This window comes from Urtica dioica, chromosome 5 (genome assembly GCF_054948205.1).
Source record: "Urtica dioica subsp. dioica isolate 48M chromosome 5, U.dioica_male_clone48M_v1_H2, whole genome shotgun sequence".
In the NCBI taxonomy this organism is placed as follows: domain Eukaryota; kingdom Viridiplantae; phylum Streptophyta; class Magnoliopsida; order Rosales; family Urticaceae; genus Urtica; species Urtica dioica.
The window spans coordinates 2,995,096-3,139,274 of record NC_142760.1 but is presented as its reverse complement, the minus strand read 5'-3'; the positions used below and the strand labels follow the sequence as shown (position 1 = coordinate 3,139,274).

Here is a 144,179-nt window from a genome sequence, read left to right as displayed (position 1 = left end):
AGTTATGATGATCGACTCGGACTTTGACACACGCCTTCCGAGCCGAGAAGAAATTGGCCCAGGAGATGAAGTCGAGGAAGTCGCTCCGGATCCAAAACAACCTGAGAAGAAGCTCAAGATTGGAAAATATCTTGAATCAGGTACCAAAAGTAACTTAATTACTCTCTTATCTAATAGCTTAGATATATTTGCCTGGTGGCAGGCCATGAAATTCTAAGCTTTATGGATGCCTACTCTGGCTACAATCAAATCCCTATGTATGGTCCCGACCAGGATCACACGGCATTCATAACTGATCGAGGGCTATACTGCTACACAGTAATGCCCTTTGGGTTAAAAAATGCTGGAGCAACATACCAAAGATTAGTAAATCGAATGTTCGCGGAATTACTCGGGATTACGATGGAAGCATACATCGATGATTTTCTGGTTAAAAGCCGAAAAATAGATGAACATACGAATGATCTTAGAAGATCATTCGAACTTCTAAGGCAATATCGCATGAAACTAAATCCTCTAAAATGTACGTTTGGTATCTCTGCAGGTAAATTTTTAGGCTTCATCGTTCATGAACGAGGCATCCAGAGAAGATCACAGCCCTATGGAACATGAGACCACCACGAAACATCAAGGAAGTGCAAAAATTGACAGGATGCATAGCTGCATTAAGTCGTTTTATCTCAAGGTCTACCGATCGAAGCATTCACTTCTTCAATGTACTCAGAGGCTCCAAGGAATTTGAATGGACCAGGCAATGCGATGAAAGTTTCGAGTCCCTAAAAGAGCACTTGGCATGGCCTCCGACTTTAAGAAAGTACAGAAAGGAAAGCCCCTTGAAATTTACCTAGCCGTATCGGAGCATGCAGTGAGCTCAGCGTTGATCAAGAATGAGGGAAAACACCAGGTCCCGGTTTATTATACTTCGCGGCACCTTAACGAGGCGGAAGGAAGATACCCGGAACTCGAAAAGCTAGCTTTCGCCCTCATCACCGCTTCTCGGAAGCTAAAACACTACTTCCTCGCGCACCCGATTACAGTCCTCACCAATTTCCCGCTGCGCCAGGTGCTGCAAAAACCTGACGTGTCCGGAAGGCTAATGAAATGGTCGATTGAGCTGACACAATATGATATACGCTTCAGCCCCCGACCAGCAATCAAAGGACAGGCAGTTGCTGGCTTCATTGCAGAATTCACATACAGACCAGTTGATTTCCTAATTTGGGACATGTACGTAGACGGAGCGGTCAACGAAAAGGGGTCCGGGGTCGGGATCGCGCTATCCAGCCCAGAAGGAGACAAGGTAAAATTCGCTTTAAAATTCGATTTCAATGCTTCGAACAATGAAGCTGAGTACGAAGCTATGATACATGGGCTACAAATAGCAAAAGATTTAGAAATCAAAAAGCTCAAAGTATATTCAGATTCTCAGTTAATTGTTAACCAAATGAAATGTGAATTTCAGGCAAAAGGCGAAAAGATGTCGCTATATGCCGAGAAAGCCAGAAACCTGGCAAGCAAATTCGAACTTTGCAAAATCATCCAAGTCTCCAAAGCCATGAACGACGAAGCTGATGCATTAGCGAAGCTTGCCACTCAAGGATCCGACTCGGAATCAATCCCAGTTATTAAGATTGGGCAATCTAGCATTGAGCAAGCTCCCCATGTGCTTCAGGTCGATCAACGAAAGTCATGGCAAACTCCGATCAGGGAATACTTGCAGCACGGAGCTCTACCCAAAGAAAAAAATGAGGCTAGAAGCCTGAAGTTCAGAGCTGCTCGATATTTCCTAGAAGGTCAGAATCTCTACAAAAGAGGATTTTCTCAGGCTCTACTCAAATGTCTAGACGAAGACGAAGCCGAGTACACTCTCAGAGAGATCCATGAAGGGATATGCGGAAGTCACATCGGATGCGAAGCATTGGCACAAAAGATCATCCGGCAAGGACTCTACTGGCCAACAGTAAAAGCCGATGCTCGGCGTATGACACAAAAATACGTCAAATGTCAAAAGTTTTCTAACATCCCGAGACTTCCACCTAATCCACTCATCTCCCTCTCATGCCCGATCCCATTCGCAGAATGGGGATTAGACCTAATCGGAGCTTTGCCAACAGGCCGAGGCGGATGCAGGTACGCAATTGTAGCCATCGACTACTTTTCAAAATGGGTTGAAGCCGAGCCCTTAAATAAAATAACAGCCCATACAATTGAGAAATTTGTATGGAAAAATATTATTACTCGGTTTGGAATACCAGTCAAAATTATATCCGACCACGGAACTCAGTTCGACTGCGATTCCTTCAAAAGTTTTTGCGAAAAATATGGCATTAACAAGGTTTTTTCTACTCCAGTCAGGCCACAGTCCAACGGATTGGTGGAGGCAGTCAACAAAACAATAAAACACGGCTTAAAAACAAAGTTAGGCGAACAGAAGTTAGAGTGGGTGGATATGCTCCAGGAAGTTCTATGGTCATACAGAACCACCGAACACTCCACAACTGGCGAAACGCCTTTCTCCCTCGCATACGGCTCCGACGCGGCCATCCCGACCGACGTCATGATACCAACAGTGAGGAGAGAAAACTACTCAACAGAGGTAAACAACGACATTCTAAAAATTAGCCTAGACCTGCTAGAAGAAAAAAGAGAAAAAGCCAGATTAAGAAATCTCGCTAACCAACAAAAGGTTACTCGGTATTTCAACAGGAAAGTCCGACCAAGATCTTTCAAAGTCGGCGACAAAGTCCTCAGAAGAGTTTTTCTCCACACCAAAATCCACCAGGAGGGAGCATCCAACGCAAACTGGGAAGGACCCTACATCATCCGAGAAGACTTCAGAAACGGGGCATACCGACTACAACAGTTGAGCGGTGATATGGAGAAAAACCCCTAGAATGCTGAGCACCTTCGCCGATTCTACGTTTAATATTTCCTCTTTCAAACATTCAAAAAGCGGCTTGGTCGCATATGTTGTACTTACAATTTCAAAAGCGGCTTGGTCGCAAGTGTTGTTTTTACAATTTCAAAAAGCGGCTTGGTCGCACGTACTTTCGATTTTCAGAAGTCAATTATCTTTTGTTTCTTACTCGGTGTCTGATCACATAATTTTTATCATTTTTTGACAAAATAAACTAGGCGGCAAGGTAATTAGCAAACAGTTGTGTAGAAAACTTAGAGAAAATATACTTAGTTATACTTTATTTTGCCAAAATTCAGAAATACTTTTTACTCTTTTTCGCCAAAGTCAGAAACACAGGTAAATTAACATGAATTATAGATCCGACCAAGGATCAATTGTTCAAAACCCGAGTGGGTTAACAAAAATTACATAATAAAAGATCCGACCACGGATCAATTGTTCAAAACCCAAGGGGGTTAACAGAAATTAGAATGCAACAAAAAAAATAATAAAATTCTACTCCTGATCGCCTCCATCCACATCATCGCTAGCTCTTGATTCCGAATCCTCATCGAGGTCCGTAGTATCCAGAGTAGGATTCTTCGGGCCGAGGATCCAAACGGCCTCGCTTATCCCAGCGGCATAAAGATCATCGCGCATGTTGCGATAATCCTCGGAAGCCTTGTACTCTTCCACCGCAGCTAAACGAGCAGCCTCAAGATCTACCTGGAATTTTCGCGTGAACTCCGTAAGCTCCGATCGGGTCTTCACCGTTTCGTCCCTGGCCGCATCCCTCTCCTTGAGAAAACGATCGTTCCGTTGCCTCAATGATGTGAGCTCGGAGCCTAGTAGCCCGACAAGGCCGACCACACCAACGAAAACCTGTGGCAATCAAAAGGTCAGTTACAAAAGTTGTCAAGGAAAGAAAAGAGATACCGACTAGGTGAATAAAACGTACCGAAACCGCGGAGTCGGTAACCTGGTTAAGCCTCTCTAAAGGCTCAGACCCGAGAACCGCTCGGACCTTCTCGGCAGGAAGATGCTCGCGAAGGAAGGTAACGATCGGACTCAGGTGGTCGGACGCGGAAGAAGGTTCGGTCAGGCTTTTCGCCGCAGAAGAACTCGGAAGTTCCGAAACTTTTGAAGCAGACGTGGTCGCCCGCTTACTAGCAGCCGAAGCCTTGGAAACCTTAGTACGTTTCGGGTTAGGAGGAACCTGCTCGGGAGCGGGTCTCTTCTTCGCCATCTGTGCAATCTCTGTTAAGAAACAAAAAGTAAGAACGAGAAAAGATTGGAACATATACGATTCGATAAAAAAACGAATAAAATGCTTACTCGAGTAGGGTTAATAATAGTATTGATCGAGTAAGTCTGGGTCCGACAACACAAACGTCGACCGATTAGCCTCCGAAATGTCAAAGATCTCCGAGTGGAGTGGTCGCTCGTCCTCAGGATACTGTGGAAGGGACCCTGGAACCAGACATAAAATATATAAGGAAACCAGAACAACAAATCTGGCCCAGTTTTATCAAATAAGAATGTTGAACCAGAGTCACACCCAGTTCCGAGAACGAAGCCCTTATGGGGCACCTTTCATAAGAGGCGTTCCCTTCAACCCAAAAGAAGTAATCCTTCCAATTTTTCTGGCTGGAAGGAAGACGAGTGACCACCTTAGACTGGTCATCATTGGCCCGAGCATAATAGTAACCATGTTGCCCTGGAGCCGACTTAAACGAGTAATATTGCGAAAAATCTTGTAAAGTGACGGGGCGATCATAAACTTTCGCCCATAGCACGGCCATCCCAACAAAAATCTTATACACGTTGGGGACGAGCTGGGTAGGAGAACAACCCAGGTCAGAAACGAACTGGAAAATGAGAGGATGCATCGGTAACCCTCCGATCACGTTCAAAATAGCCTTGTTGAACGCTATCTTCCCGGCAGGAGGCTGATCGGCCCTCTCATGTTCCAAAGGTGCCGAGATGATAATTCCCTCTGCTATCTCAAATTCCTCCATCAGCTCTTGTATATATTTCTCGGTAACCCGAGAAGTCCAAACCTTGGCCGAAAACTGGCCCTCTTTCCGTTCAAAAACCAAGGCCTCATCCTCTTCCTCTGGGAGATCGACCTCAAATGTCCTCCCACTCGGACCCGGAGTACCTTGAGAATAGCCCTCTCCTCGGTCTTGCGAAAGAGAAAGGCTCGTCGTATCATGAGATTCCGACTCGCTCCCCCTCGAAAAAGCGGACGAAGACAATATCTCCAAAACCATGGTATCCCTACACGACAGGGAAGACGAATCAAAAACCTTTTTCTCGTTATCAACCCCCTCGGACTCAGGACTGGGATACACGCATGATTCATCAAAAGCCATTACGGGGCGGTCCCATCCGATCTCTGGGACATGATACCAAACGCGACTCCTGAGGAAAGGAAACGTGGACCCATCCGACAAGATAACGCTATCGGGATCAGGCTCCGATCGTCGAACGACGCGAGGGTCAAAACTCAGATCAGGACGCGCAAGTCCTCCCATAGCCCTAAGGAAGTTGAGGAACTATGATCCCTAAAGTCCGGAGGGTCCGAATACGAGAAGGAAAATACAGATCACCGAATAAAGATTTCAAAACAAAAGAAATGTATCGGATTAATGAGGAAGAAGCCTTACCCGTGAATTTGAAGATCGGAAGATCCGAGCAAAAAACGAGAGAGCTGAGAGCACAGTCTGAATAGGCAGATCAAGCCGAGAACGCTCCGAGAGTAAAATTTTGAAGAAAAAGCAGAATGAAGTCAAATGTTGAGAAAAGACCTTATATAAAGACCACACGAACGGCAAGGATTAAGCTTGTCCAAGAAGCCAAACACATCTGACCGTCGAAGCGGAAAGACGCGACGATTCAGCAATGCCAAAGACAAACGACGTCGTACGATGTCCTGCAAAAAGAAACGAATATAGAATTCTACTCGGATCGTCCCGAGACAAATAAGCAAAGATGAACACGGTCATCAATTAAACCGAAATAGTTCCTTACCATTTTTGCTAATAATACTAAGAAACTGGAGGGCAGCTGTTACGGGATAAATTAGTCAGTCATCGAGCAGGATAGTCGGACTCCCGAGCAGCGAGAAGAATCCAGCACCGAGCTCCGGTTAAGTAAACCCAAGGGCCATCCATTGAAAAGGAACGAACCGTTCATAAGTCAAGAACGAAACCCACCGATCAGAACTTCGGAGAGAAGAGAAGAATGTGGGTCAAAGACTAGTCAAAACCAAAAGAAAACATGTTTCAAACCCTAAAACGCACACCTTGACGGTTCAGGAACCATACGAAGAGTAATAACCGTCCACCTCAGCGAGAGGGAAGAGGCAGTTACCCAAAACCGTCCAGAACGTGGGATTGATCACCCCACGTTCCCCAGAATAACCGTCAAAGACACGACCACGAGGTTACACCAGACGAGTATAAATAGAGGCTGCGGCACAGAACTAAGGAGGGAGTTTTTTACTTACTTTCTTTCACTTAGAACCTCTAGAAAACATTGCTCTCTTGTATTAGATTCGTCTGTATAAAGAGAAAGTCTTACCTAAATCATCTCTGTACTCGGAGTCTATGTATTTTCGTGAGATATTGTTGTACTAATTTTACAGGTCAACACCAGCCAGATTCATTTCAGTCTTTGGGCCAGTTTCACCCATGACCTCTACGCCGCCAAGCATATCGACTTCGGGAACTTCACTGTAGAGAAAATTTATCTGGCCAAAAGGTACCACCGCTCGTTGATTTCAACTCCTCTTTCTTGCCAACTCGTAAGTAATATAAGTAAATTAATTTAGTAACAAAATCACATACTCTATATTAATTTCGAACAGTTCATTAACATAACATCATTAATAAGTTAATTAATTAACTTATACATACGAACACCCATGCACATAATTAAACCTTCAATAAGTTAATAAATTAGCTAATTAACTACACATAATTCAACAAGTTAATGAATTAACTTAACAAGCAATTCACAAGGTTAGAGTGATTTTTGCTAATTAATTACATACACGTTCAGTGACTCGTTCGAGTTAATTAATTAACTAATATTTAGGAGAAGAGTTGTACCTATCTTCACAGTGGTTCAGAAGCGGCTTCGGAGAAGAGTTCCGTCGAAATAGAGGCGGCGCCAAAACATGCTCGCGTCAAAACTTTGGGCGATTTAGGGTTTGAGATCGATTTTAATATAAGAGATCAATTCGGCGGTAGTGCGGCCGAGGTGACCTTGGAGTCGTCGGAGAAGGTAACGAGCAGAGTCAATGAGATATTAGGTGATGAGCGGCGGCGATGGACAGTGATGAGCGGTGGCGACGGCGACGAGCAGAGTCGTCGGAGAAGGTGACGAGCAGTATATATATATATATATATATATATATATATATATATATATATTTATGCATATAAATGAGATATATATTTATGGATATGCATTGAGCATTTATATGCATAAATATATATATATATATATATATATATATATATATATATATATATATTATATATGTATACAAAATGCACTCTCACAAAAAAGAGAGATTATCGGCCACAGAACACTCAACCATCGGACAACATACAAAAATCTTCGGCCACTTGGGCCACGGCCAAAAAAGATTTCTTTGGCCCAAATTGCCCTCAATGCCCATTAGAGCTCAAAAATAAAAAGCTATAAGTACCCGTTTTTTATTCACTCACAAGATAAGTCTTTCTTGACTTCAGAAATCTCTGTTTCAGTCGACTCATTATATTTTTCTCTCTCGACACTTAAGATGAGATATTATAGCCTCTCACCTTGACTAATGTTGAGCGTCGAAGAACGCACTAGGGGAAACCCCTCTGCATCCCTCTATTTCGCGTTTCTTGTTTTTTCAGGCGAAGAACATGAAGAACCCGAGATCGTAAAGAACCCGAAGAACACGACAAACTCGAAGTACTTGACGAACACGAAGAACGCGAAGAACACGAAGGCAAACTAATGACGAAGTAACGAGGAACCGGGAACCTCTTTCTACGAAGAACACGGGTACGTAGACAGCCTACACAAAAAGGCACGGTCACTCCCCCTATTCACCCTTTCTCTCCTCTGAGAAACGTGGTGATCGGAGAAAACCCAGCTCGAGACTTTCGAGTTCACACCTTTGGCTCGGGTGCGGCCACTTGGTCCGGCCTTGGGTCGAACCGCCCGAAGCTTTAAATAGTTGTTCATTTTCGTGCGACAACATTTCTCTTAATGAAGTTGTTAATTTTTTTTTTCCAATTGTGAATTGTTCTTTAATTATTCTATTGTTATTTGGAAACTAGAATGGATACCCGAAACAATCTTCGTAACTTTGAAACAACGAATAACATACACCACCCCAAACCCGCCATCTCTCATATGTTTGGATGCATCGACGTTGACAACAACTACTCTCTTCGACATAACACGTTGTTTGATTTGTAATTAGAACTTATAAACGGAACGGAAGTAAGTTATAATTTTTTTTTTCCGACAATATTCACATAATCGCAAATTTCGTTCTGAAGACTAACGAAATTGAAATTTCCGATACCTTCCAATAATGTTCGTCCGAGATTTTTTTAAATTTTTTTGGATCATAAGATATATTTTAAGTTTAAATTTATTTATTTTGTTATTCTACGAATAATACCAAAAATTATCGTCAGTAAACTTCCCGTTTCAATAAGCCGGAATTTCGATCGTTAATTATTGAAAGTCTTCCTTCGGTTAAGGATTGACATTTTCGGTGAAACTTTCATTCTCAACCGATGCTCAAATTTAATAGGTATTTACTTGGTCCAAAGATTAACATTGCGAGTTGAAGTTATGATGTGACATAATTTGATACCGTGTTTTATTTGTTACTGCAATATTTTCTTATAAATATTAAATGAAGATATTTTGGTGATTGCATTTAATAAAAGGGCATTTGCCTTCAAATATCAAAACCCATCACATAATCACTTTTCACATTACGACTTACAAGGTATTTCCTTGCTTTTTTTTTTTTTTTTTTTTTTTTTTTTTTTTTTTTTTTTTTTTTTAGAAATACTTACAAGGTAATTTCTAAATAAAAATGACAGCCGAGCCGAGGCAAAGAAAGTAAAGGCCTTTGACGTCTCGCCTCTTTTTATTTTTCCTAGTCAGATATTTTTCTTTCTCAACCCTTTTGTACTTCAATTTCTCACGAAATCGTAAACAAAAGCAAAGAAATTTGACGAAAGCTAAACCACACGGCGCGGAATTTCCCACCGAAGAATCTCCAATCTTCGATACCACCGATTTCTCTTCAGCGGTGACTCCATGGATTACACAGCTTGTTCCGTCAGATTGCCAACAAGGTTCCGCAATTCCGAACTCCTTGATCACCACAATCCCTGAGCTTTATTAATCACTGATTCGATTCGATTCGATCAATCATCGTAACCTAATCTGTTTTTCCTTTCGATGTTATTCAATCTTTGTAAAAAAAAAAAAGGAATCATAATCTTGTTTTTTTTTTCTTCTATATATTTTGTTAATGGAAGTTTCGTGTTTATTGAATATGTCTCGAGTTCTTTTGATTCTCTTTGACTCTCAAAACGCGGTATGAGAAAACTTAACGAAGAACAACATTCGATTTTTTGATTTATTACTGATTTCCAATGTTCGATTTCGGATTGCAGTGAATTGAATTCAGAAGCCGTAGTTACAGAATTCATAATCTTGTGTCAATGGGAAATGATCTAATGGAAGAGACGACCCTTCCGGATTTGAATCAGGAATCTCAGGACGGACCAAGAAACTCGCTGATCCGATCAGACTTAGACGAGGGCTCGGCTGCGAAGAACTCTTTTTCCCCCGAACTAGTGGCTCGGGCGCTCGGCTCGGGATCGTTCCAAGGCGACGATCCGCGCCACAACAACGGAGACTTCTTCGATTGCAATCTGTGCCTGAGCTCGGCGACCGAGCCGGTGCTCACTTGCTGCGGCCACTTGTTTTGCTGGCCGTGCTTCTACAATCTCCCGTACGAGTTCTCGAACGTCAAGGACTGTCCCGTCTGCGGCGGCGACGTGGTCGACACGAGCCTGGTTCCGATTTATGGGAACAACGAGGATCCCGAGCCCTCGTCCTCGGCGTCCTCTTCTTCCCGTAAAAGGAAGAGCTTTTCCTCGGGGCTCGAGGTTCCTCCGAGGCCGAAGGCGAAGAGGGTCGAGAATCCGATCCAGCAGCGACGGCTCCGCTACGAACGCGGAGAGCTCATGGACGTCCGGATCGAGCAGAGGATCCGGGAACTCACGGCCGTGGCCGTGAGGTTCGTCGAGAGAGCCCGGACCGTCTCCCCCGCGATCGAGTCCGCGAGCCTCCAAAGAAGCGAAGCCCTGCGCTTTTCCAGTCTCGTCCTGCAACAAGCGGGCCCGGAAGAGCTTAGTTCGAGCAACGCCGAAACGAATCCGACGCAAATCGAATCGGCGAACCTCCGACGCCTAGAAGCCCTCGACTTTTCCGGACTCGTAGAGCAACGACCTTCTTCGCTCCGAAATTCAGAAGAGCTTCGTAATGATGCCGACTCAAACCCGACTCCGATACCACCTTTGAGCGGATACCAATACTTCGTATCCCAGAGCCTACCCCCGATACCAAACCTACGCTTTATCTTGCCCGATATCGATCTGTCGGCGAGTTCCGAGACGTTTGTCGAGAACCCAGAAGAGTTGAGTACTAGAATCGGCCGTGAAGAAGAACTTCCGAGCAATGGCAACGCAAATACTGATAGCACCACCGCCGCGGCTCGTAGCTCTCACAGGATTAGTCCGGGTCTAGCCCGATGGCTCGAGATGCCTTATTATGGCTCGGAATTCGACGATGAACCGTTGTCTTTGGCTTCCCCAACGGCCCCGAGCTCTGCGGACGGTCCTTCCTTACGCGGCGGAGTTCCTCGTGAAAGCTGAAGCAGAAGGTGAATTGTACAAATTTGTGTATACACCATGAAGAGTGATATCGTATTAGAATTGATAGGGACGGTTTGATCGGATCACATTTTGCTACATAGTTTCTTTATCATTGCTTTGTTTTTAGGAGTCGGGATGGTTAGAATTTTAAATCTGGGTTTGTGCTAATGGAACAGTTATTCTGTTTGGTGATTGACTATTGGAAGTTAAAAACACATGCAAAAATGAGCTCAAATATCGTTCTTAGGACTGGCATTTAGGTTGTGGAAGAGGTTCTTTAGTGTTCTAGTATTAGGAAGATTGGCAGATGATAGTTTGTGTATAAGGGAATCATGGCTAATAAAATAATAATAATAATAAACAAAACGTTTCTTCTTTTTTTTGTTTTCTTTTTGAGTTACATCAACCTATGGAATCCGAAATAGTGTTATTTCCTTTTGAGTTTCTTAATTGATTGCATAATTGAACATACCTGATTTTATAATTTCTGCCGTTCAATTCAACATTACATAGATTTACCGTGGGTAGTTACATGTGTGAAACAAATTATATTTTATCATGTGTCCTATTATGAAGTCCTACGAGCTTCCGTGCTGCTTTGAATCATAGAAATTGATTGTATATCAGTAATATCTGCATCGGATTTACTCTGGACTTTCAAAGTATGTGAACCAATCTGTGCTGGTTGAATTTTTATAGTGTGGTTATCTGCGTTAAGCGCTAGAAGATCCTTTTATCCCTGTGCTTCTCCAAGCTCTTTCAAAAACAGTTCACGGTTTAGGCATTTTCGAACAAATGACTTCCCTCGCTAAAGTCATTGCAAATTGCTTCTTCCCACTCGGTCTAGCTGTTGGCTTTCTTTCGCTTAGTGAGGTTCTTCGTAAAGGCAAATAGGACAGATCACAAAGAACATATTTTTGCCGGCCCTTTGTTTTCCTTCACGCGCTTCACTTATTTTTTCCGTCCTTTCGTTCGCTTTGTAAGCTACTCCGATAAAGAACTTCAAAGTTCATTGTTCTTTACCGTTCTCCAAAGCGGTCTCTTCTCAAGCAATCCAGTTAAGTTTGTCAAAGAGAAACCCACGAATTGTTTTAACTGATAGGTATAGGAGTTTGGGCGAAGGAGATGTGTATACTTTAGGCCATTTACAATTGGAGATTGATATCGCTAATTCTAATTTCGACTCCCGAGTGCTCTATAATTTAGCCTTCTTAGGCAAAGTATCTTCTTCGAAAGGTTGATATCTGTTGTCGAACCTCTGAATACCTTGATGATTGTGATGCTCGATTTGCTCGCGCCCTTCACTCCGAGGATCACCTTCCACTTCAGATCACGGTGGTGCTTATGAACTCGCCATCGAACTTCAACACGTGACCCCCTCTTTCTAGTGCCAAATTGTTGATGTCAGAAAATAGATATAACTATTGTCTCGATGATCACACGAATTGCCGAATAAGCTCGACAATAAAACAAATGTGAAGATCGGATTGTTCTTATATTAGACAAATCTCAATACAAAGAATATAAAATACAAGGGAATTCAAACTAAAGGTGAAATAATCGACATAAAGTTGTGCATCGTGAGCGTAGTTTTTGTATGAGTGTCCAACCTTCTTTGATGGGGATATTGCGCTTTTTATAGATAGGGATCAGGTGTGGACGTGGGTTTATCAATTTTCAGATCATCAACGTTTATTTAATAATTGTAGTATAACCGTCTAAGTAACTAGTCATGGGTTATCCGGACGGTTATTGGTGCTTACATGACCATTGTAAAATTTAATTTTATTAATCTTTATTATATCGAGATATTGAGTGCTTCTCTGATATTTTCGGTTATGCCAATCAATATTCGAAATTTAAGTTATTTTCTCGTTCGTTTCTCTTATTTCACATCTCGAAAGGTTCTTCTGTTCGGCGTTCTCAATAGGTTCTTCTGTGCGTTCGGTGTTATTTGCTATTATTTAATATCAAATTCCGATTATAACAACAAACTTTTCTCTAAACACTCAAGTTGTTGAAATCTTGACAAGTGTTACGTGACCGGGACATAAACATTCTTCAAGTATAGAAAAGGAAGAGAGAGAGAGAGAGAGTGAATTTAATACACTTCTCTTCTTGTGATGCTGATACACTATTACGCCTTAGTGTTGTTGTAGTACTAGTATCTACTTGCTTCCCTGGATTCTTGACCCCAAAAACAGGCTTTGGCATAAAAAAAAAAGAAAAAAAGAAAGAAAAAGAGACTGATTGAAATCGAGTGGAGATTTCCATTACATTATTATTTTCAACAAAATAACACGAGAAGCTACACACAAACACCACTCGTGTAATTAAGCAAGTCAGTGGTATCTCCAAAACACACATACATACACACAAAATAAAGCCATAAAAAGGAAAAAAAAAAAAAAAAGAAGACTGATTGAAATCGATTGGAGATTTCCATTACATTATTATTTTCAACAAAATAACACGAGAAGCCACACACACAAACACCACTCGTGTAATTACTAATTAGGCAAGTCAGTAGTATCTCCAAAACACACATACATACACACAAAATAAAGCCATAAAAAGAAAAACAAAAAACTGTGCCCTAATTTGAGTTGGGGAGAGCTTTGGAGGCCTCGAGATCGGCGGCGTGCTTGAGGAAGGAGGAATCGTCGTCCTCGAGGGCCATCTGGATCGGCGACTCGCCGAGTCCGTCGGCGATGGCGAGCATAATCTTCCTCATCTCCGACCGGAACTCGGCGGGATCGACGGAGCCGCTGCCGTCGCAGTCGAAGGCGTCGAAGATGGAGTCGTAGAGCAGCGTGAGCTCCTCCGGCGTGGCGGCGGCCGAGGGGTCGTCGAAGCCGAAGTGAGTCTCGATCAGCCGCATCGACTGGAACGCCTTCCGGAGCTCCGATCGGGAAAGCACTCCGTCGTTGTTCGTGTCCAGCGAGGCGAACTGCTCGTCCACGCGCCGGTTGAACTCCGACGAGTCATCCACGAAGTCTCGCACCGTCGTGCCGTCGATTATCACTACGCCCATCTCTCTCTCTCTCTCTGTTCTCGTCTCTCTTTTTGTTTTTGTTTGTTTTGGGAATGAAAGGAAAGGTAAGGAAAGCAGTATTTAAAAGAGTGAAATGCGAATGGGATTCGATAGGGTGCGACGCGGAGTTAATGGGTGGCCGAGTCTGAAAGTGACAACAAATATAATAATATGCCTACGCGTCCTTTTTTCACCGCTACCACTAGATATTTATATGTGCAATCTTTTAGAGAATCGGAATTTCTGTGGGCATCTAAATTTTAAACTAAAAATGATCCATAGTTCTACTTCTATCCTATTATTCTAATCATATAAATGTACACACCAACACTTTTTTTTTTTTTTTTTAAAGGTACACACTATGAGTCTATGACACTTGACTTTGATAGAGTACACACTATAACGTCATTCTAAAAGTATATCCGTCTTTCTATTTATTAAAAAAAAAATACAATTAACTTTTAGCATTTCACGGTTTTATGTCTATCCTAGCGCCTCTACTTTTACTCGAGTGCATTTGATGGGTTTGTATCTACTTCCCACTGATTTAATAATAATAAAAAATTAAGTAAATAATCAATTAAAACGTTCGAAATTGTTATATAGTCAACGTTTTATAAATCTTAGATAAATAGTCATAAAGATTACGTGACCAAATAAATAGAAGTAGCTATTTATCTAAGATTTACGTCTATAAATATATAAAAATGACTATTTACCTAAAAGTTATAAAACTATCCTATTTAACAATGTTAAACTGTAATGTACCTAATTACTTAATGAACCCTTTAATAATCTCATAAAATCAATTATAAAGAGGTGTTCAAATAAGTTTAAATCATAATTTTTTCCTATTTTTAAATGAGTTTTTTTTAAGTCAAAGTTCCTCTTTAATATTTTTTTTAATATATATAGATGTTGTAAGGTATTATTGAGATCCCTAGATATCATAAAGACATCTTATTTAAAAAAAAAACAAAAACTTATGGTTTTGTTTGGTAGTTAACTCAAAAAGTTTTTGTTTTCTATTTTCTAATTTTTGTAGTTGTATTGAAAATTTATTTTGCAGTTGTTTTCAAAAATCTGTTTGGTACAGTTTTCATTTTTGTTTTTGAGAAATTGAAAAAACTGAAAAAACTGTTTGGTACAGTTTTCATTTTTTTTTTTAAATGAAAAAAAATGAAAACTATTTGGTACACCTTTTGAAAAAATGAAAAAAATGAAAACTATTTGGCGGCGATGGTGAGGCTCGATGGTGATTGAAGAAGATGGCCGGATTTTTTTTTTAATTTTTTTTATTTTTTCAAGTCTTGTGCGCGGGTGAGGAGAATGAGGAGAGAAGAGAATAATTTTTTTTTTTTATTATTATTTTTTTTTTTATTTTTTATTTTTTATTTTTTATTTTTTTCCAAAAACACATTTTATTTGTTTTCAGTTTTCTTTACTCTTTTACAAAACAACTTCAAAATTTTAAAATTTTTTTTTCCGAAAACACAACCAAACGCAATTTTCCTTTTTTGTTTCCAATTTTTTTTATCTCAAAAAGTCAAAAACTCTTTTGCAGTTGAGAACCAAATATCTTTATTGTAAAGGAGAAATTGAATAAAATATACACACCAACACTTTTTTCTTAAAGGTACACACTATAACACTTGACTTTGATAAAGTACACACTATAATGTCATTCTAAAAGTATATACGTCTTTCCATTTATATAAAATAAAATATACAATTAACTTTTAATATTTCAAGGTTTTACGTCTAGTAAATGTGACTATTTAACTAATGACCTCTATAATAATTACATATAAAATCAATTAAAGAGGAGTTCAAATAAGCTTAAAATCATAATGTTTCGTATTTTTAATTAAAAATTCATTTTTAATATTATGTTTTTAACAAATATAAATGTTGTAAGGTATTATTGAGATCCCTATATATCATGGCTCGAGCTCATCACATGACAATAGACACGACCAATAGGTTAAATTAAAGGGCGATATAGTTAATTAGCCACTAGCAAATTTAAATTTTGCTAAATAATCAAAGTTTTATTAATTTTACAAACTAGTCATTAACCGAACTTAACGAGAATCAAATATCCAAAATACCCTTCATTAAATATTTCAGAATTAAAGATAAAAAACGAGTCATTAAATGAGTTGACCATAACAAAATTTAATGACTCTTCATTCCTCTCTCTCTCTCTCTCTCTCTCTCTCTCTCTCTCTCTCTCTCTCCCCATTCACGATGACTTTATAGCTCTGCACTGATTTTTGTTCTTCATTGTGGCAATAAAATTGCGTCGAAGTCTCCCAATTTATTTAAAATGCGTTTATGTAACAAATTTACTGACATTAACACAAATATACCAAAATTAACAATTATTAACCGTCAAAAACCCATAAAAATATGTAGACGGAGATGAACACGACTGCATATTTGAAATAAGGACAAATTACATTAATGCCCCCTCAACTATGTCACTCGTAACGTTTCACCCCTGTATTATGAAATCGTGCACCAAAGACTCTGAAATCCTACAGCGTAACGAAAACATCATTCTGTCAGTTTTTTAAGATGGAATTGGCTACTTTGACCACGCTTTTAAGCACGTGAATATATTTTTAAGTGAAATTATCAAAATATCCTTCATTTAAACAAGGATATATATTGGGGAAAATATCCATATTTGAACCAGTCAACATTTTTGAGCTAGTTTTCAAAAATTCGAGTGAACCAGAGACGTTCATATCAGTCGACATTCAGACGAGCGATTTCGTTTGGCAAAAATGGATGGGGTTCGATCTTGGAGCAGTGATACGGTGAGTCTTGCTCAACCTGGTATGGTTGATGAAGCCCAGTTCCTCGGCAAATCTCGTTAACGACCTTGTTGTTTTTGCGGATTCTCAAGTGTCCAACGCACTTCATGGACTGATGATAACCTTCGATGGAGAATTTTGGGTGTTCTCTCTATAAGGTATGTTATTTTTGTTGTTGATTTAATGGGTATACATTTTTCTTATCAATTCTTGTACCCATGTTTAGAGTCGATAAATTTTGCAAAAAGGAACGTCAACAGCTATGGGTTTTTAGAGTGGATTGATCCCCGTATGTGTAAGAGATCGGTCCTGTGGGTTTTTAGAGTGTATTGATCCCCGTATGTGTAAAAGATTGATTCAAGTTATACCTGGATTATTGAGGAAAATAAACAACTATGAGAAATAACTCGGCTATGAAAAGAATTTTGATGTTGTTGACGGAGTTCTGATTGAAGGTGATTTAATGGTCAATTTGGACATATTTGAAGGCGAAATCAAAAATTTGAAAGTGTTGTTAACAATCATAGTTGTTGGGTCGTTTTATGTAATTCTCTTTAAGTAACTATTTAGAATAATTGGAATTGTTATGTTGATCGTGATTTCCTTTTGCACTTGTATTGTACTGGTTGTTCAAGTTTAATGAATATTAATTGGCAACTACAGTTGGAAATTACAAGACAATAATAACATAAATGGCAAATAGATAGAACAATAGTATTTTTACACATTCAAAGTTTAGCACTACATGCTTCAAAGTTTAGGCATTACATACATCAAAATATGGTCTCTTATAAGACATAATCCATGATATTAATACACATAGCACACATCAAAAAAAGATAACTTCTAAGATCTGGTAATACCCTAAAACATTCTTGGTATTATCACAAAAGTACACTGCAAAATAAGTCTTCTAGAACAGCACCCTTGGCTGCATTCCTGATCCATTTCTTGGCTCCCTTGTCGTCTTAAATATTGGGCTTCTCTGCACTAAATCAATGTGCACACGAATTTCAGAATATTGTTAACATCTTCTCATACGAATCAATGTTCACTTACCCTTAGCGCCTGGGATTGTTGACTTGATTGAGTTGATGTAAATGATGGTTGACTTTAGAATTGACTTGGTGCATATGGGGGTTGACTCTGACTTGGAGCATATGGGGGTTGTCTCTGACCTTGGCTTTGTTGACTTGGTTGACTCATTTGGCGTCTCTGTAATAGTGGATACACATTTGCATTATGAAAATGTCTATCTGTTTAAACACTTTCTTGCTGCAGTGTACCTTCTTCTTCTTCATCATTTACATGGTTTTCTTCATCTTCCTCATCATTAACATGCTCTTCATCATCTTCATAACCATTGACCTGCTCGTGATATTCTTCCTCAGCGTTGACATTCTGTTTGTTGGTGGATCGAGCGCGCATCGGACACGAACGATCGCTCCGACGCGCCTCTTTTGAGATGATTCCACCATATAACCATATTAATGCGGAAAAATAATTAATTACGCTGATCATAAGCTAATTAAATTATGGTTATAATTAACAAGATCTAGTTATGTTTAATTAATTTAATTCACGAGAGCATATAAGTCAAGCAACCGATATAGAGCGAAAAACGAATACTTACAGTTTTTGGCTCACGAACTGAAAGCTTTCACAATCCGTCTTCGTCTTGAACGTCTTGATGAAGGACTCGAGGATGACACCTTAGTCTTCCGAAACGTAATCTCCGAGGCGAATAAGAAAAATGAGTGGGCACAGTCTTTATCTCACTAGATCACGAAACTAGGTGTTTCGAGATCTCTCTCTTATTTTACTAAGAATGGAAACAAATTTCCGAGGGGGAGAAGCAGCAAATTTCGCACGGCCAAGAGGGAGGGCCACGAAATTTCTAGGTCAAAATCCTTAATTTTTGCCTTCTCATGAACCCCTATTTATAGTAGTAAAAAGGAGATATTCATGGAATCTTCCAGAATATTTTATTTCCTTTTATTGTGTTCACACTAGAGGATTTAATCTAGGCCCTTGGATCTCAACAAGTGAATCCTACTTTTTCTCTCATCCATCAGATCAATATCTATGAGATATTTAAATAGAGAATAATTTATTTAGTGAGATAATAAAGGAGAATATATTATTCTCCTAAATATTCTCCTAAATATTCTCCTAAATACTCTCCTTTAAATAAGGAGAAAATATAGGAAAATATATTATATTATTCTCTCTCCTTTATTTAAACAACTAAAGAGAAAATATTGGTAAATACCAATATTATAAAAATCGGTTTTTAGGCACACGGCCAAGGGGATTTGCGCAAAACCCTAGTGCCAAAACCCTAAATCCGACTTTCATATTTTGTGCAAGGCCCAATTGCTTAAAACCCAATTAATTATTTATTTACTTGGTCCAACAATAAACAAATAATTAATAATTGTTTATTTACTTGATCAAACAATAAATAAACAACTCTACCATAAATATTTATTTAATTCTACGAATACCCGTTTTCCAGAATTAATGCTGTCAATCACAATTACAGCAAGTGAGATTTAATAATGATAAACATTATTATACGAAAGTTCTTATCCGCCTTTATCAGAGCCGAATCGAGGACTATGGACCTAGTAATAGAAGCTTAACAAATCCGATGAAAAAGACGAAATAGTCCTTTCTCTTTTGTTCATCGATTCGTCTAATCTTGGTCAAATACTCCACCTTGTAAGCCAAGACTGAACTCTCCTTTATACTAGAATTATATTTACTCATCGTGACGAGTGTCCATTGATATAGTCAGTTCGTGATCAAGATCCTCCAGGTTCAACCCGTGTCAAGAGAAGTCAATTTTTTCCGTTATACTTCTCTTGATACATATCAGCCCTAAGCATTGTTGCTTCCCCAGCGAAAGATTCTTTCGAACGTTACTTACTTCGAAAGTGCTAGCAATCTATCGGTTCTGGAATCAACCCTTAGGTGAGTGAACATTAACCTTCTTTCAGGAAGGCTGGATTCCGTATCTGTAAATTACTTCCCACTCGAATCATGCTCTGAGAAAACTCCCAAGACATAAGCTGTGATTAGCATGAATAGCCTTTTAGCGAATGAGTCAAAGAGCCCAGTAACATAACCTAGTGTCCATGATCACTTCAGGATTTAGATCAAGTCTCACTGTGACCATCATAGTGGCCTCGGTTAGTGTGTCGTAACGGTCCTTAAACGACACATCTACACCAAGACCTGTCCAGGTCGTACACTTACCACAAGTGTAGAATGCTCCCACATAGTGATCAGCCTTCACCCATGTGTTCCACATATATGACTTTAGATATAGCTTTCCAGGCGTATATCAGTCATCGACCATGTTTTAGCACACCGCCCGAACTCAGGTGCCCAGCACGTGACTCAGTTAGATACGGAGGCTATGGAAGATAGTTGTTATTGATTCTAATTGTTTAGAACTCAACCCACTAATCATATAATGCTAATAAAGTAATCTTATTATCGAATTTAGTAATCATTTATTCATTATCTTCAAGTGGGCAATATTCCTAACAATCTCCCACTTTGACCAGAGAAGATAAGTTTCCTTTAGCCAATTTAATTCTTTGCCATCATTATAGACGGTTTAAACTTTGACCCAGGATTGAGATTCCAATCATATGGATTCCCACTTTTATCTATACTCTATCATTTTTGTCGATCTGACATATGTCCCATTTTCATATTATTCTAGTTCATGCATTTTTGCAAGTGTTCTTTGAGTTACCATTTAAGGTCAAGTCAATTTGTTCACAGTAAATAAATTTACTTTAGAACAAATTAACACTTCGCATACCTTTAGATTATACACCAGACTTTATATCTAAAGATAACAAGTCTCCCTATCAAGTTGTACATCCCTTTGGTGCCAAAACAGGTTGCACCATTGCATGGTTTGATCTCATCACCACTTACTATAGTGTGATTTATTGAACGTGTTTAAATAAGAACTTTATTGACCTATTTTCATTACTTGGTTATTTATAGTTCATCCTTGTTTGTCGTGTTCATATTCAATATATACACAGGACTTTAAGGATCTACTATATTTAAATAACTAAGTATCTCACTATTTCCAGTAATTACAGTGTTTACAACACATGTAGTTATTCTCGGAAATACGACATTGTCTAAGGTCTAATTATTAGTCCTTTTAAAGACAATGTCAATAGCCTCAACATTGAGCTCATACCTTATATCAATAAGTATGTTTAAGACATAATGGAACGAGCATGTCGTTTCTAAATTTAATTTTAGAAACAGTTAGCTCAGTCAATTTACTTGTGTCATAATGAGGTCTAGAACTTAAATAGTAATGACTTTATTCATGACACTTGTTTAGGAGCTATATTTATCGATCATTCTCAAAATATCGATTATAACAAACATCCATGTACAATCATGACTAGTTTGTTAAGTACTTAGGATCTACCTTTCATATTTCAAAAGGTTTAGTAGTATAACTACTTCGATCCATGTCTTTATGTTATTGGAACTTCATCCTCAAAGGACAGTTCATCTTCAATTTTGAAGATCCCTAATGAAGTGGTTTGTGGTATCAGAAAGAAGAGTATCATTTATGATAATGTCTCTCCTTAAGGGCTCAATCCCTTACCTTATAGCTTATAAAGCTTAAACCATTTCATTAATCCTTTTATAAACCTCTCTATTCCTTTAAGCTAATAGCTTAACAGGTAGATCTATTAAATATGGGCTAATAACTTTCAGACAAGTTAGTATGATCGAGAGTGATATCTCAAGATCATGTCTTTCCATTTAAGGAAAGTTTATTGTTGATGAGAGTGACAAGGATCCATTCTAGGATGCTCCCACTAGGTTATTGATTTTAACGACAAGATAATTCAAAATTATCCTTCCTTTTAATTCACTGATTTATGTGGCAAGATAATCATTGATTACTCTTCCACTTTAATTATTGAACAATAGCATATACATTCCGGTTAAGGATGCCATCTTCAATGATGGATTTAATCCTATGAAGGATGTTTGCTATTTATTGAACAACAAGTGGCTGGATTTCATTAAAGAAAGCTCCCACTCTTTTATTGAACAATAGTGACTAGAATCCAATTAAGGATGCTCCCGCTCAATAATATTGGTTATTTAGTGGCTAGGTTCCATTTATGGATGCTCCCACTAAGTCACTGAATAAGAGTAGCTGGGTTCCAGCTAAGGATGCTCTTACTCGATTATTGAATTTTAGACTGGCTAGGTTCCAATTAAGGATGCTCCCACTCAATCAATGAATCTAGAGTGACTAGGTTCCATTCAAGGATGCTCCCAATCAATACGAATATTAGTGACTAGGTTCCAATTAGGGAAGCTCCCACTAATTTAATTCATCATCAACACTAACTTTTAGTTGTGTCTCCTTTATTACTTATTATTCGCACAAGTCATTGTCGAATAATGGTAATATTTATTTAGACGCTTTCAAAGCTCTAAATAGTTCTTAAAACAATAAAACATATTCAACATAAGAATTTAATGAAGCAATAAAAGCTAATTAAATTCTAACAGAGATAATGACTTAGAAAATATTTATATTTATTTATTGTGCTTCTATATAGCATATGAACGGAAAAACGTGACCTTCATATTCTATATCTTTTTCATAAGGACATAAGCATTCATGCATATTCAAATATCATAAAAGCAATCAAGGCATTCAATTATAGAAGGAAATATTTAAAGACACAACCATGTGTTCATAAATAATGTAATAAAACATAAAGAAAGAAAGATTCATCCTTTCTGGAATAACCATAAATGCTACAGTCCAGAAAACCTCGGATTATTAAATGACACATCCCATGTTCAAAAATAAATCCAAAGATGAAAGTAATAAAACTAGCGGGAAATTAGATCTTCAAACGGAGCATGAGCTTCTCTACAATTCGGGCTTGAATCCGACATTGCTCAGCAAGCTCGTCTACACATGTGTGCTCCATCAGATCTGCTCTGCAACAAGCAAAGAAGTATGCTCATGAATAATTATCCTCAAAACATTTTTAGGATATCTTTAATCATGAATTTTAAGGTACAATACCAGCATTCTTCTTATTTTTCTCAAGCTCGGCCAAGTACAAATGACAATGCCTCTTCCAATGGCCTTCAGTGTTGCAGTGGTTGCATTTACCAATGCTTTCTCGCTTCTTTTCTTTTCCTTTTCCACTTCTCTTGAAGTTCTTCCTTTCCTTCTTAGCGGGACCTTTCCCCTTTGAAGTATTCGGACGTGCCTTAGATGACTCAGCACCAGAAGTCAACTTCTTCTTGGTTTTAGGCGAAGAACTCTTGTCAGCATAGAGAGCTGACCCTTTGTTCTTCCCATGTCGAGTGATAGACTCGAAAGTCTGTAGTTCATTCAACAGCTGAGACAGTCCATATGTCAACTTGTTCATGATGTAGTTGGACGTAAACTTTATGAAGTCACTCGAAAAGGAATTCAGGATTATTCCCACCTGAGTAACCTCATCCATCTGTGCCCCATGGAGTTCAGCTTCGGTGAAGTAGTTAGTCATCTTCATGACATGATTCCTCACCGGAGTTCCCGCAGTCATCCTAGTGCTAGTGCACTTACGGGTGAGCTCAATGCGGGCTTGCTCGCTTTGCATCCCAAACATTTGTTGCAACGAGTCAAGGATCTCCACAGCGGTCTCCTTCCCTTCCATCTTAGTTCGCAACGCATCAGATATGCTTGCGAGCATGTAGGCCACCGCCTTGTTATTGGCAGTAGTCCACTTGTCATAGTCCTCCCTCAAGTTCTTGGAGGCACCATGAGCAGGAAGAGGAGGTCTGTCTTCAGTGAGGATAAAGCGAATGCTTTCACTCACAAGCACAATGTTGAGATTCGACTTCCACTTAGGGAAGTTATCTCCAGTCAGGACGTCTTTCGACAACAGGGCCATAATAGGGTTCGGCATGATTACTAAAAACATAAAAAGCACATTTATTGGCAATATGAAAAGAAACAACTATCAATATAATTTAGGAAATAAAAACTATAATGCAAACATGCACGGGATAAAATACTAAACAAAAGAACCCAGTTTTTATATTCCAAGGTAATTCGACTAATAGCCACAGTCCGTTTCACTCTGGTGACGTAACGGAGTGCACCTAGTGAAAATGAGAACCATCTCAGATTAGTGAGCAATCATAGTACATGCACCTTCATAACTATGCTCACTAACTACCAATTTTATAGGAATCTTTGGCCACATGAGCAACCACCGGTTGGTTCATGCATGAGTCAACCCAGCATTTCAGTGAAAGAAATCTAGCTCATACGCACTAGCGTAACTAGTACACGCAGAGATCAACCCTCCCACCTATCGTCAGAGACACAACCTTGGTATTCGAATCAGAAAAGCCCTTCCGAATGGAACTGACCACCATGTTTAGAAAACCGCCGGTCACGAGGGGATCTTTCATCCTCACGGTGTTGTGTCAATGTTGGAGACCTACGACTCAATATACTTTCAGTATTTTAATTTTCCTAGCATTAACTTTAATCTAGGTGATCCACTCAAGTTAACTAAGTCATATTAAAAACTCGAGTGTTTCTAAGCTACCCTTAAAAACAGATGTTTCGATATAGCTTAGTGATTAGGAATTCGTGACATCTAGTCTTGATTATCCTAAAAGTATTCCATCACGGAAAAGCTCCCAGTAGAGAAGGTGAGACACTAGGTCTTCTTAAGTACCTCTCAACTTAGCCTTTTATCGGCTTGGTGACAGAGCTCTCCGATCCGTTCAACTCATTCATTAATTAACTATCCTAATCCAATTAGACAATTTTAATAAATGAAAGCCCATGACAACCATTAACATACGATACATGATCTAAGTTATAGCATACAAGCATGACATAGTAATTAAATAAACAAGCAAAAGCATGCAAGAATGGTTTGATTCGGATTGATCGTTTCCTATTTGATTCTATAAAGTAAATCAAGATGAGCCCAATCACATTGGCCCATGGATTCTATTGGGCCCATTCTTATGTCCCTTAGAAAAATAAATCAATATCAAATTATTTAATTTTTCTAGTTTTTTATCGAAAAAATTAATTAAGTAAGGGCCCATTCCAATGTCCCATTTAAAATAAATCGATATCATAATCATTTATTTTGTAATGTTTTAAATAAAAAATCATTAGGGCTCAGCCCATACAATTATTTAAATAAAACATTTAAAAAACTTAATTTTTTTTCGGTAAATTTTTTTTTAATGAGTGGGCCCGTGGGCCCACTAGGGTTTCCGGGCTGAGGCCCGGACGAATCCTCTAATCTTGACCTAGGTCAAGATTAGACTTGAGGCTGCACCGGACCGCCGCCGCCACGAGGGCGCGGCCCGACACGAAGAGGACGGCCGAAACTTGTCACAAAATTTTGTGACAAGTTTTCTTGTGGCGTAGTCGTGGAGACTTTCTTCGTCCGTCATGCTTCTTCGTTTTGTATCCATCTCTCGCCGATCGTCATGATCAAGAACGTCGCACCATCGGATTACAACAATAATTACATAAAACCTATACCCTTTGAATTTCGGGTTTACAAAAAATCTAGAAAAGCGAGAATCAAATATCCTACGATCAAACCACGAATCACAATTCACATATCATATATTGAATTGCATGAAATTCACATCCACATATAATTTCATTCAAACCATATTTAAATTAATTACAAGAACGAATCGATTAATTAATCATAACAACTAGCTCTGATACCACTTGTTGGTGGATCGAGCGCGCATCGGACACGAACGATCGCTCCGACGCGCCTCTTTTGAGATGATTCCACCATATAATCATATTAATGCGGAAAAATAATTAATTACGCTGATCATAAGCTAATTAAATTATGGTTATAATTAACAAGATCTAGTTATGTTTAATTAATTTAATTCACGAGAGCATATAAGTCAAGCAACCGATATAGAGCGAAAAACGAATACTTACAGTTTTTGGCTCACGAACTGAAAGCTTTCACAATCCGTCTTCGTCTTGAACGTCTTGATGAAGGACTCGAGGATGACACCTTAGTCTTCCGAAACGTAATCTCCGAGGCGAATAAGAAAAATGAGTGGGCACAGTCTTTATCTCACTAGATCACGAAACTAGGTGTTTCGAGATCTCTCTCTTATTTTACTAAGAATGGAAACAAATTTCCGAGGGGGAGAAGCAGCAAATTTCGCACGGCCAAGAGGGAGGGCCACGAAATTTCTAGGTCAAAATCCTTAATTTTTGCCTTCTCATGAACCCCTATTTATAGTAGTAAAAAGGAGATATTCATGGAATCTTCCAGAATATTTTATTTCCTTTTATTGTGTTCACACTAGAGGATTTAATCTAGGCCCTTGGATCTCAATAAGTGAATCCTACTTTTTCTCTCATCCATCAGATCAATATCTATGGGATATTTAAATAGAGAATAATTTATTTAGTGAGATAATAAAGGAGAATATATTATTCTCCTAAATATTCTCCTAAATACTCTCCTATAAATAAGGAGAAAATATAGGAAAATATCTTATATTATTCTATCTCCTTTATTTAAACAACTAAAGAGAAAATATTGGTAAATACCAATATTATAAAAATTGGTTTTTAGGCACACGGCCAAGGGAATTTGCGCAAAACCCTAGTGCCAAAACCCTAAATCCGACTTTCATATTTTGTGCAAGGCCCAATTGCTTAAAACCCAATTAATTATTTATTTACTTGGTCCAACAATAAACAAATAATTAATAATTGTTTATTTACTTGATCAAACAATAAATAAACAACTCTACCATAAATATTTATTTAATTATGCGAATACCCGTTTTCCAGAATTAATGATGTCAATCACAATTACAGCAAGTGAGATTTAATAATGATAAACATTATTATACGAAAGTTCTTATCCGCCTTTATCAGAGCCGAATCGGGGACTATGGACCTAGTAATAGAAGCTTAACAAATCCGATGAAAAAGACGAAACAGTCTTTTCTCTTTTGTTCATCGATTCGTCTAATCTTGGTCAAATACTCCACCTTGTAAGCCAAGACTGAACTCTCCTTTATACTAGAATTATATTTACTCATCGTGACGAGTGTCCATTGATATAGTCAGTTCGTGATCAAGATCCTCCAGGTTCAACCCATGTCAAGAGAAGTCAATTTTTTCCGTTATACTTCTCTTGATACATATCAGCCCTAAGCATTGTTGCTTCCCCAGCGAAAGATTCTTTCGAACGTTACTTACTTCGAAAGTGCTAGCAATCTATCGGTTCTGGAATCAACCCTTAGGTGAGTGAACATTAACCTTCTTTCAGGAAGGCTGGATTCCGTAGCTGTAAATCACTTCCCACTCGAATCATGCTCTGAGAAAACTCCCAAGACATAAGCTGTGATTAGCATGAATAGCCTTTTAGCGAATGAGTCAAAGAGCCCAGTAACATAACCTAGTGTCCATGATCACTTCAGGATTTAGATCAAGTCTCACTGTGACCATCATAGTGGCCTCGGTTAGTGTGTCATAACGGTCCTTAAACGACACATCTACACCAAGACCTGTCCAGGTCGTACACTTACCACAAGTGTAGAATGCTCCCACATAGTGATCAGCCTTCACCCATGTGTTCCACATATATGACTTTAGATATAGCTTTCCAGGCGTATATCAGTCATCGACCATGTTTTAGCACACCGCCCGAACTCAGGTGCCCATCACGTGAATCAGTTAGATACGGAGGCTATGGAAGATAGTTGTTATTGATTCTAATTGTTTAGAACTCAACCCACTAATCATATAATGCTAATAAAGTAATCTTATTATCGAATTTAGTAATCATTTATTCATTATCTTCAAGTGGGCAATATTCCTAACACTGTTCCCGTTCTTCATCATCATTGACATGCTCGTGACGTTCTTCATCATCATTGACTTGCTCGCGATGCTCTTCCTCAACGTTGACATTTTGTTCCCGTTCTTCATCATCATTGACCCGCTCATGACGTTCTTCCTCAATGTTGACATTCTAGACCCGTTCTTCATCATCATTGACCTGCTCGGGACGTTCTTCCTCAGCGTTGATATTTTGTTCCCATTCTTCGTGATCATTGACCATTTGTTCCCATTCATCATCAGCATTGACCTGCTTTACATGTTCTTCAACAACACCTAGTTCTGGAGCAGGTGGGTTTTCTACTGCTTCTAGTATCGGGTGCTGGCAATAGATGTTAATTTCTCTACTGACTTCCATCAACTCACCAAGTGCAGTAAGCAGATCCTCATTTGTATCAATGAACTCTGGCTATTTTGACCCCCCTATTACAGGTAAAAAATAGGTTGCTCCTACAACATACCTTAAATCCTTCGTCACATTGTCTACATAGTTGACTTCCGCACCAACCTACACCATCTCTGACTCCATCAGAACCAGAGACCCATGATGATGAATTTTAAAAGTAAACTTCGTCGAGGAAGGATCTGAAAGAGTGTATTTTTGTAAATTCAATACAAAGATTCAAAGAATCATTTGTTTCACTCATTATTATAAGGATTATAATACTAATTTAAATAAAAAAAAATAGAAAACGGGACCACCACCAACCAGAAAACACCCTAAACTCGGGACCACAAACTCGACCATACGAAATCCTAATTTTGGGACCACTCGAAGAGATTATTAAATACAAAACCGATAAAGCAATAACAATGGGACCACGGTTACATATAAATTCTTACCATATTCGATTTTGTTCTCTCATGTATGTGGGCCTTGATTCTTTTGCTTCGTCGACGATTTATGATCTGTCTTCGTCTTCGATTTTCGGATTAGAGTTTTCATTTTTGCATGAGATTTCATCTTCTTTTGGTTTCGTATTCTTCTCCAAACATCACAAATTAATAATTGGAAAATAATTTATTGGATTTGGTTTTAATAAATCAGATGTTTGTTTTTCCTTTTATTAATATCATTTATTGGTATTATTAAGTGTAATTATATATGTAATTACGTTATTACCCTTGATTTATTTTCAAAGTCACAGTTCTGTCTAAAAAACTTGAAAGAAGGATGTGCTCGTTCCTCTGTAGGATTTCAGGGTCTCTGGTACACAATTTCAGAATACAAGGGATGAAACGTTACAAGTGACATAGTTGATGGGGCATTAATGCAATTTGTCCTTGAAATAATTAACTATTATTAACGAAAAATTTACAAAAATTTACTTTTCAAGATTCAGAATAAACCTTATTCTTTCTTCTTCCGACTCAAAATCTACTTCTACTTTGATTCTCGTTGAAAAAATAAAATGAAATTTGTCAGATATAATCAAATAAAAAAAACACCAATTTCGAATAAACAAAAAAAAGGAATTCCAGTTCAATAAAAATAATAATAAAAAGTGTTATGCCGTCGTTTTCACAACGTAAAAATGACACCCCGAGAGCAAAAAATGATACATCAAGTCCATACATAATGCACAAGCCCACAAAGCAAACTCACGCACCAAGCTCCGAGTCAACACTCATGAAATGTCTTTCAAAAGACTCTCAAAGAATGCTTTCAAGCTAGACTTCTTGACAAATCTTCAAGACAAAGTCACAAAAAAGACCACCCGGTCATCTTCACCCGGCCAAGACCACCCGGCCATCTTCACTCGGCCAAAATCATCCGGTTGTCTTCACCCGGCCAAGACCACTCGGTCGTCTTCACTCGGCTAAGACCACCCGGTCATCTTCACTCGGCCAAGACCACCCGGCCATCTTCACTCGGCCAAAATCACCCGGTTGTCTTCACTCGGTCAAGATCACCCGGTCATCTTCACTCGGCCAAGACCACCCGGCCGTCTTCACTCGGCCAAAACCACCCGGCCATCTCCACCACCTTATCAAGTACTTTTCACCAAACTCCTTGGTCCCTATAAATACCTCATTCATTCACAACACAATGTAAGTTTCTCTCAACTTGTCAAAACTCTACAAAAATCATACTACAACTCTTTCTCTCTCTAGAAAACATAGAGACGAGTACAAATCGTTCACCAAGAACACAATACAACACGACTAATGTTGAGCGTCGGAGAACGCGCCGAGGGAAAACCCTCCGCGTCCCTCTAGATTCACGTTTTCTTGTGGTTAGGTGAAAGTGCAAGGATTCGAAGACCCGGAGACTCGAAGATCTGAAGACCCGGACACTAGAAGATCCGATGAACACGAAGAACACGAACACGTGAGAAACACGAAGAACGTGGAAGATTCAAAGGGTTGAAGACTCAAAGAAGCAAAGACTCAAGAACTCAACGAAGAACACGAAAGATCGCAAGATCCGAAAATTCAAGGACTCGGAAACCCGAAGATCCGAATAACACAAACACGACAAGAAGATAAGAACTTCACCAAACCCAACCTACGTGCGGTCATAGGGTCCGGCCCTAGATCGAACCACGGACGGTTCTTAGTGCTAATCCAAAAACGCGATTAACATTTTGGCGCTAGAAGGAGGGGTTCCCGAGAACAACCACAGGCTCTTCACCAGCAAACTCTTTTCCTCTACGGAAAACCTTTCAATACAACGAAGATTAACGCCAAAGCTCTCTTCACATAAGCTTTCCACCACGACCTCCGGCCTTACCTCAAAGGTCCTTGACTTGGTGACATGATACTTTTTCCGCAACAAATTTCGATGGCCCCGCCCCGAAGACGATAAAAAGACTCCATGTCGGCGGTGACCGAGACACCCTGACGGATACAAAACAAAACCCAAAAACGGATACGACCGAGACGATCCGAGAAGGAACAAGGAAAATGGTCACAATTCGGCGACGACCGAGACGTCCCGGTGAGATATGAAATCAAGACCCCATAATGGATACGACCGAGACGATCCGACCGGACACAAACAAAGAGACCATTGATAAAGTCCTCGGTTAGAATACTTAATCAAGCCCTGAAAACAAGGTTCACGACAACGACCATTGTAGCTCAACGCTTCATTGGCTTCACGACCATTGTCGCTCAACGCCACCTTGGCTTGCAACTCTTGTCGCTCAAACGCGACCTTGGCTCCGACCCTTGTCGATCAAATGCCTCTCTGGCTCACGACCCTAGTCGCTCAACGACTCCTTGGAAATTCGAACATACGACCCCGGATAGCTAAGGTGGGATCGGCCCCGAGTGGTATAATGACTCCGACCCGATATGGCTTTGACTAGTCCTAAGAAGGGCAAAGCCCCGACCTCAAGGGGTACGAGTGAGCCTAGCCCAAAAAGGCACCAACCCTAACCGTAAGTGGTTAAGTCATCATGGTACTCGGAGTATGTTTCGCTTAAACTCCCGGCGGTTCGGAAAATTGTCGATCCTAAGTGAGACCCTCGCAAAATCTACATTGAGGAGTGCAATGCCCCATACCACTAATAGCTCGAGTCGGTCCCAAGCAAAGCTCACCTTACGAGGCATGGTCTCCCGAGACCCTGATCTTCCGAATCGAGCACAGCCACGAAAGGGACTTACTCAGCCGTAAGAAGTTTGAGTCGTTGCACCACTCAACATAGGTTTTTCTTGGGTCCTCTACGCCTTCCGAGGCACGATCTTCCGAGATCGAAGTCTTCCGAGACGCACACCTTCCGAGGCACGATCTTCCGAGATGGAAGTCTTCCGAGACGCACGCCTTCCGAGGCACGATCTTCCGAGATCGAAGTCTTCCGAGACGCATGCTTTCCGAGGCACGATCTTCCGAGATCGAAGTCTTCCGAGACGCATGCCTTCCGAGGCACGATCTTCTGAGATCGAAGTGTTCCGAGACGCACGCCTTCCGAGGCACGATCTTCCGAGATCGAAGTCTTCCGAGACGTACGCCTTCCGAGGCACGATCTTCCGAGATCGAAGTCTTCCGAGACTCACGCCTTCCGAGGCACGATCTTCCGAGATCAAAGTCTTCCGAGACTCACGCCTTCCGAGGATCGATCTTCCGAGATCCAAGTCTTCCGAGACTCACGCCTTCCGAGGCACGATCTTCCGAGATCCAAGTCTTCCGAGACTCACACCTTCCGAGGCACGATCTTCCGAGATCGAAGTCTTCCAAGACAAAATCTCTCGAGATCGAAGTCTTCCGAGGCACAATCTTCCAATATCAAAATATTTTGAGACTTACGTCAACGAGACGCAGACCCCACGATGTCACATTTTACAAATCCATGCCCCACAAAACGCGTCTGTACGAGGTAAATCTCTTAGCCACAAGAGCAAACAGAAAGACATCAACAACAAAACTCTCGGGGAACACCAGACAAATTTCTCGCACGACAAGTCGCACAAGACACTGGGGGGTTAATGTTATGCCGTCGTTTTCACAACGTAAAAACGACACCCCGAGAGCAAAAAATGATACATCAAGTCCATACATAATGCACAAGCCCACAAAGCAAACTCACGCACCAAGCTCCGAGTCAACACTCATGAAATGTCTTTCAAAAGACTCTCAAAGAATGCTTTCAAGCTAGACTTCTTGACAAATCTTCAAGACAAAGCCACAAAAAAGACCACCCGGTCATCTTCACCCGGCCATCTTCACTCGGCCAAAATCATCCGGTTGTCTTCACCCGGCCAAGACCACCCGGTCGTCTTCACTCGGCCAAGATCAGCCGGTCATCTTCACTCGGCCAAGACCACCCGGCCATCTTCACTCGGCCAAAATCACCCGGTTGTCTTCACTCGGTCAAGATCACCCGGTCATCTTCACTCGGCCAAGACCACCCGGCCGTCTTCACTCGGCCAAAACCACCCGGCCATCTCCACCACCTTATCAAGTATTTTTCACCAAACTCCTTGGTCCCTATAAATACCTCATTCATTCACAATACAATGTAAGTTTCTCTCAACTTGTCAAAAATCTACAAAAATCATACTACAACTCTTTCTCTCTCTAGAAAACATAGAGACGAGTACAAATCGTTCACCAAGAACACAATACAACACGACTAATGTTGAGCGTCGGAGAACGCGCCGAGGGAAAACCTTCCGCGTCCCTCTAGATTCACGTTTTCTTGTGGTTAGGTGAAAGTGCAAGGATTCGAAGACCCGGAGACTCGAAGATCTGAAGACCCGGACACTAGAAGATCCGATGAACACGAAGAACACGAACACGTGAGAAACACGAAGAACGTGGAAGATTCAAAGGGTTGAAGACTCAAAGAAGCAAAGACTCAAGAACTCAACGAAGAACACGAAAGATCGCAAGATCCGAAAATTCAAGGACTCGAAAACCCGAAGATCCGATTAACACAAACACAACGAGAAGAGAAGAACTTCACCAAACCCAACCTACGTGCGGTCATAGGGTCCGGCCCTAGATCGAACCACGGACGGTTCTTAGTGCTAATCCAAAAACGCGATTAACAAAAAGTTATCAATTAAAACAAAACAGATGAAAATCCAATTACAAAAGGATTAAAAGAAAGAAAAAAAAATGAAAATATCATATGAAGAAAATGTAGTTTAGTTGAAGTACAATAGGCCGATAGACTTCTGCTTGCTGCTGTGAGCATGTCGTGGTCAGGCCTGGCTGTCGCCGAATCGGCGACGAAGGCGTACGCTTCTTCGTTCCGCCCGGTCCAATCTAAGAGATCATCCACATAGATGTAGTGCTCAACCCGCGGCTTGATCCCATAGTCCTTGATCATCGATCGGAATATCTCGAGACTGAGCTAGACTTGCCTCAGTGGATGAACGCGTTCAGGATACCGAAAAATGTGACGCCGTTAGGTTAGACACTACAGTCGACCGTCGATCGGAACGTCTCGATGGCTTCAAACGTCTCGATGGCTTCAAGGATCTTCACGTGGGGCCCGAACCCGGCGATGATCGAGATGTACGTGTTGATTGCAGAGCATTTCTTCGAACACGTTTCGTGCCATCTCGATGTTGCTGCCGACTATTGCGATATTTCCTTACACAAGTGCACATAGTCATCCAAGTAGTATAATCGTAAGAACGAGTCAATCCCGCAAAGACTATGCTTAACCGAAACTCATCTAACTAGCAACGAATTGAACTCAGTAATAAAATAATTGTCCGAAAACCCGTGCTCAAACAACTACCTCAAGCAAATTTAGTAAGCGTTTATCTTAAATAATCACCCACTCCTCACAAATGTGAAAAATAAGTGCCAAATTGTGGGTATGATCAACACAAGAACAACGAGTTTCACCCATGTATAAGGCGAAGAGAAGAAAGAGAAGAAAGAGAACAATTTGCACACAACAACACACTTTACATATCGTTCGACACCTTCAGTTGATTTTCTCTCTTTAATTAGATTCGTCTGTATATATGGACACAAGTGTCTTGTTCACTGTTAATTGCGTTTTTGGATTAGCACTAAGAACCGTCCGTGGTTCGATCTAGGATCGGACCCTTTGACCGCACGTAGGTTGAGTTTGGTGAAGTTTTTCTCTTCTCGTCGCGTTTGTGTTATTCGGATCTTCGGGTTTCCGAGTCCTTGAGTTTCCGGATCTTGGGATCTTTCGTATTCTTCGCTGAGTTCTTGAGTCTTTGCTTCTTTGAGTCTTCAACCCTTTGAATCTTCCATGTTTTTCGTGTTTTTCACGTGTTCGTGTTCTTTGGTATCATCGTGTTCTTCGGATCTTCTAGTGTCTGGGTCTTCGGATCTTCGAGTCTCCGGGTCTTCGAATCTTCCACGTTCTTCGCGTTCTTCGTTGGGTCTTCGAATCCTTGCACTTTCACCTAACCAAAAGAAAACGTGAATCTAGGGGGACGCGAAGGGTTTTCCCTCGGCGTGTTCTCCGACGCTCAATATTAGTCGTGTTGTATTGTGTTTTTGGTAAACAATTTGTACTTGTCTCTATGTTTTCTAGAGAGAGAAAGTGGTGGTGTGATTTTTGTACAGTTTTGACAAGTTGAGAGAAACTTACCTTGTGTTGTGAATTAATGGGGTATTTATAGGAGCCAAGGGGTTTGGTGGAGATAGCCGGGTGGTCTTGGCCGAGTGAAGATGACCGGGTGAAGACGACCGAGTTGTTTGGCCGAGTAAAGACGATCGGGTGGTCTTAGCCGAGTGAAGATGACAGGGTGAAGATGACCGGGTGGTCTTGGCCGAGTGAAGATGACCGGGTGGTCTTAGCCGAGTGAAGATGACCGGGTGAAGACGAACGGGTGGTCTTGGCCGAGTGAAGGCGACCGGGTGGTTTTGGCCAACTGAAGATGGCTGGGTGGTCATATTCTTTGGCCGACCGGGTGGTCATTTTCTTTGGCCGACCGGGTGGTCATTTTCTTTGGCCGACCGGGTGGTCATTTTTGTGGCTTTGTCTTGAAGATTTTTCAAGAAGTCCAGATTAAAAACATTCTTTGAGAGTCTCTTTTGAAAGACATTTTATAAGTGTTGACTCGGAGCTTGGCGTGTGAGTTTGCTTGTGGGCTAGGTACGGGATTGATGTGTCATTTTTTATTCTCGGGGTATCATTTCTACCTTGCGAAAATCTGACCCAACATTAACCCCCCAGTTTCTTGTACAACTTGTCGTGCAAGAATTTTGTTTTGATTTTCCAGAGGGCTTTGTAGTCGATGTACTGGGACTATTTGGTTCTCCATTTGTGATTTCATGGGGCGGCGCGATATAGATCTCAGATAATTATACTCGAGGGCTAAGAGACTCGATTACAGAGATCGAGCGACCCTAAACTGCGGGGGGCAGGATTTTCGGAGCCACGGGGGCCTTAAGCGACACGATCACGAAGATCGAGCGACCCTAAACTGCGGGTTTCGGAGCGATAGGGGTTTATGCGACACGATCACGAGGATGGAGCGACCCGAAACCGTGAGAGTCGGGATTTGGGAGCCACGGGGGTCTTACGACACGATCACGGGGATCGAGCGACCCTAAATCACGGGAGTCGGGATTTTCGGAGCCACGGGGGCTAAGATCATGCTTGAGGCAACAAAGAGGTCATTTTCATTTATAAAGTTTTTTCACTAGGTGGATAACAAAAGTTTATCTTCGTGGGAATTACATGCGTGGGACACAGATGATTATAAAAAAAAAAAAAAAAAAGAAGATAGCGTGCGGGGTCCGATCGTCGATGCGGATCTCGCTCTTGCCTAGGCGACTTTTGGCTTTTAGGTGACAACGTTGAGAGGAGTTCTTGCCCTTTGAGCCACGTTATCGCCATTCCCCTTGTCGATTGCTTTGCCGTGTCGGCTTGTCGAGGCTTCGGAGTTGTTGACCATTTTAAGAACGAACTCTTTCATTTCTCCTCCTCGGATTAAGGATTCGATTTGTCTCTTCAAATCGATGCATCCAGAAGTCACATGTCCGTAACACTGGTGAAACTCGCAATACTTGGATCGGTTTCGTTTGGCAGGATCGCTCTTTAGAGGCGCGGGGTCGGTAGGCTTGTCGCGAGCTAGCGCGAGGATCCTTCAGGCGGGGCGTTCAGCGGAGTGAAACTTGTGTGGTCTCGAAACGTTTCCACCAACAGACTTTTTGAATTAGTATGAGGTCGTCCGGAAGTGTCGGCACGCGCCTTTTTTCTTTTCCAGTCGTCGAACTCGTCATCATCCCTTCGGCGATTTCCTTGATCGCTTGTCTTTCGGATATAGACAAACTCTTTCAGAGTTATGTATTTCCCGACTTGGGCCGTGAGCTCGATCATTGTCTTTGGCTCTTTCTTGATCAAAGAGTTGAGGAAGTCGCCAAGTAGTAGTCCGTTGAGAATCGTCGAGATGACGTCGCCATTTTCAAACTTGTCAACTCTGTTCGACTCCTCAGTGAAATGTGACAACACTAGTACAAAATATAGCATCAGGTGAGACTTTTTTCGCACCTGAAAGTGCAAGAGTCGCACCTGATGACACTTTCAGGTGCGACTTTAGATGCGACAAAGTCGCATCTGAAAGTCCGCACCTGATGATTTTAGGTACGACTTTCCGCACCTGAAAGTCATCACTATCAGGTGCGACTTCTCGCACCAAAAGTCGCACCTAAATTTACTCCAAAATAATATATTAAGGCGAGATATATAGTATCAGATTCGACTAGTCGCATCTGAAACTTTAGCGCGAAAAGTATCAGATGCGAGTAGTCGCATCTGATACTCATTCCCGCCTAATATTTTGGCAGGATACAATACAATCAGATGCGACTAGTCGCATCTGAAATCTTTGGCGCGAAAGTTTCAGATGCGACTAGTCGCATCTGATTCTCTTTAGCTTTTTTTTAAATGCTGATTCTAATAGAATCAACGTATAAAAAGATTCTATTAGAATCAATATTTTTTTGTTAAATTAATTAAATAATTTTAATAATAATAATTATATAATATTAATTAGAATAATAATTTTATATATGTTGATTCATATAATAATTATATAAATCATTTAATAGAAATTCTAATATTAACAACATAAAATTTGATAATTTACGTTCAATAAATTAAAAAAATTACAACCTATTCTTTTTGTTTCCCTTTTTCACTCGGAGGGTTCCAATTCTTTAATACACGACCTCATCTTCCGCCAGATCTTCCTCGTGCGCCTTGGCGTCCTGGTGCGCTGCTGCTCGGACGATGCCGCTGAAACTCTACCGAATCTGGCGTCTGAGCATTCGGCATTGAAGCGGATGGCGGCGTCTGAACATTCGGCATTGAAGCTGATGGCGGCGTCGTCCCAGGGTGCAGCATCGCGGGGGATGTCTGCATGAGAGACAGATGCTGCTATGTGTAGGCAAAGAACTGTCGCTGAAAGGCCTCCATCTGAGCTCGTTGCTTACGCCTCATCTCTTCCATTGCGACCTGTTGTGCGGCCAACGCTGCTTGTAACTCGCTAACCACTGGATCTGGAACGCGTCTCGATGACAAACCTGATGACGAGCTCTCGTCCTGAGCCTGAGCCAAGAGATACGAGGATCTCGGGATCTCGGGACCTATCCCGACATACCAATCTTGACGTTGCCCGAGAACAGTATCCATCGCATACTGCTCCGCCTGGTCTATGTCAAACGTTTGGCCTGACTCCGCTGCTTGTCGCTGAATATCCTCGACTTGAGTTCTAATTCGCGCCTTCAAACATATGTTAAAAAATTATTAAGATTATCGAATATTGATTATTAAGTAATTAACACAAGTAACTTACAAATGCTTGTTTCGCCCAATCTGTCGTCTAGTTTCCTTGATCATCTTGGTGTTTTTTCTCCCACGTGTCTAACGCCGAGGCCAAAGTCTCATCTTCTCTACGCTGCAGTTTTTTTTTTTATCAAAATATGAGTAATGTATTTATTGCGAAATAAATATTACAAAATTAAAATAAACTTACGTTCAAATGTCGATGAGCCAAGAAAGAAATCGATCCTTGTGTGGACTTCGTTTTCTTGTTCTTTGAATTGTCCCTGTTGCGATCAGACTTTTTCTGCAAATATTAAATTGCGTTATAATTCGATTTGATATATAGAAGATAACATCGTTTTTTTTAATTATACATTACCTTCCAATCGTCAGTTGGGAACCCCTCTATCACCTTCTCCCAATCGTCTTTCTGATATCCTTTTGGGATTTCTTTCTTGGCGACATTTATTTGCCCACAACATTTTCCTAAGAACGTCCCTGATAATCTAGACTTTTGGTTGCGCCTCATTCGCTTTGCATCGCGAATGATAGTCTGATCAATCTGATGACGAAAGCAATCCGCCGGAAGAAGCTCCTCGGTCTCATCATCCTTGTACACGAAAGTGTACTCGGAATAAAGTGCGCTCAGAATATTTCCCAACAGCTAGAGCGTCACTTCATTCCAATCACGAACTGTGACCGGGATATGGACTTTCACCAAAGCGCCGACGCGGTTGTTGAATACTCCTACCTTTTTTTTTATTGTTTTCCTTACATCCTGGTAGAAGGTTTGGTTGATTGGGTCCCACCTAACAACCTTCGCATTGGGTACCCCATGCGTTGCTTTTGCCGAAGTAGAGCCGGTCGTTGGTCCCCTTGTTTTCTTAGGACCTTGGGAACCCGGTGTCTCTAGCGGAGACTCATCTCCACCTGCTCCTGAACGGAGTAGCGGAGACTCATCTCCACCTACTCCACCTGCATCTGACATCCTGTGAGATGAAAACAATATTAGTAAATAAATATTAGTTTTCTGTTTTAAAAAAAAGTGGACGGCACCACGGATTTTATTATTAACAAACCTCACATATGGCGGAGGAAAACTGTGGTTACATACTAGTAAATAAACATACTAAAAAGATATTACTTATTCATCATCATCTATGCCTATAATGTTAATATCCTCTTCTATATCGACATCAACATCTTCGCCCTAAAAAACGACTCGTCTCCATTTTCCTCATCATCTTCTTCATCATCGTCAACGACAGTCACTAACTCAGCTTCATTGGTTTCGTGTCGATGATTCAGACGCTCGATGTTTGACAATTCTATTGTCAATGGGATCGAGGCTCAGTTGGAGGGGCAAACTTCAGGAATGTCTCAAATCCCTCGATGATTGCATTCCTGGACGATTTCCCAGTCATCGCTTTTAACAAGATCTTCGATGTAAAAAACTTGTTTCACTTGAGTCGCGAGTACGTACGGCTCCTCTTTAAACCACTGTTTCGCAGTATAAGCACTCGTTTCTCCAGTAGTCTTATCAGTGTGCACTAGTCGGTTTGCATGATACTTGTCACCGTACCAAATGCATTTGAACTATACAACACTACAGTTATGCCTATAGTTCACCACGATGACGTCTTCCATTCGACCATAGTACGTGAAATCATCCACAAGCATACATACACCGTTATTTTGAGTGACTCGTTGATTATCGCGACGATGAGTGATGAGCTTCACGCCATTTACAAAGCAGCTCGGATATTGATAGACGACTTGAAGGGAACCGATAGAAAGCGAATAGAGCTCATCACACACGTCAGAGCCACTAGCTTTCATATAAAAAATCTGGTTACGAAAGAAGCATTGATTAGCACTTGTGCGTTTATAAAAAAATTGCATTGATATTGTGTTATTACCTTTTTCTCAAACCAAATTTTGAACTTCTTTCTATGCTCCGCTTCAATATCGCGAACTCCAGATTCGCTCAAGAGATCCAAATGCTCACTATTGTTAAAAACATTACTCAAATAGCAATATATACAAGAATAAATTGAAACACATTCTCAACGATAACTTACGTCAAATATGGATCCACTTCATAAGCTTCCGCAATAGAGCCTTATGGTCTAGCTCTATTTTTGACAAAATGTTTTAACGTCCCAAGGTATCTCTCAAATGGGTACATCCACCATATATGCACCGGGCCGCCATACAACGCTTCCCCTGGTAGATGAATCGCCACGTGAACCATGATCGTGAAAAAAGCTAGTGGAAATATCATCTCAAACTTACACAAGATCTCGATGATGGACTCTTGCGCATTTTCAAGATCTTCTACTCTCAAGGTTCTCGAACTTATCAACTTGAAAAAGTTGCAAAGCTCGGAGATCGTCTGCTGTATTTCTTTTGGCACAAAAGGACGAATACCAACAGCCAACAACCTCTGCAAGATCACGTGACAATCGTGCGACTTCAAACCTGTGAGTTTTACGTCAGCAGTCACATTTTTCTTCAAATTCCCAGCGAGCCCATCTGGGAATTTGACAGATTGTAGGAACTCGATAAATCGCTGCCTCTGATCAAGGGTTAGAGTGTACGATGCTCGCGGTTTGTACCAAGAATCCCCTTGTTTTTTCAAGTGGAGAGCGGTCTTGATGTCCAAGTCCATCAAATCAAACATCGCCTCATCGGTGTCGTAGTCCTTCTTTTCTAAGCTGAGCATGGTTGGGAGAAGATTCTCGCACACGTTCTTCTCTATGCGCATGAAGTCCATGTTATGCTTCAACTCCAAATCTGACTAGTACGGTAACTCGTAAAAGATGCTTTTCTTGGCCCAATTTAGTTAGCACTCGGCTCGCTTTCGTTTTCTGCCCACGGAGCCAGCGTGTTTGCCAGTTGTCGTGCAAGATACACTAGCCAACTGAGCGAGTATGTCTTGCGGAGTCAACTTCTCGGGTTTATTGCGTTTCTCATGGCGATCATTGTACTGATCGGTGCTTTTCCTCAATCGGTGACACGTACGTAAGAATCCACGATGGTCGTAGTAGACGATCCTGTTTCTGACTTTCAAAGACGGTGTGTCAAGGTTGCACGTAGGGAAAGCGAGATACCCTTGGCCACTCCATCCCGATAAATATGATCGAGCCAGAAAATCGTTTATCGTCCAAAATAGCGCGACACGCAATCGAAACACTTCATCGTTGGCACCATCTCGAATGTGGAATCCGGCCTCCCACAGTTCTTTCAGCTCTTCAACAACTGGCTGCAAGAACACGTCCATGTCTTTTTCTGGTGAGTGAGGCCCCGGGATCAAAAGCGTCAACATCAGGTACTCTTTCTTCATGCACAACAAAGGCGGCAAGTTGTACGCAGTTAGTACCACGGGCCACATGCTGTACGATAGACTCATTTCTCCGAACGGATTAAATCCATCCGCAGCTAGTCCAAGCCGCACGTTTCGAGGCTCTGCAACAAAGCCTAGGTATCTCTCATCCAGGTTTTTCCACGTCGTACCATCCGCAGGATGTCGCAGAACACCAACTTCCCTGACACGATCTCTTTAGTGCCACTGCATCAGAAGCGACGTGTGTCGAGACACGTACAACCGCTTCAATCGATCTTTCAAGGAAAAATATCGCAAAATCTTTTGCGGTATCATTTTCCCAGTTGGCTTCCATCTGCTCTCGTTGCATACTGGGCACACGTCGACTTCCGCGAGATCTTTTCGAAATAGGACACAATCGTTATTACACGCATCGATCGTCTCGTATCCCATGCCAAAACGCTTCAGCTTCGCCTTTGCCTCGTAATGCTTCTCCGGAATTCGATTACCAGCTGGATGAGACTTCTTCAAGAGCTGCAAGAGTTCTGTAAAAGACTTGTTCGTCCAATGGTTCGTGACTTTGAGGTGCATCAATGAAACCAAGAAGGACAAAGAAGAAAACTCTTTGCATCCAGGGTACAATTCCGCTTCCAACTCGGCGAAGAGGTCTTCCACTTGCTCCTCTGCATGCACCTCGCTCTTGGTCGGCTCTGTAGCATCGTCGAAATCCTCGTCATCCCTGATATCCTCCACAGCACCGTGCAATCCTCCTATTCCTCTCTGATTTGATCCTCCGATGGAATCTTCTTCATGAGGAAGGACGACACGCTCGAGCTCGTCGTGATGATACCATTTTGTGTAGCCTGGGGTAAACCCCTTGTTCAACAGATGATTCCTGAAAACTACGATGTCGTGCCATCTCACGTTGTTGCAAGGCTTGCAAGGACACTGATATTTGTCATTTTCGTTAGGGAATCTTCTTGCAACACGAATAAACTCGTTAACGCCGGTTTTGTACTGCAATGTCACTCGATTATTCTCCGTGATCCAATCTCTACTTGGATTGGACATTTCGCTGAATGAGAGCGAAAAATGAAAGTTGTGAAGAGTTATTGATAAAGGACAGAGAACAAAATCAAAGAGAGATTATGAATTGTATGTTATTTTGAAGTGGGATTGAATAAGTTGGGAGTTTTTAGACTAATTGATTCGAAACTCTACCGAAATTTCGGCAGCATTTTCCCTATTATACTCACAAACCAAAAACCTGCAAAATTATTTAAAAACATATACAAACCATCCAGAACTATCCTACAAATTAGCTCAGCCCTAAACCGAACCTCCATGGTTCGGCCATAACATTTTATAAATAAAAAGTCGAAATAAACAAAATATCAGAAACTATCAAAACATGTCACAAACTCTTTTTCTTATTTAAAGTTCAATTTCATTTCATGTTAAATCAACTAAACAAAACTAATCAAAAATTCATTAACTTAATTTTAACCTAAACTTAATTTTATACTAAACATGTCACAAACTATCAAAACATGTCACAAAACACAATTAAAACTTAATTTTAACCTAAACTAATTAAATTATTAAACATGTGAAAGTATCAATTACAATTACTAATCAATTTCAAAGTAGCATATTACAATTACAATTTTAATTTCATTAGCTAATTTTAAACTAAACAACCTATTCATGTAATTATTAGACAAATTACAATTCCTAATTGATAAATTACAATAAATCAAAACTAATTAAAACAAAACAAATTTAAACAAAACACTAACCTAAACATATTACTAAACATTAACATGTTATCAAATTAATTACAATTTAATTACAATTACAATTAACATAAACTAATCAAAATTAAATTAAACAACCTAAACATATTACTAACTATCTAATTAACACTTACAGTTATATTAACATATATTAATTACCTACATATTTCACATTAACTAATAACCTAACATATTAACTTATATAAAACTAACCTAACTAACTAATATATAATCTAACTAATATATATATAACCTAACCTGCAGGTATAAGGACGACGGGCCGGGATGCACGACTTTGGTCGGAGGCAGGGACTCGGGGACAGCGGCTCGGAGGCTGGGACTCGGAGGACAGGGACTCGGCAGCAGGGCCGGGGCTGAGCGCACAGCCGGTGAGGATCGGAGGCTCGGGACGTGGCTGTGAGGTAGAGAGAGAGAGAGAGAGAGAGAGAGAGAGAGAGAGAGAGAGAGAGAGAGAGAGAGAGAGAGAGAGAGAGAGAGATAAATACTCAGTTAAAGAGATGGCGAATTCAGTAAGTGAGAGAGAGAGAGAAATACCGGTGGAGATATGTCGCAGAAGTGGCGACGACGAAGACAACGGCGACGCGCGGCGGAGGCTGTGCTGGCAGAGAGAGAGATAGAGAGCTATCAGAGAGGCGTTGGTGGTTGTGGAGAGGCGTTGGTGGTTGTGGAGGTCATTGTAGTTGTTTGTGGTGGTGGAGCCGGCCGAGCAGACTTGCAGAGCGAGGATTGAACATTTTTCTCTCTGAAATCGGCGGACTAAATGAAGAAGACGAAGTACAGATGATTTTATAGAAAACCCTAATTTTCAGGTGCGACTTCGTCGCATCTGAAGGATCTATTAGATGCGATTAATCGCACCCGATAACTTATCAGCTGCGATTAGTCGCATCGGATAATACCTAAAAAAAATTAAATCAGAATGTCACGTCAATACTGAATGAAAAAAATGAGGGGGTGAATTGGCCCGCTGAAAATTTAAAACAATCAGGTGCGACTCTCTCGCACCTGAAAGTTTCTTTTAACTATCAGGTGCGACTAGTCGCACCTGATACGCAAAAGGGAAAACAATTTAAGCAAAAAATTTTGGACTTCGGGTTGACAATCTGGTGCGACTAGTCGCACCCGAAAATCATTTAGATGCGACTTTTCGGTGCGACTAGTCGCACCTGATAGTCATGCGCATCAGAAAACCAAATTTGTAGTAGTGCAAGTATTCGCGCAGAGATTCGTTTTTTCCTTTGCCTGACTGTCCGAAGGTGGCTCTTTCCCAGCTTCTTCTCTCTGGAGCCGCTGAAGCAGGCAAGAAAGTTTTGTTGCAGCTCCTCGAAAGATCTAATGGTCCCGGGCCTTAGCTTGAGGAACCATTGGTAGGCAGGGACAATCAAAGTGAGGCAAAATGCCTGACACATGATCGCCGTTGAGTTTTTCCCCACTTTCATCAACATATGGTACTGCTTGTTGTCAATGGTGCCCACAAGAAGGGTTGTAGTCTTTACTTTTGTACATTTGTTGTAATAAAGTCTCACGAAGACTCTTGCTTGTAATTGCTTATTTATTAATAAAAAGTTGAAACATTCATTCATTATTCCTTGTGTGAAGCTTTATGATAAAACCTTAGTCTTTTAGTTCATAAACAAAACTAACAACACATGAAGAGATAAATGTAGATTTGCATGAAAAAACTCTTCATGGTTTGCTTAAAACAATATATTCGCAATCTAAGGATCAAAGGACTATTGATCTCAGTACGATTGTTAGGAGAATCTATGATGTCTGGCTATGGGACATTGAGAGTTGGAGACTCTATAGTTCTTCTAGGTATCTTCCGAAGGTACTGAATTGACCAGTGCACTTCTAGAGACAAGATAAGAAGAAACCATTTAACCTCTTATGTCTCGAGGTCACTACGTATGAATTGCATCATGCTTACCTCAATCCTGAAATGAGACATGTCATTTCATAGCTTACGTATTCTCATTTGAGAAAGTCAGAGTTCGGATTCACTATGTGATTCTTAACAAGACATATTGGTGAAGTACTAAGTTATGAAGACGTCATGAGTAACTTTGTGAAGATCTCATAGATATGGAATTCATGTACAAGATTGCTGAAATGCAATGTATATCACATCATGCTTTGTTCCTTGGAATGTGAATAAATGAACTGGCCAGTGTCCAAATTGAGTCTTGAATTTTTTTGGATGAAACAATATGACTTGTTAGCTCCTCGTCAATCCATTGTTTATAACTTATTCACAAGCGACAAATGAGTTGAGGAAATAACAGCTAGAAGGGTAAAATGGTAATTTTGTAAATCCTGACTAGCTGATGATATTCATGAAGGGTAAACATAGATAATATTCAGTGGATCCACTCATCACAATTAGTTGAATTCTTGAGTAGAAAATAAATTCATTTGAACCGAGAGATTCTCAGTGTCAACTCTTTAATGGAGTCAGTTGACATTAAGCTAAACTTGAAAAAGGTTTGTGAACTTTTGAGTCCAAGTATTTTAGCTCAAGCTTTGTTCACTTGGATCCATGAGGTCACTGTCACAAATCATATCGAGTAGGAATAGTTAAACTAGAAGCTAAGTCAAAACAAGAACGAGACAAGTTTTACGAAAATTGTCAAAATGGTATTTTTGTCTTTTTGGACATAGGATGAAATGAATGTCAATAAATTTTTTAACATGGTCATATGATGACTTAAATCACTCGGCCATGATGAGTTCATTGGGCCTTGTGGATTAATTTCATTTCATAGAATTTTACTTGAAAATTCTTAATGAGTCTTTCTTATGTTGTTATGAACAAATAAGCTTCTAGAAGCTCCTTCTAGAGAGTCTTGGCCGCCCAACCCAAAGAAAGAAAATGGAGATTATTTTGTGCATTAATGTATGAAGATACTTGCCAAAAGAAAAAGAGGAAACAAATTTCCTCTATGAGGAAGGAGAATTTCGGCCAACAAGCAAGATGGAACAAAAGAGGAAACAAATCCAAGGATTCTAGAAGCCCCCTCTTGGCCGTGTGACATAAGTGAGAAGGAGGGAATACTTGCTCATGAATATGTGATATTCTATAGAAGAGGAAACTACCTTATTGAAGGTAAAACCTCTCCTATAAATAGGGCCATCATTCTTCACATTTCATTCATCCCAAAAGTTTTAGAGATTGAGAGTCTCTCTCTCTAGAATATTGGCCGACTCCTCTCTCTCTCTAGTTTTCTTTTCGTTTTTGTTTTGGCACCTAGGTCAACATTTGACCTAGTGTTTTAGCTCTTCGACTTTAAGACCTGTTCTTGAGTCGTCGTGTTTAACATGTTGTCAATGGTGCCCACAAGAAGAGTTGTAATCTTTATTTTGTACATTTGATGTAATAAAGTCTCATGAAGACTCTTGCTTGTAATTGCCTATCTATTCATTAATAAAGTTGAAACGTTCATTCATTCTTTCTTTGTTTGAAGCTTTATGATAAAACCTTAGTCTTTTAGTCCATAAACAAACTTAACAACTTACGAAGAGACAAATGTAGATTTGCATGAACAAACTCTTCGTAGTTTGCTTAAAACGATATATTCGCAATCTTAGGGTCAAAGGACTATTGACCTCAGTACGATTGTTAGAAGAATCTATGATGTCTGGTTATGAGGCATTGAGAGTTGGAGACTCTATAGTTCTTCTAGGTATCTTCCGAAGGTACTGAATTGACCAGTGCACTTCTAGAGACAAGATAAGAACAAACCATTTAACCTCTTATGTCTCGAAGTCACTATGTATGAATTGCATCATGCTTACCTTAATCCTGAAATGAGACATGCCACAGCTTACGTATTCTCATTTGAGAAAGTCAGAGTTCGGACTCACTATGTGATTCCGAACAGGGCCTATTGGTGAAGTACTAAGTTGTGAGAATGTCATGAGTAACTTTGTGAAGTTCTCATAGATATGGAATTCATGTACAAGATTGCTGAAATGCAATGTATGTCACCTCATGCTTTGTTCCTTGGAGTGTGAATAAATGAACTGGCCAGTGTCCAAATTGAGTCCTGACTCTTTTGGATGAAACAATGTGACTTGTTAGCTCCTCGTCAATACATTGTTTCTAACTTATTCACAAGCGACAAAGGAGTTGAGGAAATAACAGCTAGAAGGGTAAAATGGTAATTTAGTAAATCCCGACTAGCTGATGACATTCATGAAGGGTAAACATAGATAATATTCAGTGGATCCGCTCATCATAATTAGGTCGAATTCTTGAGTAGAAAATAAATTCATTTGAACCGAGAGATTTTCAGTGTCAGCTCTTTAGTGGAGTCAGTTGGCATTAAGCTAAACTTGGAAAAGGTTTGTGAACTTTTGAGTCCAAGTGTTTAGCTCAAGCTTTGTTCATTTGGGTCCATGAGGTCACTGTCACGAATCACATCGATAGGAATAGTTAAACTGGAAGCTAAGTCAAAACAAGAACGAAAATAGTCAAAATGGTATTTTTGTCTTTTGAGACAAAGGATGAAATGAATGTCAATAAATTTTTTGACAAGTTCATTTGATGACTTAATGTCACTCGGCCATAACTTGATTATTGGGCCTCGTGAATTAATTTCATTTCATAAGAATTTTATTGAAAATTCTTAATGGGCTTTTCTCATGTTGTCATGAACAAATGAAGAAGCTTCTAGAAGCTCCTTCTAGATGAGGATAGGCGCCCAAATACCCAAGGAAAAGAGAGAATATTTTGTGCATAAATGTATCAAGATACTTGCCAAAAGAAAAAGAGGAAACAAATTTCCTCTATGAGGAAACAAGGAGAATCGGCCAAGGCAACCAAGAAGGGAAACAAAAGAGGAAACTAATCCCTTGTGGATTGTATGAGGTGGGCGCCTATATTGATAGGTATGGGTAATAAAAGATTGCTCATAAAGGCTTGGAAAATAAGAGGAAACTACTTCTTTCCAAGGCCAACCCCTCTCCTATAAATAGGACCCTCATTCCCTTCATTTTATTCATTCAACATAAGTTAGAGATTGAGAGACTCTCTCTCTAGACATTGTTGGCCGAACTCCTCTCTCTCTATCTTTCTAGTTTATTTTCGATTTTTCTTGTTTTGGCACCTAGGTCATCACTCGACCTAGTGTTTAGCTCTGCGACTTCGAGACTCGTTCTTAAGTCGTAGTGTTTAAAAGTGCCCACTCACTGATTCCTTCTTTTCGAGTGATTTAGTGATAAGAACTTTCGTGGTTGCTCGAGGTGCCGAGGAAAGGAAGAGAGACGTGCTGCGAGGGGAGACGAGCGTTGCAAACTTTCCACAAGCTTCTTCAAAGTTCAAGCTTCAAGAAAGGTTAGTAAACTTCTAGCTCATATTGGTTTTTAATTACATGTACTTGCACTTGTCTAGGTTAGTAAAAACTGTTTTACTTGTAAAAGAAAATTTTTAAAATTCCGCCGCTTACCGAAGCGTTAATTATTTTCTCAAACCCTAGATCGATTCCAACATAACAGTGCCCACACACTAATTCCTTTCTTTCTCGAGTGATTTAAGTGATAGAAACTTTCGTGGTTGCTCGAGTTCCCGATGAAAGAAGAGAGACGTGCTGCGAAGGGAGACAAACGTTTTAACCTTCCGAAGTCGCGCGCAAAATCTTCTACAAGAATATTCGCGGTGAATGGAGACGTAACATTTTCCATCATGTTGCGGACGTCTGGCGTCAAGGTTTGGGTTGCTCTTATGCCTCGCATTTCGTCCCTCAACTTTTGAAATAGTGTCATCACGTCCGTGTTGTTAGTGGGGGTTGCCGCGGGGGCAAGTCTCGTCGTGCGCCTCCCTCGTTAGATGCATGGTCGAGAGGCACGATGTGTGGTGGAGTCGGATCGGGCGGGATCGGTCCCGTTGCTGCTCAGGGGTTCGCCAGTTCGAGGGTGTCAGGATTTTGTGGAATCTCCAATCGAGCATTTAGCTATTGCCTTTGATCTTCGCCATGGCAGGTACCGGGTCTCAGGTTGTTGACGCGTCTTGGTGGCACGAACCTTCGAGTATCGCCGCTATCCGCCATGTCCTCTTCGTGGCTCGGAGATCGAAGGTAGACGGACGCGATCGATCCGTTCTAGCCTCGAAGAAGGAGCGAGAGCTTCGTGAGGCGGCCGGGTAGTTTCTTGGCCTTGGCTCGACCATCGTTTGGCCAGCCTCACGGCGTCGGTGATGCTCATGAACTCCTCATGCTCATTCGAGGTGGTTATGGCCGATGTGACGAATGCTCAAATCGGGGACTTCATCGCTTTCTCCTTGAATGGGCTCGGGTGCTTGGCCTTCGGGGTTGTCATCGGGGACTTGCTCCGAGTCTTCAATCTCCGGTCCTAATGGGATATACTCCGGTGCGTCATGCTTGTCGAAGACGTCATTGATGAAGGTGTCTTGTCCTCCGAGTCTCGCGACAACACCGGCGAGACGGAAGATACTCGTCTCGATTCATTATATTCGTGCGTCTCGGTCGCCTTGAATGGGTGCGGGGAGAGCCTCCTCTCGGGGGGCGTCGTTCTCTTGGACTTGGCAGGCTCGGGCCCGAGTGTTGAATGTGACACTTCCCACCGGAGGGGCACCGCCCTTGGAAATGGCTAGATGGCTAGTCATTTATTGTTGGTGAATCTTGTGTTCTACGGAGGAGGAAATGAGTTTGCCGGTGGAGAGCTCGTGGTTGTTCTCGAGATCCCCTCATTCTAGCGCCAAAATGTTAATCGCGTTTTTGGATTAGCACTAAGAACCATTCGTGGTTCGATATATGGTCGGACCATATGACCGCACGTAGGTTGAGTTTGGTGAAGTTATTCTCTTCTCGTCGTGTTTGTGTTATTCAGATCATCGGGTTTCCGAGTCCTTGAGTTTCCGGATCTTGGGATCTTTCGTGTTCTTCGCTGAGTTCTCGACTCTTTGCTTCTTTGAGTCTTCAACCTTTTGAATCTTCCATGTTTTTCGTGTTTCTCACGTGTTCGTGTTCATCGTGTTCTTCGGATCTTCTAGTGTCCGGGTCTTCGGATCTTCGAGTCTCCGGGTCTTCGAATCTTCCACGTTCTTCACGTTCTTCGTCGGGTCTTCGAATCCTTGCACTTTCACCTAACCACAAGAAAACGTGAATCTAGGGGGACGTGGAAGGTTTTCCCTCTGCGTGTTCTCCGACGCTCAATATTAGTCGTGTTGTATTGTGTTTTTGGTAAACGATTTGTACTTGTCTCTATGATTTCTAGAGAGAGAAAGTGGTGTTATGATTTTTATAGAGTTTTGACAAGTTGAGAGAAACTTACCTTGTGTTGTGAATGAGTGTGGTATTTATAGGAGCCAAGGAGTTTGGTGATAAGTACTTGGTTTGGTGGAGATGACCGGGTGGTCTTGGCCGAGTGAAGATGACCGAGTGGTCTTGGCCGAGTGAAGACGATCGGGTGGTCTTGGCCGAGTGAAGATGACCGGGTGAAGACGACCGGGTGGTCTTGGCCGAGTGAAGACGACCGGGTGAAGACGATCGAGTGGTCTTGGCCGAGTGAAGACGATTAGGTGGTCTTGGCCGAGTGAAGATGACCGGGTGGTCTTGGCCGAGTGAAGACGACCAGGTGAAGACGACCGAGTGGTCTTGGCCGAGTGAAGACGACCGAGTGGTCTTGGCCGAGTGAAGATGACCGGGTAAAGACGACCGGGTGGTCTTGGCCGAGTGAAGATGACCGAGTGAAGATGACCGGGTGAAGATGATCAGGCGCTCTTGACCGAGTGAAGATGACCGGGTGGTCTTGGCCGAGTGAAGACGATCGGGTGGTTTTGACCAAGTGAAGATGGCTGGGTGATCATTTTCTTTGGCCATCCGGGTGGTCATATTCTTTGGCCGACCGGGTGGTCATTTTCTTTGGCCGACCGGGTGGTCATTTTTGAGGTTTTATCTTGAAGATTTATCAAGAAGTCCATATTGAAAATATTTTTTGAGAGTATCTTTTGAAAGACATTTTATAAGTGTTGACTCGGAGCTTGTCGCGTGAGTTTGCTTGTGGGATTGAGCCTTATGTACGGGTTTGATGTGTTATTTTTTGCTCTCGGAGTGTCATTTCTACCTTGCGAAAATCTGATCCAACATTCACTAAGTTCTCGAAACATGTTTACTCGGAGGTTATATAATATTAGCAGAGACGAAAAGTTTATAAATTAGGTAATTTTAATAAAGGTAAATTCAAATTAAGTGGTAAAGAATCCATATATCCTATAAATTCTAATATATCCGATTACATGACTCTCGAGCAAACTCAACCGATCTTTAAGCACATCCGCAATTACGTCAGCAAAGACTGGGTCATCTGGTGTGGTGGTACATGCCCACGAGTTCACGTGTGTACGGATGTGTTATTATAGATCTACTTTTCCTGTCCCTTGAATGTCACATAAATTAGGACACGTGTCACTCTATGTATCGTGGAGAAGAGTGAGGGGTTGTAATCGGCCCGGGCCGACAAGGATTAGGGGAGAAGGTAAAACTTATCAGCCGACGGACTGAAAAACGACAAGTAACGTAACACCGATAATAAAAAAAAGTAATTAAAAACTAATAATAATAAAGAATGTGACAACTAGGCAAAGCCGACGCTACCAAACGAAAGCAAAGATGAGATGAGAGAGAGATGGGACCCACTTTTCCCCCAACTGCCAAAAAGAAAGAAAGAAATCGAAGAGCGAAAGAAAAGGAAATAAAAACGAACAGTTTCAGAAGAAAATATGAATCCCTAGTCGGAGATCGGAGATGGCGACGGCGGCGATGAGGATGACGCACTGGTGTCACACGTGCGACATGAGCGTCTCCGTCGCCGTCTCCGCCGCGTGTCCTCACTGCCTCGCCGCCGACTGCCTCGAGCTCGTCGACACGTCCCCTCACGACGATCTTCCTCCGCCGCCGACGACGGACGGTCCCTTACTCCGTCGGATCCTCCGGCGCATCTCCGCCGTCGTTGTTCCGACCCTGGCGGTCTCTTCGTCCGATCTCGGCGACTGCGCGGTCTGCAAAGACGGTTATGCCCTCGGCGAGGCCGCCAACGAGCTCCCGTGCGGCCACGTGTACCACGCGGGCTGCATTCTGCCGTGGCTGGCCCACCACGACTCGTGCCCTCTCTGCCGCTTCCGCCTCCCGCCACGCGCCGCCGCCGCCGAGCCGGAGCCGCCGGAGGAGATCGGCGACGCAGAGGACTGGTCGGACTACGCCACCACCTTGACCTACATCGCCAGGAAGCACAACCTCTTCTTCGACGAATCCGAGGTTTGTGCTTACTAGTTTTTTTTTTTTTTTTTTTTTTTTTTTGTGATTTAGGCAATTTTCAACCAAAATGAGACTTCTAAGAACCATAAATGGTCTTTACCCTTATCCTAGGAAGCAAAGAAGAGCTACCAAATGGTCTCAACCCAATCCGTAAAAAAGGAATAATTACGAAACTCAGAACATGAAGAAATGCAACCAGTAAAGCCATATTTCTGATGAACTTGATCCAAAAGCTTGCTTGTGTCTCACTCTATGTCGTTGAAAAGTTCTGACCTTCCAAATGTTCTAACCGCGCACCGAATCAATAGATCCCACCGTTAGACCAACTCTTTGGGGTTGAATTTAGCGAGAAATGATTTTCATCATCGGGCATATTGGGAATATGGGGATGCTAAGAATCATTTTTTTGTTAGCAATATATTTTTGGATTTTGTTTTGGTAACCGTGGTTATTTGGTGCTTGATTTGACCCGACTAAGCCCACGAGGCCATGGCAGTTCAACTGGGCGACCTTCCAACTATTTGGGGGTTTTATTTTCGGAAAAAATAAAAAAGAGAAACAATTTGAAGAGGAGAATGTGGATTTAAGCCGTGATGATAAATTTTTCTTTAACATTTAGCTAAAAATTCAAATTGACTTCAAACATGATTGGATATAGTATCGTTGATCAGGTGATTTGTCGGTGTTTAAGCTGTTCATTTCATTTCTTGTGTTTTTTGGTGCTCTTGTGAGGTAAATAGTGATAAGTGGTGAATCAGATATTAAAGATCGAGAAAAGTTGGACGTGTTGGGTTTAAATTCAATTAGAAATCCTAGAGAATATTTTGCGGAGAGCTTTCGTGAGAGGGAGTTTTAGGTTTTGAAGTTCTTGGTTATGGTTTCTTTTAATCTTCTTTTTGACACTTCGGTCCAAAGCAATAGTTCAGATCTTTCGGTAGTTTTTTCTGTCTCATTGCATCAGAGAGCTCTTACAATTTCCAGTTGTTAAAAAAAGTCTAGATATCATATGATACTGTGTAGGCTAAAAGATTCATGGAACTACAGCAATGTCTATAGAACAGTGAAACATTTGATCCGCTTTTGATGTTTCTATTTGATATGTTATATGGTTAAGCGAACTCGACTGTTGGGCATTTTTTTGTCCGTCGCCAAACCAGTGCTATGCATTTCACTTTTGGCTTGAAAATCTCGCCACAGCACTTGTAAATTTCAGTCTTTTTTTATTTTTTATGTTGCATTCATAAATAGTTTTGCTGTGATGAACCTTGTGTGAAATGATGCCTGAATCTATCTCAGAATTTCTGCTAATATATTGTTTGTGATTGTTTTCTCGCTTAGATTCATATTTTTGTAAAAATATTTTATCTTCCTGACCCAATACGTATGACCTCTTATTATTTTTTTTCTTCATGTCATCTCAATGGCTCGGTTAATTTTATTCATCCTGGAAAACAATCTACACTAGCATTTCTATTCATCATAAATTAACTGTACCATTATCTATTTATTTAATCTTTTATCCTCACTGCAAGATGATATATTTTGTTTATTTACTGTTGCATGTAGATAGTCAATTTTTATTTTTATTTTCCTTTTATATATATGTTAGACCATACCTTGTGGTGCAAAAACAACTTTTTGACCAACTCAATCTATAACGACGGAAACAAGAACTTCTATTATAGGGGGTTAAATAATTAGAAATTTAAAAACATGTTTGATCACTTTATAAAATGATTTCTGTTTCAGTTGATCAAGTTGAACATTGTCATGTTTGATCAAATCTAATATTGGAGTGTTGAATTGCAGGTAGGGCAATAAGAAGGTATTTTTTTTAAAGTAGTACTCTTTGAGAGTTGTGGTGACATACATACATACACACCAGTAGATATTCCGACGTGTAAAATCAACTGCTGATGATTGTGATGTCTATTTCTTCTTACATTTTTCTTTGCAAAGCGCGATCGAAGTGTGGTATTGTGTGCATTACTACTCACAAACCCTCACAATCCAATTATTGAAAATAAAAATAAAAAGAAAGATATGATTGCTGAGGGATTCAGTTTCTGAATAGAGAGATAGTGTGTAGATTAGTCCTATTGCGGTTAATAGTTCTCACTTACTAAAAAATTATGTACTTCATATCTTCAGACTAAAGCTCTTAAAACAATCTCTTCTCAATATATACATTTTTCTCTCTTTCTGCAGTAGGGTGCTTTATTCTCAAGTATCTACTTACTGTGGGTTCACGTATTTTTTATTTATTTATTTTTTCTAAATAATTATGGTTGTTGGGCATGGTTGGGCGCGTACAAAATCAGTGAAACTGTAAATCAGATTAGACCACTGATTTTTGAATCAACAATTTGATTATAAATGGTTTAAAATTTTACTAGTCCGTTCCAATTTGTGTTTACAAACGATTTGGTCAAAATTTCTAAATTGCAGTTTAAATCGGATTGGTTAGTATTTTTTAAAAAAAAAACTATAATAAAAAATAGGTCTAAAACAGACTTACGGTCCGGTCTAAAACGGTCTGACAGTCTAAAAAAATTTAAAATTGAACTAAAGCCATTTAGTATTTATGAAAAACATAACATAACATAGGTCATGTAACATAGTCTAAACGGTCTAAAGTGATTTGAAACGGTCTGAATAAGACAAGACCGTTTTGATCGGTGTAATTTCTTTTGTCTGGTCTGATTTGGTTTAATTATTTTAAACAATATTGACTAGCCTGTCTGATTTTAAACAATAATTATGCTATTGTTTTAGGGGTCAAGCGACTATATAACCAAATAGAACTTAAGCTTTTGCAAAATAGCTATAGTTTGTCAACTATAAGCAAACTAGCCAAAGTAAGATTAATCTAGGCTGGATTAAATTTAATCCCAACGAACTATAAAGACAGAATTTAAGTTTTATGAAGGCTGGATTAAAATTTATCGAGGCATGATTAAAAATCGTAGTACTCTCAATTGGCTATTTTGCTATACCTAATGAAACTATGGCTATTTTGCAAAAGTCATAGTTTGAATTGGCTATTTCATACCATTTTTCCTCGTGTTAGAGATCGGAATTCGGAAAATACGGGGTACTTATTTAAAATTTTATTCATTTAGTTTATTGAAGGTGGTTAGTTTATTTTATGAGATTTGTTAGTAAGACCAACTCTACCCGATTACACCATTTTCTACTCTATTTTACAGTACATGTCACATCAAACACTACCTCATCTCCAACCGAACTCTATTTTTTTACACCAAACTGAAATATTAATTTTATATTCCACTTTCTCTTATTTATTTCCATACCCTTATATTTATTTAATATCTTCCAATTATATCACTTATTCATTATTTCCATAACCTTTATTTTAATGTCTTTTTTATAAGTTTTGCATTTCGACGCCGTTGTAATGTTATTTCGTTTCGGTATTAATATTAATGTCATTTTAGTTATTCCCAAACTCCAAATGTTAATATTGTATTTTAAAATATTGTGGTCTTTTAAAATATTTAATATATATAAATAATTTTTGAGATAAAAAAGAAATACTTTTATAAAACAGTGACAATTGAGTAAATAATAAATTTTGTAAGGACTAAATAACAAGTGAAAATTGATTTGGCGTAATGAATAGTAATGCATCATATATAGCGCAAAACAATAAATGAAAAACACTTCACGCTATATTAGCGTTGTATATCACGTTCGGGTGGAGTGAATCATAACACCAAATCACTGTTTTATAGTACGGGTGGAGTTGGTCTAAGTAGCTTCTTTATAAGAGGGAAGTTAAAATTGTAGTCAAACCATCAATATATTTTTTAAAAAGGAAATAGCCCATGTATTTTGGGTTCCAAAATTAACCCTTCCAGCTAATTTTAAAATCCTAACTAACCTCATATCTATGTTACCTTCCCTTCCAAGTTATCTTAAAAGAAGGTTGCTTCAAACTACCATGCGATTCTCGATTTGGATTCAAATTAGGTTCAAGTTTCGGATTTTCTTGATTTTCCGCCATTGTTGATTGATCGGGTGTGGATGCTCTTATTCGGACGGATGTCGTTGAGTTTTGCTCGGTTCTCTCTGGCTTGGACCACTATGAAGAGCTCAAGCATCGCGAGACAGAATCATCGAGCAAGTGTACAACTCGTCTTCCTCTGATGAGAGTCTCACCAGCGTTGTCGCAATCTCTCCTCGGAGGCGGTTTCCTCTGATACCATTGGTTATGGTTGTGAGCGCCAAGCTCGCGCCTTTTCCAATCTAAAGAATTTGTTGCCGTTTCTAAAACATTATTAATTACTTAAGTTTATATCATTTACTTTGACAGTTAGTAACATTAATCGTTAAGACCAGTGCCATTAATCATTTGATTAAGTGGACAAGAACCTGAAATTTCTTCAATTAATAAAGTTAAGCTTCATTTTTTGTTTTATGATGCGTGTCAAAGACTTTACAAATGCAGGATCGAATATAGCTAACAGTTAATATTATTTACCCTATATTGATCTTATTTACACAATAAGCAGGATCGAAAAAATACACTTTTTGTTTGCATTAGGAAGAGTGTACCATTTCATTAGAGGAGCGACAATATTAGTATATTACCCACGTTCCCCCATGTAATTTAATTACAAAAATAATTAGCAAAATAGCCAACTCAAACGTTGAGAATTGCTAAATAGTCAAGGTTTTGTAAATATTAGATAAATAGCCAGCAGATTTCAATTACACATCTAAGTTTACTAAAATGCCCAAATTTCTTCCCGCACAATCGATTATTTACATGTATTTACTGCAGAATATGTAAAGTCCAAAAATTATTATATCTAATAAAGAAAGAATGTATATTTGGATTCAGTAAATAAGAAATAAATAACGTCTAATATATAAGGAAACAAAATAACAATAAAACACCCACGTAAATTTCAGTTGCTACATATAAGGAAACAAAATTAAACCCCAAATTATGTTCACGCTTAATTTAGGGAATTCTGAAACAAATAACGAGATTATTTACATGTATTTAGGAGATTATTTACATGTATTTACTGCTGAATATGTAAAATCCAAAAATTGTTATATCTAATAAAGAAAGAATGTATACTCGGATTCAGGAAATAAGAAATAAATAACGACTAATATATAAGGAAACAAAATAGCAATAAAACACCCACGTAAATTTCAATTGCTACATATAAGGAAACGAAATTAAACCCAAAATTATGTTCACACTTAATTTAGGGAATTCTGAAACCATTCAAAATTCAATTTCTGGAAATCCTGAACAATTCAAAATTCAAATAATTTCCGGATTCAAATCTAAAAGAACAAATCTCCGGAATTAAAAAATAATCTGATTGGTCCACGTCATCCAAGTGACTATTTACCTATTATTTACAAAACCTTGGCTATTTAGCAATTCTCAACGTTTGAGTTGACTATTTTGCTAAAGTACCCATTTAATTATTAGGCCATTTAGGGGGAAAAAAATGTCAAAACTCAAAAGAATGTCTACCAAAAACATCATGATTGTACGGATAAATTGCATATCAAAAAATTAATTATTGTACGACTTGGGTCTCCATATGTTATATAATTTTCTTTTAAAAAAAACACATGTTTGTAGTATTTTATCATTTTATGTATTCGTCACTTTAAATGGCAACATAGGAGGAAATCAGCAAACATAATTTATATTGCACACGCAGACATGTACGAACGTAAGAACATACAGCTTTTATTTTAAAAAAAAAAGAAAATAAGTCTTTAAGCAAAAACTAGCCTACAAGCTAATAACAATACAACAATTTTCTCAAACATCACAATCCCAAAACAGTTAGACAACGCCACAAGCGATATAAATTCTTCTGTAATCTCACAACAAATCAACATCAACACGTCCAGATTTCATAGTAACAAAATTGCACGTCAAAAAAAAAAAAAAATGGCATGAAAGTACTTTGTTTTGGACAAGGGCGTTCTTGCTTGGGGCCGAGGCTGTTGGTTCAGCGGTAAAAAGGGTACTAAAGGTCCTCGGACTTCTGTTCACGGAATTCTACCATTTGCACTCACTAAACGCCCATCAATGCTCTCGGAAATCTCGGCCCTCAATTTCTCGTGCTTCTCTTTCAAGCCCGACGATTCCAACGCCGAAGCCAGGGTTTGCTTGATCCGTTGCTCCAACTCCACGATCCTCTTCTTCGCTGCCTCATCGGGGTTTTTCCCGGCCCGGGCGATCTCCAGTTTCAGCTGCTCGATGCTGTACTTGACGTCCGTCGAGTCGATGATCGCCCCGATGCTCTCCTGAATCTCTTCGTTCAGATTCTCGATCTTCTCTTTCGCGTCCGAGGGCAGAGAGAGAGAGAGATCTTCACCGGACAGGTCAAGGTTGACCTCCAGACCCGAGGATTGGAGAACCTCTACGAATTCCGGCTCGATCTCGGATTTTAGCTTCGTGAGCTTCTCTTTCACGGAATCGTCCAAATCCTCCCATCTCGACGCCCCCGATCTCTGGATCTCGGACTTGAGCGCCGAAAGCTTTTCCTTGAAACCCGGGCGTTCCTTGACCTCGTCCATTTTTCTGTTGACTTCTTGCTTCATCACCGCTGCCATGTGGTTCCTCTCCGCGAGACTCATGGCCTTGGACAGCTCTTTCAACATCCCGAGCTTGCTCTGTAGGCTCTCGTAGTTCGGAGCATTTGGGAGGCTCTGGTTGAACAAGCTCCTCAGGTTATCAAGCTTGCTCTTGAAAGCGGGGTCCACGGGGTCCCCCGAATTCATCTTCGAAAAATCCTCGCGCAGTGCGTCGAACTTTTCCTTGAAGCCCAGGGACTTCGAAGCCTCGGAGAACTCGAGATCGATCTCCTTTTTCAGCTTTTCGAGCGTCTCGTTCAGGCCCAGCTTCGGGGGCTCGCTGGAGGACTCCGCTGCTTTCGCGATCTGTTGTTTCACGTTTTCGACCTCGCGCTCCAGTTCCAATTGACGTGCCTTTGGATCAATTGGTACATCTTTCTTCTTCATGTTGAATGATTTCGCTGGGTCCGCCGGGATTCCTTCTTGGAACCCGCCGATTTTTCGGAACTTTGCCGCCCGATGCTTTAGTAGCTCTTCCGTGTCCATTTTCATTAGTTCCTGTTAAAATACAAGTCTTAAAAAATCAGCACGTTTTTTTTTTGGTCCATTAGATATAAAGCCATATTTACAGTTTCACATTGCTATATAACCAACATCTCGTAAATCTTAGGTAAATAGTCGCGTCCATGTATTTACATATATAAATTGACGTAAATACCCCACCATTTTATTTCAATGAAAGAGCAAAGCATAAATGCCACGTCATGTTTGTGGCTATTTACCTAAGATTTACGAAACATTGGCTATATAGCAATCCCAAACGTTTTAGTTGGCTAGTTTACCTATTGTTTTTTAATTTTTTTTTAATTTTTTTTTTATTGAATATGAATTAGATTAGAGTCGTACTTACCGCCATTCCTTCATTAATTGCATTTTTTATTTGTTGCGAGGTCCAAGCTGGATCAGCATGAGCACCGCCTAGCGGCTCCTGATATAAAGGAAACAAAAGACTGTTATTGCTTGAAATTTGAAAAGACAACTTTCCAGTGTAATCTTAGGCTTCTCGAATTTGGCGAGGTGAGAGTAAAAGAGATGATTACAGGAATGACACCATCAGCAACTTGAAGCTTGCACAGCTCTGTCGCAGTAATTTTTAATTTCTCAGCTGCCTGCAAAAAACATGAAAAGGAAAAGAAAAAAAATTTACGAGACCGCGTAATAAAAAATTTTGCACGGAGAATTTCTAGTAGTGGATTCTCTCTCTGTAACAACCTTTGGCGCAGCTTTAGCAGTCTTCCACAAGATCGCCGCGCAAGCTTCAGGACTGTACAGAGACAACCAAAGAGAAGCTTTGGATTACATAGGAAACCCGATATCATCTACTTTTGACACAAAACTAGTATGGGCTCTGGATGACAATATGTGATTGATAAGACACTAAACTCTCTTAGTTACCTGGCAACATAGAAGACGGCATTTTCGAGCATTAGCAATTTATTAGCACAGGCAATTGCCAGTGCACCACCCGAACCACCTTCTCCGATGACAATGGAAATAATCGGAACTTTCAGACCAAACATAGTTCGCAGATTATGAGCAATGGCTTCACCCTGAAAAAGCAGAGAAAGGCAACAAATTAAGATACCAAGTGTCAAATGGGACGACCCAAATAAGATTCGATCAAGTATAGCTTGCACACCTGGCCTAGCTCCTCCGATTTAAGGTCCGCAAAAGCACCGGGAGTGTCGACAAGAGTTACTATAGGGAACCCGTGGTGATCTGCATAGCGCATCATGCGTAGAGCTTTTCTGTAACTGTTTTGGAAACACAAACACTGATCAGTGATGGGAAAATAATAAAATCTGCAGCGCAATTACAATAGAGAAATTTTTGTAGTACTACCAAGTAGCAAAAGTCATAACTGGATTTTTTATTTACACTTTCAAAACTGGACATTTGTCACATTTTTGGACATGAATGTCCCTGAAACGTTTTAAACTCTCGGATATCATCAGAAAGCATTGAAAATCATCGTAAATCACTGGAAAACATCAGAAAGCATCAGAGAATGACTTCATAGTTTTCGGAAAGCAGCGGAAAACTTGAACCCATTGGACACCATCATAAATCATCGGAATTTATTGGAAAAATTTGCAAATTTTAGTTTAATTTCATCGGTAGTCATCTTAACTCATTGGAAAGCACCGGAGAGAGAGAAGTGAGAAAATGATAGAATAGAGAGGAAATGAGATTTCAAAAGGCTTCGGGGGCACTTTTGTCAAAAAACGTAACAAAAGTTTAATCTTGAAAGTGTGTAAATAAAATTTCATTCAAGATTTTTTGCTACTTAGAAATTTAAATTTCTATTAGAATAAGGCATGAATGTAAAACATACCCGTGTGGAGTAGGCATCCCAAAGTTGCGCTGAATGTTCTCCTTTGTGTTTCTACCTTTTTGATGACCGATGAACATGTACCTCTGGCCATCGATAGTCCCTATTCCAGTCACAATAGCTGGATCATCATACCCAGCACGGTCTCCATGAAGCTCTACAAACTGGAGTGTGAATAATAAAAAAAATGAATGAATATAATTGATCCCATATGCTGAAGCTTTTACATTGCTAAAATCTGAACTTCTTCTAGTTATATATAATAACTAACCTTCTCGGTAATGTTGAATATATGATCAAGAAAAGTTGGTCTATTAGGATGTCTAGCAATATGGACACGCTGTATGGGGGTCAGATGTGTATATAAATCCTTCAGAGCCTGAAATCAGAGAAAAAGTTGATAATAAGTACCAACCTACACGGTTACACCAAAACTAAAGGTTGAGACGCAGAATCTTGGCAAAAAAAAGAAAAAGTAGTGAAAAACAAAGAAAAAAAAGTATAACGTCCAAGATATTGCTTTAATTCATCTTTGGAAATACATCACGAACAGAATTCCTCTGTGTTTTTTTAATTTCTCTGCAGCAATATTATACTGTTAGTATCATATTTAATGAATTAATATCTATATTTAATCAAGTTGAGCCTCCCTGTTTGTAGTTAGACCTATAATGACCACCATCCCTGACTTGGGCAACAAAAATGGACACAAAATTACGTTACAATGAAATTGATTAATTTGGAAAAGTCCCGCTAGGGGAGGGTATTCTATATAATTCAGATTCTTTAAAAAAAAAAGGAAAAAAATTGGAAAAGTCAATACTGTGAAATCAACCAGTTCAAAAGATATATGATTTTAGTGGACACTAGCCTTATCTTTAGTTAATAATCTGGATTCAGTGAAGCCAAAACAAAAGTGTGAAATTCCTCGAAATAGACTTCCGTTACTCCCGAAATTCGGGAATCAAGTTACAAAAGCTCACGTGAGAAATTGTAACAAACCTGATTGTACTTGTTCTCCAAGGAAAGAATCTGTTCGCTGAAGTCCATCCCCGTTTCATCTGCCATCTTCCGAACCTGCAAAAGTAATTGTTCTCAAATCTATATTCTCACACTAATATATTCTGACAAAGAAAAAAAAAAAAAGGAAGAAGAAAATCATCGACTTACATCGTTGATTTTCTTCTCGAGGTCGACAAGAGGCTTCTCAAACTCCAGAGTAACTGGTTTCGGCTTTTCTTTGAGAGGCTTGAAATGGGAGAGGTACGAGAGGATTCCTCCTTTGACATTCGGATCCGGGTTCAGGTCGGACGGCCATGGATGGTCGTGCTTCTTGCCCTTTCGGACCTTCGCCGAAACAGTAAAATCCCTCCTCGTAGATGTGCCTAACCGAGTCCTTCCGAGGGTTCTCAACGGAACGCCTCTAATACCGTTGCTCGAGCTCCGAAGGAGATTCGAAGCAGGGGTTCCGGTAAATGCAACCGGAGAATGGGAAGCCAAAGCCATGCTCGGAATCCCAAAGTTATTTATTTCTGTCTGCATTATCAACCAATTTTTTTTTACCAAATCTTGCTAGAGAAAATTGAAATCATTTAAGCACATGAAATTTTTGAGAGCTTAAAGATTTTCTTTCTAAAAGAAAGAAAGAAAGAAAAAAAAGGTTCGCCGCCGATAATAACTAAGTTTAAAATATCAATACTAAATTCACAGGACGACAAGGAATTCCAAAGAAAAAAGTAATTGCCGTTGAAATTAAAAAATTTTCCAATTGCAAAACGATCACCAAGTACTCACACACAAACGGCATTAACAAAGAAAGCTACAAGAATATAGTTCAAGAAAGCTGCAAGATTCGACATTAACAAGTGAAAGAAAAAACATCGAAATCTGATTACTAATCCCAGTCAATTACTTCAACACAACTAAAAATAAAGCCAAGCTAACTAAAGCTTAATCTTTGACGATTAAAAAAATAAACAAAATCCTCGTAACTATCGAATCGCAAACAAATCTACAGAGACAAAACGATCGAATATGAAACAAAATTAACGCACGAAAATGCACGAATTACAGAACAATAGAAAGTAGAAAAATAATCACCGGAATACAGATAGGAGATTTCGGCTAATTGCTTCGCTGAATAAGATCCGAGATTTATCTTTGAATGAAAAAGAGAGATTTGAAGGAGCCTCGTAAAGATCGGCAATGAAGAGGAAATGAAGTTTAAGAGGGAGAGAGAGAAATCTTAAAGAGAAAGAGAGAGATTTGAAGGAGCCTCGTAGAGATCGTCAAGGAAGAGGAAATGAAGTTTGAGAGAGAGATATATGGTTTTGGCGATACTTCTTATGACTGTCTGTGTAAAGTGTTTAAGGGTAGCTATGCATTTTAGAGTTGGCCGTTGAAATTGCATGAGAGTTTTGACCTCTTTTCTTTATTATATTTTATTTTTCTTACATAAACTAATAATAGGGCAAAAATTAAATAAACCAATAACCGGATCGGATTCGAAACCAAAATTTGATACCACATCACGTAACCATAGATTCGGTTTGGTTGTCCAATCTAATTTGTTTCATTATCTATCGGTTATTTAACCAAATTTTTTAAATAAAAAAAATCAACAAATTCAGTCACAATAATTTAACAAAATATATATTTTTTTTGTTACAATTTCAATTTTAAATAACGTTAACCGATTTCAATTAAATTAAATTAATTACATTGAAAATTAAAAAAATTAATTAAAATTTCAATTTCAAATAAAGTTAATTGATTAACCAAGTGCAATTTCAATCTACTAAAATTAAAAAAAAAAGTTAATTAAACCAATTACAGTTTTAAATTCAAATACAATTAAATAATTACAATTTAAATTCAATCTACTAAAAGCAAAGTTATTTAACTAATTTCAATCTACTTAAGTAAAAGCTAATTAAATAGTTAAATTAATTTCAATTATAACTAAAATAAAGTCAATGTAGATCACTTATCGAAATCGGATAAACGAGTGCATCTGAGAGGGGGCCGGGAGTGGGCCAGGAAGGACGAGCACATCGAAACAACGACAAGTGCATAGGGAGCGGTCAACAATTATGAATCTATTAAGAAAAAACCAAGACCGAAATTAAAAAGCAGCTAAAAACGCAACCAATTTATAAAAAACAGCACATTAGGTTCGAGTTCTGTTTGAGTTTCGAGAGGGGTTGGCTTGGGTCGGGGTGGAACGGGAGGGGATGAGGAGGCTCGTTGGAGAGGGTCGGGACAATTTGGATAGAGCCGGCCCAAATCTTAGGCGGGCTATAAAATTGCCTAGGACACTCAAAATTTTGAGTAAAAAATAAGCCCATATTTTGAGTAAAAAATAGGCTCATTTTTCCTCATTTGGTTGTTGTAGTTGTAAGAAGGTCAACGTTTTGAATAAATAAAAAGCCCTTGACGGAAATATTTTTATTTGTCCAACAATACATCATTTTTTTTTTGAATAGAATGGATTTTCCATTAAAATTGGGTAAAAAACCCATCAATACAGGAGAAAGACACCTCAGTACATGAGTCACCAAGACCTAAGTCAAGTGAATCTAACACTAAGTTCCGGTAAAAGTACGTTATGTGCAAACTTCCGACAACGGGAAGAATTACAAGCACAGATAGAGCACACGAGAGGCTCGTTCAAAAACCCAAAGATTGGCGATGGAGAAATCCAACCAACCTCGGTCCGATGGCCACGAATAAGATGGTTCTTCAACCTGCATAGATCAAAACCTAACAGGAAATCCACTACGGGATAAGAGACTACGGCTAATCCGAGTCCAAATAGTACCAAAAGAAACCAAGCAGGAAAATAGAAAAGTCGGAGCAAGGACCCCAAAAAATACAAAGAAAAACTTGAATCTAAACTAAAGGTGTGTTCATCATGCCCAAAGAAAAAGCCCTCAAAGAAGTCCCACCCCTCAAGATCCGCAACGGAGGCATCCGGCCGTGGCGGACGTGCCGGGACGACAGCGGCGCGCCGCTGACCTCCATCGCTTTCCTCCGCGACACCTCGCTCGTGGCGGTCGGAAGCCACTCCGGCGAGCTCAAGATCTTTGACACCAACACCAGCGGCGTGATCGAGAGCTGCCACAGCCCCCAGACTCCGATCACGGTCTTGCAGTCCTACCACCACTCCTCCGGCGAGGCTGCCCAGCTTCTGCTCTCGTCGAGCTCCACGGACGTCAAGCTGTGGGACGCGACCTCGGTCTCGGGCGGGCCGACTCAGACGTTCGAGGCCTGCAAGGCCGCGAGGTTCAGCAACTCCGGCGACGTCTTTGCGGCCCTGTCGGCCGAGCTGGGACGGCCGAGCACGGTTGTTGCAGGAGACACCGGCGAGGACAAGGGCGTCCGGCGAGGCTCGGGTTCCGGCGAGGACAAGGAGACCCATAGATGCGGGATCAATAAAAGCTATTTCCGAGGTAACGAGAAGATAGGACAGCCTCCCCCCCAAGTCGGAGCCGACCAGCGGCGACCTCCCAGGAGGGGAGCGGCGAAGAGGAAAGTTTCTGACGGCTAGGGTTTGAGTAGAGAGAAAAGCTTCAACTCGGGATGAGAGAGGTGTGAAAGTTTGTATATTCTAATTTTCTAAAGTATATTATATATTGATTCCAACAATACATCATTAAAAGGCCTTCTTTTACATGACCAATTTACTGGGATTTCATGAGTTTACTTTTCGGCTGATTTGATAGCCCTAGTAAAGACTATTTTTTCCCTCAAACAAAAAAAGGCCCTCTTATACGGGTTAAATGATACAATACACGTAAAAATACATAATTAAATGAAAAAAGAAGATAAATTGCAAACGTGTGCAATACATTTTTTTTTTTTTGGAAAACCAAAATTTTACACGCCAAATTGACTTGTATGAGCATTTCTCTTAAAAGAAATATAATCAGAAGGAGCTTGAGACCAAGATGATTTAGGAACACGACATGAATACATATTAAATTTTCATACGTTCACAAGTTATTTTCTTATTGCCGTAGGTTTTCTGGTAAAAATAAAATATATACACATAGATATGAAATGCTAATCTGTGCGTACAATTCCGGGAGAGGTAGAAAAATATGGTGACACACTTAATTGGATACAAAACACTTTTTTTTTTTTTTTTTTTTTTTTTTTTTTTTTTTGCTGAAATATTTTCTTAGGCTGAAATTTTGGATTGAGGGGGCCAAGGCATCCTGACCCTAACACCTGGTCCGCCACTGATTTAGTGTCTCTTTAATCAAAATAAGTTAATTTTATCATTTCAATTTATTTTTAAATAAATACAAATGAAATAAAATGATGCATGTCTTATTTTAATTGGAGTGACAACAATGGAGATATCAAAAATGGACAGAAGATCCGAGTTCCACTTAATTTGTTAAGGACAGAGTACTACACGCATGGACGAAGCCAGGAATCTAGATTAGGGGGCTGATTTGCAACAAAAAATTCAGAGGGGGCTGGTTTGTAAATTTTGAAGGTAAAAAAATGTAAAAATAAAATAAAAAATGGACAAAAAGTGTAAAAAAAAAAAATTATGAGGGGGGCTACAGCCCACCCTGGAGTGCACCTGGCTTCGTGCCTGACTACACGGGGGCAAGCCGTGTTCGGTGATGAAAAAACTATTTACATTGTCCGGTTAAAAAAAAATAGCCTACAAATTTTGAGAACTATTTACATTACTTCTTCTTCACACTATTTCACTAATACACAGAATCACATCGATGCTTTTATAACTCAGTTCAAAATCCAGCACAGCTGCTGTAATTGATTCCAGGTTATTACATTCATGTATAAAAATAGAGTCTTAACACCACGAAGCAATTCTTGATTGCCATCTAAAAAAAACCCAGAATATACAAGTCGATCAAAGTCTTCCATTCATACGAGTTCACTATATTCTTTTGGAATGTTGTTTTCACTGTAACTTAATGTCCCACAAGTATTCATAATTACAGTAAACAATAATTACACTTGATCGCCAACACAAAATATCACACACTGTATATAAGTTGTGTTGAAGGTAATTTAATGTGCTGCAAAAGTATTCATACTTATAGAGAAGTATAAAGTAAATAATAGAGAAGAAAATGATTGTGGGATTCAAGAGCACAAGTGAATGGGCGAAAAGGCCGCACAAAATGGCACGAAAGTCTGCCATTGGCGGAGAGAAACGCAAAGCACCGATCAGGGCTGCAATTTGGATGATCGAGACCGCAAAGAGAGGGGAAAATCCCCGAAGCAATTTTCTGATCGCCATGCAAAAAATTACCCACTACATATAAGTTGATCAAGTACTCTTTCTAACATATCAGCACACTTTTCTTTCTTTTGAATGTTGTTGTGATGGTAATTTAATGTCCTGCAAGTATTTAGGTAATTCAAAATCCAGCACAGCTGCTGTAATTGATTTTAGGTTACATTCATATATAAATAGAGTCTAACACCACGAAGCAGTTCTTGATCGCCATCTAAAAAATATCCACCAGAATTTACAAGTCGATCAAAGTCTTCCACTCATATGAGTTCACTATATTCTTTCTTTTGAAATGTTGTGTTGACTGTAACTTAATGTGCAACAAGTAATAATAATTACAGTAACAAAGAAGAAAATGAATGGGGTTTCGAACGAAAGGCATCACACTAGTACAAAATAGACCTTTGGGTGCGACTTTTTTCGCACCCAAAAGTCAATTTTCGCACCCAAAGATATCTTTAGGTGCGACTTTGGGTGCGACATTTCCGCACCCGAAAGTTCGCACCTAAAAGTCTTGGGTGCGAAAAGTCGCACCCAAAAGTCTTGACTTTCGGGTGCGACATTTCGGTGCGACTTTTCGCACCTAAAGTCGCACCTAAAATGTCACCAAAATCCGTGGAAAAGGCGGGTAAGAGAGCATTGGTCGCACCCGATAGTCAGTTTTGGGGGAAAAAAAAATAGTGCTTTAGACGTCGCTCTATTATAAAGTGACTTTAAATCTTTGAAAAATGTAATTGTAGTTAGTGCTTTAGACGTCGCTCTATTATAAAGTGACTTTAAATCTTTGAAAAATGTAATTGTTAACTGTGATTTAGTTGTCATCTGATTTGAAAGTGACTTTGATTCTTAATTTATTTATAAAATAAAATGCAATTAAATGATATTAATTGATTTAATTTAATGAAACCTGTTATAAGCAATTAAGCAATTAAAAATAAAAGGCTGAATGAAACTTTTTATATTGAATTGCTTAATTGAAAAATAAAAATTATACCTAAATGGTCCATAATACACATAATACACAGAATGATAAACTCGGCTCACTCCTCTATTAACCAAGTCTCTCATAACTCTAATGACCCGCCCAAAACGATATTTTTAACCAAGTCTAAGCTATGCACTAGCTTTATAAACTTGTTCGCTACTCTACCACAAATTCTCGCATAACCCCAATGACCCAGCTGAATTACATTTCTAGTAAATTACAAATATACCCGACGAATCCGTGGATACCTTGTGCAACACTCGAGACGAGATAACGGAGGCGGCTAATGTACCCCCACACTCCCAGAGAACGGAGAGATATCCGCGGTCGTGAAAATACTCCATCACCTCTCGAGGGTTCAAGATGTCGAACTCGACCACTTCGACTCCTTTCGAGGCGAGAAGCTTCTGGAAGCTCCTCCGCGCTGCCCTCTGAGTCGCCACTATGGTGGGAGCCTCGGACATGTCCCACAGCTTCGCTTCCTCGGGAAGATCCAGGCTCTGACTCATCACTATCCGCATCGGCATATGCCCGCCTCCGTGCCTAGCCGTCAGCCTCGGATCTAAATCCAACACCACCAATGATCACACAAACATATATAATATAACGAATTAAAAAAAAAAAATTTACTTACCATCCCTTCGCACGGTGTTTCCTCCGACGACAACCGCGTCGCTGCGACCACGCAACTCGAAAACTCGGCTTCTCGATTCTTTGCTGCTTATCCAGGCCGCGTGTCCGCTGCTAGCCGCTATTTTTCATGTTTAATTTTTTGTTACAATTAAACAGAAGTTGTCTTATAGACTAAAAACCCATAAAGGAACCTTTTTTTTTCATTAACAAAACAAAACCCATAAAGGAACCTTTTTTTTTCATTCGCCCACAATTCTACTACAATTGGCATGCCTTTCTTCCATCAGATTAGTTTTTACTTATAGACTAAAAATAAATTTCGAATATTCTGTTTTAACCAACTAGCTATCAATATGGATATGTGATCAAATAAAAAATGGCATGAGAATATATAATCCTTGTAACTTGGTTGTGTTTAGAAGAAAGATTGACATATCGGTGGAACAATTCGACATCTTTCTCAGCTTCCTCAACGGTGCTCATCGTCACGAACCCAAAACCTCTGCTCTGATCCGTCTCTCTGTTGCAAATCACCTGCCAAAGAAATAAAAGAAAATTTTATAAAAAAAACCCTAAATTCAGTTACGAAACAAACAAGACTGACTCAACAAACGAAACTTATGATTTCAATTTCCATTTCCATTTCACCTCGGCGATCTCAACCACTCCGGCCTTGCCGAAGAGCATGGCGAGCCTTTCGCTGTCGACGTCGAACGGCAAGTTTCCGACGTAGAGCTTGGCCTCCTCCGGCGGCTCCGAGAAGTACCCCTCGCCGTCTCCGCCGGTGGACGCCGAATCGTCGTTTTCCAGAAAGCTCGATCGCACTGAATGTATTCGATCGGGTGGTCGGCGTTCCAGCTGGGGCGGGCCCGCCAGCCCACGCCGTAGACCTTCCACTGGCCTCCGGGCGTGTCGGAGAGAGGGAGAATCTCTGCAAGGCTGTTTCCGATGATGCCGGTCACTCCTATCACGAGCCCTACGCTCTGGTAGCTTATTGGCTGCTCCGTTTCCTCGAATTTTTTCTGGAGAATACAAAGAAGTTGAATTATGTTAAAGAATTTGGAGATTATTTTTTCAGACGAATATGGAGTATGGGTGTGGATCTTTGTTACCTTTGCCGCGCCTATAGCTCCGGCCCACCACCAACTCATTTTATCAAACTAAAAAGGAATTAAAAAAAAGCATTACAACTTAGAAGAGTGTCTCACATGGAACAGTAAATTATTATGGTTTTTTTAGCCCATTACAGACCACAAGCTTGAAACAAATCTGAAGGGCCTGGTTAAACAGAATCGAGTATAATGTGTTACTCGATTATTATTGATTTTTTGTCTGGGTGAAAAGTCTCGTAGGATAGGAAAAGACCAATACTCACTATCGGAACCAATCGTTCTAAGACATGTTCAAAAGACATTCCCTTTTGATACCAGGAACAAAAACACACAAAATTAAAATGCTAACTGATAAACACAGTTCTAACAAAATCAAAATTAAAATTAAGAATCTTACCAGGACGAAAAAAACAGACAGCCCACCAAATTCATCACAGCCTCGATATAACAACATCAACAAAACAGAACTCAAAATTCGAATATAAGAACTTACACAATGAACCACACGGCCAAGTGACCAAAATCAACCAAATTCGTCCAAAAATTTAACCCAGCCAAGAAATCTGAAATCAAAGGACAAATTCAAGTCATAACCATCAAAATCGAGCTCAATGAACATCACAACCAAGCCAAAACCTCATATTTCACTCCGAAATCGAAACCCCCAAATCAAACTCTCAACCCTAACTTTCGAAATTCTTGGCTGAGAATGAAATCTCCTTACCTTGCTCGCGAAATCAACTCCCGGACGTTACTTCTCTCGCTCTCCGGCGTCTCCTCGTGGGCGGCGCGCTCAGCGGCTCGCGGCGGCGCTCGCTTCTTCTCAGCCCGCGCGCGCGTCGAGTGGCCCGGTCTCGGTGGCTGTCGGCCTCGCTCTTCCTCTGCGGGCTCACTCCCTCGCTCTCTTCCTCTCTCTCGGTCTCTCGGTCTCCATCGGCCGATACTCTTCTCTCGGCTCTCTCTCTCTCTCTCATTCTCTCGGTCTCTCTCTTTCCCTTTCTCTCTTCTTTTCTTTTCTTCTTTCTTTTTTCCTTTCCCGATTCTTTGGTGAAAACAAATAAGAGGGAATCCCTAAAAAAAAACAAACAAATAAGAGGGAACAAAATCCCGCTAAATTTTTAGGCCAAATGTTGTGGACTTTTGGGTGCGACAAAGTCGCACCCAAAAGTATGTTTTGGACTTTTGGGTGCGACTCGCACCCAAAGGTATGATAAACTTTTGGGTGCGACTTTTCGCACCCAAATTTAAAAAAATCAGCGAAATTTTTTGTGCGACTTTAGTGACATTTGGGTGCGAAAAGTCGCACCCGAAAGTAATTTTGGTGCGACTTTTAGGTGCGAAAAGTCGCACCCAAAAGTCATCCGCACCGAAAAACTGTATTTGTTGTAGTGTCACGACTGTCTCGAGAGTGAATCCCAACGAGGTTGGCACCCACCGGACTCATCCTATCATCTGCCAATGCCCCTTTTCATCATTATAGTTAATAAACATCTCTTTGTTTTCGCTACATGCATATACAATTATAATAATTAATACTAATTAGGATTTACAATAATGAATCATGGAATCACGCTACACCAATATCAATATGATGATGAAGAACAAAAGCTGGCTGTCGTTGTTGTTGTTGTTGCGACGTGTCGTTGTAGCAACTCCTCTGCTGGAAATCCATGGCCACGAAGGGATGGTAGAGGAGCATCGCAGCCGTCCATCTGTCGCACGGGTCCCTCGCGCAGGTCCCTCCGGAAGCACGGCGTCGCCCTCGGCGCCCACAATCCGCCACAGCAGTGCATAGAGATTGGTGTGGTGGGCCCACGGGAGCGCCCCCAAGGCCATCTGGGAGACCACGCAGCCGAGGGCCCACACGTCGCAGGGCGGCTCGTAGTGACCGCACTTGACGGACTCGGGCGCCATATAAACCGTAGTCCCTCTCAGCCCAAACCCACGTACTTGTTCTCCGCTGAGCTTCGCGAGCCCAAAGTCGGCTATCTTGGCTTCTTCTTCTTCGAACAAAAGGATGTTCTGCGGCTTTATGTCGCAGTGGACCATTCCTCTCTCGTGGACCTTCTTCAGCCCTTCCAACACCGCCTTCGTGTGTCGCCGGATCTCCTTCTCCGGAAGCCCTCCGCCGCTCCTGATCTCGTCGGAGAGACTCCCTCCACCGGCCAGCTCCAGCACCAAGCTGTATCACTCTTCGTGCCCACTCTCCTTCGTCATGCCGTCTCCGAAGCACTGAACCACGCGCTCGCATCCCCCGATTCGCTCCAACATTCTCTTCTCCCATCTCAGACTTTCTTCGCACCCCACCATGGCCAACTTCAGAGCCACCAACGCAGGTACGCCCGGCTGGTTTCCCACCATCTTCGCTCTGCTCACTGACCCATAGCTTCCGCAGCCGATCTCTTCGCAGCGAATCCACTCCATTCCTCAAGAAAATGTGATGCCTCGTTGCATTCAAAAACATCGATCTCCAAGACTCCAGGGTTTCACTCAAACTAGTGAATGTCAAATTAAGTCTATATATTTGTACCCTATATATGACTTTAGCTTGATAATCATGCTCAAATAAAATTCGTGATACGAATTGACGTATTAGTCCACTGATATCATATTTATTTATTTTATTTAATCACACGACATTTAGTGGAGCGGATAGGTATTAAGGTAATTTAGCCATTTAACTAGCTTTCTTCAATTTTAACTGCGGGGAGATAATATATTTCTAGATTTTTTTGGGACATCGGCTTAACTGCAAATCTAGACACAAATAATCAGTTTCCGTAATACTTTGATCTGGATTTAAGTCTATTTGAATGGCTAAGCCCATGTCTAGATTTGTTTACAGTATTTTGGGATGATGAGAATACCACCTTATTGAACCTTTTTATATACTAAGTACGTAGCTTACAAAAGTGATTATCCATATCCGATGTGGGACTTTTCTTTTACTCTTATAAATTAGGCTCTATCTTTCTAACACCCCAAAATCTATGCCAAGGCCACGGGTGAAGAGAGAGTAATCAGCTTTGGACTGTGAAAAACCAAAAGCTAATAGCACCTCAGTGACCTTTAAGTTCCACTGTCTAGTGTGTTGTTTGCGTGAGGACCAAGCAATCAAATTTACTCCCAAAGAGACAAATACCGGACGTGGATCTCCGATCATCACCGTCGGAGGCCCAATCCGCATCACTGAAGCCAACGAGAGAGAGATCAGCAACATGTTGACGGCGTATATGAAATCCAAAATCCAGAGTACCAGCGACGTAGCAAAGAATCTGTTTCATTGCTTTCCAATGATCACTAAGAGGTATTTGCATGAACTGAAAGATCTTATTAACCGCAAAAGACAACTCAAGTCGAGAAATAGTTAGGTACTGCAAGGCGCCAACTACACCACGATACGATTGAGGGCTTTCAACCTCAGAACCGCCATATGCAGTTAGATGGGTTGACGAAGCCATAGGAGATGCAATGCCCTTAGAAATGTGCATTTTTTGAAGAGTCTCGGTAAAATATTAGCTATAACCGTTATCGTTTTATAAATATCGTTAAAATATCGATGATATGTCGACAAAATATCGATATCTTTTAGTAGTTAAAAATCGACAAATATCAACAAAATATCGTCCGAATTTGAATTTTTTTAATAAAGAAAATAAACAATTTATTATTTTCTTTTTTATTTTATTTTTTCTTTATTTTTTATTTCTTATTCTTTATATCTTTTACTTATTGATTTTACTTAGTATTATCAATATTTCCTTATTTATATTTTATAATACACACACACACACACACACACACACACACACACACATATATATATATATATATATATATATATATATATATATATATATATATATATATATATATATATATATATATAGAGAGAGAGAGAGACAAAAAATCAAGCTTTGTCTATATATATATTCCTATATATTTTTTTTTAATTTTTATAAATTATATTTTGTTATAGGATTTTTGTCGATATATTGATTGGTAGTCGATATATTATCGGTACCATTTGTAGTCGGTATTAAAATTGTTATTGGATATCCATCGATATATCCTTCGGTAGTCGATATATCAGTAAAATCAGAATTTCGGTATCGATGCCGATATAAGTATTTTAATTCTCGTATTTACTTGAGTAAGCAAGTCAACGACATATTTCTTCTGTGAGAGCAAAAAACCAATCTCGACATGATGAACTTGAATTCTTAGAAAATAGTCTAGAAGGCCAAGATCTTTCAGTTTAAACTAATTGTCCAAGTGACGAACCAGCACTTCAAGCAATGCAGGGCAACTGCTAATTATCAAAATATCATCAACATACACCAGGACAAATTGAGTAAAGAAGCAGTGACCTTTAAGAAGAGGAATTGATCAAATTTGGCAGATTGAAACCCGACAGCCAGAAGAACATGATGCAGCTTCTCGAACAAGGCTCGAGGCATCTGTTTGAGACCGTACAACGAATTGTGGAGCTTGCAAACTAGATTAGGGTACGGCGTGTCAATGAATCCTTGGTTGTCGAAGATAAACCTCATCATTCAAATCTCCTTTTAGAAATTCATTATTCACATCGAGTTGACGAATAGACCACCCATGAGCCAATGCTATGGTAAGAACAACTCGGATCATGGTTTGTTTCACCACTAGACTGAACGTTTCATGAGAGTCAAACCCAGTGACTTGCTTGAAAATGTTAGCCACAAACCCAGTGACTGAACGTTTCACATCTCAATAAGAAAATGCATATCAGAAAAACGATAAAAGCATAAATGACACACGCGATTTGTTTATGATGTTTAGCATGGGTGCCTAATCCCCGAAACTTCTCATAATTAGGTAGTTCGAGCCACTTTGATTATCTCCTCAATAAGCTCTTCACGGTTTCTTAACATACAAGTTAAAGTCTAGAGTTGTATCTCCGATCCTACTTACAAATTAACTACCCTACTGAGATCAACCCCGAGAAATTACCTATCTAGATCTCAACTAGTGCTCACATACAAGAATCGCTCCAAAATTACAACCCCGAGAAATATATATTTCCTCCTCAAGCTTGCCATTTAAAATTTCAACTTCACATCCACTTGGTAGATCGACCAATTAAATTGTGCCGCATGAGATATTAGTCACCGAATTGTCTCCATTCTTGCAACCGGGGCAATATCTTTATCATAGTCAATCTCCGCCTTTTGTCTATACACCTTCGTCATTAGTCGTGCTTTGTACGTATCTCTTTCACCTTGGGCATTCATATTTTTCTTGTACACCCATTTAATTCCTATGGGTCGACATCCTTCCGAAAACTCCATGAACTCCCAAGTTTAATTTTTTTTTATTTCCCGTATCTCTTCATCTACAACAGCCTACCATTTCTTATATCTTACTGCACCTTCAAATTATCCACCAAAAGACACACCAAGTGTGCTTCATTCTACGACTTATATAGGTCTTGACTTCGCATCTTTGGTTGTCTCGGCTCTTATGATTTATTGGTTTAATTAGCAGAGGTTGAATCTCCTTTTGCTTTATTTTGGGACTCCTCAAATATTTAATTTTCATGTGGCTATGCCAAGTATAATTTAACTTAATAAGAGTGGTAAATAATTGTTAACAAAAATAACTAATTAACAAAAGTTTTGAGAAACACAAGAGAAAATAAATTTAAATCGGCTATTCTAAATATAAAGAAATCAGTCCATTAAGAAATGTTTTGGACAAGATAAATGATAAAAATATAAATTAATAATAAATAAATAAATAAATAATAACGCAATGGGTAAAAGACATTATTAACAACAACAACAACAACAACAACAAAAGGAGTTGAATGAGATAGGTTCAAGGTTTCAAATGTCTTTTTCGTTGCCGTTTCGAGCCTTCTGATTTACGGAAAATCGTCATGCCGATGGAAAACCGAACGGAAAAAATATGGAAAAAGGAAAATGAAATGCCATTTTCAAATGGTGTTTTCGATGGAAAACCGACGTGTCGACGAAAAACCGAATGGAAATAATGTGGCGAAACAAAAGAATACATATATATTTGTAAATATAGTCCAAATTTAAAACACTTCAAATCATACATATTTAGCATGAATGTTCCATACTGAATGGCATACTACCAATAGGATTTCTTCCTCAGCCTATTCTTTCTTACAATTCCCATATAATCAATCATTGTTATTCATAGACTAACTTAACTTTCAGCCATTCTATCTTTAACCCCCTTACTCAATCTCATTAGTATACTACTAACTACTCTCAATATCCAAGTTCCTAACATGTCTTTCATGTAACTTAGAGTTACTATGGAAAGCTAGCTATCTCTTTAGAAGGCAAGCAATTCCTACTATGTAATGTAAATTCTATCGAGTATTGAATTCACGGGTTGGTGGTTTTTACACAGGAGTGAAAAAAGTGGCTCCATATCATCTCAAAAACATCAGAAGAGGCTTGTGTGGCCATCTACAACTAGGTAGCACCAATAAATACTAATTTACTCTATTCCATATCCGGCGACTTTGACGCTACAATGTGACGTACAATCTATGGAATTACGGGTCAGTAGTTTTGCACGGGACTGGGAAAAAATGGATTACATATTCAGATATTCTCAAACCAATCATCTCATGAACAACCTTTTTTTATAACTAAATGGAAGCTGGATCACTAGTAGATGATACTGAAAAAGACAGCTTCAGATGTAGAATTGAAAATGTAAGAAGAGACTTGTGTGGCTTAACTTTAACTAGATAGCACAAAGAAATGCTAATCTACTCTACACAACCAGATAACAAAATCATTCCTGAATCATAACATGGTTCGAAATCCTTGCAAGCTAGAAAATATAGTCTTCAATTCGTAAAACCAGGGCAAAGTGGCAAATTATTCTATCTCAGACTAGTCATTCTACAGATAATAAAACATGAAAATTATCTATGCAAATAGCATTATAATCAGAGTCAGCAACGATGATAAATTTCTAATGAAACCAAACATGAAAACCACAGTTTAAGTCTGATTTATAAATATTAAATGTGTGAAGAGTTTTCTAGTAACTCTACCTGGGTTTTTCCTTTCTCCAACAAGGTCAACGAGGTTTAGAACACTCTCAGCTTGTTGTTGAGTACCTTAATAAAGCATAATTGATTAAGTAACTATAACAGATATAAAAACAGACTAGTTTACAAAGAAGAGCTAACTGATTCGATAGCATCAAATTATTCTTTCTAAGGAAATCTAAGCCATACATTTCAGATAATTCCAATAAAAAATCTAAAATCATCGGCGTAATTGTTGGAATTGATCTAGGGTTAAGAAAAGATTTAACGCTTCGAGCAAGCGGCAGAAAATAAAAATTTTCTTTAAATAAGTAAAACAATTTTACTAACCTAGACAAAGAGCAAGCACATATTTATATTTAAATTAAAACTATTAAAGAGCATTACTCGTTTACTAACCTTTATCGAAGCTTGATTGTTGAGAAGCTTTTGGAAAGGTTGAATCGCTCGTCTCCCTACTAAGCTCGTCTTTCTTTGTTCTTCGGAAACTCGAGTAACCACGAAAGTTTCTATCACATAAATCACTCGAGATAAGAAGGAATTAGTGTGTGGACACTTTTAAAAACGACGACTCAAGAACAAGTCTTAGAGTCGAAGAGCTAAAACACTAGGTCAAATGTGGACCTAGGTGCCAAAACAAAAACGAAAAGAACTAGAGAGAGAGAAGCTATCAATCTCTAACTTATGTGGGATGAGAAAATGAGAGGAATGATGGCTCTATTTATGGGAGATGAATTACCTTCAACAAGGTAGTTTCCTCTTCTATAGAATATCACATATTCATGAGCAAGTATTGCCCTTATTTCCCTTAAGTCACATGGCCAAGAGAGCTTCTAGAAGCCCTTGGATTTGTTTCCTCTTTTCCTTCTTCCTTAGTTGGCCGCCCATCTACATTCCTTGTATATGAAATTTGTTTCCTCTTTTTCTTTTGGCAAGTAACTTCATAAATCAATGCACAAAATTGGTCTCTCTTTCTCTCCACTTGGACGTGCAAGACCTTCTAGAAAGGCCTTCTAGATTTTTCTTCATCTGTTCATGACAACATAAGAAAAACCCATTAAGAATTTTCAAGTAAAATTCCATGAAATGAAATTAATCCCCAAGGCCCAAATTCATCAATATGGCCGAGTGGTTTAAATCATTTGTCATCATATGACAATGTCAAAAAATTTATTGACATTCATTTCATCATATGTCCAAAAGGACAAAAATACCATTTAGACAATTTTAGTAAAACTTGTCTTGTTCTTGTTTTGACTTAGCTTCTAGTTTAACTAATCCTAATCGATATGACTTGTGACAGTGACCTCATGGATCCAAATGAACAAAACTTGAGCTAACATACTTGGACTCAAAAGTTCACAAACCTTTTGCAAGTTTGGCTTAATGTCAACTGACTCCACTAAAGAGTTGACACTGAGAATCTCTCGGTTCAAATGAATTTATTTTCTACTCAAGAGTTCAACTTAATTGTGATGAGTGGATCCACTTAATATTATCTATGCTTACCCTTCATGAATATCATCATCTAGTCGGGATTTACAAAATTACCATTTTACCCTTCTAGCTGTTATTTCCTCAACTCCTTTGTCGCTTGTGAATAAGTTAGAAACAATGTATTGACGAGGAGCTAACAAGTCACATTGATTCATCCAAAAAGAGTCATGACTCAATTTGGACACTGGCCAGTTCATTTATTCACATTCCAATGAACAACATGAGGTGATCTACATTGCATTTCAGCAATCCTGTACATGAATTCCATATCTATGAGATCTTCACAAAGTTACTCATGACATCTTCATAACTTAGTACTTCACCAATAGGTCTTGTTCAGATTCACATAGTGAATCCGAACTCTGACTTTCTCAAATGAGAATACGTAAGCTATGAAATGACATGTCTTTTTAAGGATTGAGGTAAGCATGATGCAATTCATACGTAGTGACTTCGAGACATAAGAGGTTAAATGGTTTGTTCTTATTCTTTCTCTAGAAGTGCACTGGTCAATTCAGTACTTTCAGAAGATACCTAGAAGAACTATAGAATCTCCAACTCTCAATGTCCCATAACCAGACATCATAGATTCTCCTAACAACCGTACTGAGATCAATAGTCCTTTGATCCTTAGATTGTGAATATGCAGTTTTAAGCAAACCATGAAGAGTTTGTTCATGCAAATCTACATTTGTCTCTTCATATGTTGTTAGGTTCGTTTAAGGATTAAAGACTATAGATTATCATAAATCTTCATACAGACAATGAAGAATGAATGAACGTTTCAACTTTATTAATTATTCAGCAGTTACAAGCAAGAGTTTTCGTGAGACTATATTAACACTACTACTCTTCTTGTGGGCACCATTGACAACAGTAAATCGAACATCAAAATCCAATAAAGAGATCAAATTGCAATGAGAGGACATAAATAAAATAAATCAAACTTGCAGCAGCATAAAAAGAAATTTATTTAGATCTCGACTCCTGGCGGAGAAGCTTCATACTTTCTGGTGGGTCGCCGGAAAAAATGGTGGTTCGTCGGAAGCTCTTCAAAAAAAATGAAAAAATATATATGATAGATCGTTAAAATACAAACAACATTAATGAAGGAGATCATATGGATAAAAAATCAACTTAAACATCAAAATGACGAAAAATAAAATTTGGGTTTAAGGTTATGAAAACGAAAACGAGTTTCGGTCATTTCGTTAACGATTCTCACCGAGATATTGTGAAAAAGCGATTGCGCTCGTCCGAAAGTCGCCGATTGACGAAGAAACTCGCCAAAATTCACCGGAATTTGCTGTCTTCTACAGTCGCCGAACGACTCCCAAATTTTTTTTTCGTCCGAAATTCCTTCGCTGTTGCCGAAACCAGGGGCTTCTTTACTCTTTATAGTGGATGAAAATGACCGGCGTTCGTTCTTGGAAACGTGATGCAGGACATAATAATATGTAATTTTGGAAATAAACAATCAGCCAACTTTAAACGAGAAGTTGAATGGGTAAACGTTAATGGATTTGGGATTATAGCATATCCACTTAAAGCTATTAAAGTCTAGTTTCTAATGGTGAAGGTTTCGTGGCCTTTGGAGCTCCCTCGAAAAAGTTATGATGATTTTAGTAACCACTGCGCATGATTTAATATTGCTGTTATTGTTGTGATGTTTTGTATTCCCCTTTATTTTGATTCAACTTGTAAATTTTCAAAGTCTAGAGTTGTATCTCCGATCCTACTTACAAATTAACTACTCTACTGAGATCATCCCCGAGAAATTGCCTCTCTAGAACACAGCTAGTGCTCACATACAAGAATCGCTCCAAAATTACAATACAAACTATTGTCTAACATCACTGAGCCAACTGCACTAGAAAATTGACTCGTATATTCTTGTTTATAAGCATTTTTATGACTTTAAGAACTTGAGAGCTTGAAGTGGCTAGCTATAGGTTGTTCCAACCCTCGTAGAACTTTTCAACAACCCTCTCCATATAGTTCCAAAGAATGCAAAATGATTGGTAATTGAGGGAGACAAAAAAATGGTTTCAGTTATAAAAATACTCACCGTAGTTGACTCCAATTTTCTCTATATCACATGTCTACCAATTGATGCTCGAGAGGCCCCTCAAATTTTTAGAATTGTATATCTTACCTATGATATTTTCTTCTTGAGTCCAAATTATATATATGCATATTTTTTTTTAAAATGGCCTCCTAAAAAATTTCTCAGCATTATGTATGCTCATGAGACGGAGGCCCTATGTTAGCCTCAATCAATTTTTTTTTTTATAAATAATTTTTGCTATTTTTTATTGTATTTAAAAAATTTATAAAATTGTTTTTTTTACATATTAGTTCTCTTAATTTAAATGCCTGACTCCGTCGCTGCACACGATCTGCCAATTTGCGGACTAAAAAAATAAGTATAAGCTAAAAAATTGAATAATTGATCCACACTTGCTAATAAATTAATTCACCTAGGGTCAATAATGAATTGCGTCTAAAGTCTGATTTATTAATTTTCTAGTTTAAAAGAATTTTTAAAGTTCCACGTGACGTAACTCTACTCAAATACAAACTGTTATATATTAATCCATGATAAATAATAAATGGCGAGACCAAGACAGAAGACCAAGCCCATGGTTGGCTTCTTCTCAATGACTTCTTATTAGCTTATATCTTCCACGAAATTGTTTTGTTCCAACTCTCTTATCCATCTATATATACAGTCAAACCAAGCGTCTTATATGCATTCAAAATAAATTACCACGAAAACAAAACAAGGGTTTTCATTATGGATGCAATTATTAGCAGCTTGATGGGTTCGAATTTATTCAACAAAGTTGGGTTGTTCTTCATAATTCAGGGTTTGGTGTATCTGATCTTATCGAAATCATCTTCGTTGTTTTCGCGTAGCGATCTGAAGAGGTCTCATAGTTTCAGGCCGGCTGGGTCTCTCTTCGTCCGCCGTTTCATGGAGGCTCTGGATTTTCCGTCCGGTTCCGAGCTCTCTCCCACCGTCCCTCCCGCCGCCACATCAGCGATGTTGCCGCCTAAATCCCCGGCGGCTTCTCCGAGTTCTCTTTCATCCTATAAATCTTTGTAGGTGCTTTGGTACAGTTTGGTGTTAGTTTAGTGATATAATTGATGTGCTTTAGTTACTTGTATTATTGGAGTAAGATAGAAAAAATTCTTTATTCTTGTGCATTATATATTAGTGTGTAATGTGTAAGTTTTTCTTTTAAAATGTTCTTTCATTCTTATATGTATTGTAATTTGTATGTGTACAAGACTTATTCCTAATGATTTTCGGCCCGATTCACGAGTCCCGAACGATCCACTCACGTGATGACACGTGGCAACAAACTGCCACGTGTCATCACGTGAGTGGATCATTCGGACTCGTGAATCGGGCCGAATAGCATCACTCTATTTTTTATGAAATGGAAATTAATCTTCCTAGGGGATCTCAAAGCAATAGCTACAGAAATAATAAGGTTGTTTCTCATTTCCTTAATTTTGGTCCCAAGTTGTAGCAAGGCTGAAGGTCTCACTCATTTCAATATCAGAAGAAAAAAAAAATGACAAAAATATATATTTGGGGTTACAATAACTTTAATAAAACTAAAATAAAATGTGGGAGCAATCTCATAAACAATAACGTATCATAGTTTTCCATGTGTAATAAACCCTCTTATCTTCAAGTTCAAGTAGACCTAATTTTTTATTATCGATCGGTTTCAAAAAAAGGATTTAAGGTATTGTATACACATGGACATATTAATAATTGATATTAATGTAAGATTTAGTAGTCTCTAATCCGAACATATATGATTAGAAACATGAACCCAAAAGCGGAAGCAAAATGGATCAAGCGTTTACCTCCGACCATTATTATCGAAATATCGTCGAAGCTTTAACGGTGACTCGGAACGTTGGCGGCGGCGTCCCAATGAACACGAAAAACGAAGTTTTGCTCTTCCAAACTTTGATAATCTCGAACTAGATGATGTATATTCTCTATATGAGATTATTGGATTAGGGACCAAAACTAACTCTCTCAATTTATAACCATTCTCTTTCCATCAAAGAGAATTGGAAATGGGAGCTATTATGGGCATTGATTCGGGGCTGAAATTATGGGATTTAATGGGCCATAAATGTGAGATTTGTCATAACGTTTATTTGCTTGATATAATAGATATCCAATATACGGTACTTAATATATTTGATATGCAATTACGTTATGAAATCCTACATTCTCACACTTGGTCTATTAAAATCCAATATATGTCACAAGAAATTTAATATATGAATTATGGCGATAGGTCCTCTATAAATGAGTATTATCTTTCATGTATCACATATATTATTTTTCCAATAATACCCCATCACACATAATGAATAAACCATATGTTTATTCTAGGTCCAAACATAAGAAAATATTTCTCAAATCAATAAAAAATGTATGTGCACAAACCATATGAGAAATATCGAGCTGAATACGAGTTTCATAAATAGAAATGTAGCGTACAATGAAAAATTACATCATGGAACCAAGTCTCATGCTTTCCACATGATCCTTAAATTTCTTTGGTGGCATACCTTTAGTCAAAGGATCGACAATCATCAATTCGGTGCTAATGTGTTGAATGACCACTTTATCATCTTTAACATAGCTAGATATTTGATGTCGATATGCTTACTTCGAGTACCACTTTTGTTATTCTTAGCCATAAAGACAGCAGTCGAGTTGTCACAGTACATCTTAATAGGCCTAGAAATAGAGTCTACAACTCTAAGCCCTATAAAACTCTTCAACCAAACACCATGCGATGTAGCTTCAAAATATGATACGGACAGCTCCTTCTATCTTCTATTGGTATTACCGGTCATATTATTCATACGTCATACAACAGCATGAAACAGGTACGTCTAATAATAATAAACAGAACGGATAATGAATAACTGGTATTCAAAGACATACATTGATAAGAGTCAGATAGAGTACAATGCTGAAGCATTTGACTCAGCCTCCATAGTGGAAGTAGCAATCAATGTGTGCTTTGTGCTTCTCCAAGACACAGTTCCGTCAGCTAGCATAAAAACATATCCTAAAGTGAATTTTCTTGAATCAATGCAGCCAGCGTAGTCAGCGTCAGAATAGCCAACCAATTCCAATTCATCGGTCTGTCTGAACATAAGCATGTAATCATTTGTTCCTTGAAGGTATCTCATAACCTTCTTTGCAGCTTTCCAATGGTCAAGACATGGGTTACTCTGATATCTACCCAACACTTCAACAACATATGCAATGTCAGGTCTGGTACAAACCTGAGCATACATAAGGCTTCCTACAGCGGAAGCGTATGGAATATTCTTCATTTGTTCCCTCTCAATGTCATTTTTCGAATATTGGTCCAAACTGAATTTATCACCCTTCACAATGGGTGAACACTTGGTGAACAATCTTTCATCCAAAATTTCTCAAGAACTTTGTTGATATAGGTCTCTTGAGACAAACCCAAAATGCCTCATGATCTTTCCCTATGGATCTTAATGCCAATAACATAAGATGCATCACCCATATCTTTAATGTCAAAGTTCTTTGAAAGAAACTGCTTCACCTCATAAAGCATTCCATTATCATTAGTTGCAAGCAAAATATCATCCACATATAAAACAAGGAAACATATCTTGCTCCCACTAACCTTTTGGTATATACATTGATCCACGACATTCTCTTCAAAAGCAAATGAAGTGATAACATCATGGAACTTCAAATACCATTGACGGGAGGCTTGTTTCAAACCGTAAATGGATTTATTAAGCTTGCAGACTAAATGCTCACGATCACTAGAGGAGAATCCTTCAGGTTGTTTCATGTAAATCTCTTCCTCTAGATCTCCGTTAAGGAAAGCTGTTTTCACATCCATTTGATGTAGCTCAAACTAATGCCATAATCGTGCGAAGAGAATCTTTCTTTGATACAGGAGAAAAGGTCTCTGTGTAATCGATTCCCTTTTAGTGAACCCTTTGGCTACAAGTCTTGCCTTATGTCTCTCGGTGTTGCCTTATGAGTCTTTCTTTGTTTTAAAGACTCATTTGCATCCAATGGCTTTTAAACCATTAGGCAACTCGACGAGATCCCAGACTTGACTAGTTGCCATAGAGTTCATTTCCTTAATCATGACATTGTGCCATAAGTTAGATTCTTTAGAACTTACAGCTTGTGAAAACGTTTTCGGATCATTCTCGGCTCCAATGTTGTAGTCCATTTCTTGCAGATACACTTCATAATCACTAGGGAGTGCTGATCTTCTAACTATAGTAGATCTTATTAATGTTGCTTCATCATTCTCTTGAGGATCTTGTTGTTCAATAGGTTGTTCAACATGATCTTGATCAACAACTTGATCTAAAGGATTATCATTATTAGCAGCTTGAGGAGTGTGTATGATAATCAATCTATCACTTGAATTAGAAGGTTGAGCTTCATTGTGATCCATTGCAGAGATCGAGTCACGCAGTTGGTCACTCCCACTAATCAAGCCATTCTCAAGAAATTTTCCATTTCTTGATTCCACAATCCTAGTATTATGAGATGGACAGTAGAATCTATAACCTTTAGACTTCTCGGCATATCCAATGAAATACCCACTAATAGTCCTAGGGTCTAATTTCTTTTCTTGTGGATTATCTCACTTCAGACGGGCATCCCCAAACGCGTTTATGTTGCAAACTGGGTTTCCAACCTTTAAATAACTCAAAAGGCGTTTTTAAAACAGCCTTGGTTGGAACTCGATTTAATATATACATAGCCGTCTTTAGTGCTTCGGTCCACAAGAATTGAGAAAGTTTTGTTTTACTCCTCATACTTCTCACCATGTCCATTAAAGTTCGGTTTCTTCTCTCTGATACACCATTTTGGTTTGGTCTGGAGTACCAGGCATAGTGTGTTGGGCAACAATCTCATGTTCTTGAAGAAACTTCTCAAATGGCCCAGGTGCTTGTCCATTCTCAGTGTATCTACCATGATACTCACCACCTCTATCTGATCTCACGATCTTGATTTGTTTACCACATTGTTTCCCTACTTCAGCCTTGAAAACTTTAAAGGCATCTAAAGCTTCATCCTTATAACGAAGTAAATAGAGATATATATATCGTGATAAATCATCTATGAAGGTGATGAAGTACTTTGGACTACTTGCACCCTTTTTAGACTTGTTGGTTTGCTTTCCCTTTATGCAGTCCACACATGTCTCAAAGTCAGTAAAATCAAGAGCACTAAGTACTCCCTCATTCACTAACCTTTTAATTCTCAAAATGGAGATATGTCCCAATCTCCGGTGCCAGAATAGAGAAGATTTTTTGTTCATAATACAATGCTTCAACCCAGCAGTAACATTCAAGGAGTTATTAGCAACATCATTTTGCAATGTAATTGAATAAATACCATCAGACAATGTGCCATAACCAACAATTCCAGATTTATATAATAATGTAAAACCATCATCCGAAAAGTTAAAGTCAAAACCAAGAGGCACAACTCTTGAAACTGAAATTAAATTCCTTGAAAAACTAGGAACATAAACGGTCTTTTCTAGATGCAAAACAAAGCCATTACTTAACACCAAATTGTAAGAACCAACAGCCTCTACATGTGAGCTCATCTTGCCTCCTGAAAGGATGTGGTGCTCACTTCCCACTGGCTTCTGTAGGTTTTGCATACCCTGCAAAGTATTTGAAACATGGATTCTAGAACCAGAGTAAATCCACCAAGTATTATGACCAACATCAGTTAGATTTGATTCATAACATACAAACGAAAGTTGAATACCTTTCTTGTCAAGCCAATTTTTTAACTTAGAGCATTCTTTCTTCATGTGTCATTTCCTCTTGCAAAAGAAACACTTTGACTTTTTCTTAATGTCCAGTTTGCAGGGATCTTGCCTTTGTCTTTGGCATGATCTTTCTTCTTCCTTTCAGAGAAAGTCAGATTCACTTTCTCACCCTCTTCCGTAGCCAGCCTATGCTCTTCACATGGTCATAAGTTCATTAATTGACCATTTATCTTTATGTGTGTTATAAGAAATCTTAAATGGGCCATGTTGTTGAGGAAGAGTGCACAGAATGAAGTGAACTAGAAAGGTTTCAGAAATTTCAACTTCCAACGTCTTAATTGAGCTGAAATATCCCTCATGCGCATGATATATTCATGTATACCTCCTACCCCAGTGAGCTTCATGGATGAGAACTGCATGATAAGAGTACTTGCCAAAGCCTTATCTAAAGTGACAAATTGATCGTCTATTGCTTTCATTAAGAGACGAACATTGTCATATTGCTCAATTGAACCCCTAATCCCAGCAGATACTTTGGTCTTTATGAACATAACACAGAGGCGATTAGATCGCTCCAACTTTTCATAAAGATCAACCTGATCTAGGGTACTTTCCTCGGTGCTTGAGGGAGGTTCAGGCTTCCTTATGGTATAATCAATATTCATCCATCCTAGTTGAAGGAGAACTCTCTCTTTCCAGACCTTAAAATTGTCCCCTTTGAGTTCGGGAACATTGCACTTAACATCAAAGTAACCTACAGTTTGACTAGCTGCAATTTACAGAAATTCAACATGCTAATTAAAATATGTTTTGAAGAAAATAACTGTATCATGATTTACCAATGCAAAACATGTTTTACTCAATGAATCTAGAGACATAAAACTTACATGTGGGCTAAAGTTCTAATTCAATTAGATTCACACGATTATGATAAAACTGTCAAACTATGTTCCTTTTCCTAATACTTGTGGGTTACTTAGGAAATATAATTTGATATTTTATCCTTATTAATCATACAAATATTACAAAATTCATGTGGGTAGATTTCATAATATAGCATATGATTAACCATAATTATTATTTTAATATGATTTTAATTCTAAATATACAACCTAGATAAATTAAAGATGCAGTGGCTATTCTCTAATTAATAAAGATCATATTAATCACAAAATAATATAATATTGTGCTAGTCATTAAATTGCCAAATGTTATGTGTATATTACAAAAACTAATAATAAAACATATAAATTCTAAATAAATGGCATAGTAACACAATATAATTTAAAATTGAATATTTGCACATAATACTTAATAAGCAAATAAACCGAATAAATAGCATTAGAAGTATTTACTTTATTTTCCTTATAATACGATCATAAATCATACACTAAATAAATACATAAATATGCATCAATTCATAAATTATTTAAAACTGTGTATTTGTATAAACTCTAAATCATGCAAATTGATTGAATAATATGTACTAATATTATGATGATAACATGTATACCTACATAAAAAAAAAGTACTGACCAACACCAAAACAAAAGGTAAGAGTAAAGACAGAGTACACGTATAGTTGTACTACACTGGATTCCTAGTTGCCTTTCTCCAATTGGCCCATCGTACTGATTATTACAAAACAGGCACAAACCGAAACATGAAACAACAGCAAAAAAAAAAAGGAACGACAATAATTTTATTTTAGAGGAAAACGACCATGTCGTTTAAGATCGTCTTCTTCACCCATCAAACTATATTTTGACCCGCGAACCCGTTTAAAAAACCAGACGGTTTCTCCATGGTTTTCAAGATTTTAAAGCCCAGAATTGATAGAAAAACAATTTTAAAAGAATTGGATGTATTAGTTTTTCAAAACAACGTGTAACATGAAAACTCCAAGGATGAAAAAAAAAACAACAACACCACTAACAACAACGCAAATGTATGGAATGCTCTGATACCAAATGTAAGATTTAATAGTATCTAATCCGAACATATATGATTAGAAACATGACCCAAAAAGCGGAAGAAAAATGGATCAAGTGTTTACCTCCGGACATTGTTATCAGAATATCGTCGGAGCTTTTACGGTGACTCGGAACGTCGGTGACGGCGTCCCAACGAACACGAAAAACGAAGTTTTGCTTTTCTAAACTTTGATAATCTCGAACTAGATGGTGTATATGTTGAAAAATCTAGCTCGGTAGTTCGCTCTCCCTTCTCACTTCGTCACCTCGCCTAAGCCCTCACCTCGCCTAAGCCACCTCGCCTAAGCTTCACCTCGTCACTCTGTCACTTCGCCTTTCTTCCCGACAGGCGTGTCTCGGGAACCCTCACTTCTTGGAACCCATCTCACTTGGGAAAAGTGTCGCATTTATTTGTTATTCTATTTTTTATGTTTTGTTCTCTGTGTAATATTTATTATTCTAAATTTCCTAGACATAATTATTACACGTATTTATTACACTCTCATGTATCTAGTCCATACTAATGTATCCACCATATGTATAAATATGTGATACAATTTCATATCAAACAATAAGAAATAACATTCAAAGTCTTGGGACACTCTATCTTCCGACTCTTTTCTCTTTATTTCTACATGGTATCAGAGCCCAGAAATTCAATCATCATGAACTCCTTCGAAAACTCATCTTCCTTCAACACCACTTCGACCACCTTGCAGACCTCGCCCACTCAGTCTCACTCTGAATCCTTCTCCCATCATATCACGAGCCACAAACTCAATGGCCACAACTTCCTACAGTGGTCTCAATCCGTGCTCATGTTATATCGGGACTAGGTAAAGATAACTACCTCATAGGCGTGGCTACATCTCCGAAGATCGAAGATCTGGCGTTTAAGAGTTGGAAGGCAGAAAACAACATGGTGATGTCCTGGCTCAAAAACTCTATGCATCCCGAAATCAGAGAAACCTTCCTCCTTTACCCAACGGCAGTGGAAATCTGGCAAGCAGCTAGAGAAATCTTCTCTAACTTCGAAGATGTGTCCAAGCTGTTTGAGACTGAGAACACCCTCCACGACCTACGTCAAGGAGAGATGTTTGTTACTCAGTTCTTCAGCTCGTTCACGCATCTATGGCAGAAGGTCGACCTCTATGAACATCACCAGTGGACCTGCACCGAAGACTCGAAACTCTACCGCATGATAGTGGAGACCAAACGTGTGTTTAAACTATTATTCGGACTCAACCAAGACCTCGATGAGGTCAGAGGTCGGATACTCAGTACAAAACCACTACTATCTCTCCGCGAAGCCTTCTCCCCGGTAAGACACGAGGAAAGTAGGAGGAAACTCATGCTTGGAGTTATCCAATCGAGCTCAATTCTGGGCTCATCCTCAGACTCGTCTGCCCTAACCAAGCATGGTGATGAAGCACTTGCAGCTCGCGTCTCAACAGAGAGACCTCGCAAACCTCACCCCTACTGCGATAATTGCAGACGACCTGGACACCTTCGAGAAACCTGCTAGAAGCTGCATGGGAAACCACCAAGCTCGAAGTCAACCCGAGACACTAAGAATCCGAACTCAGCCGGAAACTTAGTATCCACCTCAACCGCTGCCTTGACCTCGACCTCAGACTCTTCTCCCTTCAGCAACGACCAGCTCACTATTCTCCAGAGGCTTATCGAACAAGTCCAACTCAGTGGAGAACACTCGGGCATTGGTCCTCTAGGCAACTCCCTTAGAGCCCTCCATGTAAGCTCAGAGAATCCCACAACATGGATTGTCGACTCCGGTGCCTCTGATCACATGACTGGTAATCGAAGTCTATTCAGGACTTACTCCGTTTGTAATAGAAACATATCAGTCACCATTGTCAACGGAGCCAAAACTCAAGTCACTGGTATTGGCACCGTGGTCTTGACGAAGTCCATGAGGCTAGAATCGGTGTTCTTTGTTCCTCAACTACATTGCAATCTCTTATCTGTGCATAAGATCAACAAAGACTCTAAGTGCCGAACTATTTTTGATGAAAGTTCATGTGTGTTTCGAGAACAGGTCACGGGGAGACAGATTGGTAATACCGAGCTGAGTACCGGACTCTATGTCATCAAGCCAGATCAGTCTGCTATGTGTCATGCTCAAGTAGCCCAATATTCACCCCTGTATAAAGAGATCATGCTCAATCACCTTAGACTAGGACATCCAAATTTCATATATCTCAAAAGACTGTTTCCTTCTTTTTTTATCAATAAAAATATCAATTCCATTCAGTGTGACATGTGTGAATTCGCTAAACATACTCGAAGTTCATATCACCCCACATCGTACAAACCATCTCGCCCATTTGCCACAATTCACAGTGATATATGGGGTCCCTCAAAAGTTCTCAATATCACTGGAGTTCGATGGTTTCTTCTCTTTGCTGACGACCACACTAGACTCAGTTGGATATACATGATGAAACAAAAATCCGAAACATCCAACATATTCAAAACCTTTCACAAAATGGTCCAAACACAGTTCAACACCTCCATTCAAATTGTCCACACCGACAACGTTCGAGATTACTTTAATTCCGAGCTCGGCGATTTCTTTAAAACACATGGCATAATTCACTCCAGTTCGTGCCCTCACACCTTGCAACAAAATGGGGTACGAGCGGAAAAATCGACACATCTCGAGGTTGCCCGAGCCATCATGTTCTCCTCAAACGTTCCATCTCATTTTTGGGGAAAAGCAGTCCGCACAGCCACCTACCTCATAAACAGAATGCCATTTCGTGTCCTTGGCTACAAAATCCCAGCCCAAGTCCTTCTCGAGACATACCCTCATTCTCGTCTCATCTCAACACTACCTGCGAAAGTATTCGGCTGTTCAGTCTTCACTTATTCTTATAACCAAGGTAAACTAGAACCAAAATCACTCAAGTGTATCTTCATTGGCTATTCAGCAACTCAGAAAGGCTACAAATGCTATGAACCCCGGTCACGAAAATTCATAGTCTCCATGGATGTATCTTTTCATGAGTTCATTCCTTACTTCGCCAATTCAGCTCGTCAGGGGAAGAATAATGGAAATGACTTCCCAAATTGGCTCATCATAAACCCAGAATTCACCTCGCCTCTTAGTCCACCTGGTTCGCCTCTTAGTCTACCTAGTTCGCCCCAAGTCCGATCTTGATTCCCTCACCTATCCAAAACACGATCACCTCGCCCAGTCCGCCTCTGGTTCCCAGCTCGCAAACCTCTGAACCTTCTCCATGCGAACTGAACATCACCCAGAGTCCGGTACAAGCTCGCGAACAGGATGTCTCTCCGAACCTGAACCGCGACTGTACTGAACAAGGTAACACCTCATCTTCGGACTTACCTATTGCATTGAGAAAACCAGCTCGGTCGTGTGGTCAATACAGGATGGAGGATTATGTGTACTATGGGAACCTATCTACGGGCTACCAAGCCTATGTGGCGAAGTTAGACGAAGGAAAAGTGCCACAATCCATCGAGGAAGCCCTTCAGATTCCAGAGTGGCGAGATGCTAGTCATGCCGAGATCCAAGCCCTCGAACAAAATGATACGTGGGATATCGTCGAGCTGCCACCAGGCAAGCGAACTGTTGGATGTAAATGGCTCTTCACCATCAAACACAGCACAGATGGCACAGTGGAGAGATTCAAAGCTCGCCTTGTCGCAAAAGGGTACACTCAGGCATATGGCATCGACTATCAAGAGACGTTCGCTCCAGTCGCGAAGTTCAATACCATCAGGATCCTTCTTTCACTAGCAGCCAACTTAGATTGGCCTCTCATTCAGCTCGATGTGAAGAATGCTTTTCTAAATGGCGAACTGGAAGAGGAAGTCTACATGCAACTCCCACCGGGATTCGACAATGATCAAGGTGCCAACAAAGTCTGCAAACTCAAAACGTCTCTATATGGACTAAAACAGTCCCCTCGAGCTTGGTTCGAAAAATTCACCAATGTGCTCAAGCGTTGCGACTACGAGCAGAGTCAAGCAGATCCGACACTCTTCTAAAAGATTTCCACACAAGACAAGTACACCATCCTTAGTGTGTATGTTGACGACATAGTCATCACCGGAGACGATTTGGAAGAGATCAAGAGACTGAAGCAAACTTTGTCATCTGAGTTCAAAGTCAAGGACCACGGTAGCCTACGATACTTCATTGGCATGGAGGTAGCTCGATCTGAAAAGGGCATCTCTGTTTCCCAGCGCAAGTACACTTTGGATCTCCTCAAAAAAACCGGCATGCTTGGCTGTAAACCAGTTGACACTCCGATGGATGCAAATGTAAAGTAAAACTTCTAGCTCGCACCACTGAGGCCACCACCGACAAAGAAAGATTTCAGCAGCTCGTAGGAAAACTCATCTACCTCGTTCACACTAGACCAGATATTGGATTCGTAGTGAGTATGATAAGTTGATTCATGTGTAATCCTTCGAAAACTCACATGGACGCAGTTACGAGAATTCTCCAATATCTCAAATTTGCCTCAGGGACTGGTCTTTCCTTCAAGAAAAGATGAAGTCATGATGTCGAAGTGTTCACAGATGCAGACTGGGCCAGATATGTTCCAGACAGACGATCAACATCAGGCATGTGCACATATGTCTGGAGAAATCTTGTCACATGGCGAAGCAAGAAACAGTCTGTTGTCTCAAGAAGTAGTGCTGAAGCCAAGCTCAGGTCTTTAGCAAGCGGAGTATGTGAAGGCATTTGGCTGAAGAGAGTTCTCGATGACCTCAATATTATCATCGAATGACTAATCAAGCTGTTTTGTGATAATCAAGCCGCTCTCAGCATAGCTAAAAACTTAGTCCACCATGACAGAACGAAACATATCGAGATCGATCGATACTTCATCAATGAAAAGATTTATGCAAAAGCCCTCACCTCGCTAGCCTGTCACCTCACCTCGCCTAAGCCCTCACCTCGCTAGTCTGTCACCTCGCCTAAGCTTCACCTCGTCACTCCGTCACTTCGCCTTTCCTCCCGACAGGTGTGTCTCGGGAACCCTCACTTCTTGGAACCCATTTCACTTGGGAAAAGTGTCACATTTATTTGTTATTCTATTTTCTATGTCTTGTTCTATGTGTAATATTTATTATTCTCTATTTCCTAGACATAATTATTACACGTATATATTACACTCTCATGTATCTAGTCCATACTAATGTATCCACCATATGTATAAATAGGTGATACAATTTCATATCAAACAATAAGAAATAACATTCAAAGTCTCGGAACACTCTCTCTCATTTCCGACTCCTTTCTCTTTATTTCTACAGTATATTCTCTATATGAGATTAATGGCTTAGGGACCAAAACTAACTCTCTCCATTTATAACCATTCTCTTTCCATCAAAGAGAAACGGAAATGGGAGCTATTATGGGCATTGATTCGTGGCTGAAATTATGGGATTTAATGGGCCATAAATGTGAGATTTGTCATAACGTTTATTTGCTTGATATAATAGATATCCAACATACGGTACTTAATATATTTGATATGCAATTACGTTATGAAATCCTACAATTAAGCCTTTGAGCACGTCTAGTCATTGATTTTTGGGGAAATTACATCACTACGTTGAATTAAAGACTGAATTTCCTAAACACCATCCCTTCCAAATGTTTCCTAAAAGACCATACAACAACTACAACAACAACAGCCAGCTTTTGTTCTTCATCATCATATTGATATTGGTGTCATGTGATTGCATGATTCATTATTGTAAATCCTAATAATTATTAATTAATTGGCAGATGATAGGATGAGTCCGGAGTGGGTGCCAACCTAGTTGGGATTCACTCTCGAGACCGTCGTGATGCCTTTTGTTCGAAACCCCATTCATTTTCTTCTCTGTTGTTTTTGTATACTTTACTGTACTGTAATGATTATTACTTGTTGCACATTAAGTTACAGTCAACAAAACATTCAGAAGAAGAACGAAAAGTGAGCTAATAGGTGTGAAAGAGTTGATCAAGGTGTAAATTCTGAGTTTATCAACTTGTAAATTTTCAAAGTCTAGAGTTGTATCTCCGATCCTACTTACAAATTAAATACCCTACTGAGATCATCCCCGAGAAATTGGCTCTCTAGAACACAGCTAGTGCTCACATACAAGAATCGCTCCAAAATTACAATACATACTATTGTCTAACATCATTGAGCCAACTGCGCTAGAAACTTGACGCGTATATTCTTGTTTATAAGCATTTTTATGACTTTGAGAACTCGAGAGCTTGAAGTGGCTAGCTAGCTAGAGGTTGTTCCAACCCTCGTAGAACTTTTCAACAACCCTCTCCAGATAGTTCCAAAGAATGCAAAATGATTGGTTTGAGGTAGACAAAAAAATGGTTTCAGTTATAAAAATACTCACCGTAGTTCACTCCAATTTTTTCTGTATCACATGTCTACTAATTGATGCTCTAGAGCCCCCCTCAAATTTTTAGAATTGTATATTTTACCTATGATATTTTCTTCTTGAGTCCAAATTATTTATATATATATATATATATATATATATATATATATATATATATATATATATATATATCAAAAATGGCCTCCTAAAAAATTTATCAGCATTATGTATGCTCATTTTCAAATGACTACTGCTAAAAATTAATTGGAGGACCACACACTCAGGGACGGAGGCCCTATGTTAGCCCCAGTCAATTCTTTTAAAAAAATATTTTTTTCTATTTTTTTTATTGTATCTCAAAAAATTATAAAATTGTTTTTTACATATTAGTTCACTTAATTTAAATGCCTGACTCCGTCGGTTCACTGATCTGCCAATTTGCGGACGAAAAAGATAAGCCCCTGTTTGGTTAACTTTTCTATTTTTGTTTTCTGTTTTCTGATTCTAAATTCTAGAAAACAGTTTTAGAAAAACTGTTTGGTTATAAATTCAGAAAACAGATTTAGAATCATGTTTTTGTTTTCTTTGAAATTTGTTTAAAAAACAGAAAACAATGAAAAGTTGTTTTCTGTTTTATCTCTATACAATTGAATGAAAAACATAACCAAACAACATTTAAAATATTCTAAAACGTAATTCTAAATTTGTTTTTTAAATTTAAAAATTAGAATCAGAAAACAGAATTTAAAAACAGAAAACGAGTTTAGAAAACTAAACCAAACGGCCCCTAAGTATAAGCTAAAAAATTGAATTATCGATCCACACTTGCTGATAAATTAATTTCACCTAGAAGCATACTTAAAAAAACTAGGTCAATAATGAATTGCGTCTAAAGTCTGATTTATTTAATTTTCTAGTTTAAAAGGATTTTTAAAGTTCCACGTGACGTAAATACACTCTGCTCAAATACAAACTTTCCACGTTATACAATTAATCCATAATAAATAATAAATAACGTGCATGGCGAGACCAAGACAGGAGACCAGTCCAATATGGTTGGCTTCTTCTCAATGACTTCTTCGCTTATATCTTCCACACGAAATTCTTTTGTCCCAACTCTCTTATCCATCTATATATACACACAAACCAAGCGTCTTATATGCATTCAAAATAAATTACCAACGAAAACAAAACAAGGGTTTTCATTAATTATGGATGCAATTATTAGCAGCTTGATGGGTTCGGATTTATTCAACAAAGTTGGGTTGTTCTTCATAGTTCAGGGCTTGGTGTATCTGATCTTATCGAAATCATCTTCGCTGTTTTCGCATAGCGATCTGAAGAGGTCTCATAGTTTCAGGCCGGCTCGGTCTCTCTCCGTTCGCCGTTTCATGGCGGCTCTCGCGGATTTTCCGTCCGGTTCCGAGCTCTCTCCCACCGTCCCTTCTGCCGCCACGTCAGCGATGTTGCCGCCTAAATCCCCGGCGGCTTCTCCGAGTTCTCTTTCATCTTATAAATCTCTGTAGGTGCTCGGTACGGTTTTGTGTTAGTTTAGTGATATGATTGATATGCTTTAGTTACTTGTATTATTGGAGTAAGATAGAAAAGATTCTTTATTCTTGTACATTATATATTAGTGTGTAATGTAAGAGTTTTTCTTTTAAAATGTTCTTTCATTCTTTTATGTATTGTAATTTGTATGCATACAAGACTTATTTTTATGAAATGGAAATTAATCTTTAATCTCAAAGCAATAGCAACAAAAATAATAAGGTTGTTTCTCATTTCCTTAATTTTGGTCCCACGTTGTAGCAAGGCTTATTATGTAGGGTTTTCTTGACCAACTACTAGCACAATTCTTGACCAGTTGTTCGTCAAAACGTACGTCTGGACGAAGTTTTTTCTCCGATTTCTAGCTTGAATACATGACCTACTGAACCAAGAAGATCCAAGATATTCTCAATTTATGAAGCAAAACCCATTCATTGATAAAAAAAAAGAAAAAAAAAAGAAAAAAGAAAAAAAAAAAGCCTTTGCTACCGATATCGCATCAAAGTTGTTTGATTACGGATCTTGTTTTGACTAAAAGTACTCTTGGCGATTTCGCCCAAACTTTGCAAGATGTACCACATCAAATCATGCTCGTCAACGAACTTTTGTACTTGATTTAGAGAGAAACTCAATAGGGGGAATTAGCATCACCTTTTGAGAAAGTGTCGAAGTTTGTGTACTCGAATTTTCTTACGAATCAATGTAAATTAAGGAGATGTGTTGTTACATTAATTGGCGATTGAATGTTGGCAAAATAATATAGAATCGTGAAATATATTATCGGATAGCGTTGGGCTTTGTTACAATTTTCGGTCACAAGTGTCGCAGTTTGTGTTGTAACAGTCCTGTATAACAGTCTCGGCCCATTGACTTTTGGGCTTCGCTACTCCGACTTGAAGAAGGATTCCAGCGTGGATTAATGAGATAATGGGCTGATGTTCCTAATCCGACTTCAAGATTGGTGTTGACCTAGTTTTCTCATATAAATAGGTCATCACCTCACCTTCTACACTCACGCCTTTGGAGAGATTTATTTGATTTTTTTAGCTGAGCTTAGAACGTCCTGTGTTCAAGCTTTTAAGGTGTCTTTTACCTCTGCTTTGTTGTCTATATACGGGTGATTGTATTAGAAGCTAGAGGTTAGGTTTTTCAATTGTTTTTGTTGGGAAACACGTTTAGAAGTCTCGGGAGAGATTTTCTGTGGGAATCGAGGGGATCTCATACTTAGGGGGAGCCTAAGTTGCTGTTGAAGAGGATAGACGTAGGTTGGGTAGCTAGCGAGGGAGTCGTTGAGTGTAAATCCTTATTGTACCACGTTATCATAGTAAATTGTTTTCCACCGGGCAAAGGCCCACCAGACGTAGGCACGAATTGCCGAACTGGGTTACCAACTCTGGTGTCTATTTATTATTTCCGCACTCATATCGTTTATCTTTTATTTCTCTAAATTTCAGCAACTGTCGCACTTTTTGTTACAAACACTTTCTGAAACAGTTGCGCAGATTCAGTAATTTCAATTGGTATCAGAGCGGTTCACTCAGTCATGTTGAGTGTGATCCGTAGTGTTACTGATCTATTTATTTAGAGATGGAGTTCATGAGAGAAGGTGCATGTATTGGCCTTCCGCCCCTCCTCGACGGTGGAAACTACTCGTATTGGAAAGCTCGGATGAAAGCCTTCTTAAAAGCACTAGACAAGAAAGCTTGGAGAGCCGTCCTCACTGGCTGGAAGCACCCCACCACCACCGATGATGCCGGAGAGACTGTTTTGAAACCTGAAGTTGATTGGTATGTGAATGAAGATAAACTGGCAAGCGGTAACTCCAAAGCTCTTAATGCGATCATGGCTGCCGTCGACCCCAACACATTCAAGCTGATTTCTACATGTGAAGTGGCCAAAGACGCATGGAATATCCTTCAAGTCACTCATGAAGGAACTGATACGGTACGCATGTCTCGTCTCCAGCTTTTGACTACTAAATTTGAGAACTTAGGAATGACATAAGATGAAACGATTAGTGAATTCAATTCTAGACTTTGTGAGTTGTCTAATGAATCGTTTGCCCTTGGTGAAAAAATGTCTGAGGCAAAACTTGTCAGAAAAGTTCTACGGTCGCTTCCGAAGCGTTTCATCTACAAAGTCACTGCGATTGAAGAGGCTAAAGACATATCCACAATGAAGCTGGAAGAGTTAATGGGTTCCCTCAAAACCTTTGAGATGAATGATGAGCACCACAATCCCGAGCCGAAGACTCATGGAATTGCATTGAAAGCTGACCTCGACAACAACCACGGCCTTACTAAAGATGAAGACTTGGCTAGGACTATCTCTCTTATGGCTAAGAACTTTGGCAAATTCATGAAGAGGATGAACAACACTCGCAGAAGTGTTTCAGAAACTGTCTCTGACAGTTCCCAAAACAGATCCAACGCCAACGAAATTTCCACAGATCTGAATGCCAAAGCTAAGGGGATTCAATGTCGAGAATGTCATGGATTCGGTCATATCCAAGCAGAATGTGCCAACACCCTCAAGAAGCGTAACAAAAGCTACAACACCCGTACTTGGAGTGATGAAGTTTCAGAAGAGGAAGACATTATCGACAACTTCCTTTCTTTTACTGCCCGTGATTCTCAAGACAATTTGAAGCCATGCAACACTGTCGCAGGTTGTGTTAGTGACGTTTTCTACAACAGCGACTCTGAAGTCAGCAGCAACGAAGAAGATGAAGAAGAATTAACACTTGAGTCTGTTACCAAGGCTTATGGACTTCTCTACAGCAAGTGGAATGATGTTGTTAGTCTTAATCAAAGACTTTATGAGAAGATTGCCACCGCTTCAAAAGAAAAGGATGAACTCCTTGCCTCTGTTGCCTCCTTAAATGAAGAATTGAAATCTGAAAGATCTCAACAAGATAAGTTTCATTCTGAAATAACTCTCTTGAAGAAAAATATTAGAATGCTCAATTCTGGAACGTCAAAATTTGATGAAATTTTGTGTATAGGCAAAACCAGTGGCGATCATCATGGTCTAGGCTATCAGAGAGGAGGAGCATCCAGCTCTAAGACTATATTCGCCCCGAGCATAAATTCTCAGAATGAAGCTGCTGGCTCAACAACTGTTACAACAGTTTCTGCAACACCTGAGAAGGCAAGCCAAAAATCTTGGGTTTGTCATTACTGTGCGAAGAAGGGCCATATTAAACCCTGGTGTTACAAGCTCCTGAAAGTTCTGAAAAAGCAAAGACGTTCAAGGTCAAACCCTCTTGCCATGAAAAAAGTTTGGAAAGTCAAAGATCCACAAAATCGCGGTGCGTGTACTCCTCTGAAAGTCCAGACCAAAGACGAGCAATCTATCGTATGCGGTAACTTCATAAAAGAGGATGTTGCTCCGGAACAACAACTTGCAGATATTTTCACGAAAGACGATTCAAAGTTCGAATCACTTAGGCCTGTCGTGGGTCTTTGTGTGACTGATTCGTGATCTATCATCGACGTGTATTCGAGTATAAATATGGAAAATTAATGCTCGAATACACTTTTATTGAGGTACGATATTTTTTACCTCAAGTGCAAGTTATTGTCATGTTAATTCGGATTTTTAGTGTTCGTCCGAGGAGTTGTCTTTGTGTTTTTCGTAAATAAAAAAAAAAAAAAAAAAAAAAAAGTCGAAGTCAAAGTTCGAAAAAAAAGGTCAAAAGTCGAAATCCAAAAAAAAAAAGTCGAAATTAAAAAAAAAAGTTGCAGATTTCCAGATTTTACTGCTCTGGTTTTCCACTCGACAGACAGACTTCAACGTCTCAGAATCCAATCTCCACCGTTCCGAATGTACCTTTATGTATTACGACCATAGTGTACGACATTCGTCACGATCCAACGGTTAACGAATTCAGAAACTCGTGTTTGGCAAGGCTGGTTGGAGTAGTTGCGATTTTTTTTTAAAAAAAAAATTGTTTTCTTCTCCGATGAACCAACGTTTCTCCCCACCTCCGGAGTAGATTTACACTCCCATGAGCGCCTCTTTTCTACACTCATTGAGCTAGAAGCTTTTGGTTTGAGCTTGGACCGTGTTTTCTTCGACGCCGTGATATTTTCTTTTCGACAAGAAACGAGTTCTACGATGATGCATCATATTCAGGGGGAGCATACTGTTGTTTGGTGGTTGTTCAATTTTGGAGGTATGTTTATGGCAAAAAGGGGGAGATTATGTGACTTTTGGTGACTCTTGCTATAATGGTGTTGAAGCTTTGTCACTACGTCACCACCACGATTCGGTTTTGCCTTTAAACGCCAAAGGGGGAGATTGTTGTTACATTAATTGGCGATTTAATGTTGGCAAAATAATATAGAATCGTGGAATATATTATCGGATAGCGTTGGGCTTTGTTACAATTTTCGGTCACAAGTGTCGCAGTTTGTGTTGTAACAGTCCTGTATAACAATCTCGGCCCATTGACTTTTGGGCTTCGCTACTCCGACTTGAAGAAGGATTCCAGCGTGGATTAATGAGATAATGGGCTGGTGTTCCTAATCCGACTTCAAGATTTGTGTTGACCTAGTTTTCTCATATAAATAGGTCATCATCTCACCTTCTACACTCACGCCTTTGGAGAGATTTATTTGAGTGTTTTAGCTGAGCTTAGAACGTCCTGTGTTCAAGCTTTTAAGGTGTCTTTTACCTCTGCTTTGTTGCCTATATACGGGTGATTGTATTAGAAGCTAGATGTTAGGTTTTTCAATTGTTTTTGTTGGGAAACACGTTTAGAAGTCTCGAGAGAGATTTTCTGTGGGAATCGAGGGGATCTCATACTTAGGGGGAGCCTAAGTTGCTGTTGAAGAGGATAGACGTAGGTTGGGTAGCTCGTGAGGGAGTCGTTGAGTGTAAATCCTTATTGTACCACGTTATCATATTAAATTGCTTTCCACCGGGCAAATGCCCTCCAGACGTAGGCACGAATTACCGAACTGGGTTACCAACTCTGGTGTCTATTTATTATTTCCGCACTCATATCGTTTATCTTTTATTTATCTAAATTTCAGCAACTGTCGCACTTTTTGTTACAAACACTTTCTGAAACAGTTGCGCAGATTCAGTAATTTCAAGTTGAAATTAAAATCACAATTCACAAAGGGTAAAAAACTAATTTCTTATTTAAATTAGAAATAATTTAGAGTTACCCGTTTTGAATATAAAAAATAAATTAAATGTATATATGTTAATTCTTTACCTCCGTCTCATGTGCCTTAAAATAGTAGTAGAAAACCAAAGCAGTCGTACGTATTTCCCACAATTCAAAACATATCATTCATTGTTAACAAAAAGTAAATAAATAAATAAATAAGAAACAAATCGTCTCACACACACGCTCGAAAAGTGACAAAGTCATGTAAATACTAAATATATAGGACTCAGCCTTCGTGTGCGCGATGTGTAGTAAACTAATTAAAGTCAACAACCACTTAAAGCTGAGCATGATTTGGCAACTAATAATTCACAAATCATCTCGTGGCCGTTATATAACATTTAATAAATCTACACGTTTTCAACGAAATATACTCTCTACTCTCTAGTGGCTATATAGCCTCATATATATTTAACCCAACCAATGTCTCTCCAAGGAACAACAAGAAAAGAACACACAAATATGCACATACATACATACATACAAAACACATCATTTATATATGGAGGCAGTGATGGGAGATATATTTTCAGGGTCATCAGGGACGTTGATGAAGATAGGGATGTTCGTGGCCGTACAAGCATTGGTGTATCTCATACTTTCAAACTCATCAACGATCTTCGCAGAGTCTGATATAAAGAGGTCACACAGCTTCAGACCGTCTCGTTCTCTTTCTATCCGACGTTTCACCGCAGTTTTCTCCGACATGCCTGGCGAGCTTTCTCCTTCGGGTCAGAGAGGACCGATTACCCCGAGCTGGTTTCACGTTGACAGTCTAGCTAACTTTATTATAATTTTTTTTTTACTAATTCTCACTTGTATATGTACTCTTTCATGTACTATTTCATGCTATTAGAGTGTATGTCCTACGTGGCACTTTGAGTCTTCTCTATTCGTTAGTCTTGTGGTATAAAAGACTGAGTCTCTGTATTAGCCAAACAGATTTCGAAATACACAAAATTCATTCTCTCCCGCTTTTCCTTTAGATCTTGTTCTTGAGTTCTTTTATGGTATCTGAGCACTAGGTTGCTGAACTGAGTGAGCAAAATCTTTCCGTACAAACTGATGCTGAATCTTCTCCCATCGTTTCTGAATCTAAAATCGTTCCGATCGCGTTCAATAACGTGATTTCAGTGAAGCTCGATGTGACGAACTTTCTCGTCTGGCGAAAGCAGGTTCTAGCAGCAGTGCGAGGCTACAAGCTCCATGGATTTCTTCTCGGCACCAAAGCGCCTCCTCAGCAATTTCTCTCCGACTCCGACAAGCAGATCGGTAAAGTTAATCCTTTGTTTGACGACTGGGAACAACAGGATCAACTCCTTGTTTCCTGGCTCTTATTGTCGATGACTGAGAGTGTTCTACGACGAATGATGAAGTGCGAGTCAAGTGTTGAAGTTTGGAATACCTTAGAGACTTATTTCGCCGCTCAAGTTCGAGCGAAAGTGTCTCAATACAAAACAGAGCTCCAACGACTGAAGAAGAATTCTCTTTCGATGAATGAATTCTTGCTCAAAATCAGAAATCTAATTGATCTTCTGAGTCTTGTTGGCCACGATGTAGGGGATGGAGGTCATTTGGATGCGATTTGTGATGGTCTACCAGCCGAATATGAAACTTTTGTTCTTACTACAATAGCACGGACTGATGAAATCAATATTGAAGAATTTGAGTCACTTCTTCTTGCTCAGGAAGCTCGAGTTGAGAGTCGGCTCAAAGATCTTGACTCCACTCCTATGAAATCGGTGAATGTGGCTCAGACTAATCAGGAGAAAAAGAAGACGGACTCTCAGGCTTCGTCTAACTTCAACAACACACAGTCTAATTTCAGCTCTTTCAATTCGATTGAGAGAGGTCGTGGACGTGGACGTGGTCGCTATGGCCGTGGATCTGGAAGTCGTCCTGTATGTCAAGTGTGTGGACGTGTTGGTCATGCCGCGCTTGATTGCTATTACAGGTTTGATGACTCCTATCGCTCTCAAACTCCGACGTCTACTCGTGGAGGTTTCTCTTGAGGTCGAGGTGGTTATCAGGGGTTTCAAGGCTGTGGATCTCATCCTATGGCACTGATGGCTACTCCATCCTCATATGTCTCTGACTCTCACTGGTATCCTGATTCTGGAGCTTCTACACATGTCACCCCTGACGTTGGAAATCTAGCCTATCACAACGACTACTTTGGTCCTGATCAGGTGCACATTGGCAATGGTAAGGGTTTATCTATTGAGCACATTGGTCAAACTCTTGTCGTCTCTCCTTTTACCTCTCGTAAATTGTCTCTCTCTGATTTGCTACATGTTCCTGAGATTACAAAAAATCTACTCAGTGTCAGAAAATTTTGTGTTGATAATAACGTCTTTTTTGAATTTCATCCTTGGTTTTGCCTTGTTAAGGATCTGAAGTCTCGTACAATTCTCTTGGAAGGCAAGGTTAAGGATGATCTCTACGTTTTTTACTCAAATTAAATGTCTCTTTTGAAGTCTTCCTCAAATTGTTCTTCGTCTCAGCCTCTAGTTCCAGTTCAATCTGGTGTGTCTTCTAGTCACTGTGTGAATTCAGCTTCCATGTCTCGAGATTCAAGTGTTTGGCATGCTCGGTTAGGTCACCCGTCAAATAAGATTGTTAGCACTGTCCTGTCTTTGTGTAATATTCCTTCGAAATCTAAGACCATTTTTGATGTTTGTTCTTCATGTTGCCTTGGTAAAATTCACAAGTTTCCTTTCCATAAATCCAATACTGTGTATTCCTCTCCTCTTGAACTCATCTTTACTGATCTTTGGGGACCAGCTCATACTATTTCAAAGAATGGAAATCGCTATTACATTGCGTTTATTGATGTCTATTCTCGCTTCACTTGGATTTACATGTTAAAACAAAAATCTGAGGCTCTACGTACCTTTGTGAACTTTAAAAATCAAGTTGAGCTACAAACTGGTATGAAAATCAAAGCTATTCAATCTGATGGTGGTGGTGAGTTTCGTGCCTTTTTCCAAATTTCTTGAGACTCACGGTATTAGTCATAGGATTTCTTGTCCCCACACTCATCAGCAAAATGGCTTAGTTGAGCGTAAACACCGTCATATTGTCGAAAATGGCATTACTCTTCTAGCTCATTCGGGTATGCCTTTTGAGTTTTGGGATGAGGCTTTTCGTTCAACTGTCTATATTCATAATCGTTTACCAACTCCTGTTCTTCAGAACAAAACACCTCTTGAACTCTTTGCTAAGACAAAGCCAAATTTTGCTCTTCTACGTGTTTTTGGTTGTGCTTGTTTTCCAAACACTCGTCCCTATAATGCACACAAGCTTGATTTCCGATCTGAAGAGTGTACGTTTATTGGCTATAGCTTGAATCATCGTGGTTACAAATGTCTTTCCAAAACAGGACGTGTGTTCATCTCTCGTGATGTCATATTTGATGAGTCTCGTTTTCCTTTTAAGTCATCCTCACAGTTGGTTATTTCTTCTCCTATCTCTGAGTCTTCTTGTCCAGCTCAGATTCCTCTTGTTTCTCCCTGTTTTGAGTCGACCAATGTGCTTGATAATCCTGTTGCTCCTCGCTTACCTTCTGAGACTGTAGGTTTGTCTCAAGAACAGGCTGGTTCGTCTGTTGCGATCACACCCTCATCAGCTGTGCCTATCCCATCTGAGCCCTCTTCTGAGAATGTTTCACGCATTCCCGAGCCCACCAATGTGCATGGCATGATTACACGAAGCAAGCATGGTATTCATAAGCCGCGGGTGTTTACTGCTTCAGTGCTTGAGCCTTATACTGTCAAGGAGGCTCTCTCAAACTTGGGTTGGACCTCAGCCATGAAAACTGAGTTAGATGATCTTCATCGTAACTCCACGTGGCGTTTGGTTCCTTGTCCAGTTGATAAGAAAGTCATTGGGTGTAAATGGGTGTTTAAGGTTAAAGAACATGCTGATGGGTCTCTTAATAAGCTTAAGGCTCGCTTGGTGGCTCAGGGATGTGGTCAAGAGGCTGGGTGTGATTATAGTGAGACTTTTAGTCCTGTGATTAAACAAACCACGGTGCGTGTTTTACTTACTCTGGCTGTGTCTCAGAACTGGTCTCTTCGCCAGCTGGATATAGACAACGCATTTCTTAATGGTGATCTTCATGATGAGGTTTACATGCGTCAGCAACCTGGGTTTGTTGATCCCCAATTCCCTGGCTATGTGTGTTGACTCCAGAAGTCCTTATACGGTCTCAAACAGGCCCCTAGAGCGTGGTATGAGAAGCTTCAGACTGCTCTTCTTCATCTGGGTTTCTCCGTGTCCAAGGCCGATCATTATCTTTTTATCAAGCATTCTGGTGGTTCATCTCTTTTTCTGCTGGTCTATGTGGATGATATCATCATCACTGGCTCAAATTCGTCTGAGGTTGAGCTTCTGATCTCTAATCTCAGATCGTTGTTCGCACTCAAAGATCTTGGCAAGCTAAGTTACTTTCTTGGAATTCAAGTCTCTGAAACCTCCACTGGCTTGGTTCTGTCTCAAACCAAGTACATTCAGGATTTGTTATGTCGGGCTAAGCTGCAGTTTGCAAAGCCGATGTCTTCTCCAATGACCAGTGGTACACGCTTATCTGCTTTTGGTAGTGATCCTGTTGCTGATCCTACCTTGTATCGTAGTATCGTTGGTGCCTTGCAATATGCCACGATTACAAGGCCTGAGATATCCTTTGCAGTTAATAAAGTGTGTCAATAAGCCATTGGAGTCTCATTGGAAGGCTGCTAAGCGCATTCTTCGCTATCTTGCTGGAACTGCGGAGATGGGTCTGTATGTTCCGAAATCCCCTCACATGAATGTTACTGGTTTTGCCGATGCTGATTGGGGGTCTGATCCAGATGACCGTCGTTCAACCATTGGGTTTTGTGTGTTCGTTGGCTCGAGCCTGGTTACTTGGTCGTCTAAGAAGCAGCATACTATCTCGCGGAGCTCGACTGAGGCTGAGTTTCGGAGTATTGCCTCTGTCGTGGCTGAAATCACCTGGATTACGGCTCTTCTTCGTGAGCTCGGAGTTCGTCAATCCAGACCACCAGACGTGTGGTGTGATAATCAATCCGCTGTGCTACTCTCCGCTAATCCTGTTCTTCACGCCCGTACTAAGTACGTGGAAATGGATTTGTACTTTGTCCGTGAGAAGGTTGCTCAGGGTCTTCTTCGTGTCAAGCATGTACCCGGTCATGACCAGATCGCTGACGTGCTAACCAAGGCTCTCTCGAGTTCTGCTTTTCCTCGGCTTCGTTCCAAACTGATGGTTCAACGTCTGCAGTCGTGCACATCAGTTTGAGGGGGGCTATTAGAGTGTATATCCTACGTGGCACTTTGAGTCTTCTCTATTCGTTAGTCTTGTGGTATAAAAGACTGAGTCTCTGTATTAGCCAAACAGATTTCGAAATACACAAAATTCATTCTCTCCCGCTTTTCCTTTAGATCTTGTTCTTGAGTTCTTTTACATGCTTAATGACAATCTAACTTTTCTCGTTTATCTATCTTGTTCATCATCTTCAGAATATTTCCGCAATCTTCTATCTTACTCGAACATCTTCTCCTCAACTTATTAAGAAGCGACTAACCGCTTCTAACTAAATAAAAATTACATTTTACCTTTAGAAACGGATATTGTTAAAAAAAAAAATAGTTACTCGTATAAAAAAAAATATTAAATGAATATTGTTAAATCTTATATTGTCGTCACACGTGCCTGAAAATATTAGTAGAAATGCAAAGCATTAGAATTTGATAATAACTTAAAGAGATTTGTAAATGATTAACCTCTTTTAAAGCGGGAAGTTGAAATTATAGGTAAATTATTATTTAATTAAAAGATAACTAATCTTATATTATCTTTCAAAATTTCCCTTTCTATCATCAGAGTAGGAATTAGACGCTGTATGAATATATGAGGATTCAAATTCTGAATTGGACTTGGTAGGAATATACGAGGATTAATTCAAATATTTATAACAATTTATGTTGCCAAGATCTTTTATGTGGTGACCTAATATTTCTCAATTTCTACACACATTTTAGTCGTTTCATTTGTTGATCCCTCTTTTTTTCATTGTTCATCATTCACTTCAAATAACATCTTTTATAAATGAGTTCATATCATCAAATCTGGAATCAGTTTAATATTTTGTTTTTCGCATATGGTAAATCAAGGATTAAAATCTCGCATCTCGCGATCGTACCGCACTTTTAATTTTTGGGGTATCTCATCTCGTACCGTGGTATTTGATGAACGGTCGGAGTATCTCGTACCATTTGGTAAACAGCATTTCGCGGGATATATAGCCCAAAAAAAGGTGTTCCGCGGGGTATTGAAACAAATTTTTAATTAAAATTTTGTTTAAATTTAGGATACACAAAAAATTAAATTTTAAAATAAAGTTTTCAACATTTCACACATAGAATTCTAAATAGAGTACAAATCAATACACATTTAGATCAAATTAATTACAAATTACATCTTAATCAACAAAATACATATTTAAATTCGGATTAAGAAAAACCCATTTCAAAACAACAACATCAACATTAAGAACAACATCTAATTATTCAAAGAACTACCTAAATTCGGATGATAAAAAAATCCATATAAAATCAAGTGAACAAATACTCAAAAATCAAAATCTATGTATTCTTTTTTCGTACATCATAATTTCCTTAACAACCATTCAAAAATCAACATTTAAAGTCTAAACCGGACGGAAAATCCATTCAAAAATCAACTAAAAAATATTAAAAATAAGACATGAACCCTTACCTCGCGAAAATGGCGGAAAACGGTGAGATTTGCGCAAAAATGAACATCCGGCGGATGGTAAATGAAGATCTCGCGCGAGATCAAGGGAGACGCGAGAAATATGGTGAGATTTTGCGAGATCTAATACACTTCGCGAAATATTCACGTGCCCCTCTCGCACTTCTTAAAAACACGAGATTTCGTGCGAGATACCCCCATCTCACGCGAGATTTTAATCCAATATTGTAAGCTATCATATGTCTATACTATAAATATTATAAACTGCAAGTCTTAGGTTTATTTTTAATTTTACGTGATATATATTATTAACCATCGTTGTTCTATTTGTTAATCCCTCTTTTTAAATTGTTCATCATTTAGTTCAAATTTCATCTTCTATAAATGAGTTCATATCATCAAATTCTGAATCAATTAAATGGATTATTTTTATTTTGCGGACTATCATTGTCATGTTTAATATTTATTTTACGTGATAAATATTACTAACCATCTTATGCATATATATATATATATATATATATATATATATATATATATATATATACATGTAGTGAATATTATTAACGAAATAATGTTTAGTCATGAGTAATGGCTAAAACCAATAGTTTCAATTATTTGTTAATTTTACGAATATGGTAAATGGTATTAATCATCGTTTGCATACACAATAAATGTTATAAATCGTCATACTAGAGTATTTTCAGTGCTGATTTGAGGATATTAACATTAGTGTTTCGAGGCAAAAACGTAAACCGTAAGAAACATCAATCGTCGGTAAAATTCACAGATAGAATTTTTTTGAACTATATGAGTAATTGTCTTGGGTTTGAATTAGTTATTAAAAAAAATATAATTAAACTAAAATTAAAAAAGCAAATGGATTATTTAAGTTATATATTTAATCGGCCCTAAATCAATCATATCATGTTCAATGTTGGCCTAGTCCTAGGTATTTCCCACAATTCGAAACACCCCGTTCAGTCGTTCACACGCACGAAATGTGATAAGACCTTTAGACAAAAAAAAAATGTGATAAGACCATTGAAATAATAAGAAACGGATTAGAACTTCCACGTCACTCACCGCCCACGTGGTGTAATAATAAACAGAAGTCAAACAACAACCACCTCAAAAACACAGCATGATTTGGCAACTTAATAATTTAAGAAGCCAACTCAGCTCTACGTATACGTTTCTTCCACGAAATCTACTCTTCTTTTCCCGTCGCTATATATTCAGCCGAACAAAAGTCTCTCCTCAACGAAAAACAGACATACATACAATAAACACATACACAGATATGGAGGCAATGATGGGAGATATATTTTCAGGGTCATCAGGGACGTTGATGAAGGTAGGGATGTTTGTGGCCGTACAAGCATTGGTGTATCTCATACTTTCAAACTCATCAACGATCTTCGCAGAGTCTGATATAAAGAGGTCACACAGCTTCAGACCGTCTCGTTCTCTTTCTATCCGACGTTACACCGCAGTTTTCTCCGACATGCCTGGCGAGCTTTCTCCTTCGGTTCAGAGAGGACCGATTACCCCAAAAACGCCCACGACTCGTCTTGGTCAACCTCCAATTCAAACGTCTAATTTTGCTTTGTTAGGAGTTAGAATATAAGTTACAACTTTACTGTATTACTTTTATTTTTTTAAGTGTGCGATTTTTTAATTCTATTGCGGCCTGGATAGTATTTCTTGCAAGTAGAAGATCCATAAAATCAATTAAATTATTTTATGTTTTATATTAGATGAATGACGTTTGCACATATATTTTTTTTTTCTTTTCTTTCATCCCTTCCAATATATATCAAATATTAATTTGCATTTTGGTAACAGTAATGTCCCACCCGAAGGGGGTGGGTGAAATGTAGGGGTGAAACTGGATCGGTTCGGTTCGGTTTTTGACATTTTTAGTATCCGAATCCGAATTTTCGGTTTTTAAAAACTCGGTCCAGTATCCGGTCCAATTTAGTCTAAAACCGAAATTCACTTATCCGAATATTCGGTTATCCGGTTTCTTAAATCCAGTATCCAGTCCAGTATCCAGTTTTTAAAATTCGGTTATCCAGTTTGTAAAATTTCATATCCAATTTAATATCCAATTTTATAAAATGGATATCCATTTTCTAAAATCCAAATTCGGTTTGTAAAAATTCAAAAAACGAGTACAAACGACTCTTATAAAGCTCCAAAATGACAATACATAATCTAAAACTGAGTAAAAAAAATAAAATTCAAAAGGACACTCGTCTCCAACTACATGTACATGTAAATATCATAATATAAAATTAAAATTACAACCCTAATGATCATAATAAACCATACAACAATTGAATTTGTATGTTACTTTTATAGATCACATAATCAAGTTGTAGTAGCAGTAGGAGTTGATATATGAGAAGTTTGTTCTTTTATGACAACTTGACCATCATCTGTCAATAATAATGACATAAATTTAAAATAAATTTGTTTTAATAAACAAACAACAAATGAATATGTGAAATAAAATATCAAATTAATTATCTTACCAAAAACAACTTGCTTAGAATCATTTAGTGCTTCCACTTCAGCAAAATCTGATTTGGGAAAAATATAAAAACGCTAGGTCTCTCTCAAAATTAGGTCAAGTCTTTTTTTTAATATATATTTATTTTTAATTAAAAAAATCGGTTAAATAACCGATATCCAGATTTTCCCAAAATCAAATCCGATATCCGGTCCAGTTTTGTAAACTGGATCGGTTATCCGAATCCGAATTTCGGTTAGCTGACGTGGCTCCAAATTTTGGTTTCGGTTCGGTTTGGATATCGGTTTTATCCGATTTTCGGTTCGGTTTTGTACAACCCTAGTGAAATGGTATAAAAGGAAACTTTTAGTTTTATAAAAAAAGAATTAAAAAAATTAGGTAAAAAAAAATAGCCAATTAAAACGTTTGGAATCGTTATATAGTTAACATTTAGTAAATGTTAGATAAATAACCCTAAAAATGACGTGTCATGCTTGATTTACCTTTTCATATTGAAATAAAAAAAAAGAAGTGAGATATTTACGTCAATTTACACGTTTAGCGTGACATTCCTGATTTGCCATTTCATTGAAATAAAATGGTGGTGTATTTACGTTAATTTACACGTGTAAATACATGGATGTGATTATTTACCTAAGATTTACGAAACCTTGACTATATAGCAATGTGAAACTGTAAATATGTCTATATACCTAATGGACCCAAAATTTTAACGGGTAGAAAGTTTTACAAATTTCAACGCATTTGAAAGATGTTTAAAATCTAGCCAACGTTTTAATGATTTTAAAATCTGGTCACATTCGATGACGTGACCTCATTAATCAGAGAGTAATTTACGATTGTACTTAACATTTTTATTAATTTTTTTAATATATATACGTTAATTTGGGTAAATATACACTAATTTTGGTAAATGACTAATGTACCAAAATAAACGAAAAACTAGCTAGTTCTTTAAAAATTAAGTTTGAATTTGGCTAAATAATTACGGAACCCTTTTATAAATGCTTTAAAGGGTACGATAGATATCGATTATTCCATCCACCTTACTTATCGCCATGTGAAAGGTTGACAAATTCGAGTAATTTATTGACTTTTTAAAATTTAAAGAATGAGCCAAAGTACCCAATTATCATAAGCGTAGAGAAAAACGTCCGAGTGCTTACACGGCAAAAAAAACCCAACAAAATATACTCGAACTAAGAACCCGATATAGATGATTAAGTTATCTTTAAAACACAAAAAGTACAAGAGTATAATGGACAAATCATCTGTAACTAAACTAAATACAAGACCCAACACATCAAGAGTAAAGCACATAATTTAAAGAAATATAAAAAATATTACTAATCCTAAAACTAACTTCCTATCTAATCCACCACAAAAAACAACAACGAATATCGATAATGCACGGGGGTCATGGATTACGTGACAACGCCATCGAGATGGCTATAGATGAGCGTGTCAAAGAGAAGTCCAGATGCGACCCAAACATAGATCCAAGTGTTCGACCCGCTTGGTTGGGCATGGCCAGAAGAAAAACCAACGCTGACTGCGATGAACGGTGGAGAAAAGTGAGCCAAGAGACTCGAGATCTACTCTCAGAGAAAGGATCCGTCATGGTATGGAGGTGGTGGAATCTGGGAGATGGGAAGGCAAAATTTGGAGAAAGTGACATTAAGCGCTCCAAAAATGATGATTCAGAGAAGATAGTGGAAACCCTCATCTCCTCCTAGGTCGGAGAACTGTGGAACGGTTTTTTACTCCCCAGAGGGAGAACAGCAACTGCAAATGAATGAAATTTCAATATATCTCAAGCATAGTGGTAGAGGAGTCCAAAACCTACGTATATAAGAAAAGTGTATCGTCTCCACATGTACTTCCGGATGATTTTGACCTCGAGACTTCTATGGAGGCATTGTATGCGTAGATTAGTCCTACCGTCCACTCATATCATTGTGGTTGATAACAAGACACTCTTTATAGCCTTGTTATAAAGATTGCAAATTATAACATGGTCAAAAGTCATTTGTATATGAATAGAAGAGAACATTCCATGTCGGATTGTAATCTTGTTTTTCTATTTACTCTCTATTTATAACGTAAGTAATCATCTAAATCTAAATTCGGTGTTCAGACATTCAGGCTTCTTAAAATTTGGGTCATAAAATTTATTGACAAGAATTCTTGTAAACTCATTGATTTATTGAAAAAACATACCAATAAATCACTTAGTTTATTGACAAACATATCAATAAATACGAGGATATTTTGACAAACATTCCAGCCAGTTAAGGACTTTATTGATAAGTCATTTCAAAATAGGAAAGAAAAAAAAAATATTTATATGAAACGATAACTCATAGTTTTAGAATAAACATGACTATTTAGATTTTGGTAAAACATTTTCTCAATAATAGTACTTTTGAAATAATCCCAACAATCTGTGTTCTACAACTAGCATTGGACCGTAATTAGCAATGCACTAGCCCAAGTCCAACCATGATCAAAAGGTCATGGACGTTGTTTTGCGAAACTAGGAAAATTCTACAAATACTTTTAGGTCTTTAACAATCATTTCTTATAAATATTAAAACTTTGTCTTCATTAAAAACAAAAATAAAGTATCAATATATTTATGATTGTGCATTCTGTTTCTTTCAAGTTGTCCATTTTTTTTTTATCCATATACCTAATGAATAATCAATCATGCAAACAAAATGTTAGGAAAAAAAAATGCTTTAACTTAATTTTTCCGGTATCCATAACCATTTTAAGGATGAAATTATTTCTATAACCTTTGTTAGATTAAATCCTCGATCTTTATTTTTAGGTGGACACACTCGGATAACATGTATTTATATCCTTATGGAGCGCAAAATAATTGGCTTGTTCTTGCCTTGTGGGATCCCTCCTCAAAATGTACGCGGTCAATGAACTTACGGCGAGCTTGCACGAGAATTCTCTCTGGTTTGCTAGTTAATTGAGTGAAGATTTTTACTGTACTTTCTTAGCCATAATAATAATAATTTTATAATATAGTTTATAATTGTAGTTTATACGTACAAATTAACGTAGTCAAACTCAAATTTATTATTATAAATTCATAACTTTATTTCATGTAATGTTATTCAAACAAATTAAAGCTGTAAATATACACGATGTCATGAATACAGTTATAAACTTATAATACGTATGCTTCAAAAATCATTAAAATACACAAAACATAAGTTGCAAATATACTATGCAAATAAATAAATCGACCAAGTATGTGTGAAACACATACCTGTTTTACATTCATACAAAAATTACAACGTATTGGCACCGACTAGATATTCGTTTGGGAAGCTTAAAACATTGATGTAAACAATACAGTAATAACAAAAAAAAATTCTCCAAGTTATTAACGATCATTAAATGTTATTGTCATTCATGCCAAAGTCCAGAAAAATATACACGTACAAGATCTCACAACCCACCTGCCCCGATATCAAACCGGAAAAACTTGTTGGAATCAAAATTAACCGCTTGTTTTTTTAATAAATAGTTTAACCTCAACATCTTCACAAGAGAGGCCCAAGGAAGACCTTTGCCTTAAGTGGAATTTTGGACTCTCAATATTTACTTCTGGGGTCCATGTGAGACTCTTAGTTTGTTTTGCTATTTACACATTGTAACATCTTTAGCACTTCTAACGTTAACAAAAGCAAGTCAAGGTTTTAGAAAATGGATGGATCTATTACCTCCTACAATAACTTTTTCCATAATCAACTAAAATAATGAGTTTCAACAATTATAAATTCAGGAGAAAGACTATATTGTGTACAATTTAACTCTCTTTTTTTTTTATTACTTTTTTTCTAATTTTTTTGTTCTCTTATATATGTCAACAAAGTTGGGCTTGTTTGACGATTTGTTGACATGTATGTCAACAAATCACATAATTTGTTACTATATGTCAACAAATGACACGATTTGTTGACATAAGTTTTATTTTTTAACGTATTCAATTTTATATTTCACGAAGCCCGAGAAGCAAGCCTTCACCGAACTTGTATATTGTATATGATATTTTAACTCCTATAGTTAAAAAAAATGATTTTTGAGAGATACAATATGTGAGTGATTAAAATGACAAACTTTGTTGACACATATGTCAACAAACGACACAGTTTGTTGACATGTATGTCAATAAACGACACGATTTGTTGATATGTATGTCATCAAGTCTGGGCTTGTTTAACGATTTGTTAAGATATATAACAAATGACACGATTTGTTATTTATTGACATGTAAACAAATGACATAATTCGTTGACATGTCAACAAATAACACGATTATATCTCATTTACTAAGTATGATTTTTAAGTTCATAAAAAAAATTGAAAACAATTTCTAGAATACCTTTTAGAATTACAAATTCAAAGAGAATTTTTTTTAAATACATCTAGCATCGTTTACTGAACCTTTAGCCCCAGTACGAGAAAAACATAGGTTCACCCAATAACAATGCACAACTGATCTTCCTGAAGCAAGTTTGAAGGGCTTTTTTAAATGTTTTCATACAAGAGGTTTCAAATGTCGTGTCATTACAACCTTGTTTTCGTTCCCCGTTGATGCATTCGCGGTTCCGGGAGTTGATTGGGTATATAAATTAAGTGATATAGCAATATCATCTCGAGCTGATTGAGTATCATCTGGTGTTGTTAAAACCCTTCCTTCAATAAAATAAATCATCAATGACTACAACAAAGAACAACTAAATAAAAAAAATTATTTCAAAAATCAAACGAAAAGGAAAACAAATATTTCAGGAGTATACCATATCTACATCCATATCTCAACATATATAACTATACAACATATTCTAATTCAAAGCTTGCTGGCAAATGGAAACTAAAAATAAAAATAAAAACATAAAATCAAGTGAAAAGTTGAGACCAATCTTACTGATTGTCCAAAAAGACTTACTAGTAAATAACATAAAATTAAGGCAAGTAGCTTCACCATTGTTTCACGTTTAACTTATTTGTTTTGTACTCAAATTGGCTCTATAAATCCAATTAGCTCTTTAAAAATTAGTGCGGCCAATGAAAGCTTGTTAAATTGTTATTGGATGATGTTTATATGTGAGACCTACTTAAGCCAAGAAATGTATTGAAATACCATTATGGGATGATCTCGCTTAAATGGATGTAGCTTGAGAATCTTGAGTGGAAAATGAAGCGTATTGGCTTAAAGTTGGTCTAAAATCAACATATGTAATAAGGCATTTGACAAAACTTCATTTAGCGAAATCACAAATTCACGATATATTAGCAACCACAAGAATAAAAAATAAACATAACACGCAGAAGAACAAAATAATTGAATGCCGAGACCAAATAGAACAAAATATATATATTTTTTTTTTTTTTACATACAAAGAGAAACAAATACAGTTAATTGTCAATACTCGGTGACGGATGATAAGTTGCGACGGAAATAGGTGAGCAATGATGAAAGGGGACCGACGGCGAGAGGCGAGCGACGGAGAAAGACAATTGACAGAGAATGGGGATTTTCGGAGAAATGAGATCAACAACGACATGAAAACGGTGGTAAGAGAGAATCGACGGTGGGAGATAAGTAAAGACTAACTTACCGCTTACCGCTACCGTACCGTGACTTCAATTTTACTGGTTTATCGCTTACCTTCTATGGTATACCGTGGTAAGTGTCGAATGTTTACCACAATTTGTTATATAAATAAATAAATTGATATAAATAAAACATGAGGTATTTGCAGAGTTTGATAAAATATTTACGGTATTTATGAAACTTTTTGCATTATTTGCGGACTTTACGAAAAATGAAGACATTTGCAAAATATACTCGAAACTCTATCGTGGACATGCGGAATGTGGAACTCAGCGCGGAATCTATAGTATTTGAAACCCTGGTTCAAATATTATAGCCAAACTATTTAAATATTAAGAAAATAGTCCAAACTCATACCTATGTCTCACTTAATATAACGCATGCGTCATGTCTTAGTTAGAACTATTTTCTTAATTAATATATTTAAGCTATAATTTTGATTTAGCATAAAGTTGTTATATGACTAACTCTCCATTTTTAATATAAAAAATATTACTATTTAGATTTTTTACTTCTTATGTTGTTGCAATATTTCCGTACGCACTTGCACGTAGTTGCTCAAGTAATGTAATCGTAAGAGCGAGTTGATCCCACGAGGACTTTGCTTAACCGAAACTTAACTAACTAGCAACGAACTGAACTCAAGTAGATGAAGATGATTATTAACTAATTTTCAGAAAATAAATAAAACACAATTATAGACATAGTTGAACGGATTTAAGGCAATATAATTATTATAGCGCAATTCTTTGCAAAACAATTTTTTGCGGCGCACTGATGCACGTTTGTAACGGGTGATTCAGCGCAGCGCACTAACTTTTGGGGCGGTGCGCTGAGGCATTGACCATCGTTGATTTTCACGAAATTCTTTGTTTTTTTTCTCCGTTTTGACATCCAAATTCTTTTGAATGACTCCTTGTGATGTTTGGAAGCTCAAATATGCACCCAAAACCTAAAACTCACTATAGAAACACCAAATATTTTCAAATACACTTAAGAACTCACTAACTTCACTCTCGGGAATGTTAGATTTGTCCGTAAAAAACGCACTCGTCAAATACCCTCAAACTTGAATCTTTGCTTGTCCTCAAGCAACACACTAAACTCGACAATACAAATAAACACACCAAAGAATTTACACTAAAAACGAATGATGATAAAAAAAAATAGTAACGGTATCAAGTGTATGCTATGTGCCTGAATCTATAAAAAAAATTCGAAAACGAGTCAATTCACACATGAAACCAAAAAAAAAGTTAGATCGACTAAATGGCTTTTTCAACACGTACCCGATCAAGATCACTCGTGTGTGAAATATGCCCCAAAAGAGAGAGCAGTCAACTCAATAAGTTCGTTCACGCCTTTGAATGTCAATGCTCAAATAATAATGAAATATGAATCGAACACTATAATGCTTTTCGCTGCTCACTCTCCACTAATGCAAGATACTTACCGAGGGAATCAATAGGGCTTTGTCGGCTTGTAATGTTAGGCTAGGGTCAACGATAAGATAATGAAAAATAATGGTTTAAACGTTAACCTTAGCGACTCAAATCTCACAAAACATTTTCAACCCTCATAAGATTTCTTCCACTCAATCCTTTCCCATCTTTCGAGAACGTTCCCTATCATAGTCGTGTTTCCCCCAATATCCCCCAAACTTTAGCTCAAAACTATCTTGGATCCATTATCGAACTAGTCTCTAAAAGAATTATCACATAACACCACCCAAACACTAAAAATAAATAAACAACAAGAATAAACACTTTTTTTGTAATTTTCTTTTCTTTCTTTTTCTCTTTTTTTTTTTATCTTTTTTATACAAGTCCATGAAAAAAATAAACAAACAATCACCGATGGTGTGTATGATGAACTATGAACACGTAGAGACTAATCAAATCATGGCGTAATTCTTCAAAAATCAATTCTTTGCGACGCGCTGGTGCACGCTTGTAACCGCGGTCTGTCTCGGGTGATTCAGGGCGGCGCGTTGACTTCTGGCACAAAGCGTTGAGGCGTTGACCAACATTGACTTTCACGGAAGTCTTCGTTTTTTCTCCGTTTTGACATCCAATTTCTTTTGAATGACTCATGTGATATCTCGAAGCTCAAATATACACCCAAAACTTGAAATTCACAATGATAACACTAAATATCTACAAATTCACTTGAGAACTCGCTAAATACACGCTCAGAACGATAGATATGTACGTATAAAATGCACTCATCAATTATGCGCTTGACCGAAATGACTGACAAGGTTATTAACCTCATCATAGCTTTATTTACTCCAAGAATCCAAAAGAGAATGAAGAACATCTGGCGCTTGCACTACCCGTGCTAATCATTTGTATTCCGAATTCTTAAAGTGAAAATCTAAGTTAGAATCTGTCAATTTTTCAAAGTCACCGGAGGGATAAAAAAAAGTTCCTTGGTTTATTCGTTTCTCATAGAAGTTTTGTACATTTTTTCCTCTCAAATTTTCACTTCTCTTCTATTTTTTTTCATCTTACAAACAACAGCAAAAATTAGGAGGGATTTCATTTCTTTACCCCTTCTATTTTTCGGGTTGCAAACGAAGAATTACAAAAGTCACGAGACAGCGTTGGCTAGAACTAATCAAAGATTATAGATTATGATTGTAGAAAGAGCATGGCAAAATCATGGGAGGTCAAAACTCAAAACCAAGTAATTCCACATTGTCAAAGAGTTGAAAAGGATATAATATGAACCACGTCAACAACAACAAAAAAAAAGTCTTTCACAATTAACGAGGTTACGTCTGTAGTAAGGTTTAAGAACGAGTAATAACAAATTAGTGGATTTCTCTCTTGATACGTGCATCAGAAATTTCATCCAGATTACAAGAATTCAAAAGTCATAGTTTTTCAAATGAAAATTGCCAAAAATAGAGCAACGATGAAGAACCCTTTTCAAAGAGAAAACTGTCCAAAGAACAAAAGAAATAATGATCAAAGATTCATTTGTAGGTCCCATAATACTTAAGACCTTATTTTCTTTCAATAAAACTGGACCATTAAATTGCACATTTAATCCAGCTCTTTCTAAAACAAGAGTATCATTATTAATGAAAAAAATATGATGGATAATAATTTGGATAAAACAAAATGGTAACACGCATGATTACTGGAAGGAAAAGAATTCCGCAAGGAAAGTAATACAAATATGATAAAGAAATAAGTATATTCTTTTATACCAATTTCTAATTAGGCATAACCATTATATTGATTATTAGTTATAATTCACAAATACACGTCTACCTACTTTCTTAACTTTTAAAGAAATTATTGAGTGATCTGTAATCATATCCGACCGCTTGTATTATTAACATATTTGTTTAATTATAAAAACTGCAAATCAGTAGTTGATTAAATATTCAGTAGATTCTTTCCAACCACCCTCTTATGTAAAATTTATTCTTTCGCATCTCTATAGGCAATTTGTTTTTAAAATATTTCATACAAGGTGTAGATCTCAAATCATCCATGTTTTAGAACCCAAAAATTATAGGGAAAAAAATGAGGATCTATTATACTCTGTTACTTCGAATTTCCGTACAAGGTGTAGATCTCAAATCATCCATGTTTTCCATAGTAATTTTTTTAAAATTTATATTTCATATTAAAATTGTGGTTTCAAACACAACCTTAAGTAAAAGATATTATATTAATAGAAAAACTACCACTAGGGGGAAAAAAGCCTTTGGAACCAAAGTGTCAAAAGTCGCTTCTAAACCCTTATTCATCGCTTCTAAAAGTCATTTACAAGCGACAAAGTGTATGTGTAATTTAAATAGCAACAATAAAATACCAATGATGATTAGTATAAAAGACTTATAACCCTTTTTTTTTCCAAGGGATCCTATGTGTATTAATGCAGGATTATAAATTTCTCAAAATTAGCATAAAAATGCATTTTTTTTTACATAACTGGCCATCGAAATACTAATCATGATTAGCATAGAATAATTATAACCCATATATATATACATATATATATATATATATATATATATTATGGGAATCCATTTGTTTTTATTGAAAGGTTGTAATTTTCTCAAATTTTGCATTAAAAATGCATTTTTCGCATAAAAAATGCATTCAGTACAGATCAAAAGACATATTTTTCATTCAATAATCGCTTTTCAATAAATTTTGATGGAAATCATTTTCGATGAAGTTCAAAATGAATTTTATTTTACCACGGATAAGAAAATTTTCCACGAAAATCTGTAAAAGGTGATTAAGAAAAATATTTTCAATTTTTTAATGTAAATTTTATTTTTACAAGTAAAACAAATCGGAAAAATGATTCTATGACTTTATATATGAGTGTTGTTCAATATATATACATATATATAAAAAATATATATTGCATATCAAGTTTGTAAAACCAAGTTAGTAAATTGTAGAACCTAGTATTATTATTGGGAACTCTTATTAATAGCATGTTGACGTAATTTTTTTTAATAACAACGAAAATATGTTTTCGACTAGTATCGAACGACGATCACATGTTTTAACTAATTATTTTGTGTATTGTTTTAGCAATTTAAGTTTGATTTGAGTGCGGAGCATACATACTTAATGGATGATATATAATGGTTTACTTGTATTAAAAATTAATGTTTTGGTATACACCCAACATTTTATTCTTTGCATTTCTATCGACATGTTGATTTTCTATTTTTTTTTTCTTCAAGTTTTTCACATTATTTCCAACCGTGTGTGGGTTTTCCTTATTCGGGAGCGCCTCGAAACAACATGGCAAATAAATTCTAGAACCTTAATATTTTGATCCAATATTTCATCTTCTTTTTATTTTCATTTTTTGTGGAGTTTGAAATTTTCATTGAACTTGCTTGCAATTTAAGGCTTGTTTCAATGTACTCCAATTGATGAATCATTTTTATAAACAACGAAATAAAAGACCATATAATCTAATTATTAAAAATAACTTATTTATTTGAGAAAAAGGTTATAAGTTCCAAGCAAAAAAATAAAAAGGTTATAAGAATTTTTTCCTTAATTTTCAAATAGTAATTTAAATAATTTATGTCTCAATGGTAAAGAAAGAGAACGGTGGTTTTCTTTCACTTATAGAAAAAAGGAAAAAGAAAAATCTTAAAAGGTATAGCAAATGATTAGATAAGAATGTTATCGCTTCACACAACTATTCCTCTACGCTTCTTTGGTATGGACTAATATGGAGTTTCTTAGAAGTCTCACGATATACATAACTTGTACAAATCTATATCTTTTTCAAAATAACAACTGGCTATGACCATATCAATATATACAGCTAATTAATACAATATATTGACTTGACCCAAAAATAACACAAGATAGAAACGAAACTATCACACACAAACTTGTTGTATAAAGAAATTCAACACGTGAAACATATATTTACATATAGTCAAGTTTAATCGAGTTCAAACTTGTAGTTGAATATTCCATATATTATTCTCAATTTTACTTAAACCACTTGATCAAAGCAAAAGAAAAATCACACTCCATGCAAATGAAAAAAAAAAAAAAAAAAGTCATTCTCAATTTTACTTAAACCACTTGATCAAAGCAAAAGAAAAATCACATTCCATGAACAAAAAAATTCACCCAAAAAGGAGATCTGTTTTTTTTTTTTTTTTTTCTCTTTATAATAATTATTTGTTTCAGAACAACAAAGACAGCAAGATATAGCTTGCCTTGAACTAACCAAAGCCATAAATGATTAATGACAAAAAATAATGAAATAAAATTATTTACATATTGTTGGAAAAAGCAAAATCACGAGTCACTTCTACAACATGTACGCCTTTAGCGCGTCGCAGCACCGAGTCACGGCCGAGTCACAACCCAGCTCACCGACGCCGTACGGCGAGTCGAACCTCCTAAGGTCTCCGACCGCCACGTGTCCGCTGACCTCATCCCTGACGTAGACCTTCCGCTCATCGAATCCGCCCCCGACGATCTTCCCGAACTGCGGGCCCCACTCGGCGAGTATCGCCGGGATCTTATTCCCCACGCGCGTGTCCCAAGCACCGAGCCCCACGCGCCCGGTCGACGCGCCGAGATCGTCGTCGTCTTCTTCCTCGTCCTCGTACGCCAAGCCGAAGCTATCCCAGAGCTTCACGACGCTCTTTCCCGACGAGAAGTCCGACCACGAGAAAGCGCGTCGTTGACGGATGCCTAAATTACAATTTTGCCCCTCGGCGTAAAAACCAGAGCCTCTGACGTGGAAATCCTCTTCTCTGTCGCCTTCTTCAGAAATCGACGACCACGAAACGGCATCGTCTTCGTCGATCTCGATTTCGTCGTCGTTTTCGTCGTCGCTGCAATCCGAGAAATCGTCGCCGTTTAGAAGAGGCTCCGAAGAAGAAGACGAATCAGGCGTTTTGCAGTAATGGCATTGCAATCGGAGAATTATCACTCTGATTCTCGTGATTATGGTTCCGAGGGACGCCACGAGGGCGATTATGAAGGCGCTCCATTTGAGGAGGCTCTGAGCTTGGAGAGCTCCGACGGCGGAGATTAGGGAAGGGCTTACGTGGCCAGCGTCGAAGTTGCTTAGCCTGTTTATCACTGGAACTTCCATGGCTGAATTTCAGAGAGAGAAAGAGATGTAGAGAGAGAGGGAAATTAATGAGAAAGAAATGGAGGTTTTTTTTTTAGGTTTGGAGGTTTGGCGGGTTTTAAAGAGAAAAAAAGAAGAAGAAATGTAAAATTAAAATTTAATAATAATAAACCAAAAAGAACACGTTGGTGAGTTTTGTGGGTAATGACATGGCAGATAAAAGTTCAAAAGTACGCCGTTGTATATTATATAGATTATAGATTATAGAGTGTGAGATTGGATTTGGATTGGAAGAACTGTATGAGAGAGAGAGAGAGAGAGGCTTGTTCACTGCTGAGTCATGTATGGAAATAATTCTCTGCATGTGAGCCTACGGAGAATCTTTGCAAGTGGGTCTGTGTTTATGAGGGTGTGGTGGTCAGTTCGCTCTTATTGGTTTCACCATAGGAATAGTGACACGTTGCTACGTTACTTCTTGTGTGTAACACCAAATGTACTACGACACCAGAAATATTAACTATCACGACAACAAATTTATTGTATCTGAAATTTACGATAATAAAGTATTCTGTGAAAGGTTTAAGTTTAAGTTTAAGTTTGACACGCATGATATATCCTTTTTTTTTCTTGTAGACAGATACCGTTTCACAAAAGTTAAAATATAGATTAGCACCTTATTAATCATGTATCTTATGTAAATTTATTTTTTCTTTTTGACTATATATTCTTTTATTATTTCATCATCTCTTGACTTTTAATAACCACACCGAACCTTTTCTTTTTAGTTCTCTTTCAAGTCTTGGTTTCATTTTTTGACAAATCAATAATGACAATTTCATCATATCAGTCGTTAATTCTATGTCTCATTTACTCGTCTTTGACATCAATTTCTTTGACAAATCAATAATTTATTTTAAATTCCACATCCGTAAAAACTTATCTTTCGATAGGCATGTCTCGCTCAATATATATATATATATATATATATATATATATGCAATAAAATAAACGTCTAATTATGTTGTTTCTCATAAACCATTTTAATATTTCGTTCCAGGGTTAAATTATTGTGTAAACTAACCAAAATTATACGATTTTTCATTAATTTTATATGTTCCAAGAGCCAGCCGATAATATGTATGATGGCTTTGATGAGAATATGACAAAAGTATCATTATTGAGTGGGTCGCGTCCTTCTGTTATATTAAAAAAAAAAATCGAGTTGTCGCGGTTGAGTTCTTTCGTTATTCAGGTTTTTTTTTTTTTTTTTTTTTAAGTAATAAAATATTATAATCGGACTCTTTCAAAAAATTGTGTCATTTGTGTGGCCGGTCCATGATTGATTATGATTTAGGTTTGGTTCGGTTATAAATTCTTCTCCATTTTTTTTGTTGCTTGTTTGCTTTTTCTTTTGATGCTCTCTCACCGGCCACATAGTACACGAGTGCTATTTTGGAAAATTTGTGGTCCAAGCGTCACGTTTCTGAGATCTCAAGGTTTTCAGCGAATTAAATAAATAAATAAATATGTTGTCTTTGCTTTCAGACAGAAGTTTTGATTAAAATATGTGGTTCATTTTGGTTTGTGATATTACTTTTAATATTGTTGGTTTTGTTTTTCCTTTTTTGTGAAACAAGTTGTTTGAGCCTTTGAGGCTCACTTTTGATGGCCGGAGAATATATATGTTTTTGAATTATTATTTGCAGAATATTAGTCATTATTATCTATTTTTTATACTTTTGTGTTATTGCTAAAAGCCAATTATACATGTATCATTCCATATGGTTATGGATTAGGTATATGCCTTATTTGTTAATATAATTGTTAAGCCAAAATAACATCATTTTAAACTATGATCAGACGAGTTTAGAATGATGTATATATATATATATATATATATATATATATATATATATATTATATAGTCTTTATACATTGTTTATCAAAAGCTTAAGTTTATGCATGAATTAGTCTATTTTTCAACCTTAAGAACATGAAACAAAATCATTTAGGAAATGACATATTGATATCAATTTTAAGAGAAAGTTAAGGCCCTTAATAATTCTTATCTATCTTAGTACATTATTCCAAGTTTTTAAAAATATTATGAAAGTGGGAATAAAAAAACTGACCTACTTAGTTAAAAAAATATATATATATATATATATATATATATTATACTGAATCAATTCACTTCATAAGACTTACGAGATCCACTCTGTATATAGAGTCATTTAATAATCTTCCATGTCTGTTTAAAAATTAAAATTCATGTCAAACTTGTTTAATATATCAAATATTAAGCCGGTTTGTTTTTATTTTAATTTTATATTCCTAATTTCCTTTCAAGAGATAAGTGAGATCATCACCATCAATGAGCAGAAACTAGATATATATATATATATATATATATATATATGTATCTAGCAGAAACTAGATTTATATATATATATATATATATATATATATATCAAATATTAAGCCGGTTTGTTTTTATTTTAATTTTATATTCCTAATTTCCTTTCAAGATCATAAGTGTGTAAGATCATCACCATCAATGAGCAGAAACTAGATATATATATATATATATGTATATATGTAGTAGAAACTAGATTTATATATATATATATATATATATATATATATATATATATCTATGTAGCAGAAACTAGATTTGTATATATATATATATATATATATATATATATATATATATATATATTTTTAAATAGAGAAGCAAGAATAGTGATAAGGGTGACATAAAGTGCTTTAATGAGTCTATTTTGTGCATTCAAATTATAAGTCAAGGATTCAAGTAAACAAGTGGTTGATGCTAACGACGCATATGGGATCGGTTGTTGGGTTCATTAGTGATAACTGATAACCTTGTTTTTTATTATTATTTTAAAATTTTGAAAAGATGAAGCGCTATTATTAATTTATAATCTATTTATTATTTTATAATATACGCATATCATGTGCGGAGATATTGTCATCGACATGCTGATTAATTTGTGACTCCGCATAACCAACCACCTAAACTATAAAATAGGTTCTCTCCTGTATATTTATATATTAAATATATTTTTAAAAATGTGTATATATGTATACATAATTTAGTTTCTGTATGTATATATGTGGGTGTAATGTGTCCGGCGATGTTTTACACATATGCTTGAGATTTGTTTTTGTTTTGGAGGTTTAATTCAAACTAAATTTTATTTATGTATATATTTTAATTTAATATTCAATTTTAATTACTTATTCAGCAAATTATACAGCTCAAGGATAAAAGTAATTTAAAATTTTCGTACATTAATCAACTTAGTTCATATATCAACGGTTTCATTTTTGAATTTCATTTATTAATTAGAGTTTTATCACACACACACACACACACACACACACACACACACACACACATATATATATATATATATATATATATATATATATATTATATTTATGAATTGTATGTGTACATATATTTGCACTTTCTTTATGCCATTTTCAATATGATTAAATAAGTATTCATCACGTTTTTATTATTAATAAATACCTTTTTTTTTTATTATGGAATGGTTATACGGCAAGTAAGTAAAAGATTGACTGTATTTTTATTAATTAAGTGTTGTTCCTAAGACTGTGAAGACTAACATGTATCTATATTGACATAACCGTCCAGATTATGATGTAGCATTCATGTATGGTGTTTATTGTTAATGGTTATCTCCTTGATATGATCCCGAAAGTTGCATAAATCGTTCAGCATATTGTTCAAACTTCTAACATTAGGGTATTTGTTATTTCAAGGTTAAAATAGCTGGGACATATATAAGAGTTATTTTTTTTTAACAAAAAATTAGCAAAATAGCCAAATGAAACGTTATGATTTGCTATTTAGCCAAGGTTTTGTAAATACTAAGTAATAGCCATTCCGATGACGTGACCCAATAAAAGGTTTTTTTATTTCCGAAAATTGCCGATGAGCGTTTGAATTTTGAATTACTAATTTGAATTTTCGGATGAAATTTATTCCCGAAATTTTTTGAATTGTATTTCCTGATATAAGTGTGAACAGGATTTAGTCTATTAATGATCCCTTTATTTTAGGAACTAAATGGACGTGGCAGTTGTAATTTTTTTGTTTCTTTTTATATACTATTTCTTATATTTTCGGCCAGATTTATATTGCATCGTCTATTATTTAAATTCTTGTTTCTAAAGCCCAAAAATTATTTCTTATATTTTCGGCCATATATTATTTCTTGATATCTATAGGGATCAGTAAAACTATGTAAATATGACCAAACCACCGATTTGTTTATATATTAATAAGTTGTTAATATCTCTTGTGAATTTTAAGTTGATTTCTGTAGGGATCAATAAACTTATGTAAATAATGTTGGTTGAGTGTTCATTTACATTTGCGTCGATAGGTTATTTACCCAGATTTACATAAGTCATGTTTCAGTTTAACCAATAACATCAAAATATATAGGTCTTAGTAATGACAAAGTTTACTCATATATATGTTTCTTTGGATTAACGAAGAATCCAAAGTACCAAAAGAGTTAGTAAACATAAATCTCAAAATACACATCATTAAGTAATAGAATAAACTTTGAAATCCCGATGGCGAATTAAAAAGCAAGATAAACGGTTTAGACATCGTCGATGTTGAGTGAGAAACTAGGCTGGCTGTGTGGATTCTCATCAACCTGCTTTGTTACTTTCTTCTTCGTGACATATGGTGAATGTAGCATTGCTTTTCTTTATAACGCGTTTTGGTCTCTCATTGATGGCAAGCTTCACTACAACTGGTTCGCCGTTCTTCTTGAGACGCTTTTTCACCCTTGTTTCTTCCTTTTCGGTTAGAGCTTTTTCGTCACCAACATTCTTTACAATAAACCAAAAATAATTGTTACATATTTGTTAAAAAAATTTACCATCCACATTAATATATGGTTTACTATTACATTGCCAACAATAATGTATTTCGGCAACTTTGAAAGATTGACACACTCAAATGTAAATATGTGTAAATAATGAAAAGGTAAAAAAAACTTAGACTGTCTGAAATTTACTCAGATTTACTGCAAAATATGTCGACTACTATTGTTTTCTTCTAACATCCAAACTCAGCAGTAAATATGTGAAAATAAATATTAGATTAAAAAAACTTATACTATCCAATATTTACTCAGATTTACTGCAAAATATGTCGACTACTATTATTTTCTTCTAACATCCAAACTCAGCAATAAATATCTGTAAATAAATATTTGGTCCAAAAAACTTAGACTATCCAATATTTACTCAGATTTACTGCAAAATATGTCGACTCCAATTTTTTCTTCTAACATCCAAACACCCAATTTTCTAAACGCATTCACAATGGTATATCGGGAAAACTAACACACTGATACATGATTTCATTTTACTGCGCATCAAGATTTATACATCAAACCCGTTCCAACAACATTTAAACATTCAAAATGATTTACAATAAACATAATAATCATTGAATGACACATGATTTTGTATTTAAATCACAATAGTCAGATCCCCCAAATTTCATTGTGATGAATAGGGTTTTGTGTAAATTTTAGGATTAATGACCAATAATCCACGGATTCATTACACATAGGGAGAGGAATGTTCAATACCATCTAATTTCAAAATCGATTCCAAAAAAAAAAATTCTGTAAAATTTTAATATGTAAATCGAGGTTGAACATTAGTAAATAAGAGTTCCAATCACAAAAAAATAACACATGCATACCTGTTACAGCCGGAGAGAGGAGCTGGTCTGAAAAATAGTTGCAGTTCGTCGGAAGTCGCCAAAATAATTGCAGTTCGTCGGAGAGAGGAGCTGGTTTATGAAAATATTTTTGGGAGCGATTTTTTTTCTTAATGGCAGAGTAAATATTGGTGGGGCGATGATCGGTTTTAAATGCAGTTATTACTTCCTCGATTCTCGGAATCACGTTACCTATTTTATTGTTTTCTTAAGTCAACCGTGTGTTATGGGCGGGAAAGTCTGGGCGTTTTGGTAAATTTAGAAATGTCTTAAATGATATCTGGCTATTTACTTAGTATTTACAAAACCTTGGCTATTTAGCAATTCTAAAGGTTTGATTTGACTATTTTGCTAAATTACCCTTTCTTTAATAATTTTAATCTCATTTTGGATCAACATTTTGAACCCATGCGTTTCGATATAGAGTCGGATCTTATGAAAGAATGTGAGTCAAATGGTATTAGAAGCCCATCCTTATCTTGCCGAAAAGACTCACAGCCACTTACGAAAATGAGAAAAACATGAACTAATTGAGTGCAAATGAATTTCCTTCAATGCATCTTGCGACGCTAAATATTAGTCTTTCTGTTTTGTGTGAAGTGAAGTAGTATATTAGTGAAAGAAAATAAGGTGAAATAGAAGATAGTTTCACACTATTGAGAACTCTTACCTCAAGTTTATGGTGTAATGAGGTATTTATGAGGCAATAATGGAAATCGGAAGCATCATGGGTCGAGTCAAGGCTGAGGAAGGCCGACATCGGCCTTGCTGGATGAGACAAGGTTGGGGCCAGACGGGCTCATGTTTAGAAAAACATATGACATAATTTATATGTCGATTTTTTTTAGTTATATTTTTTTTAATGGGCAAAGAAAAAAAGAGTTATAATATGAAATTTGAGCAACGAGCATGATAACATATAATGAAATAATCAATAATTGAACTAACCTCTTGTAGTTTACTTGAACTTTGAGAGGCGACCAAGGAGTAAAGCGAATGTGCTGTGTCTAAGTGACGAATGAAAAAGTTGATAAGGTGGTCTCCACTATCGATCTGATCTCATTACCCTTGTGCCATTAAGGATGAGCGAACACATGGGAGGAGTGAGAATAAGGTCGATCCCCGACAACCTATTACCCATGTGCTGGATGAAAACAAATCCGACCAGTTTGCTACGTGGAGAGGCGTATCACCACAACTGTTGCAAAAAAAAAGTCTAGAGAGTTTATTAAAGTCCGAACTCAAATTTGTTTCCCAATTGTATTATCATTTGGTAAAGATCAAACCCGTGTTCATTAAGCACAACTTTGATGGAAATGCATAGTTATTGTTGGCTCTGCGATAGAGGTCGAAATGATAGGTGTATATCTAAGTCTTTTGCTTGCCTACTTCAAGAACTATATGAGTGTTTGTAGTGGAAGGAGATTGTAAGGGGATTCATATTGTTGTTACTATGGATTGACTATTTTTGTTATTTGGCGAATCTGATGTTTTCTATGACGTTGAAACATCTATGTTGTGATATGTGTGTTGTCGAAGTCTCGCGTCAAAATCAGTGACGTGGATTTTCTTCAAAGAGCTTTTTGTCTAATCTGTTTCTGTTTTCTGATCGACCGATGAGGCTTCAACGATTACATCGGGAAACCATATTAAAGGACTCTTAATTGGGTATGTGTCATATAAAAGGAATGTTTACCCTCTTTAGTATGGTTACACACTTAGAGTTTTTGTGAGAGTTGCTAGAGCAAAAAAAACACATTGTCCTTTGTGTGATGTTACTTTGATCTTTTTCTCATTGCTGATGTTCGTGCAATAATCAGAGTTAGGTTTTTGTTTTGTGATGTTGTATATCATGCACTATTATAAGCATTGATCAATCACTTGGTAAGTGAGTTGAGTGGAAAGTGAGGGGAGCTCAAACACAATGGGAGCCTGGGTTAGAATTCACAAGGGTAGTATAGAAGTCTAGGAAACTTGAAAGGTGTCATTCAGGGTTGTCCGTCATTGTAGTTATTCTACCAGTTAATGAAGTTCTCTTTCCACCGGGAATATCATCTCTCCAGAAGTAGGCACGAGTGGCAAAACTGGGTTACGAATTCTTTGTCTCTTGATTTACAATTTTTGTTATCTTATTAATCTGGTAAATCGTCTAGTGTTGTTTAACTTGTCTTAACATCACTTAGAGATATAAAAAAAACAATGAATACAGTATTTCACATATTTGTCTGTAGAATAATTCTCCGTCACCCGCTTGAAGTTTATTACCGTTTCATTACTCTATTTCAAAATTGTGAGACAACTTTGAGTTTGTTGATTTTGGATCGACTATCGGAAGCTTTAACTTTGCGGCCCACAAATTGAATTCAAAAGTCTCTTCTTTTTGTAAGTATGAAGATGTTATGGCCCAATTTTTTTTAGCAATGCAAAAATTATGATTAACCAAAACTTTGAATTATAAAACTATTAATCGACTAATAATTTTTATCGTTTTAAAGTTAGTTTAGGGAATTTTTATTTTTAGAGTTGTTTATAGAATTTTTGCTTTTTAGAGTTGTTTATGGAATTTTCGTTTTCTAAAATTGTTTTTGAAATTTTATTATGCGATTACTTATGTAATTTTAAAACTTCAATACGTATTTTTGGAAATTTTAAAAAAATGAGAGTTACTGTAGTAAAAAGTGGGTTTTGTTATATATATATATATATATATATATATATATATATATATATATATATATATATATACACACACACACGAACACATGGTTATCCTCAAATAATTATAAAAGCAATTTTTATAAATCTTAGTTTAACAACGGATTCAACTTAAAATAACTAAAATAATTCAATAAGAAAATATCGAAATGAAGAAGAAAGAAGAAATGTTTGTCAAAAAAAAAAAAAAAAAAAAAAAAAAGAAAGAAGAAAAAAAAAACTTCCCTCCTTGAAAAGGGAAAGATTCCATATTGCTCTCGAGGACGACTCTTTTTGATGGGTAGCACATGTACTAAGCTTGACTAGTCTTAGATTCTTAGTACGTACACATCCAAATACGTGGAGATGAGCTCAATACCTTGTTAGTTTTTAGCACCCAAATTGAACATACTATTGTCCTTATTTTTTTTTTATTTGATAGATAAGACATATGCTCTAGAATGTACTTTTTCTTCTTCGACCTAGCTGGACGATAGCATAAAGGAAATTTCATAAAGTACACGAGATCGTGAATAAAGTATGTGCATTGTAATTTAGTGAATATATGTAAAAAAAATTAACCAAAAAAAATACTTAAATATATATGCTTTTTTATTTATGGATAATTAAGTTAGTAACCCAATAATCCACTCCTTATAAAAAAAAAATACTCAAAATTTTATTATATTATAAAATAATTCACCAGTTCGAAGTAAATTAAATTAACTGATTTAATTAGTTTGCTTGGTAGTCCATCAGGTTGAAGTAAATTAAATTAACTGGTTAGTTAATTTTATTTATTTCGACCTTATGAGTTATTTTCTTAACAAAATAAAATTTTAGCTAAATTCTTAAATGAATATAAAAAATTGACTAGTTTCAACAAATTTTTTGTTTATTTAAATACTTTTAGACATATAAAATTTAAATTAGAATTGATCGATCCTTCACTTTCACTCCCACTCTCAATCTCACTCACTTACTCTCTTTTCTCTCTCTATCCTTCACTTATTTTCCCTTTATTTTTAAATTTAGGATATAAATTATCTCCTTTTTTAAGAAATAAAATGCTTAAATCTTAGAAAGACTTTTCTATTGTATCCTTTACACTTTGTTACAAAAAATCACATATAAACATATTTTGATGAGGTTAACTTTAAAACTATACTTGAATGATATATATATATATATATATATATATATATATATATATATATATATATATATATTTGCTCAGAGATTCTTATTATTATTAATTTTTGTTGTTGTTGTTGTTAATAATCTCTTTTTATTTGTTTTAATAGACAAGAATTATGGAGTCATAAAAAAGAAATGATCACAAGTAGTAGCAACTTTGATACTTTGGATCAAAATAAATCAAACAATAATTTTGGACACTTCTGCTAGTAACTGTAAACATGAAAATATACAGTTATCATAAATTATAGACTTATAAGTCTACAAATAATAATAATTCTAGATATATTGGTCTATAATTATTAGTAGAAGTGTCCAAAAATATAATTTGACTTATTATTGTTTAAAGTATCAAAATTACTATTAGTTAAAGCCATTTCCCATCATAAAATGTGGGAGAAACGGGTTAAAATGTTGTGGATCGGCCCATTTGGGCTTGGTCAAAGAAATGCGTAACAGCCCAACCCAAGTCAATTGGGAAAAAAGAAAAATGATGATAGATGGACAATAGCTCCGTATCTATTCTCAAACCTAATCCTTTATCTTTTACTAACAATATTTTCCTTATGGATCACAGTTTTATTGTACTGTTATTTTTATTGCTTACTGTTTCATTTAGTTTATTATTATTATTATTATTATTATTTATTTGTTTACCATTTCTATTATTCATCAGCATATATTTTTGTGAAATGATAGGCGAGGTTGGGATTCTCAAATTGCTCTCGTAGTCGCATCTCGACTTGATACACAGGCTTTAAAATTGTGATAAGCCTCAACCATTTTGGAAGCTGCCCTATTGTGATGTTATTTAAGAGCAATGTCAACACTATTAAAGGAGGCCTGGTTGAAAAGGGAATAGTAAAATGTCACGGTCCATGCGCAAAAAAAAATCGAAAAAATATCTTCATGTTTTTTCACTACGAAAAATATGAGCTCTTAGAAGCTTAAAAGTCGCATCTGTTCCCAAATGAGGCGCGACTCGTATCACGTCTTACAGTTACAAAATTTAGAGAATTCGTGATCAATTTAATCACAAAATCTTATATTTCGTAACCGATTTCATAAGGATAGTACATTTTTTTTCACAACTCATTTTGTTTCAAATGTGTAAATATTTTTTATACTTGATTTTGGTTAGAGAAATTTTATTTTGTAAACCCCAAAATTATCAAAATATCTTAATTAGACCCACTAATTCAATAATATCCGAAATTGGACTTTTGTCCAATTTTCGGATGAAAATACCCCTAATTTCAAATATACTCTAACTACTCTTTCCCTCTCTCATTTCACTCAACTCTTCATCTCTCTCTCTCTCTCTCTCTCTCTCTCTCTCTCTCTCTCTCTCTCTCACTCTCAAATCCGAGCAAATTCGAGCAAGTCCGACGAGCTACCATACCATCTCTAAGTCCGACATTCAAAGTTTCTTCAAGGTCGAAATCTGGGTTCAAAGTTCCATATATCAAAATGACGAAAAAGGTTAGATTTTGATCTTATTTTAGTGTTTTTGATGTTGTTGGATAGTCAGAATAGTGGATTAGAGTGATTATTTGTTAGTGTGTGATGATTTTAATCGGATGTGGAAGGTTTTATAGGACTTAGGGTTTTTAAATTTCTGGGTAAAATCTGGTGAATATCATCGGATTTCATTGGGTGCCTACTATGAGTATTAATTATCCAATATTCGCTCTTTAATTAGGTGCTAGATTTGTGGTAACTAATGAAATAAGAGAGAATAATAATGGTTGAAATATTCTCTCTCCATTAAATAAGGAAATAATATATTGTCTTTTATTCTCTCTCATAATTAGTTTCATAATATCTAGGAGAATAATAATGGTAGAATTATTATCTACATTAAATAAAGAAATAAGATATTGTCCTCATTATTCTCGAATATCTAGATTCTTTAAATATAAGATAAAAATAAGGAAATAAATATCCTAGATTATGATCCGATGGATGAGAGAAAAAGTAGGATTTGTAGTCAAGATCCAATGGCTCATACTTAACTACAAAATAGGAAAGAATAAAGGAGAGTAAAATCTATAGGAGTTTCCTAGAATATCTCATTTCTACCACTATACATAGGGGTCAAAGAGAGAGCAAAATACACACAATTTGCAAAAGAAAAATTTCGCCTATCACTCCTAGAGGTGGACGAAATTCTCTCTCTCTCCCTCTCTATCGGAATTCTGTGATTCCATTATCATAAACACGGTACAATTTGAAATTATAAATCAGAGTCGTAGTGAGATTAAGAGTGTGGTCCACACCTTATTCTTGTTCGTCCGGAGATTACGTTTCGGAGGATTAAGGTGTCATCGAGGCGTAAAGAAAGAGATCCCGAGAGCTTCTGAGACATCCCGAAGGTCTGATCGTAGAAGACGCTAGGAGGCTAAGACGAGAGGAGAAGAAGACAAAGAGCTCGAGGAGATCCCGATTCATAAAGCTTAAGAAGAAACCCGTAATTTTCTATAACTCGTCTATTTAATTTGGTTGCTTGACAAATATGCTCTCATGGTTAAATTAATTAAACAAAACTAGATCTTGTTTTAATAACCATTAATTTGATTAGCTTATGATAGCGTACTTAATTATTTTTTCCGTACGGTTATTAATTTTGGGTGCATAATCACCAACAAGTGGTATCAGAGCGATTGTTCGTGTCTGATACCAACCTGTTTTTCACCAACACCAATATGTATAGCCAAGATGGTAACTTCTGGTAAGATTCTTCTGGCGTACCCCTTACGTACGAAATTGCTTTCTCCCTGGTTCTCCAAGCTTTCAAGTACGAGATGCTAACACCCCATATTGTCTTGACTTCTTTTCTTACGTTATGCGCCGAATACTCATCCATAGAGCTAATAGTATACTTATCTTTAAAGACGTGCCCAATAACCCAAGGTCAACTCCTCTATGGTCTTTTGTTCGAACCACACGCGAGCAAGAATGTCTACTCTCGTAAGACGTAATCTGCCATATATCAGACCACTGCACAACACTCCTCAACTTCCAAGTGCACATATTAGTTTTGCATATGATATACCATCTCATTTTCGAAGAAGATTTTACTCTAAATTCGAAATTATTTTTTAGAGCAAAAATGTGAATCTCTTGCTTCATTTGTTTCTTGGACTTAAACTCCTTCCCAAGATATATATCTTATGTGCTACCGATTATATTGAACGGTTATAATACATATAACGTAATATTTTTCATTTAAGAATTTAAGTACGTCTCATTTATATTACCTGTGGAAGAAGTTGGATACAGACTTGGAACTTCACTACGTTCTTCCTTGACAACATCATCGGCTGTGAAATCGGGGGCTTTCCATGAGTAAGGCACATAATCCGTTGGTGATACTACTTTACGAGGCTCATGTGACTATTCACAGTGTCTCGATGGTACTGTAAAATGTTGAACAAAATCTTCATATTCTTGAGGTTCGCGAATTCTTCAAATTCTTCACCTTTATCACTGTTGTGTCCATCATCTCCGTTACCGTTGTCTTCATCACCTCCGTCACTGTTTAGTTCATCATCTCGATCGTTGTTGTGGTAATCATCTCTGTCATGCCTGTGTACTTCATCACCCTTATACAACTCATCATCTTTGATACCATTGTGTTGATGGATGATAGGAACATCTGCTCAATTATTGAACACAAGAACATCTGGTCGGTTGTTGATGATAGGAACATTGCGTTGATCGTTGATAATCAGATTATTTCGTCTCTTGTTGAGTTCAACGCAAGACAACTTCATTCATCACATTTTTCCCTTTATCAACTCCTCGATTTGCACTTAACGTTATGATTTATTTCGATACCAAGCTTACACAAAGTGAAAAACTTCTACGACTTTTGTATTTCGTATAATACATAACGTCAAGATCGTCCTTCAACAAAAGCAAGCTTAATCGGAATCGTACCCACTGCATATGGAACTTCAAATTTTACGTCATACTTGAATCTGTCTATATCGATTCTCTTGTACACCTTGTTGACTAACTCCATGTAGGTCATCTCTTTTGAAATTTCGATCGGAAATGTTCTCGCATTATTGAACACCCATAAGTGTTTGTTTCTCTCCCAAGTCCCGTTGAACATCACTAAAATTTTAAGAAATACCACAAAAATACATTAAATTACATTAAATCTACCTACTTTTTTTCTTCCCCTAAAACTATATCACTAAAGCTATAAAAGATGAATAAAGAAGTAAACTTACCCATTTTTGACCGAATTCAACCAATTAGATACTCGAAATGATGAGAAAATGAGAGAGAATGAGAGGGTTGAGAAGAGAATGAGAAGAGATAAGAATGAATTTTTGAGATAGGGGTTATATGGACTTTCAGGGGCATATTTGTCCGAAAAGTGTCTAAAAATCAAATTTCGGATATTATTGAATTAGTGTGTCTAATTAAGATATTTTGATAATTTTGAGGTCTAAAAGATATTATTTCTCTTTAGTAAAGTCGTGTTGAAATTGTAATATCTACGTAAATTTCCAGAATACGATGTTGTTTTTGTATATTATTGCCGTGGTATGTTTTTTCTAACATAATGTTTGCATAATAATTTAAAAAATAAAACTTTATATTCGCCATACTTCAAAAAGTATTACAAAGAGAAGAAACTTTCTTTATTAAATGTTATTTTTTTCCTTATCTCCTTTTTTTTTCCTCAGTTGCAACTTTCCCAAGATGCTTATCTACACGAAGTTCATGTGTACAAATTATGACGTCAGAGATAAGAATCAAACAAGTATTTTTTTTTTAAAGTACAGCCTGGAAAGCATATAACGGTTTAAGGAATGTAATTTGTTAGGAGAAATGCAATATCCATGACCAATTAACCATATGATTGTAAAAAGTCATTTTGGATACCGATTCATGCATTTCACACCAGCCTTAGTAGCATCATCCAGACATAATCCATGAAATAAATAATTAAAAGATAACGAATAATGGAGAATATCATAGTATTAAAAACCCTTATTGTTTCATATTCTATCCTAAGATCATCATTAATACACACAATGCATAAATCAAGAGATATGATTATACTATATACACCGCATAGTGGTTAGAATATAAGTGTATATATATTGATATCAGAAAGAAAGAAAAAATATATAATTATTATTTGGTTATCATGGAGTATTGGAGGGTCTCTATTCTCACTTTCTCGCTTCTCTTTTCACTTCTATTTCCAGTTATTCAAGGTTGGGGAATTGATGGACATTATACAGTTTGTCGGATTGCCCAGGTAATTTCAGTTTTTGTTTCTCATATGATATATATATATATATATATATATATATATATATATATATATATATATATATATATATATAATAAAAAAAACTCTTGGCTGAACCATGAGCCACATAATTTTTTCTCACTTCTAGACTCTTAAGAGTTGTTCATATTGTTCATATAATATAAACTAAAAACAAAAATAAAATTATTTTTTAGGGTAAGCAACAAAACTAGACAAAATTATAAGTTAGGGTGTTATACAATTCTTCAAAGTAAATAAGCATTAAGATATATTAAAAAAAATGACCAAATTGATTTTCTAACATGAAAAATAAAATAAAATTATGGTTAAGCGACAAAGCTAGATCAAATTGTAAGTTAGGGTATTATGAAATTCTTCAAAGAAAATACGCCAATATATATTTTTATATATATATATATATAATTGATCAAATTGATTTTTATTTTCTTGATATATAATTTTAATATAATTTGGTTTGCGATTATTGGACAGGCTCGGTTGAGCGACGAGGCAGTGAAGGCGGTGGAGGATCTTCTTTCGAACTCGGAGGAGAAAGAGTTAGGGAATTTATGCCTTTGGGCGGATCACATGAAGTTTCGGTATAAATGGTCCTCTGCTCTTCACTATATTGACACTCCAGATTCCCTTTGCACCTTCAAATTTGATAGTAAGTCCTTATTCACCATTTTTTAACGCATTTTTCTATCAATTATTAACAACTAGATTTGTTGCTCCTTTTTATAGCATATCACCATGTTATTTACACACACAAAAAAAAAAAATCACTTCCTACTTTTGGATATTCTTCCGAAAAAACATATATTAGAGTTGTGAACATTAGAAAACTACATAATATATATGTTTATGTTTAGTGTGTCTAATGTCTGAGATTAAACCCCTCGAGAGTGATAGTAGGGCGATTCCTGGGACAAAACAATTGGCCTCATTGATATTATTAGTCGGGTCTAACTCTGACACTACGCTTATAAAAATAAATAAATTAATATCTGAGATTTTTATACTTTTAATTGTATTTGCAGTTTATGAGTAATTATTTACCATTAATAGTTGATAAAACTTTTGAAATTCCTTGCAAAAAGAGATTTACGATAAAGCTTTGAACGATGTCCAATATCCTTTATTTTTCCAAAAAAAACTTAAACTATTTTTTGAGATCGATTGAAATTTTACTAGACAATTGAATGATGAAATATTAAGTAAGATTAAAATAATCATAATCACCCAGAGGTCCATATGTCATTATAAAATCATCAAAGGTCGATAAGTATATTTTTCGTAAATCGCCTAAAAATATCCAACAAATAACATTCCGGAGAATATCATCGGAAATTCTTCCAACATACCATAATTATTTTAGAATAATGATATATCTTCATATAATATCAACATTCATACTTTTTTCGTGTAACTGAAACCATCCGCCAATTATCGAAAAACCAACGTCCCTGTAAATAAAAAAAAACTCGTGACATATTTTACTTTTTTTTAGGGGATTGCAAGGACGCAAATGGTTTGGAGGAAAGATGTGTAGCCGGAGCTATTAACAATTACACCACTCAGCTTCTCACATACAAACCTTCCTCGTCGCGCCAATCGCAATGTACTTTAATTCAATAATTTTATTCCTAATACCTTATTTATCACTAATATTCCACCACTTATTAATTATATATTTTATATGTGTATATATAGATAATCTCACTGAAGCTCTTTTATTCCTTTCTCATTTTATTGGAGACATTCATCAGGTAATTTATATGATAATCTCACTGAATTCTATTAGTTGATTTTGTCATGTAACCCTAAATATCATACATGACATTATTAATTACTTAATTTAAGGCATACATTACTTTTTTTTATGCAGCCTCTTCATGTGGGTCATACAACAGATAGAGGAGGAAATACAATCAACGTCCATTGGTTCACAAGAAAACAAAATCTCCATCATGTGAGCCAAAATACAATTGGTTTAATTAATTGAAAGTTTGTTTGTATGACTAAAATTATCATGATGAAATGTAATTAGGTTTGGGATTCCAACATAATTGAGACAGCAGAACAAAAATACTACGACTCTAACGTGGATCAGATGGTCAAGGGGATTCAAAGCAATATTACAGTACGTATTGTTCTTGATTCATAATAATCAGGCTCATTGAAAATTGGTGTATTAAAATTATAGCACTCTTGTTAATTATTGGAAGTCTTAACAATGCGAGATTTAATGTCAAATCAATTTGAGTTTTTTTTTTCTTCTATATTCCAATTATTCTTTATTATTTCTTAATTAATTATCATTATATGTGTATTGATATATATATTTCTTATTGCAAGACTGAATGGGCAGATTTAGTCAAAGAATGGGAGACTTGCAGCGTGAATAAGACAGTATGCCCAGACATGTAAGTTTCAAGTGTTCTAAAATTATGAAAATATGTTTCAAATTTTTAGAACATGTCTGAAATCTACTATTTAAAGATTAACCGTTTTAAAATTATTATTAACGTTGTAATCTTTGTGATCATATACGCTAGCTCTAATCGAGACTCTGCGAGTTTTAAATAGTAAAATGACAAGTTGTCCATTAAAAAAATTAATAATGGCTCAACTTATTGACCAATTTATGAAAATTCTTTCTATTAAAATTTTAATCTAACATCCCGTGACTAGCCGAAGCGATGATGATGTTGTTGTTGTTGTTGTTGTTTTTTTTTTTTTTTTTTTTTTTTTTTTTTTTTTTTTGTATGGTAGCTAATGTATTGCTGCTGATATTATTTAACGTAACAAAATTTATGACATGGCTGGTGAAATGTGTTATAGCATAATAATTCACTACTAATAATAGTTAATAAAAACTCGTATAAATCATCACGAAACAACTTAGTTTTGAGAAAAAAGCTACATTTTAGTATAATAAAATTGAAAAATATTTTTTATGTTAAATTCCTTTGAGAAAACACACACACACACACACACACACACATATATATATATATATATATATATATATATATATATATATACACACATATATATATATAATGTGTTATAGCATAATAATTCACTACTAATAATAGTTAATAAAAACTCGTATAAATCATCACGAAACAACTTAGTTTTGAGAAAAAAGCTACATTTTAGTATAATAAAATTGAAAAATATTTTTTTTATGTTAAATTCCTTTGATATGTGTGTGCGCGCGCACACGAAAGAAATGAGTAAATTTCTAGCTGTTCTAGAACTACAGATTTTAATATTCAAAATAAATAAGCTTGCTCTTCAATTGAATATAAAAAAAAAAAAAAAAACTTCAATCCGACTCCAAATGCACATTGATATTTTGTTAAAAAATTTGAAAAATAAATCTTTTTTATTTTATTGAACTTGTTTATTTATTATGACGACTTTATCATAATTTATCATAATCATAAAATATCTTATATTTTTAATACTAATTTCTACTCTACCTTCATAAACTGGATTCCTCGCAATCTCTTTATCTTCTTTTAAGATCTCGTTGTAAAGCATATAAAGACAATTCCTATTGAATATAGAATTTGTGCAAGTATTTTACGAATATATATATATATATATATATATATATATATATATATATTAGGCCTTTTAGTTTATTGGGCATAGTTATAAGTGGAAATTGCTTATAGGCTGTTTTTTGTACTTAATTACAAATATAACATGTTTTATGTTTTTATTACAAAAATAGCTTTCTTATAAACTGTCACTTTTTTAGTGTTAAAAAAAAACAATTGTTTACTATTTTGGACTCTATTTAATTTTATTTAGTGTTTACAATTTAACTTAGAAGGAAAATAATTATTTATGGTTTGATAAACAACTATTTTTTAATGGATTTATTATAACAGCCAGTTATAATTAGCTGATGAATGGGGTATAATATTGTAGCTATGCAACTGAAGGAATCAAAGCAGCATGTGATTGGGCTTATAAAGGTGTGACTGAGGATTCCGTGTTAGAAGGTAATTTACTTTGAAGCTTCAATTTTTTTATTTTTTTTATTATTTTTTTTTAGGTTAAAGCTTCAATATCTTTCAAGGGATTATATTAAAAATTATGATAATTTAGTAGAATTAATATACCAAAACTCTTTAATTTCTTTTAATTTTAAAATTGAGACTATTTATAGATAATTTGTCAATAAATAATATTGTTTATTGACAAACATGTTAATAAACAATTGTGTTTATTAACAAACTTGATCATAGTTTTAAAATTAAGAAGAATTTATTGCAACTAACTAATTTTTATATTCATTCAAGTTTCTAGCAAAAATTTCATTTTATTAAAAAAATAGCTCATCAAGCCCAAATAAATTAATTAATTATTTATGTTAACTTAATTTACTTCGGCTTTGTGAACTATATTTCTAAGTAAATTAAATTAACTTAACTAGTTAATTAATTTACTTCGACCTATTGAGCTATTTTGTTAATAAAATGAAACTTTGGTTTTAAAAAAAAAAAAAAAAAACAAGGTGGGTTATAGAGCTACTGGTCTAATTGCCTCACTAGCCAATCATCTACTTATTTTTAAGGGTCTAGCCCAAGTTTCATTATATTAGAGAAATAGTCCATCAGACTGAAATTAATTTAATTAACTTTGATTTTGTGGGCTATTTTCTTAATAAAATGAAACTTGAGCTCTTTTTTAAAAAGAGAGTGAACTATCGAATTACTGGTCTAATTACCCCTTAAAAATAAGTAATGAATTTTGGTTTAAGAAAAAACCCATTTTAATGGTCCTTGCTCTTAGTTTTAAAATTATCCCTTTCTTTCAAGCTTGTCTTATTGAATTAGATTGATTATCATTCTTTACTCACTTTTAGTAAAGCTGTAGAAAAGTAACGAGGCATAAGTTTCTAAGCTAAAATTTAGTCACGCTAAAGTGATTATTTGTCAAATTAATGGATGATGTTGAACTGCATTTTGTCTACATAAGAGCGAATAAATGTTGTAATTGATAGATGGTTTGTGTCTGTCATATCATCCCAATTCTATTGTCGGACTTCTGGATAACTGTTAGACAAATGACTATATGAAGCAAATAAAAAAGGATAAAATTGTTGTTTTTTTTTTGTTCTAGAAGAAATCTATTTTTAAAATAGGAGAGAAATATATATATATATATATATATATATATATATATATATATATATATATAATAGAAATTTATACAAGAGAAATTTTAGGAAAAATGTATATAGCATCCTTTTCCCTGAACAAAAAGAATTGTTCGAATTTTATGTTTTTTTTTTGTTTGTAAAAAGGTATAACCACAATCAACCTTGATCAAAATATTTCGGTCAACGGTTAAATAGTATTTATCTTATAAATTATTTATTTTTGCAGATGATTATTTCCTCTCCCGTTTCCCCATAATCAATTTGAGGTTGGCACAAGGAGGAGTCCGCTTGGCAGCTACTCTCAACCGTATATTTGGATAAACGATGTTTAATGAGCTAAATGAAATTATTTATTATTACAATATTTGATTTAAAATGTATTATGGTGGACTTAGATTGCCTATAAGGCTCCATTCGTTTCAATTTTATTTATATTTGATGATATTTGTTTCCTTAAATATCAAATTTTTATATATATCATGAACTCTTGATGTCTGAGTAGTTTAAATTATATTGAACTGTTGTCGCACGAAAATGAACAACTATTTAAAACCTCGGGCGGTTCGATCCAAGGCCGGACCAAGTGATCGCACCCGGGTCAAGAGTGTGAACTCGATAGTCTCGAGCT

At 37.3% G+C, this 144,179-nt stretch overlaps 12 protein-coding genes, 1 non-coding gene and 1 pseudogene across 14 annotated transcripts; 8 read left to right on the top strand and 6 right to left on the bottom strand.

Moving 5' to 3' along the window:
- The first annotated feature begins 9,036 nt into the window (after positions 1 to 9,036).
- LOC149394843 (uncharacterized) lies at positions 9,037 to 11,319 on the top strand. Its single transcript, XM_089616044.1, has 2 exons — positions 9,037 to 9,285; positions 9,610 to 11,319. Exon 2 carries the CDS (start codon positions 9,658 to 9,660, stop codon positions 10,873 to 10,875), a length of 1,218 nt encoding a protein of 405 aa, XP_089472170.1. The 5' UTR covers positions 9,037 to 9,285; positions 9,610 to 9,657; the 3' UTR covers positions 10,876 to 11,319.
- A 1,803-nt stretch (positions 11,320 to 13,122) lies between these two features.
- Positions 13,123 to 14,024, bottom strand: LOC149394842 (Calcium-binding EF-hand family protein). The gene has a single exon (XM_089616027.1). It carries the CDS (start codon positions 13,907 to 13,909, stop codon positions 13,472 to 13,474), a length of 438 nt encoding a protein of 145 aa, XP_089472153.1. The 5' UTR covers positions 13,910 to 14,024; the 3' UTR covers positions 13,123 to 13,471.
- Positions 14,025 to 51,632: 37,608 nt separating this feature from the next.
- LOC149394841 (E3 ubiquitin-protein ligase RZF1-like) lies at positions 51,633 to 54,564 on the top strand. The gene is made up of 2 exons (XM_089613928.1): positions 51,633 to 52,313; positions 54,123 to 54,564. Exons 1-2 carry the CDS (start codon positions 51,804 to 51,806, stop codon positions 54,132 to 54,134), a joined length of 522 nt encoding a protein of 173 aa, XP_089470054.1. The 5' UTR covers positions 51,633 to 51,803; the 3' UTR covers positions 54,135 to 54,564.
- Positions 54,565 to 58,033: 3,469 nt separating this feature from the next.
- Positions 58,034 to 63,677, bottom strand: CAC3 (acetyl Co-enzyme a carboxylase carboxyltransferase alpha subunit). The gene is made up of 11 exons (XM_089614867.1): positions 63,388 to 63,677; positions 62,458 to 62,823; positions 62,290 to 62,364; positions 61,559 to 61,666; positions 61,291 to 61,451; positions 60,595 to 60,709; positions 60,351 to 60,505; positions 60,168 to 60,219; positions 59,996 to 60,064; positions 59,806 to 59,883; positions 58,034 to 59,453 (listed from the first exon to the last, which is right to left on the bottom strand). Exons 2-11 carry the CDS (start codon positions 62,791 to 62,793, stop codon positions 58,368 to 58,370), a joined length of 2,235 nt encoding a protein of 744 aa, XP_089470993.1. The 5' UTR covers positions 62,794 to 62,823; positions 63,388 to 63,677; the 3' UTR covers positions 58,034 to 58,367.
- A 4,794-nt stretch (positions 63,678 to 68,471) lies between these two features.
- Positions 68,472 to 69,309, bottom strand: LOC149394839 (riboflavin biosynthesis protein PYRR, chloroplastic pseudogene; annotated as a pseudogene). Its single transcript, XR_016297253.1, has 2 exons — positions 69,190 to 69,309; positions 68,472 to 69,117 (listed from the first exon to the last, which is right to left on the bottom strand). The product of XR_016297253.1 is annotated as a riboflavin biosynthesis protein PYRR, chloroplastic pseudogene (transcript).
- Positions 69,310 to 71,872: 2,563 nt separating this feature from the next.
- LOC149394838 (mitogen-activated protein kinase kinase kinase 20-like) lies at positions 71,873 to 72,724 on the bottom strand. The gene is made up of 2 exons (XM_089614136.1): positions 72,534 to 72,724; positions 71,873 to 72,482 (listed from the first exon to the last, which is right to left on the bottom strand). The coding sequence occupies exons 1-2, from the start codon at positions 72,722 to 72,724 to the stop codon at positions 71,873 to 71,875; spliced, it is 801 nt and encodes a 266-aa protein (XP_089470262.1).
- Positions 72,725 to 81,519: 8,795 nt separating this feature from the next.
- Positions 81,520 to 82,340, top strand: LOC149394837 (uncharacterized). Its single transcript, XM_089615940.1, has one exon. It carries the CDS (start codon positions 81,673 to 81,675, stop codon positions 81,982 to 81,984), a length of 312 nt encoding a protein of 103 aa, XP_089472066.1. The 5' UTR covers positions 81,520 to 81,672; the 3' UTR covers positions 81,985 to 82,340.
- Positions 82,341 to 96,239: 13,899 nt separating this feature from the next.
- On the top strand, positions 96,240 to 96,757 carry LOC149394836 (uncharacterized). The gene has a single exon (XM_089615647.1). The coding sequence runs from the start codon at positions 96,303 to 96,305 to the stop codon at positions 96,615 to 96,617; it is 315 nt and encodes a 104-aa protein (XP_089471773.1). The 5' UTR covers positions 96,240 to 96,302; the 3' UTR covers positions 96,618 to 96,757.
- A 1,472-nt stretch (positions 96,758 to 98,229) lies between these two features.
- Positions 98,230 to 98,646, top strand: LOC149394835 (uncharacterized). Its single transcript, XM_089614135.1, has one exon. It carries the CDS (start codon positions 98,230 to 98,232, stop codon positions 98,644 to 98,646), a length of 417 nt encoding a protein of 138 aa, XP_089470261.1.
- Positions 98,647 to 102,272: 3,626 nt separating this feature from the next.
- On the top strand, positions 102,273 to 102,680 carry LOC149394834 (uncharacterized). Its single transcript, XM_089614134.1, has one exon. It carries the CDS (start codon positions 102,327 to 102,329, stop codon positions 102,678 to 102,680), a length of 354 nt encoding a protein of 117 aa, XP_089470260.1. The 5' UTR covers positions 102,273 to 102,326.
- Positions 102,681 to 109,847: 7,167 nt separating this feature from the next.
- On the top strand, positions 109,848 to 110,350 carry LOC149394833 (uncharacterized). Its single transcript, XM_089615682.1, has one exon. It carries the CDS (start codon positions 109,900 to 109,902, stop codon positions 110,224 to 110,226), a length of 327 nt encoding a protein of 108 aa, XP_089471808.1. The 5' UTR covers positions 109,848 to 109,899; the 3' UTR covers positions 110,227 to 110,350.
- Positions 110,351 to 115,579: 5,229 nt separating this feature from the next.
- On the bottom strand, positions 115,580 to 115,688 carry LOC149394832 (small nucleolar RNA snoR74). The gene has a single exon (XR_016298454.1). It is a non-coding gene; the product is annotated as a small nucleolar RNA snoR74 (small nucleolar RNA).
- A 6,715-nt stretch (positions 115,689 to 122,403) lies between these two features.
- On the bottom strand, positions 122,404 to 123,575 carry LOC149394831 (uncharacterized). The gene has a single exon (XM_089614073.1). The coding sequence runs from the start codon at positions 123,392 to 123,394 to the stop codon at positions 122,600 to 122,602; it is 795 nt and encodes a 264-aa protein (XP_089470199.1). The 5' UTR covers positions 123,395 to 123,575; the 3' UTR covers positions 122,404 to 122,599.
- A 14,652-nt stretch (positions 123,576 to 138,227) lies between these two features.
- On the top strand, positions 138,228 to 143,933 carry ENDO2 (endonuclease 2). Its single transcript, XM_089615410.1, has 9 exons — positions 138,228 to 138,351; positions 138,859 to 139,033; positions 139,877 to 139,987; positions 140,080 to 140,135; positions 140,255 to 140,338; positions 140,417 to 140,509; positions 140,725 to 140,792; positions 142,315 to 142,388; positions 143,778 to 143,933. The coding sequence occupies exons 1-9, from the start codon at positions 138,238 to 138,240 to the stop codon at positions 143,870 to 143,872; spliced, it is 870 nt and encodes a 289-aa protein (XP_089471536.1). The 5' UTR covers positions 138,228 to 138,237; the 3' UTR covers positions 143,873 to 143,933.
- The last annotated feature ends 246 nt before the right edge of the window (positions 143,934 to 144,179 follow it).

Excerpts from the sequence above, each read along its gene's own strand:
- LOC149394834 (XM_089614134.1), top strand. The coding sequence starts at position 102,327 with ATGGAGGCAGTGATGGGAGATATATTTTCAGGGTCATCAGGGACGTTG.
- LOC149394835 (XM_089614135.1), top strand. The coding sequence starts at position 98,230 with ATGGAGTTCATGAGAGAAGGTGCATGTATTGGCCTTCCGCCCCTCCTC.
- LOC149394833 (XM_089615682.1), top strand. The coding sequence starts at position 109,900 with ATGGAGGCAATGATGGGAGATATATTTTCAGGGTCATCAGGGACGTTG.
- LOC149394837 (XM_089615940.1), top strand. The coding sequence starts at position 81,673 with ATGGATGCAATTATTAGCAGCTTGATGGGTTCGAATTTATTCAACAAA.
- LOC149394831 (XM_089614073.1), bottom strand. The coding sequence starts at position 123,394 with ATGGAAGTTCCAGTGATAAACAGGCTAAGCAACTTCGACGCTGGCCAC.
- LOC149394842 (XM_089616027.1), bottom strand. The coding sequence starts at position 13,909 with ATGGGCGTAGTGATAATCGACGGCACGACGGTGCGAGACTTCGTGGAT.
- LOC149394841 (XM_089613928.1), top strand. The coding sequence starts at position 51,804 with ATGGCGACGGCGGCGATGAGGATGACGCACTGGTGTCACACGTGCGAC.
- LOC149394843 (XM_089616044.1), top strand. The coding sequence starts at position 9,658 with ATGGGAAATGATCTAATGGAAGAGACGACCCTTCCGGATTTGAATCAG.
- CAC3 (XM_089614867.1), bottom strand. The coding sequence starts at position 62,793 with ATGGCTTTGGCTTCCCATTCTCCGGTTGCATTTACCGGAACCCCTGCT. Across the intron at positions 60,065-60,167 it reads CTGCTAAAGCTGCGCCAAAG|GCAGCTGAGAAATTAAAAAT; the intron begins GTTGTTACAGAG and ends TGTTTTTTGCAG. Across the intron at positions 59,884-59,995 it reads TTGCTGATGGTGTCATTCCT|GAGCCGCTAGGCGGTGCTCA; the intron begins GTAATCATCTCT and ends CCTTTATATCAG.
- ENDO2 (XM_089615410.1), top strand. The coding sequence starts at position 138,238 with ATGGAGTATTGGAGGGTCTCTATTCTCACTTTCTCGCTTCTCTTTTCA. Across the intron at positions 140,136-140,254 it reads TTATTGGAGACATTCATCAG|CCTCTTCATGTGGGTCATAC; the intron begins GTAATTTATATG and ends TTTTTTATGCAG. Across the intron at positions 140,793-142,314 it reads AAGACAGTATGCCCAGACAT|CTATGCAACTGAAGGAATCA; the intron begins GTAAGTTTCAAG and ends ATAATATTGTAG.
- LOC149394838 (XM_089614136.1), bottom strand. The coding sequence starts at position 72,724 with ATGGAGTGGATTCGCTGCGAAGAGATCGGCTGCGGAAGCTATGGGTCA. Across the intron at positions 72,483-72,533 it reads GGATGCGAGCGCGTGGTTCA|CTTGGTGCTGGAGCTGGCCG; the intron begins GTGCTTCGGAGA and ends AGAGTGATACAG.
- LOC149394836 (XM_089615647.1), top strand. The coding sequence starts at position 96,303 with ATGGATGCAATTATTAGCAGCTTGATGGGTTCGGATTTATTCAACAAA.